General features: G+C 45.2%; 1 protein-coding gene across 1 annotated transcript; it reads left to right on the forward strand.

Annotated features, from left to right (window-relative positions):
- The first annotated feature begins 9,275 nt into the window (after nt 1-9,275).
- LOC144691898 (uromodulin-like 1) lies at nt 9,276-94,071 on the forward strand. The gene is made up of 28 exons (XM_078560472.1): nt 9,276-9,395; nt 14,120-14,243; nt 16,981-17,142; nt 20,155-20,252; nt 21,981-22,167; nt 25,916-26,056; nt 29,887-30,141; nt 31,110-31,222; nt 35,060-35,279; nt 37,342-37,482; nt 41,531-41,788; nt 48,097-48,231; nt 49,170-49,430; nt 51,066-51,200; nt 53,127-53,387; nt 63,386-63,643; nt 63,739-63,882; nt 64,023-64,280; nt 66,226-66,338; nt 67,185-67,404; nt 69,901-69,999; nt 70,864-71,004; nt 73,560-73,789; nt 75,136-75,278; nt 79,579-79,809; nt 80,955-81,114; nt 90,363-90,453; nt 93,829-94,071. Exons 1-28 carry the CDS (start codon nt 9,276-9,278, stop codon nt 94,014-94,016), a joined length of 4,887 nt encoding a protein of 1,628 aa, XP_078416598.1. The 3' UTR covers nt 94,017-94,071.
- Nucleotides 94,072-144,179: the final 50,108 nt, after the last annotated feature.

A 144,179-nucleotide genomic window follows, 5' to 3' on the forward strand; every position in this document is an offset into this window, starting at 1 on the left:
ACGAGGCAGGCGTGCTCGGGAGGCCCCCATAGCTGCTAGATTCGTGGAGGATGATGACAACATGCAGTGAGGAGACACCATAGATCCTCACACTGCATCTGTGAACGTATGACTCCTGTCTGGCTGATTGCAGCGCTCATACCCTCCGTGATAAGACTCCTGTCATGGAGACACAGCAGATGGTAATAGTCCCTACATTCCAGGAGGATGATGACGACATGCAATGAGGACACTCCATAGATCCTCACGTAGCTTATGTGAATGTCTGACTCCTGTCTCACTGATGGCAGATCGCTTGCGCTTTGTGAGCAGGATCATATGGAAATTCAGCGGGGAAACTTTAACTTCTCCTGATCCAGTGGCATCCTTCATGAGGTGAATGCTTCATGACAGCACTGTCACTGGACACAGATGCTGGTGAAATGGGGGGGGCCAATTGCACCGCAAAGGTGCTGGGAGCACACGGGGAGAATGACAGAACTCTGTGCCACCGGCCCGGGACATTCTGGCTGCAATGATAAGCCCCATCGAGGTGCAGGTATGACTATTGTGTCCAGCGACAGTGAAGGCGCACCATCAGTGTGCTGGGAAGGGTGCTCAAAGCACAGGGAAGAGGCCCTGGACTGAGACACTTGCCTTCACCTTGTGCAGGCACCAGGGTTTCACACCTGAGTGACACGAACACTGCTCATCAGAACAAGGAGCCACAGGTAAGGCGACATTCTTGAGAGTTTATTTACAATATGAAAATTATGTACAAGTGATTAACACCCCTGCCCTGGCTGTGCAACTACATATTCTTAACAGAGGTGTCAGCTGTGGCTCAGTTCATAGCACCCTCGCCTTTGAATCAGAGGGTTGTGGGTTCATGTCCCACTCCCGGAAACCAAGAACTGTGATTGTACTCGAAAGAGTTGCAATCTGTGACTGTTGATAACTCGAAAGAGTTACATATTCTTAACCTTCCTAATGCTGCCGCTACGTCTTGGTGCCCTCCCCCCCACCGCCCCCAACTTCCATAGCGGAGGTGGAGGCAGCCTGCTGACTGTTATGCCGTGCCTGTGATGACCTTGGCGGGCTTCCTCTGGAGAGCCAAGGCCTTAAGGGCTCCGGCCTGCTTCTGAGGTCCTGCTGTGTGGCAGTGGCACCCTCCTCGGCCTGTGGGGCTGGAGCTGCTGGGGTCCCAGGAAGAGGGGATTCAGATGGGCTGGACACTTTCGGAGTCACCGTGGTTGGGTGGGGGATACATTTGCTGACCCTCCTCCCTATGGGTGCCCAATGGCTTCTGGCTAACTCCTTGAGGAAAAGGGGCAGCTGGAGTGAAATTGAGCTGTCCCAGCACCCCTCTCACTTTGACACTATTGGAGGCCAGCTATGGCATCAGTGATGGTGCTCAGTCTGTGCAGCAGTGCAGGACCGATATCCTGGACCAAGGTCTCCATGGCGGCTGCCATCCTACCAGCATTGACCTTGGTGCGTTGGCACGCTGGCACTATCACCTCAGACTGAAGGCTGATGGACTCTTCCATCGTGCCTCGCAATCTGAGGAGTGCAGCGGACATCCCTCCCTGATGTTCCTGAGCTTGCCTTTGCAGCTCCAACAACTGAGACATGACCGACTCAATCTGACTCAACAGGTTTCTGGTCTCCAGCAGTCCTCCGAGTGCTGGAAACCTGGGAAGTTCCTGCCGCCGCCTGCTGTGGATCTGATAGTGCGCTGTGCTCACCAGATAACTCTAGAGCTAGGTCCCCACCGAGGTGTGTGTCTCTGAGTTGGTGGAGGGTGTGGGTGAGCGCTGGGATGGGTCTTCAATCAGACCCCTCTGCTGAGGTGCTTTTGGGGCTTGAGTCGACCTGGGTCATGGACCCCCTTGGCCCTTCCCAGATGTGCCTGCGAAAGCAAGGAGAGGTAATTAGTGCGTGTCAGTGACCTCACCGTCAGCACAGGAATAGCCCAGATCTTTGCCGGCCAGCTGGATGACTCTATGTTCAAAGTCCGTGAGTACCTTGATGTCAGGTATTCCTCCACCAGTCAGTGACCTCTCCTTTTTGTTATGTGCCAACTTGTCCTGTATGAATACAGATGGAGAGAGTGTAAGCATGATGCCTGCCAGGCCAGATGATAAGTAGACCTGGCATGTGTGTGTGGTGAGTGGTGCCATGGACGGGATGCGGGTACGACCCACAGGGCAGATGAAGGTGTAAGTGAAAGAGTGAATGGTGATGTCACTTGAACTGGCAGTGAGTAAGATCTCTGTGGATGTGTGATGTGTTTGTGAGTGTGTGAGTTGAGAGTGATGAGAAGAGTGACTTACCCTGGCGGAAAGGAAGAGATCATTCCTTTTTTCTGCACTGGGCAGCTGTCCTCTTTTGCAGGGCGTTGGTGCTGACCACCACTGCCACTAGCTCCCATGCAGGATTGCTGACCTTGCTTGCTGGCCTTTGCCCAGAGCGGGAGTAGAGGACATGGCGGTGGGCCTCCACTGTGTCTAGTAGGCACTCGAGGGAGACATAGCTAAATCTGGGGGCAGCTTGCTTCCTCCCTTCGGTAGCCAGCAGTTCGCAGCAGTTTCCTATCCCTTGAAGAGTGCTAGCTCTTGGCAGGGGCAGCCTTTAAATTTGGCACCCGGTTTACTGACGGCCTGAGGAGATGGTGGGGTAGGTGAATGAGAGGACCCCCTGCCAGCAACCCAGCGTGTTTGCCAGGAATGCATGATTAATGAGGTGGGATTTGGGTGATACAGTGCGAAAACCCGCCATGGTGGCCAGTGGTTAAAACGTCCTTTTTCCCTCCCACTACCACACTTAGTGCAAATCTAGGACAATTCTACCCTTAAGACTACGAAGACTTCATGAAAACCTACCAAACAGTATCCAACACACTACAATAGGTACAATCTTGCATTTTGTTAACCAAACAGCATCTGTCTTGTCTTGCCCACTCATTTAATTTATCTATCATGGGATAAAAGGGACAGTAGCAACATGGATAAGAAATTGGCTGAGTGACAGGAAACAGTAGTGGTTCATGGGTGTTTCTCGAGCTGGAGGAAGGTTTGTAGTGGAGTTCCCCAGCAGACAGTGTTAGGACCCTTGCTTTTCCTGATATATGTTAATGACCTAGACTTTGGTGTACAGGCCACAATTTAAACTTGCAGATAATACAAAACTCAGAAGCATTGAGGGGTGTGAACAGAGTAGATAGAGAGAAACTGTTCCCATTCGTGAAAGGATCGAGAACAAGAGGGCACAGATTTAAAGTAATTGGCAAAAAAGCCAAATTGATACGAGAAAAAGCTTTTTCACGCAGCGAGGGCTGGGGCCTGGCTTGCACTGGCAGAGAGTATGGTGGAGGCAGGTTCAGTCGAAGCATTCAAAAGGGAATTAGGTTGTTATCTGAAAAGGAAGAATGTGCAGGGTTATGGGGAGAAGGCAGGAGAATGGCACTAGGTGAAATGCTCATTTGGAGAGCCAGCGCAGAATGATGGACTGAATGGCCTCTTTCTGTGCTGTAACAATTCTGTAATTCTATCCCCCTTATTGTAACTTGCTGTTTTTTCCCTTCAGAATGTCTGACCTACCTCTCACCATGCCCCTATCTACCACAGTGTGATGTCTCAATTGTAGTGGATTCTTCTAAATGCACAATATATATAAATATATACTAAACAATAATAAGGAGCCAGAGACACTGCATCTAAGCATACAACATATAAACAAAAAGCAGCTGTTACTGTTGTTGCTGGATTAATAGTGGTACTAGTGTTGTGAATTGACAACAGTGTTAGACAACTGCTTGGCAGCATTTTGCATTTATTAATGCAGAAGTCTATTAAATAACATAATTAGGATATCATTACGGAATTTAACTAGTCAGTGCTGAATATAGGTTCTACTAATGTTAAATTTCTTTCTGCAGAGAGCTGTAAAAAGCAATAAATGCTTTGTTAAAGGGAATAGTTGAACCAGATAAATAATTGAATCAGAGATTGTTAAGGGCTTTGAGAAGGCAGCTGGGCAGTGCGATAAGTTTTCTGTTCTAACCAAGACCTGGTACAGGCATGATGGGCTGAATGGTCTCCTAATAAACTAAATTATGGTTCTAAATGGATGACATTTGGAAAACCACAGGATTTTTTAGTTTTGTAATGATGTTGTTATAACAGAGGGTCTGGCAACATCTGTGGAGAGAGACAGAGTTAATGTTTCGAGTCAAACAGGACTCTTCTTCAGAACTGCGTTAACTCTGTTTTTCTCTCCACAGGTGCTGCCGGACCTGCCGTGTATTCTCAGCACCTTCTGTTTTTATTTCAGATTTCCAGTATTTTGCTTTTATATTATTTTTGAGTAAGGTAAGATGTGGAGATAAAAATAATCCATTCCATCCTATACCTTTCATGTACTTCATTACAAATGTTATCTGTAATGCACAGCTCCTCAATGTAGTTCATAGCCTACATTCAGTATCCCTTTGAGGTTCCACCTGAGAGTACGGGCAGGTTATCTTGATTGGGGATGAGCTAGTGAAAATTCCCACCAAAAAAACTAATAAATGTATCAATTAACGTGACTATACTAGTGAACTACTTGTAACTGTTTCTCACTCGTCCTTGGGATGTGATAGTCATTGGCGAGGTTAGCATTTATTGCCCACCCCTAATTGCCCTCGCTGAGTGGCTTGCTAGGCCATTTCAGAGGGTATTTAGGAATCAACCACATTGCTGTGGGTGGAGTCACATATAGGCCAGACTAGGTAAGGACAGTGGATTTCCTTCTCTGAGGGACATTTGTGAACCAGATGGGTTTTTACAATAATCCGGTAGGTTCATGATCATCATTACTGAGACTAGATTTTTATTCCAGATTTATTAGTTAATTGAATTTTAATTCCTCCAGCAGTTATGGTGGGATTTGAACTTCATTCTCTGGAGCATGAGTCCAGCTCCTGGATTACTCGTCCAATACAACGAAGCTACCGTACCCTTCAAACCAAATAAAAACAGAAAATGCTGGAAAAACTCAGCAGGCCTGACAGCATCTGTGGAGAGAGAAGCAGAGTTAACGTTTTGAGTCCGTGTGACTCTTCTTCAGAGCTAAAGAGAAGTAGAAATCTGATGCAATTTATACTGTTTAAGGGGCGGGGTGGTGGGGGGGAGGGTGGTGGTGGAGCTGGATAGAAGGCCAGCGATAGGTGGGGGCAAAGGAGAGATTGACAGAGATGTCCTGTACACAAGACAAGGGAGTGTTAATGGTAGTGATAAGGGCTAAAGAAGGTGCTGATAGTGGCATAAAGGTAAAAATGCAGAATGTGTTAATAGCAGAACAAGGGTAAGCACTCTGTGAAAGAACAACATGAACAAATAACAGATGGCCCTTTTGGGGGTGAGGTGAGGGGAATGGGTGGTGGTTGGGGAAAAAGGATAGAAAAAGGGATAAAGAAGGGGATAAAAAAGGAGGATAATACAATGAATAAAAATAAAAATAAGTGGATAAAAAAATAAAAATAAATTTTAATAAAGGGATTAAAGGGGTGAAGATAGAAGAGAGAGTTCATGGTCTGCATTTTCTGTTTTTATTTCAGATTTCTAGCATCTGCAGTATTTTGCTTTTACCTCAAAACAAATGTTCTCCAAATGTGTAGTAGAGTTCCCTTTCCAAAGTTGAAAAGTTCAAAGGGCTGGAAGAAGTTTGAGAGAGGTAGAATATTCTGGTTTGAGTTATTATATTGCTGCCGATATTTGCTGATGATTAAAATCACTAAAAAGAAAATGAATAAATAATACCTCCACTTTGCAAGAAACAGAAATTATGAGAAACATTGAACTTGGCTTTGATGATTAGTTTATCTTTTAGAAGCCCACATGAAGTTCAGAATACAACAGGTGTTGACCCTACTTTGCACCATTTGGGTCTGTTTCTCATTGAGGCCAACACTTTAGTTCAATTCAATGCAGCATTGACGGGGTGCTGTAGTGTCAGAGGTTTTGCTCTTAGGATGAGATGTTAATCTGAGGCTGCTTCTGCTTTGCAGGTTAAGAATCTTGTAGTACTATACAGCTCTTACAGCATCCTCAACAGCACTCCTCCCTCAACCAGCAGTGTGAAAAACAGGCCAGCTGGTCAGTCATCTCTCATGTATTTTTGGAATATTTATGTGTACAAAATGACTGCCATAATTACCCACACAACTGCACAATGTAATGCATTATAAGTAAAATATTTCTGATACGATAAGGTGATCGATATGTAATAAGCACAAATTAATTTCTCCTTCTTTATGTAATTTTTAGTTTTCAAGTGTTTATGTGCAAATACATAATTTCCTGTTGCTTACATAAGAACAGTAATCGAAATAACTCACTGTTTCTAATGTAATTTGGAATATTTTGAGAGATGTGATAAATATATAAAAGTACAAATGCAAGTCTTTCTTTTGAATCTTTAATGCTTACAGAAGGATAAATCTGTACATTGGGTTTGTTGTCAGGGCTGTGTTAACATCGGGAGTAGCAAGTATTTAGCAATTGGAGCAATTTGTTTGGTTTTGATCCCTGGGGTCCTATTAGTTTAGCTCACCATCCTTGCCTGGTTTCTGATGAGTTTCTGTTGTTGGCTTGTTCTCTCCTCTTGTTTTGGTCTGAGACATGTAATATCTCTTATGTGTGTTATTTATAGAGATGAGTCAATGAAGTGCACATACACTAAAAGCTGTAGAGGTCTCATCTTTTAATGTCTGCTATTTTGTGCTTGCTGCATCTTACTGAAAATTGTCCTCCTCGTGTTTCTATGGAAATAGTCTCAGAGTAGGAGGTTGACCATTTAGGACTGAGATGAGGAGAATTTCTTCACTCAGAGGCTTGTGAATCTTTGGAATTCTCTATTTCAGAGAGCTGTGGATGATTAATTGTTGAGTATCTAGGTCATATTTTTGAACACTAAGGGGGTCAAGGAATTTGGGGATTGGGTGGGAAAGTGGAGTTGAGGCAGAGGATCAGCCATGGTCTTATTGAGTGGCAGAGCAAGCTTGAGGGATGAATTGCCTACTCCTGCTTCTATTGCTTAAGTTCTTATGTTCAAACCATAAAAAAAGATTATAAGACTAACATTATTTAAAGATTTCTTATGATATTAGGATATCCCAAAACCCTTTCCAGCCAATGAAGCCCTATATAGGAAAACCATTTTGGTTACCTTGAGCAAGACAGAATATAACTTTCCAGAATATACTCAAAGCAACAGTAAGAGTGTATTGGAGATTACGGGAGTGGTTTCAAGAAGAATCAGAGATGACCTGAGTAACCATCTTTTTTTCACAGCGCTGTTGTGATCTGGACTGCAATTCGGAGCGTGGAAGCAAGTACAACAGGAACTTTCAAGTTCCACATACTTAAGAGGAAACAAATTACAGGGCAATGGGATGAGAGCAGTGGTAGAATCGACAAAACCCATAGTTAAGTAAATGTGACACTATTGTGTCCATATTAGACATTTTCAATGTTACATTATGACCAGCTTCTTATTTCACCGGTTTAAGTTCTTTTTCTAGTTTTTCTCTTTTGCTGCTATCAGTTCTGCACCATCCCTGTTCCCAGTCCCCATGTGAGGTGTTACCATGGCATTTGTTTTCATTCTCCTGCACTAATTACACACTTGCCTCAGAGACCCTGGAGATTTTGTTGGAACCATGTCGAGTTCAACACTCCAGAGGGGAGAGGGATGGGTTCATTAGCTGGTTTCTGGGTTGTTGATGTGGAATGTGACTGTGCCAATGTGACTGTTAAGAATAACTGGCTCCACAGTTAGGCTCACAATCAAAGGCAAATCAGACTGTATGATTGTGCAATACTCTTGTACTGATCAGGGAGCTGATCTGTAACATTTGCCTGAAAAAAATTAAAACCAAATGTAACACCAATTCTTTATTTTTTTGTTTTAGTCAAGACAAATAACAGCAACATACAGTTGTTTTAGACATTGCAATGCAAACTTTCCTTCTGGCTGCTGATCTCTTGCAGAGGTTGCGATGGGCTTAGATGGGCTGTGACAGGGTGACAAGGGAGGTGGTGACACAGCCTTAATGTCACTGGGCTAGTAATCCAGAAGCTCAAGGCTTACGCTTGGAGGACACAAGTTCAAGTCCCACCACGGCAGCTGGTGGAACCTGGAATTGAAAGCCAGTCTCAGTAATGGTGACCATGAAACCATTGTTGATTGTTATGGAAACCCATCTGGTTCACTAAGGTCCTTTAGGGAAGGAAATCCGTCATCTTTGCCCAGTCTGGCCGACAGGTGACTCCTGACCCACAGCAATGTGGCTGGCTCTTAACCGCTCCCTGAAATGGCCTAGCAAGGCACTCAGCTCAAGGGCAATTAGGGACAGGCAACAAATGCTGGCCTTGCCAATGGCACCCAGATCCCAAGGGAGAGTAAAAGAGAACCTGGCAACTACATGACCCTGTGTAGGCAAATTTCCTCTTGTCAGAAACGAAAAGGAACATTAATATTGTGCAGAGGGGTGCTGACACAGTTGAATGGTCAGTCACAAGGGGGATAAGTTCAAGGTGAGGAGGGGATGTGAGGAAAAACATTTTTACCCAGAGGGTGGTGACGGTCTGGAATGCGCTGCCTGGGAGGCTGGTGGAGGCGGGTTGCCTCACATCCTTTAAAAAGTACCTGGATGAGCACTTGGCATGTCATAACATTCAAGGCTATGGGCCAAGTGCTGGTAAATGGGATCAGGTAGGTAGGTCAGGTGTTTCTCACCTGTCGGTGCAGACTCCATGGGCCTCTTCTGCACTGTGTGATTCTGTGATACCTCAGGAGAGGCTGAAAAAAATGAGCTAAGTTATATCTAGCTCACTTTTGAAGATAGTGGTAGCACCTCTATCCTTTTTTTTCTCTAAATGCATTTTTATAACAAAGTGAGTACCCTTAAACTCACTGGGCACGGGATCAGGTGGAGCACTGGTTTTACACTCCCCCACCCTCAACATGTGTGTAAAAACACGCGATCCCGTCAGTTTCCCGATGGCTGGGTGAATGAAAATTGTCCCCCAAAAGTGTGTGAGTCGCATTTAACAAGACTTTTGCATTCCTGTGCCTGATGTGCATAAATAGTGGTTGAGTGAGTTGAAACTTTAAATTCTAAGGCCGAAAGAGGAAATATACCTGAGTGGGATTTCCCGGGCCCCCTCCATTACTGATTTACGCTCATTTTGAGTTTGGGCATAGGCGACTGACATTCGGAGGAAACTTTAGGCATTTTTCGACAAGCCATGGGGCGCAATGCTGGGTCGCGCCGTCGGAGGAAATTCCTGGCAGAAGAGTGCGAAACTCTGTTCGCAATTCAAGCTGGTGGGAGCACACAGGGGCCACAGAAGGAGAAGGTGTTGGAGGTAAGTGGGAGGAGTGTGAGTGTGTGTGTGTGTGTGGAGGGGGCAGGGCCAGATGAGAGAGAGGGAGGGAGGGAGGGAGCGCAGGTGTAATATTCACAGGTAACAGTCTCGGAAAAGCAGCTCGGCTTCTGAGATCATAAAGGGCAAGGAAGAGAGTCTTAAAGCGACAAGAGGAGAAACACCGGGGAACTCACATGGCAGAGTGACACAAAACAACAGGAGGGACCCCAGGAGAAGCGTGGAATATTTTGGAAATATTACATTCCACGCGATGAATAGGATATTAACCATTGCCCTGGCTCTGTTTGCTGGAGATGCTTTCCAGCAAGATGCTGAGTTGGATACCTGTGAGTAGAGACATGTTCTTTCTCCCTATCTATAAATACAATTGAATGCAAAATCTTGCTTTTTTTATTTAAAAAAACCCACCTCTGTCGTGAGGCATGTAATGTTAAGCCATGAACGGTGAGCGTGGAGCTTGAGGATGGGATTGAAGCAAAAAATGATACATCAAAGATAGGCGCGTTTGTTAGAGGCTGGTGAATCGAACTCAATGAAAAAGCCAACATGATCGCTCAGATTAGGCTCCTGTGGGGATTCAGACTAACCCGCTGACAGGGTTGGGGTGGGGGGGAGGAGAGTTGGGGAGAGAGAGAGAGATAGCAATGACTACCTCCTCGTAGCAAACCTTTCCCAGCCCCTATGACAATCACTTATCAAGGGATAGTCCAATGGGATCAGCAGAGGGGTGTGTGGAAGGTGGGTTTTGCTGGCACAACGATGTAGCACCCAGTCTAAAAAGACACCCTTCACTAATTCGGTTCCAGTCTCTAGAATGGTTCAGGAGAATTTACCTTTACTGAAAAACTCAGATTCTTATTGCTGCATACAATTTACAATGATATATTGGTGAGAGTTCTCTGAAGCTGAGAGGCAGATTATGCAGATTGATGTACATTCACATATTTTATGAAGCTATGATATACATATAGGTGTAAATGCATCCTTATATTTTATCAAGCTGTGTGTGATTAAAGATATATTTTTTTATAAAATTCTTTACAAGCCATTGTGTGTCATCTGTTGTATATCAAAGTCATTGTATATTTGGTTGTATGTCGTCTGGTGTATATCAAAGTCATTGTATATTTCAGTGTATATCATGCACAATTTCTGAGGGTAGATTTCCCATGTTTGGAAAGTTACCCAGCATCTGGAATGCTGAATCCTAGAGAGGGACAGGGAATAAATGACATCAGGGCTGCTTCCACTGGAAGTTACATGGGTCAGGGGACTGAAGTTGTTTGTTGCCAGAGGCTGGAATTAGGCTAGTGGTCCTGTTCACTGAACATGAGGTCCCACATGCCTGGGTGGACTGCTGTACCCAGGGGGCAGGATGTGTTGAATGGCTCTTCAAGAACAGGCATAGGCTGCCAGGCATTTAACAAGTTTCTCTTTAAACGTATCCTATGTTCATGTGGAAGTGGAACAGTTTAATGGGCCAACATCACTGCTGACGTTTGCTGTGTGTATATTCCTGGTCTCTGTTGTGACATGGTGACTTTGCTTAGGTTACCAGATGCGTGTATAAAAAATGGTTACCTTGTAAGTCTAATGGTTCCATCTTCAGCTGCCAATCTGTGCTGAGACACCTGGAATGCTACAGTTGGCTTCAGTGCCCCTGGGAGTCAGAGAAGGGGCAACAAACACCACCCCTGGTTTCCAAGCCCCATTACTATCCAACGACCTATGCTGGAGTGTACACAAGTGTGGATATCAGGTGATCAGGCTTGGCTGAAATGCACCACATGGTCAAATAGCCACACTTGAAGAATGAAAACAGGGGAGAGGTAACAGCGGGTGCCATTTGCACCGTCAAGTGTCGACACCTTCAGGATGACCAACATAGCCCACCCAATACCTGTGCGAGGGTCATTTTTTCTTAAAAATGAAATGTGTGGGGCATTTTTAAAATCTCCCTACTTTTTTCTCAAAGCTAATTTTATGCACGGGATGGTGGTGTAGTGGTGATGTCACTAGACTAGTAATCTAAAGGTTAATGTACTGTGAGCATAGGTTCAAATCCCACCATAGCATTAATAAATTCAATGAATTAACAAAATCTAGAATTAGAGGTGTGCCTCGGTAATGGAGACCATCAAGCTATCACTAATTGCCATAAAAATCTATCTGTTTCATTGATACCCTTTGGGAAGGGAATCTGCCATCCTTATCTGGTCTGGTCCACATGTGACCCCAGACCAACAGTTATCACACTCCAATGGTAATTAAGGATTGGCAGCAAATGTTGGCCTTACCAGTAATGCTCACATCCCATGAAAGAATAAAGAAATGCTCTGATTCCAATTTTGTTTATTCATTCGTAAGATTTGGGTGTTGCTGACAAGGCCATCCTCAATAATTAGCCTTCAGAAGGCAGTGGTGAGCCACATTGTTAACAACTGAGCGTCTTGCTAGTCCATTTCAGAAGGACTTAACATTGAACCACATTCTATGGGTCTGGAATCACATGTAGACCAGATCAGGTAAGGATGCCAGCTTAGCTTCTCTAAAGGCTATTAGTGAACCAGATGGGTTTTTAATAATAATCTGGTTATTTCATGGTTACCATTACAAATGCAAGCTTTTTATTCCAGATTTATCTACTGAAGTGCATTTAAGTTCCCCAGTTACAGTGGTGGGATTTGAACTCATGATTCTGGATCACTAGTATAGGTTTTAAGATTGGTAGTCCAGTGAAAGCTGCTGTTAACCTTGGGTCTTTCGATCATGCTATAGTTTAGATTATGCTGGCCACAAATTTCCTCAGAGCTGCTCTCACTACGCCACTGTAACTTCACAGTAAGTGTGGTCAAAACAAAGAGGTCTCCAATGTACCTCCTAAGAGGTCATGGCCAGGAATTTACAGTCGGCATGTGGGGGTGGGCCCGACATGCCAGCATGTAACATGACGCGCGATGACATCAGGTATGCATCCGGACGTCATCGCGCTGTCTCGCAATGTTTCGTTTGGCAGGCGCGTGTCGGAGTCGACTGTGCGCCCGCCGATAAATAAAAGGGCAATTAAGGTCATTAAGGAACTAATTAATTTCAAATTAACGCTGCCCATCCAACCTAATGGTTGGCGGGCAGGTGAAAAGGCCAAACGGCCTTTACGTTTCTTTGGAAAACCTCATCGTCGAGCGGGATGAAGTTTCCTAAAACTTTTACAACTTGAATAAAAACTTCTTTTGGAAAATAAAAACATGTCCCATCTCATGTGACACAATCACATGAGGGGACATGTTTCATTAAATTTTTATTGCATGTATTTATTTTTTTTCAAAAGCGCTTCAATCTCCCTGAGGCAGCTCCGTGCCTCAGGTAGATTGAAGCGCTCTTTCGCGTGCACGCACGAAAGAGTGCTGGACCCGACTGTCCATCCTCCTCTCGACTGCACAGGTAGCGCTCACTGCTCGCATATTATGGTGGGTGGATCTTAATTGGCCCACCCGCGTAAAATGGCAGTGCGCGGCTGATCGCGGTCAGCTCCTTGACCGCCTCCGCCTGCTCCCGCCAAGCCTGCCCGACGCGGGAAAAATTCATGCCTATAATTACAATGTGGGGGCAGCAGGATGGAAATTCCTGGCCACTGCATTTGCAGATGGATACTCATGAGGGTCTAACAGTTATTACTATAGTACTACAATTGTGGGAATGATATGGTGGTGTCGTTCCTTAGTCTTGTAGCTCAGCATTCATAATGATGTCAACTGGAAACTCTGTCAAGGGAGACTGATGGTCAAGCATCTGTTCCTTCAAATGAGCTCATTACAAATGCTTGGCTGAGCTCCAAGACTCACGAATGGATTAGCTCAGCAGGTGTTCAGTTTTGACTGGTGAAATAGAGTTTTTGCCTTGATTGCTTGACATTCTTTTGAGGTTATAGGTTATTTTTTCTTTGTTCTGTTTTGTCAATATCTGCAAGTTTATTTGGGCAAGATTTAGAGGAATGAAGTGAGAGAAAGCTCCTGTTATAGATACAGTGAATGACTGTTTGATGAGCGTTGTAAGCAGAACTGTTTTTTTCAAAGTGGATTTCTGAACAGGTATTTTCCCCCTCAGCATTTCAAAACTTGCCATTGTTATATTTTATGGCTCATTGGTTCTGTACATAATGCATACTTGGTAAGTGAGCATGGAGAGTGCATGGGGGCATGGAGGGCATTCAGGGGGCTTGGGGAGACATGGATAAGTCCTTTAAGCTTACCTTTCAAAAGGTTGCCAAACCCAGACTATGATACACCGCTCCTCTGAGGGGCCGTGAACCATGAGTCATCGAGAATCCCTACTCCAATAAAAGTGCATGGGGCATAAGGTGTCAATGCCTGCAATGGAGCTGGCCAGGTCAGGAGTGCAGAGAGGGGGCTTGCTACCTGTACCCTTATCCTGTGCTGGAGAAAATTGTTGATGCCAAGAGTGAGGGAGGGAATCACGGAATTGGGCCCCACCCACCATTTTTAAATGCCTCCGGAGTTGGCCTGGCTCCACAAAAATCCAAACCTATAAGTCCAGTGATATCCTCCTTTCTTTTGCTGTGCAATGGGATGGGGCTGAGAAGGGGAGGAGGTGTCGCTGGAGTGTCGAGACATAATATGCCCATAAAAGGTCAGGTAGGGCTTCTGTATTTTGCAATGTAACTGCGTTGGAAAAACTCTGCTGAGACCTGTGGCCCATCAGAGGCCTCCAAATTCTTCATCGCTTGGCAACACCACTGGGACGTGGTGGCTGCTGCCAGTGCTACATGCACCCAAGTCCAAGGATTGCTGATGTACCGCAGGCACACAGGTGAGTGATGGCAGTGGGGGTTAGCAGAGTGGGGTTCACAGGGGAGTGGGGTTGGCAGCAAGGAAAGGTGGGCGGCTCTCAGCGGGCCCCTCCTATTCCCCATTCCCTATGCTGGGTCCCTTGATCAGTACCTTTGAACGAGGGACCCCTGTCCCCTGGAGCCCCCAGACAACATGCCACAGAACTTGCTTGTTGGGCTTCCCACATGGCAAGCCTGCCACATGCTGCTGGGTGAATACCATGGGCCTTCTGCCACGGAATTAATTGGGCCAGAGGTGGGAATGCAGCAGGGTCCCTACCCACCACCCTCCCGCCTAATTAAAGGGCCCCCTGCTACCAAACCCACCATGGGGAGGGCATTAAATTCTGCCCTATGACACCTCTTGTTTTCTTTCCAGACAATGGACTTTCCCACTCCTCATACAATTTGTGCCAATACTCTGTAAAATGGAATGTGACAAAGATAACTGTCCTATCAAAAATCATTTACCACGTATGAATCTTGTGGAGGTTGGCACCTGTGGAAGCTTTGCCTAAAGATGACCTTTAAAACACTTTACCGTACGACCATAATTGAAACAACAGAGACTCAAGTCACTGCTGCAAAGGACTTGAGCAAAATGGGCATTACTGTGTACTACGTAAGTACTGGGGAATAAAAGAACTGCACTTGTTTAACTATATCATGTAAAGACACAGGATAGTCCATCTCTGGCATTTTGATTCATTTTAGACTGATGGGATGAAAATGTTCTATGTCTGTTACCTGTATCACGGAATCACAGGATCACAGTGCAGAAGAGGCCCTTTGGCCCATCGAATCTGCACCGATACGTGAGAAACACCTGACCTACCTACCTAATCCCATTTACAAGCACTTGGCCCATAACCTTGAATGTTATGACGTGCCAAGTGCTCATCCAGGTACTTTTTAAAGGATGTGAGGCAACCCGCCTCCACCATCCTCCCCAGGCAGCGCATTCCAGACCGTCACCACCCTCTGGGTAAAAAAGCTTTTCCTCACATCCCCCCTAAACCTTCTGCCCCTCGCCTTGAACTTATGCCCCCTTGTGACTGGCCCTTCAACTAAGGGAAACAGCTGCTCCCTATCCACCCTGTCCATGCCCCTCATAATCTTGTACACCTCGATCAGGTCACCTCTTAGTCTTCTCTGCTCTAACAAAAACAACCCAAATTTATCCAACCTCTCTTCATAACTTAAATGTTTCATCCCAGGCAACATCCTGGTGAATCTCCTCTGCACCCCCTCCAGTGCAATCACATCCTTCCTATAATGTGGCGACCAGAACTGCACACAGTACTCCAGCTGTAGCCTCACCAAGGTTCTATACAACTCCAACATGACTACTTTTGTAATCTATGCCTCGATTGATAAAAGCAAGTGTCCCATATGCCTTTTTCACCACCCCACTAACGTGCCCCTCTGCCTTCAGAGATCTATGGACACACACGCCAAGGTCCCTTTGTTCCTCAGAACTTCCTAGTGCCATGCCGTTCATTGAATACTTCCTTGTCAAATTACTCCTTCCAAAGTGTATCACCTCACACTGTAAAAGTCTTATAGCCATGTGCGGCAAATTCTTAGCCAACATAGTGTAAATGGTCTCATAGTGCAAAAATGCCTCTAACTTAGCATATATTAACACAAATTGTCACTCAAAAAAGGTATAAGAAATGGAATCACATCACACTGGGGAAGAAAGGTTGGGGACAGTGCAAAGAGAGCTTTACTTTGCATCTACTTATGTTTAGTCTTCTGGCCTGGGTTCTTTATGGCTTCTCCCTGGAGATTATATGGCTGCATTGTGGAGGTGATTGTAAGGAGGGGATATGCAGGGTTTTGGGAGCAGGGTAAGTATAATGTCAGAAATTGAAAGTATTCCATTACTCATAACCAATGGTGTTGCACAAGAATGCGTAAAAGCCAATTATGAACCTGTTAGCTACTCCATGAATTGTGCCATCTAGTGGCCTGGGTGGAAAGCAAATAGAATGAACCAACTTGCAACTGGCGCAGTCGATATTGGCGTGAGGTATCTTATAACCCAAGTATAATAGGTCTGATGGTCTTCCTTGTGGCAAAAAAAACTTTTCATTTAGGATTGTGTCCTTGCCCTGAAACCCAAATGACTGTCAGGGGTGAAATTCACCTTAGGCAGGGTCAAAAAGTGGCGGCAGTGAATCTGTCACCTATGATATGCCCTGCTTTAAATTCAGTTCCATTGAAGGCAAAGGAATTGAATATCAGAGGGGATGCATAATGGGCACCAGATGCAATCAGCGCTCATTTTGCATTCTTGGTCAAGTTGGACTTCACCTGCTGCATTGTTAAGTACAGGATTAATGTTGGCTTATTGAATTTGTACTTAAAAAAAATTCACATATCAATGAGAGCTTTATATCAAGAAATGCTAGTTTTCAAAATACTGCGTGGATCATTAATATCAGGTCATTGAAGTGATACTGTACAAATCACTAGGATTTTGACATTTAGCACATGGACACCTCACACACTTGGATGAAATTCCTCTTTTCAGGATTTTAATGTGGACATTAATCAATTGAAAATAAATGGCTCAATAGCCTCATTAACAAAGTGGATATTGGAATATCAGGCAAATGGGCACAGTGGCTGAACTGTAATATTCTTACAGGTTATCCTTTAGGTTCAGGAGTGTTAAACCCTACTGACTTGCCACATGTTTGATTACCTCAGCTTTAAACAGGAGCAAGGAGTTTGCCTCACATCCGGGAATGTGCCCGACGGAAGAGAAAGCCATGGGGAACCAGACCTGCAGATGGGACATTGACTGTCCAGGACTGCAGAAATGCTGCAACATCAGCGGGGAATCAGTATGCACCTCACCTATCCCAGCAGGTACTGCACTATGCTGATAGATTCAACACTGTTTCTTAGGTATGTTTCCCTCTTGCTTCCACCCCCCAACTCTAGTTTCTTTTCTTCCAAGTCGCGGGGTTACTGAGTGACTTGTGGAAGCAAGTGAATGATTTCAGATAATTGGCAAAAGAGTCACTGTGATGATGAATCATAGGATCATGGATCATAGTAGCACAGAAAGAGGCCATTCAACCTGTTAAGTTTGTGCCGGGTGTCTGCATGAGCAACTGAAGCAGTCAGCGAGTTGTTAGAACCTGGATTGCACGACCTGGAAGGACGATGGAAGTAGATTCAATTGTAATTTTCAAAAGGGAATTGGATAAACACTTGAAAAGGCAAAGGTTGCAGGGCTGTGAGGGGAGGGCAGGGGAGTGGAAGTAATGGGATGGTTTTCTCAAAGAGCCAGCCGGGGCACCAATGGTCTGAATGGATTTCTTCTGTTCTGTAAGATTCTATGATTACTTGAAGCCTCCAGAGCTCAGTACTTGTGGGGAATGCAACAGGAAGCTTCTCCCTGGATAAACAAAAATAAAACGTTTGCCGAACACTTAGGCCTAAGATATCGCACCCAATATATATTATACAACAATAACTTATTAAAAAAATCATAAATACACACCTTGAGCCAATTGTTTCGATTTGTGTGGGATGTATTTAATGTGTCCCCACAAAATATCTGCCTTAGCTTTGTATCAAAAAGCAACGCAGTCAATTCCACCAATTAATCATAAATCAGCCTGCTTGCTAATTAACAGAGAAATAAGCCGAAGTCTCGGTGGAATCTCCCTCTTGTTTTAGTTGCTCAATCATTAGTAAGGAGCGAGAGTGCTGTAAGCATGACAAGTATATGCACGAGACCCCATTGAAAGAGACACCCTCTTTGTTTAAATGTAATTAGCAAATATTTTCATGTTTTACTCTCCAGGTTTCAGAGGTAATGATGCAGTTTGTGGCCAACCGCATGCAATGTGTGTGATTCCATGCAGAAAACAGTGGTCAGCTGTTCTGTGGTAGCCAAATCTGCCTGAACAAAGATCCCCCCCATTTTGACTTACTTTTGTCACATCCAACAGTGAATGGGAGTGAAAGTGCCGTAATGTCACTCACTGTCCATCAAAAGGGAATGCCAGATCATCGAGCTGGGCTTGTTCCAGTAGGGCTGGGAGTGAGGTTATAGCACCACCTTTCGAGGAACTAAGGATTGCAGGCATTAACTATGGATTTCAATGGACTGGAGTCATTTGAGACTTAAAACGGCTTGTATTTATATGCAGCATTTACCATGGCAAACCCGTTGATTTCAAAATAAAAGCAAACTATTGCAGATGCTGGAAATCTGAAATGAGAGCAGAAAATGCTGGACAAGCTCAGCAGGCCTGGCAGCATCTGTGGAGAGAGAAGCAGAGTTAACGTTTCGAGTCCGTATGACTGTTGATTTCAAAGATGGGCCAACATTGTTCTCATCAATCTCAAAATTCCTCAAAAAAATAGGTGTTCAAAATTGAGAGGGATTTTGATAGAGTAAGCAAGGACAAACCATTACCACTTTGGTAACCCAAAGAAACAAATTTAAGGTAGTGCATTGAATGATAGAATGGTTACAGCACAGAAGGAGGCCATTCGGCCCACTCTGTTTGTGCCGGCTCTCTTTCAGAGAAACTCAGCCAGTTCCACTCCCCAGCCCTTTCTCTGTAGCACTGCAAATTCTTTTCCTCTTCAGATAATCATCCGATTCCTATTTCATTTTGATTTTGGTTTTTCACTGGCTAAAGAACCTAAGGTGCGATGCCGGGAATGTTTTCTTTTAACTCAGCGAGCTGTTGCAATCTGAAACGTACTGTCTGAAAAGGTTGTGGAAGCAGATCACCAGTGACTTTCAAAGGGGAGCTGGATGCTGACTTGAAAAGGGATAACAGACAGGGCTATGGGGCACTAGCAAAGGGAATGGGACTAATTCGATAGCTCTTGCAAAGAGCTGACGCTGGCATAATGGGCCGAGTGACCTCCTTTCTGTGTGTGATTTTTATCCTGCCTTTCCAACTTTCATATAGGTCCAGTCCCCACTGTCAATAGATAGTGATCAGGACCTAAACTGATTTCTCCTTTCCCTGGTCCTGAGCTGTTGTAGCTGCAGAAACCATATTGCTGCCTTGGCCGAAATTAACTGTCCGAGGATTGAACCTGGGACTTTTCTAGTCTGTACGAAAGTAAAAGTTTCCAAAGAACCTTTACCGAGCAGAATTGTTGGTGAATGCAATGGCTCAGTGAGATTATTTCCAGCTAGAGTTGAATCCTTGTGACACTTGGATATTTCACAGATACTGGGGAGGTACAGGCTGTGGTCAGTTTTACTCATTCTGTTCTTGCCAATCAGTTCTTCAGTTGAAGTTGTTTTAGAATTCAATAAAATCCAATCTATGATGAGAAATGAATCACAACTGTGACTATTAAGGTGCAAAGCTATTTAACCTGCAGTAGTTCCTTCTTGCTAACACACTCCATCTTGTAGGCTACTGGGTTGGTTTAACTGGCTGTTCAATTGACCCAGTGTCAGGTTGTTAAGGGAACATCTCCAAATGGCGCACTCAACTGATCTGAAATGCCACTTAACCCTGCCAGTGTGGCCTGGAAATTATCCCGCTTGTAAGAGATTTGGACGAAGTTACTTTGGCAGTTGCTTCGATGGAAACATGAACAAATGAACGAACGCAGGTGGCTTAAGTGCCTGCACACTAATATTGAGGAATGATAGTGAGCTTCAGGCATTTTTAACCATGGCATGTAAAACACTGGCTAGAAATTAGGAAAAAAGCTTTAATAAATTATGATCAGTATGGAAATAGGGTGAAAAGACACCAGAATCGTGTTTATAAAGAGCTTCCAATACTTGCAGCTGGAATTCTTTACCAAATTACTGGTTGGTGTGGGTGAGCATGTGCAAGATGTGTTCACCAAGGATATCACGTCATTTTCTGATTTGTCCTTTAACAGTGGGAGAGGGGTACTTCAATTTGCTGACTGAAGTGAAGCAAGATTTTGAGCAGACCGAGTTTGATCTTATGAATCACCTGAGATTCTTACATTCCGTGGTATGTCAACCATTTATTCATCACTATTTTAATAGATTATTGATGATCTTAATATTAATTAACTATTTATTTATGATGCATTTATTATTTCACTTCCCTCCCGAGTACACCCGTGCGCAGTTAAACGTGGAGATCCAGATATTGCTAACAGCTGCAGGGGGTAGTAAGGGCTAATAGTTTCACAGTCAATACTATCACAAAATCTGGGCCATTCTGCTATGTCACAGGAATTCCCAGCATTCTGCTGCAGTTATTGTACTTTGCTGTGTGGCCTGCAGTATATTGTGTCAGCATAGATCTGTTGGTAGCGCCGGGTTCGAAGGCTATGAGTTTGAGAGTCCCACTCTAGAGAGTTGAGCATAAACTCTGAACTGACGTTTAAGTGCGGTACTCTGGGAGTGCTACACTACTGGAAGTGCTGACTTTCTGATGAGATGCTAAACTATGGCTCCAGCTGTCCTCATAGGTGGACGTCAAAGACCCCGCAGCACTATTTTGAAGTGGAGCAGTGGTGTCCTCACCAGTGTTCTGGCAGACATTTATCCCTCCATCATTAAAACAGATGACCGAGACATGTATCTCAGTGCTGCCTGTGAGAGCTTACTTTGTGTAAGTTGGCTGCCATGTTAACCAAATTACAACAGCCCCAACATTTCAAAAGTACTTCAATGACTGTAAAGTGCTTTGAGGCTCTGAGGATTTGAAAATCATGATAAAATCTGCCCTAACTGCAGCAACTGCTCATCTCTAGTTCCAAAGGAATTTTTCCCAGTGTAAACCTTAAGGGCAGGATTTTTACCTCGTGGGCGGGCCCGGGAGCAGCCGCCAAACCGCCCGCCACCCGCGATTGGGCCACGACTGTGATTTCACACTGGCTGGCCAATGAACGGGCAGCCAGAGTGAAAGGCGCGCTCAGAGCCTCAGCGCTGCTGGGGTGGGGGCGGGAGGAGCACGAGCTCTGAAGTGTGCACGTGCGCTGAAGTGTGCACGTGCGCACCGGCTGCGCTCAGTGAACGCTCCCTGAAGGCACAGAGCCGCCTCAGGGAGCTGAAGATTTTTACCATGACAAATAAAGAATTGAAAAATAAGGAAAACATGTCCCCTCATGCGACTCTGTCACGTGAGCAGGGACATGTTAAAAATGAGTTTTAAAAGTTGTTTTTTTGCTTTTAACCACTGGTCGAAACCTCATCCTGCCCTTGGATGAAGTGTCCCAAAAAATGCAAAGGCCGCTTTGCCTATTCGCTCGCTCGCCAACCGTAAGGTTGGATGGGCAGGGAAAAATTCAATTAATTAATTAATTAATTAATTAATTAATGGGCTTAACAGTCCTCTTAATTGTCGCTGGGCACGCTGCCAACTCTCACGCACGCCCGCCAACCAAAATATCACGCGAGTGTGTGATGACGTCGGGACGCTCGCCCGATGTCATTGCGTGCTGCTTCATGCTCGTGAATGTCGGGGCACGCAATCGCACGCTGAGCTGAAAATACCGGCCTGAGGGTTTGCCATAATGGTTTGCTAAATAATGCAAGTGATTTGCTGAGGAGCAAGATCCATGACAAAGCTTGACATTAAAGCTCTCCTTTCGCTATGGATTAGGATCTGTTGCTGGGATAGTTCAATCGCTGTTCAAGGTCCTGGCGTCAGTGAATATGTTGATCTGTAGTCACCTGCTCTTGAAAAACTATCTGTGACTTCGCATTGCCTCTTCTGCATTCACTCCAGGTGACTGGCGCTCTGTACCCATTGAACTCCTCGATGTATCACATCCACACCCAACGAGATGGAGAGCACAAAATCGTGTCAAAACTTCTGCTGGGCACCAGGCCTCCAACTACACTGGGGAACATATCTAAAGAGTTGCAAAAGGTTTTAATAAACGTTGCTGAAGTTTCTCACTTGGAAACCAAAGGTATATTTTAACTTTCATACATATTTAGATAAAAGTTGATAATAACTGATATGGAATCATTGGCTGGAATTTTATGGCCCGTGTGGGAGTGGGCTGGGAGGTGGGGCACATAAAATCAGATGGGATAGATGGGGAGCTGCAGTGCCCATCACCTACTTCCCTCTGCTGGCTTATATTTCAGGCAGTGGTGACATTATAAGCATTGAATCAAATGCTAACCCAACATCAACTATCTTTAATCATGAGTGCACAACATATTGTGCTAGAAATTCCTTTCTTATTATTCACTACTCAGATCTTTGCATGTAACATCTTCCTCACCACCAGTACCACTGGCATCATTTGCTAACTGTTGCTCCTCATCTGCCAACACAAAGAGCCAGAGTCAGATCAAAGACAGTTAATATACCAATGGCATCTCCAGCATCTTTTACTGCAGATATGTATCCATACCATAGAAGCATTTCTCTGGACATATGATATCTTTGGATTCCGGGATGCTGCATATTAGCTCTGATGATACCAATTTCAGGTCAAATAATCTGATGATGTGACTTCCTCCCAGGATTTATGAGCTGCTGAATTCAGAGCGGATATGTTGACAGTGGGAAGGTGTGTGGCCTGTCTGACTTTAGGCCAGTTGAGACCCTTAAGTGGCCAAATGGTCTCTTCCTGCAACCACTAGTAGTTTACCAGTGGTGGATGGGCACTTTGCCATTGGAGGAGGTGGCCCAATAAAACCTGGCGAGCTCTATGGGTGGATCCCTCTTGATTGGGCATCATGTGGCCCACGGAGTGGCCAAGGGCAAACCTGCTGGAAGCCCTCCTTCCCACCGTTCTCATGATCGTGACTAACTCCACCCCCTTCTCACTAGGTTCTGATTGGCTCTTGTGAGCACCCACTTAGCAACACTCTGGGCCTGCTCTGTGGCTGCTAGTCTTGCAGGGGCTCCTGCAGTTCCAGCAGTTGCCATTCCTCCCAGTGGTGCTGCTGGGACTGAAGAGCAGCCGGCCAACTGATTGACCAGAGTCTCTTGGAGGGGAGACATCTTGTCTCAGAGGGGCAGAAGCCACGACTTCAAGCAGTCAATTGCCTGCTCAATGCCAAATTGAGTTGTAACTTCCAGGGCTGGTGGAGGTGCACTTGCCCTTGACTTTCCTGTCAGGAGGCAGGGCCATCACCTCCAAATAAAATCTTAGCCATTGTAAATAAGTAGAGAAAATGTAGTGCAGTGAAACTTTGACTGATCGTGCCTCTGTCATTCACCTTTACACAACACCGTTAACATAGTGAAACACCCCAAGGCGCTTCACAGTGGTGATACCAAACAAAACTTCACACAGCCATATTAGGAGAGACTAGGGCAGGGTTGATCAAAGTGGTAAGTCTTAAGGAGTGTCTTAAAGGAAGAGAGAGAGAGGTAGAGAGCTTTAGGGAGGGGATTCGGGAATTCAGGGCCTCAACAGCTGTTGCCACGGTTGCCAAGAGTGGAGCCATAGAAATTGAGCAGGCATGAGAGGCCAGAATTGGAGGAGTGCAGAGACCCTAAAGAGTTGTCGGGCTGGAGGAGGTTCCTGAGATAGGGAGGAGTGAGGCTACCTCAAGAGAAAGCATGTGTCTCTGCAGGGAGCCTTCAAATTACAAGTTACCCTTTGCCATTTTAGAGTTGAAGGTCGACCTTGCACTACGGCCATGGGCTTCCTTCTTTCCGCCTCAATCATTCAATTTTCCCACTTGGATTCCCAGCTTTCTGCCAGAGAATTTGTGTTTTTGTTCCCGCAGTTGTTTTCTCTCCTTGCCCGCTCCTTGGAAGGCATCGACGTTTGAGGTATGGGCCACAGGTGTCAGTATGCCTCTTGCACCGCTCCCAAGTGTGTGTCTGTGTATGTGGATGTCTGCGTGTGCCTGTGTGTCTGTCTGTGACCAGGTCATGGGGGCTGCGTCATGTTTGCATACTTTCAACTACTGGACAGCAAATAGGAGCAAAAACCCAGGTGGACCTGTCCATTCTTTAACCCAGGGGTACTGAGGCCAATTAGAACCCCTTATTGTGTTTTCCTGCAAGGGTTCCGATCTCTCTAACAAGTGTTTGAATCGCATGGCAAGAACAGGAGACAGTCCACGTGCAGAGATGGTAGTTTTCAGTTCTGACAATGTTATTGGAGCAGAGATGAAGATGGAGAAATGTTTTTGGATTGCAAATGCCTTCCACAATGACATAGCAAACGTATTCATCTGAGCCACACGTGCCAGAAAGATCCCAGATCTGACCTCTGGCCAATACTGAGCCAATTGACCTCAGCTGGGATGCTGCTAGGTGGTACTATAATGGGAAGTATACTCTTGGGGAAATTAGCTGTGGGCAGAATTTAATGCCCTCCCGATAGTGAATTTGGAGGTGGGGTGGCATTTAATCCGGCGGGTGGGGACCCTGTTGCATTCCCACCTTTGCCCTGATTAAATCTGTGGCAGAAAGACTCGGGGACAACCTTCCCGCCCCACTGCCAATTGAGACCCTTAAGTGGGCAATTAATGCCTGTTAAGAGCCTCATTTTGCCACTGCTGGTATTCAACCAGCGGTTTGCCGGGGACTTGCCATGCGGGAAACCTGAAGAGCAAACCCTGTTGCGTTGTTTGCTGGCTTTTGGGGGTGGTCCCTCATTATCAGGCATTCAGTGATGGATGGTTATTGACCCAATGAGAACCACCCCTGCTCTTGCTGCCGTTCTATCTCTTCCCCCCGCCCCCCCACCCACAATGCACAACCAGCACCCTGTGAGCCCTCTCCCGTCACCTGCCATCACTCACCTATGGCCTGGGGCCCCTCATTGATCCTGGGCCTCTGGTGGGTCCAATGCCAGCAGTCTCCACTGCTGGTGCTCCCTGCAGTGCACAGCTGCTGGACTCTTATTGGCTGTCAGCTCTCGGAAGGGGGATGGATTTCTGCCCCTGGGGCCCTGAATCCCGGGGAAGACCTGCCACTGTCCAGCAAAGTGCCTGATTGACACTTCATTCCACAGACCTCCCTGAAAGATGGCAATGCGGGGCTCTCGCCGGCTCTCCAGCCAGTGGGTGAGACCCCCGTTGCCTCCATTAAATACTGGTCTTTGTTCCTGCTCCTGATCCCCATCCTGCAACCGCTCCGGAAAATGGGTGACCATTGGATGTTGAATGACTGGGTTGGGTGGTGATGCTTGAACTCATCATCCAGTCTCACGCGAATAATTGCATTTAGCTGAAGTAACAAGGGCACCAAGCAGCTACAGTTTTGCATCTTTATAAGAAATATAGGAAGAGAAGGAGGCCATTCAATCTCTCGAGCCTGCTCTGCCATTCAATTAGGTCATGGCTGATATGTCATTCGACCCCATTAGCTGCTTTGATCCCATATCCATTAATACCCCCGCCTAATAAAAATGTACTCCTCTCAGTTTTGAAATTTCCAATCGAACCCTCCCATCAACAACCCTTTAGGGAGCGAGTTCCAGAATTCCACAGCCCTTTATCGGAAGAAGTGCTTCTTACAAACAGTCAACGCCTTCAGGTGAGGAGGGAAAGGAGGAAAAATGGTAAAGGAAATCTTCTCTATAAACAGTCATTTCAAGATGTTAGGAAAGGCATTTCCATAGGCACTTTACTCAGTTGTAATAAACATTCGGAGATTTGAACTGTTCTTTCTCAAATTTTGGCCTTACGGGTGATTTTCCCTTTTTTTTGGCATCAGATTAACATGCTCTTCTCTTGCAGACATCAATGAATGTGAATATGCAGAGTTGAATTCCTGTTCTCTAAGAGCAACCTGTTTGAATACTGATGGGTCTCACAACTGCTCTTGTCAGAATGGCTTCACAGACAAAGATCCTTCCAGGAGAGGCAGAGACTGTAGAGGTAATTGTCATCCAGCTAATGTTGGAGTCAAGATGGAGGTTTATTTGTTCCTCTTTGTATCTAATCAGGCTGAATATGTTGGGGCATAGTACTGTTTGTCTCTTTGTTTGGTATGAAAAGGGGATGTTTGGGTGTGGAATGCAATCAGTACTAGATGTCCCGTCTGGCTCTCTGTAGTCAGGTGACCTCTGCCATGAGACAGTCTCTGTAAGCAGAAATCTTCAGATCAGTTCAGTAACTCTCAATGAGAAGGACTCCAGTCTTTAAACATGAAACATGGTGTCAGGAAGTGGAAGTAAAATTTAGTTTTAAACCCTGGAAATGTACGGAGAAGACACAGCTTGGAAAGGCACACAGAAATGTTTAAATCTACAAAAAGCTGCAAAAAAAGGACAAAGAAAAGCAAACACATACTGAAGGCTGCAAGAAAAATATTGAGTAACATGGCTGCTGCAGACTTTCCCCTCCCAAATCCTGTCAAAGTGAAAGGCAATATGTGACAGAATTGGCAGTTTCTCCCCTTGCAACGGTAAAACTACAAGCTAGCAACAGAGTTAACTAATAAACCAGAACCGATAAGAGCAGCCGCACCTCTAACACTGCTGGGGAGGGATTCTACAAATTGTATCCCAGCCTAAAACTAACCAATAAACAAAGGAAATAGATGGCATCTCTGAAGAAGAGTCATGTGGACTTGAAACGTTAACTCTGTTTTTCTCCACAGACCCTATTAGACCTGCTGAGTTTTTCCAGCATTTTCCGTTTTTGTTTCAGATTTCCAGCATCTGCAGAATTTTGCTTTTGTCTCAGCAATGACCTGTCCTGCAAGCTTGGCACTCCTGAATCACTGAGTGCTCACACATGTCGAGAAAGCTGACCCTCTGACTGTGGACCCTGTTTTGGGGTCCTCGCCTCCTTGCAGCTGGATCTCGATGTCCATCCCCTTTGCCCTGTGGGGAGGCATGTGGGTGAGGAGGATAAGATAAGTCCTCAAGGTGAAGGCCAGGTGTCTAACTATTGCACTAGCCCAGTTCCTCAGCCTGATTTATGTAGTTATTTCACGACACTGCACCATTTTTATTTTTATTCATGAGTTGGGGGCGTCGCTGGCTAGGCCAGTATTTATTGCCCACCCCTAATTGGCCTTGAGAGCTGAGCAGCTTGCTAGGCCATTTCAGAGGGCATTTAAGAGTCAACCACATTGCTGGGGGTCTGGACTCACATGTAAGGGCAGCATGTAAGGATATTAGTGAGCCAGGTAGATTTTTATAGCAATCAACAATGGTTTCATGATCTTCGCAGTAATGTTATCAAGCAAAATTTTTCACAAAGCCAAATCGGGTAGTTTTAGATCCAGAAAGGAGTAAGTTTTAAATGGTGTCTTAAAGGGGGAAAGTGAAGTAGGGAGGCAGAGATGTTTAGGGAGAGAATTCCTGAGCTAAGGGGCCAGACAGTCAGTGATGTGCAAGAGCCAAAAATTGGAGGAGCGCAGAGGTTTGGAAGGTTGCAGGGCTGGAGGAGCTTATAAAATGGGATGCGGGTATAGACACATGTGAAATCAAAGACGCGAGTGTTAAAGATTGCGGTGTTGCCGGACTTGGAACCGATGAAGGTTAGTGAACACGGGTGATGGGTGAACATGTATTGACTTGATGTAGGATGTGGGTAGCAGAGTTCTGGATGAGTTCATGTTTACGGAGGGAGGAAGATGCAAGGCCCATCAGGAGTCTGTTGGAATAGGCAGGTCTAGAGTTAACAAAAGCATGGGTTGGGGTTTCAGTAGAAAATGCACTGATGCAGGAGACTGGCAGTGGTACAGATATGGAAGTAGACATCCTTAGAATGGAAGTTCATCTTGGTCAAATAGGACTCAGCACAGGCCAGAAAGAAAGACTTGCATTTATATAGCTTCTTCCACACTATCTGAATGTTTCAAATCATTTTCCAACCACTAAGGTACTTGTGAATTGCAGTCACTGCTGTACTGTAGGAAATAAGGCAGCCAATTTGTACACAGCAAGTTCCCAGGACCAGCAATGAGATAATGACCAGATAATCTGTTGCAGTGATGTTTGAGGGATAAATATTGGCCAGGTCACCGGGGAGAACTCCCCTGCTCTTCTTTGAAACAGTGCCGTGGGATTTTTCACATGTGCCTGAGAGGGCTGACAGGGCCTCGGTTCAACCCCTCACCTGGAAGACAGCACATTCGACAGTGCAGCACTCCCTCCCCGACCTAGAGTTTGTGCTCCAGTCTCTGTGGAATGGGGCTTGAATTCACATCCTTCTGACTCAGACATGAGAGTGTTACAAACTGAATTGTGTTGGACCTCGATTTTTCTTAGTATGAAAGCCAGTTCCACACTGTGTAATCATGACCTAACTCGCATCAGTTTGCAAGTTGCTTTTGTTTAATCTGCTGACTGCAAATTTTAAAATCTTTTTCAAAACTATCTATTTTGATTTTTTTTGTACAGAAGTGACCACTGCTCTTTCAGTTCCTAATTCAAACTCAGGACAGTTGAGCGAAGCCCCATCAACAGTCACTGACTGGGAAAGGTTGAAACCTAGCGCTTCAACTGGGAGGACGTTATGCTGTATGTATTCTCTTTTTTTATTCCCAGAATTATTCCAGGATCTATTCCACTTTCTGGGAAGGTCTAGATGCTTGGGATTGAAACAGAACCAATGGTTGAGCTTGCACACTCACCCAACCTGTGATTGTCCTGCTCACCAAAATATATAGACCAAAATCATGGTGAGTACACCAGGAGGTATGCCAGCCTGTGTTTCTGTCCATGCTGTTGGCTTTCCAGCAGCAGTAAGCATTCCTACACTCAGAGCTGTCCTTTGTTAAACTACTGACTTTGCACATGGCCGCGGAGAAATCCCTGTCTTCCTCCAATTCTGGCCTCTTGTGCATCCTGATCTAAATTGCTCCAGCTTTGGTGGCCATGCCATCAACTGCCTAGGTCCTAAGCTCTGGAATTCCCTCTCTAAACCTCTCTGCCTCGCTACCTCTCTCCCCCTTTAAGATGCTCCTTAAAACCAGGCTTTTGGCCATCTGTCTTAATACATCAGTGCAATGTGTCAAAAGTTGTCTGATTACGCTCCTGTGAAGTGCCTCGGAACATTTTACTACGTTAAAGGTGCTATATAAATACAAGTTGTTGATGTTATGAAAATCTATAGAATCCACTTCCAGTCCTGTTGCTGTCACTATTCTCTGTTATTTCTTCAATGAATTCTAATAGTCGTTTGGTAGGACAGAACTTGAGTATTACTGAAAAAAGAGACATGCTGTCAAAGCTTTTCACCTTGCACTCATCAGGACAGATTTGCAAGAATACCAAATCTCAAAGTGAACAACAATTTATACTGCATGAGAAGAGGGAAGAAGGTGTTGATTGGTTGGCAAAAGGACTCTGTGGAAATGCCTCCACCAATCAGAGTCCGCTTGTCAACCAACCAGCACCTTTTTTTTCATGTGTATAAATTGTTGTTCCCTTTGGGATTTGGGATCCTTGCAAATCTGTTCTGATGAGTGCAACATGAAGAGCTTCAACAGCATGTCTCTTTTTTCAGCATTGCTCAACGAATTCTATAATGTTGTGTCTGCTTTTTTTGAGAAATCAGTGCTGACTAGTTCAGTTTGACTCCTTTTTCTCCAAGTGCTTAGTAATTGTACCCTGTAAGTTATTGCTGCTAGTATCTTACTAACCACATATTAAGACAATATAGTGTAACAGTCAATGCTATCACATTGGATGGTGAAGGTGAGTGAGCTGACAATGCAATCATGATGTGCTAACCCAACTCATTTTCAACAGCTCCTTCTCCAGTTACAAACTTGGCGATTGCCAATGTCACCAGCATTAGCTTCCAAGTCCTTTGGGCAGCAGCCTCCAGCAAAGACCAAACAGTTATTGTGCGGGTACTGAAGGAAGATGTTGTTGTGAATGAAATAGAGACTCAGCAAATGGATTTGATGGTGACAGGATTGGAACCTGGCGTTCTCTACACAGTAGAAGTCCACTGGCAATCCTGTGAAGACAGACATACTAAAGAGCTAAAAGTGAAAACAGGTAATGGTTCAGCCCTGGGACATATTCATGTGCCTATTCACCAGAATGGCTTCCTGTTCTTGAGACTACTGCAAAAATTTCTGATAGAATTTGGCCATTTCTCTGCCAGGTCTTTTTTCTCCTGTTGCTTCTTAACTTGGAAGCATTGACCCCTGTTTGTGTGAGGTTTTGCAGGTCAAATAGATTTCCGGTACCTCATCCAAGTGGCAATTTTGCAGTTGTGAGTCCACAGGCCATTTGACCATGGAGAGTATCTGATGTGGGCCAGTTCCTGGTCTCACCAGGTGTCTCATGTATGCATTTCCCAACAGGAGCCGATGTATAGCAACTAGATCAACTGCACATTGGCTGGAATGAAACTAATTTGGTAAACCCCTGATCTATCACAACTGGCGATTGCACTGCTGTAAGAGACTAGAATTGATTTTACCCACATCATTTTATTGTGTTACTATCCTCCACTTGCTGCATTTTGCTGGAGAAGTCACCCTGCTTTTATAGGGAGAGGTTGCTGCAGTTTCTATCATACATGAGTTCTGTTTGTAGTGAAGGCTCTTTTTAAATAGGCTCTGTAAATAAACTTTGATTTGTTTAAAGCAAAAAATAAAAATTGCTTGCCGAAAGTCCTGCTCCACCTCCAGCTCACTGGCTGACACCTTGCAACACATTGGCCGGGATTTTCCGGTCCCGCCATGGCGGGACACGCTGTGGGTGATGCGGCTGCCCAGCCAAAAGTCCTTTGACTTTTGGTGGGACTGGATGATCCCACCAGTTGGCTGAAACAGTGCAACTCACTGGCTGACACAGTGCAATTCAGCTCAGACTGGTATAGAAAGATCTAGTACCATGCCAGGTGGAACCACTAACCAGTGGGTCAACAGGCAGCAGTAAACAGTGTTTAATAATGGGGGTAGTGGTTACAGGATTTTCCCTGAATAATAATGCACTTTCTCAATTATGCTTTGCAGCCGCATTATTATTGGATGGACGGGCGAGGATCAAGAATTATAACTTCACTGAAAGTCTCGGCAACACCAGTAGCAGTGAATTTAAGCAGTTTGCAAAGCTTTGGTACCAAGAGGTAAAGATGCCTGACACAAGACCCTCCTCCTCCTCATGCCATGCCCTAAGAGGGCGTTGGTGACCATGGACTTCCATTGCATTGGTCCATGATTATGCTTGGCAAAGTACTGCCGTGGTTTGCCGTTGCCTTCTGCAGCACAGCTGACCAGGGAACTCCCACTCTTGCTAGCAGGCATGTTGCAAGGATTTACAGGCTGATAATCAACCTATTTGGCCATGTTACAAATGCACCTTCCATGGCCATCAAGTCCTGAAGTGGGTCTTGAACCTGGAGCTTTTGGCCCAGAGGTAGGGACCCTACCGCTGTGCCACATGACGTCCCCCTGACACAGGATACAACTGCAGTTTGAAAACGTGGCAGGAGAGAGGCGTTCAGAGCTGTGGAGTGAGGTAGTTCATTATCGTTTCATGTCTGGGATCTACTTCAGGGGTGAAAGATTTCTCTTTCTTCTGGTTGTAAGTGTCCCATGTGGAATGAGTCCATATACCCTGTGTTGTATGAGAGCCCACTGTCTATGGTGGTGTTGTTGTTATGTCATAATAACTGGATTAGTAATTCAGAAAGCACGAGTTCAAATCCTACCATTTCAGTTACCAACCATCCATGCTGGTCCTGGAGTCTCCAGGGATTAAAGCTTAATGTCCTGGATACTGCTGTGGCTAACCTGGGAGAAATGTTAAGGGCATTAAAATTTTTCATCCATTTTCTTTTTTTTTCATTTATGTATGAAGAAACAATTTTATTAGTTTACGATTAGAGATGTTTGAGTGGATTGGAGTTGGTAGGTTATGTGATGAAACCTGGAGTGATACATGGAACTGGAGCCAGCGACCCTGCCCACCACAGCAGTTTGACAATTTGAATTTGGTTTTAAAAAATTGGGAAATAAAGTGCTGGCGTCAATAAAAGTGCCCGTGAAGCTTTTGGGTTGACAATAAAACCCAACTGGTTCAGTGACGTCTGCTCTATATGTGACTCCAGTTCCACACATATCAATATGATTGACTCTTAACTGTCCTCTAAAGTGAGCCAGTTGTTCGGTTTAATCAAACCTCTACCGGTGGTTCAAGAACTCTCTGTCTTAGAGACCTGTCTGCTACCACTCAGGTGCGACCCCACACCTTGTGCTCTAGCTGACAAGAGATTAAAAAAAAAATGTTTTTGGGGTCTGGGCAACACCAACCAGGCCGTATTTATTGCCTATCCCTTGTTCCTTTACCTGGAACAGGTAGAGGTGGCAGATTCCCTTCCTGAAGAGCCTTGGCGAAACAATTGGGCTTTTACACAGTTCCAGCAGGTTTCAAAGTTGGTTTCCGATGCTATCCCACAAATTACCAGACTTTGTTGAATTTTATTGCACAGCTAGCCATGGTGCCAGACTTGAAATTATATGGCGGACACTTGATTTAGACATGGACTGCCAGATTTGGCTGGACTACGTAAAACACACTCAGATCCTGCTCATTTCTGCTAATACTGCTTCCTATTCCAGGATCATGGAATGCAAAGATAAACCTCGGCTCCTTTTCTCTACTAAAAACTGTTGTCTTAAACCCCTGTCCCCTCCACCCACACCTTCAATTATAAGTGTGAAGAGCTCATGGACTAAGATCGAGACCATCCAATCAGCTGCTTCTGTCGCATCCCTCCCTTCTACTGGCCCACAGGGCCAAATTTCCTTTAAGCTTTCCAGCTGCCCTGGGTTTGGACTTGCATCTTTCTCTAGTTTCTCTCCTATCTCCCCTTACGCCCTCTCCAAACTCGTCTTGTTAATGCGTCGCAGCTGCTGCTCCTTGTGACCCCATTACCACTAAACTGCTGACCATCCAACTTCCCCTCCTGGACACCATATTAGCTGATATTGTTGACAGTTCTCTCTCTTCAAGTGTTGTCTCTCTGTCTTTTAAATCTTCCAGCATCACCCTTCACCATCTTCAATCTCCCTTTCCTTTCCAAAGTCCTTGAACCTGTTGTTGCCTCCCAAACCCATTCCCATCTTTCCTGGAACTCCGTGTTTAAATCCTTCCGAACAGGTTTCTACTCCTGCCACAGTACCAAAGCAGCTCTTACCAAAGTCGCAAATAACATCCTATGTGATTCGTATCAAAGGTAAACTTTTCCTCCTTGTCGTTTGGGGGTGGGAGCACTGTTCTCACCTGGTTCCTTTATTGTCTATCTAACTAGCCAGACTATCACTTGCAACGGATTCTCTTCCCACTCCACTACGGTTACCTCTCTTGTCTCCTAGGGACCTATCCTTGACCCTTGACCCTTCCCTATTTCTCATCTATATGCTGTCCCATGGTGACATCATCTGAAGGCTTTTCTCATGTACGTTGACAAAACCCAGCTTTACCTCACCACCACCTCCCTCGACTCCTCCACTATTGCTGAATTGCCAGATTACCTATCTGACATCCAGTACAGGGTAAGCAGAAACGTCCTCCCATTAAATATAGGGAAGACATTGTTATTGGTCCACGCTCCAAACTCCGTTACCCAGCTCCTGACCCCATCCCTCTCCCTGGCAACAGTTTGAGACTAAGTCAGTCTGGTTACAATCTTGGTGTCGTGTTTGACCCCAGGGTGAGCAAGCTGTGGTTTCAGTTGGTAGCCCACTTGCCTCTGAGTTACAAGGTTCCAGGTTCAAGACCCACTCCAGGGCTTGAGGACAAAAATCAAGGCCGACACCCCAGTGCAGTAATGAGGGAGCATTGCACTGTCAGAGGTGCTGTCTTTCAGATGAGACGCCTGCCTTCTTGGGTAGATGTAAAAACACCTGTGACACGATTTTGAAGAAGAGCATGAGGGTTCTCCCTGGTGTCCTGGCCAATATTTATCCCTCAATCAGATTCACAAAAAGACCCAGATTATTTGATCCTTATTGCATTGCTATTTGTGGGAGTTTGCTGTGTGCAAATTAGCTGTCATGTTTCCTACATTGCAACAGTGACTACACTTCAAAAAGTACTTCATTGGCTATAAAGCGCTTTGAGACGTCCAGTGGTTGTGAAAAGTGTTATATAAAGGGGCAAGTCTTTCTTTTTCCAACTTCATTTCCACAGCATCAAGACCACATCAGTAACATCACTCAATTTTGCCCCTGTCTCGGCTCCTCTGATGCACTTGGTTACCTCTAGACTTGACTATTCCAACACACTCCTGGGTGGTCTCCCATATTCTACTCTCCATAAACTTGAGGTCATCCAAATCTCTGCTGCCGGTGTCCTAACACGCACCAAGTCCCATTCACCTGTCACCCGTGTGCTTACTGACTGACACTGGCTCCCAGTCAAGCAACAACTTGATTTTAAAATTCTCATACTTGTTTCCATATCCCTCCATGGCCTTGCTCCTCCCTATCTCTGTAATCTCTTGCAGTCCTCTGAGATATCTGCGTTCCTCTAATTCTGGCCTCTTGTGCATTCCAAATCATAATTGCTCCACCATTGATGGTTATGCCTTCAGTTGCCTGGGCCCCAAGTTCTGGAATCCCCTCCGTACACCCCTCTAACTCTCTACATCACTTTCTTACTTTACGATACTCCTTAAATCCTATCATTTTGACCAAGCCTTTTGTCATCTGACAATATCTTCTTATATGGCTCAGTTTTATAATTTACCTGTGGCACTTTATTATGTTAAATGTGCTTTATAAATATTAGCTGTGGTTGTTGTCTGTGTCTGAACTCAGCCTTTGGGTTACCATAAACACTCGACCACTCTTCTGAGAACCTGGTGACGCAAATGGGAACTTAATACTGACAAGCATAAAATCAAACACAATGAAGAAGCAATGACTATTTACAAGAGTTTATAACACTTCTTTTTCAGCTTGAAAACTCCCTTCCACCAACAATCCACCAATTATACCAAAGCGGGAAGATTCTGGTCCGGATAGCATCTCTCAGCTATGGGAGTATTGTGGTGAACTTTGAAATTGTTATTGATCAAGGAATAAAACTCAACATCTGGAATATATCTTCTGCCCTGATCTCCTCTCTTTACAACAGTTCTGCCTTTGTGTATGATCGCAACGGCACCTCCATTTCAGGTAGGTGGACTCATTAGATGATTAGACCTAGATCTCATGTCCTTAGAAGGACTTCTTAACTAAAATTAAAGCGCTGCTCTCCTGGCTGGTCCCCACTTTGCACTTTCCAAAAACTTGAGCTCCTCCAAACTCTGCAGCCTGTGTTGTAACTCGGAGCAAGCCCCGTTTCTCTGCATACTGTAATCACTGGGTCTCCATTGGCTCTAGTTCTGGTAACGTCTTGATTTTAAAATTTTTATCCTTGCTTGCCAATCCTTTCATGACCTTGCACCTCCCTATTTCAGCCACCTCCTCCAGGCCCACAATCCTTCCAGATTTCTGCGCACCTCCAATTCTGGCCTCTGGCATTTCCCTGATTTTCATCGCTTCACCATTGGCGTTTGTGTCATCAGCTACCAAGGCCTTAAGCTCTGGTATTCCGCACTGAACCTCTCTGGCTCTCTATCTCTCTCTCTCTCCCCTCCCCAGAGATATTCCTTAAAATCTACCTCCTGACCAAGCTTTTGGTTGCCTTTTCTTATATCTCCTTTTATGGTTCAGGGTCAAATTTTGTTTGAAAGTGCTTCTATGATGTATTTTGGGATTTATTGGGTCTCCTGCTCCGGCACTGAAACTGTAACAGGGCAGGACTTCTGCTGCTTAATGTTCAGACCATTCCAAATCTTTGTGACAGGATCAGTTTCATGTTTTGGGCAGAGAGCCAGTGTCTGTTGAGGCATTCAGCCTGAATTGCTGGGAACAGATTGCACTGCAGTCTGTTACTTCCATGGGGGAAACTTGGGACTGGTAATAGGTGGAAGAAGTGAGAGGAAAACATGGTTAGAATTTCATGCAAAGATACCAGGGCCTGTTTTCTGAGGTAATAATACCCAAAGGATTGAATTAAGTTTCTCATGCCTGTGGGGCTATTAGAAAGGTTCAGTCTAGAACCCACCCCTAGCAAGCTGGGGGAAACAATCTGGGTCTAAGATTGATGAGTTGAGTGGAATTCCTAAGAAAGACAGGATATTGAAGCACTCATACTTCTAAATTGTATCTGCTGGGCTGAGAAGAATGACCTCCTGACCCCCTTCACCCTGACTGCAACTTTGTCTGTTGGGTTCTTCCCCATATTCCTGTTCCTGTGAGTGAAAGTTCTACTCTCTCCTGACACTCGGAGTTTCAGGCCCAGTGTTTTATCCTGTTTCCTTTTCATAAGTGACTGTATTTATAGACCCTTATATCTCCATTATAACTGGTAGCTACTTTCTGAGTTAGACACATATATCAGAGACATATGTACACCTTCACCTTTCAGACTTCACACAGTTCATACTGTTGTTAAAAGGCATTGCCTTAATAAAATATCAGTTGACGATTTTTCTTCTCATATGAAGTGGGAAATGCGCCACAGCTCTTTTCACCAAGAGGGGGTGAGATGTGAATGTGTTCTAGCGCCATCGTTTGTGTGCTTGTAAAACAACAAAGGAGTATGATTTAATAACAATAATAATGCATCTTTAAGTGACAGTGCAAGCACTGGTCTTTTGCCAATCCTTACTGAAATTTTCACCTCTTCCCTCTCTAGGCCCAGCCTAGTGCTGACCTTTGGTTCCAAAGGTAGAGTTGGCCAACCTCTGGTACCTTGGACTTGTGGCCAATCTTCATTGAGAATCTAAACAGTCAGCGTCAGCATATTGCTCAATCAGTAGTGGCATTAAAGCCTGATTCTAGCTTCATTTATGCCACATGTGTGTAGTGTGCAGCCCACTGGATAGAGATGATGGGTTAGGTTTGGCTGGTCATTATAAAAATTATCCAATCTTCATTCCCACTGAGGTCAACCCCCAAAATCTACCTCGAAGAATGGGACTCTATCCTGCCTAGCCTGTTGGGCCAAGTTCAATTGCCACCCAGGTCATGATCAGTTGTCACTGTATTGAATGGTATGTGTGTGTGGGGCTGACTGCCATTTTGAATAGTGCATTTGCCCACTGAGACAATGGAAGTCAGTGGGGCTCAATTTGTAACGGTGATAGAATTGCACCGCATTAACTTGTTTCTAAATATTTTGTCCCTTTAGATGTTAATGAATGCACCTCACCTATTTACAATGACTGTTCGCCTCATGCAATGTGTAAAAACACTGAGGGGTCATACATCTGCATCTGCAGTGATCGCTATAGAGATGTGAATCCAACCTGGCCTGGCAGAGCCTGTGAAGGTGAGACTTGAATTGCTGGAACAATTAGTAGCAGATTTAATTAGAATTTCAAATACAAACACGATCACAGAATTGTAGGTGTTATATGGAGGCACTAAGAAAGGAGTGCGCAAGTTACAACCCTACAGCGTTTCCCCACGCGCCCCCCCCCCTTACCCCACCACCCCCCCCCCCCCCCCCCCCCACCTCCCCATAGCCCTTCACCTGAAGCGTGTCAATCAAGCCCAAGGAACCCAGGTGATTCTGTCCTACTTGTCTCTTGTACTTTGTGGGGTCCTGGAGGTTGAGAAAGGTATTTATGTGATGAACCTCTTCACAAGAAGTTTCCTGGCACCCTCGTAGAATCGTAGTGTCTTACAGCACAGAAGGAGGCCTTTCAGCCCTTCATGCCTTTGCTAGTCCTTTGAAAGTTATCCAATTAGTCCCACTCCCCTGCTTTTTCCCCAGTTGTGCAGGAGAAATTTAGAAAATCAGGCAAATGGATTTATGGTGGTTATATTTTGTTAACTTTTGCCTGTAACTTTGCATCATCTTGCATGTTTTCAAAATTTCGAGTTGGGTCGAATTTTATCGACTAAACCTGAAAATTGGGAGGCCTCAATGAATTAATTTCACAACGCAATCCTAACGTTCCCATTGGGAACATTGTTTCCCTCTCCATTTATAAGCTAAGTATTCAGAGTTAACAGGCTGGATTAAATGCAGCCCATTGTGGCGGGAAACATGGCGGCTGGACCGACTTAACCGCGGGAGAGGCTCCGTGTCATTCTCCCGGTGGCAGCGACCTCGATTAAGTTGGAGGGCAGAAGGGCTGATGTGGGATTCCGGCATTCCAGCAGCAGCGGGATGTCAATTCGGCTCACTAATGAACTAATTAGCACCCATTATCCCTGAGCCCACTGCAATTTAATGGTGGTTCAGGGATTAAATAGAAGCCACATGGCTTCCCTGCACCCTCAGATGGCCGCCCAGCAAACACAGCCAACTGGAGGAGGGGAGGGGGGTTCCCGGGAGGGGGGGGTCCCTCATTATCAGGCACTCTGTGTGTGATTGAGGGACCTAGCATCGGGTGGGGCAGAGATGGCCACTGAAAGCCTCCGACCTCCTCCTCCACCCCCACCACCCCCCCCACCCCGGCCCCGACTCCCACCAGTGACCCTCATCCCATCTTCACTCACCTTCGGTCTGGGATCCCTGGATGATCCTGGGCCTCTGGCGGGTGCATTGCCGCCAGCAGCCACCGCTCCCGCTGGCTGCATGAGGAGCTTCCAGCCAATCACAGGATGAGGCCCCCACGGCCTGACAGAATCCCGGTCAATGAAACTGTGGGCTCAATTTTCACCATGGAGGCAGGAAACAGGAGCTGGGTTTGTTTTTGGGTCTCCAGGAATAGGGTTATGGGGAGGGGGCGGTGGCGGTGTGGAGTGGGGTGGGGTGGGGGAGGGGAGTTGCGTGGGGGAGCTGATTGATTGAATTTAAACTTTTCAAGCTCTTATATTGTCATGAAGAAGAGCTCCAGTGCAATGGGTGCGATCTTAAAGCTGGAGGGCCAATCATTGGCTTAACTGCTCTATGATGTCACTTAGTAAGTTGTATCAAACTGCCACCATCAGCGATTCAACATGAAGACCCACAACCATCTTCTCAGGGCAACTAGGGATGGGCAATAAGCACCAGCCTTTCCAGCAATGCGCATCTCCCAAAAACAAAGTTTCAAAAATCGCTTGTAAAATTACTCAACTGTATCTCTTGACAGAAGTCACTACGACTGTGCTAACTCCTACAAACACCCAAGGACAATCTTCGACTGTCTTTGCCTCTGCAATGATCACCTATGTGAGTGAGCCTGGGTTTCCAGCTTCCTTTCAATATTCAAAAGTGCCTCATTGTGGTATGTGATCTTCATTGTTTCTACTGCTATTGTTGGTTCTGATCATTTACTGTGAATTGATGGCTTTTGGACAGAGCTATTGCATCATATTTTATTGTCTTGTAGGAGAGTATACATTATTTTCAAGTAATACACACATACACAGACAGATATATACAAACACACACACGTACACAGACACACGTACACACACATGTACACACACATACATATATACATGCACATATACACACGCACACGTATATACAGTCACATAAGTACACACACTCGTATATAGACACTCATACACATACACACACACATATACACACACACATATACACACACACACACACGTGCACAGACGCACGTACACACACATGTACACACACACATACATATACACATGCACACATACACACACACACGTATATACAGTCACACAAGTACACACACACACTCGTATATAGACACTCATTCACATACACACACACACACATACACACACACATATACGCACACACACATGCACACACACGTACACACAGATATGGGAATCGAATGGGCAAGTGAAGTTTAGAAAAGGTTGAGCAGGTTGGGCCTATACTCATTGGAGTTTAGAAGCATGAGAGGTGATCTTATTGAAATATATAAGATTCTAAGGGGACTTGACAGGACAGGTGCTGAGAGGATTATTTTGACTCGTGAAGGGATCTAGAACCTGGCAGCACAGTTTTAAAATAACAGGTGTCCCGTCTAAAATGGAGATGAGGGAAAATGTCTCCTTCTCTCAGAGGAATGTTAGCTCTTGGAACTCCCATCCCCAGAGAGCAGTGGAGGCTGGGCTATTGAGTATACTGAAGGCTGTGTGAGACAGATTTTTGACCTATAAGGGAGTGAGGGTTATAGGAGGCAGACAGGAAAGTGGAGTTAAAGCCACAATTAGATTAGCTATGATCTTATAGAATAGCAGAACAGGCTTGAGGGGCCGTATGTCCTACTCCTGCTCCTATTTCTTATCTTCAAACACATGTATATGGTGGCATTTATTTCATTGGATCATAAATGAAAAATGTCATTGGAGATTTGCAAGTGCGAGAATAAAAATGATATTTTGCTCTTCTAGTCCACCATTTTAGACACACTTCCCGGGTTACACCTAAGTATAAGCAGATTTATTCTGTGTAGGTTCCTTTCAGATGACTGATGCATTGAAAATTAATTTCTTCACAGATAAAAGAGAAAACCATTTAGGTCTAAATGGAGAAATTTCCCCACTGGCCCAAAATTAGTGTCGTGTTCAGAGGTTGGAATTGAACAACCCAGGAGGAAATTCGGGGAGGTGAGGCAGGGGTTAGGGGAACTAAAACAGCTCGAGAGCCACCCCGGCTAGGGGAGGCCTTGACTGATTTGAATGGCCAGGTGTCCTTTACAGCCCATCGTCCATCTGCACAGCTTGAAACAGGACAGAAAGGAGCAGCTGGCATGGCTTCACGCCAGTTAAAATTACGCGGCCCAGTGGCCACCATCCCCATTAAGGTTAAGGGTGTGAGGGTTGGCATGGAGGGGATAGGAGAGGGAGAATGGGGCCATTTGGTGGGTGGGAAGGGATAGGGAGACCAGAGGGGCAGAGGCTCAGACTTTTCCTGAGGAGGTAGAGGGATCACTCCTGCATAGAGGGCCCCTTTTCCTGTTCCATCAGATTATACTGAGAGAGGCATCCGTGGCTGCTACCCTTCTCAGTGGGCGTAGTAACTGAAGGTATAGCCTCTTGTACTATCTATCAGGAGTCATGTGATTGTTCTTGGAGGGTCTGACCAATGAGCCCTAAGCACGGGACACCGCGGGGGGGTGGGGGGGGTGGTGCGGGGCTCCTTGTCGAGGACCTGGTTCAAGCATGTAGAATCCGAAAAGCTCTCAGTAATAAAGTTTTCTGTTTCAAGTTGAAACCTGTCCAGTATGTCAAGTCATTACAGTGGGCCATTGGAATGCCGTCTGGCTCTTATTGACGTCATAGGACACCATAATCATACCTTTAGAGGTGCCAGCCTGTGCCCGCTTATAAAATAGGGCCCAGCATTGGTGGTGCATTTGGGGGAGTCGTGGGCCTCCTTGAAGGGATGACCATTTAGCCGGGCCGTGCAGTCTGACCATTTCTTTCATTCACTTTTTCAACAGCTCCTTCTCCAGTTATCAACCTGACCGTCTTCAAGGTCACCAGCACCAGCTTTCAAGTAACATGGACCACGGAGATCAATCAGGAACAAACGTTTATTGTGCAGATATTGAAGAACGATAGCATTGTGAATGAAACGGACACCATGGGACTGGAGTGGACCGTGTCAGGTTTGGAGCCTGAGACCGAGTACACTGTGAGCGTCACCTCACGAGCCTGTGAAGATGAGGGCCCTGCAGCAGAGCTGAGTGTAAAAACAGGTAATAGTATTAGGACTGGGAAGTATTCCTAACGATCTTTACGTACAATACATCCACAAGAGTGTAGAACACTAGTATTCATGGGGTGGGCAGTTTTCAGCTTTCAATGTCGATGAGCAAACGCTTATTCTGTGTTTGGATGGAAGATTTCACTGTCAGTGATTTTGTTTTTGGTTCTCCAATACAACTTTGTTCTGGTCATTATTTCTGGAAATATGTTCTGCCTTCGGCACAAGTCGTCCCTCTGACTACGCTGGAAGTGTAGTGTAAAATGTCTCTTGTCATATGGTAGAATCATCTGATGAAGGAATATGACATCATTGTAAGCTATGATATATCATCAAACATCCGTGCTACCATTTCTATTGGGTTTTGTATCTTTACATTTGTCAGCTTTGCATTTTTCCATATCTCATCCCAGGGAACAAACTAGGCTACTAAGTACATAGCAAACAGGAACAGGAGTAATAAATTCAGCCCGTTGAGCCTGCTTCGCCATTCAATAATATCATGGCTTTTCTTCTACCTCAACTCCAACATCCTGCATTACCCCTGCATCCCTTGATTCCCTTAGAATCCCAAGATCTGTCGGCCTTTGTCTTGAATATACTCAGTGTACTGGGTATCCACAGTTTCCTGAATTCCAGAGATTCACAATCTTTTGAGTGAAGGAATTTATCCTCATCCCGGTCCTAAATGGCTGACCCCTCACCTGAAGCCAATGATCCCTAGTTCTAGATTCCCAAGCCAGAGGAAACATAGAAACTAGGAGCAGGAGTAGGCCATTCGGCCCTTTGAGTCTGCTCTGCCATTCAATATGATCATGGCTGATCTTCTATCTCAACGTCATATTCCCACTTTCTCTCCATACCCCTTGATGCCCCTAATATCCAAAAAATTATCAATTTCTTTCTTGAATATACTCAGTGACCCGGCCCCCACAGTCTTCTATGGTAGAGAATCCCACAGGTTGACCGCCCTCTGAGTGAAGAAATTTTTCCTCATCTCAGTCGTAAATGGCCTACCCCGTATCCTGAGACTGTGGCCCTTAGTTCTAGACTCCCCAGCCAGGGGAAATATCCTCCCTGCATCTAGTTTGTCTAGGCCTGTTAGAATTTTATTCCTTTCAATCAGATCCCTTCTCATTCTTCTAAACTCTCGTGAATATAGGCCCAGTTGAACCAATCTCTCCTCATACGACAATCCTACCATCCCTGGTATCAGCCTAGCGAAACTTTGCTGCACTTCCTCTATGGCAAGTAAATTCTTTCTTAGGTAGGGAGACCAAACTGCATGCAATACTCCAGGTGTGGTCTCACCAAGGTCCTATGTAACTGCAGTAAGACATCCCTATTTCTGAACTCAAATCCTCTCGCAATGAAGGCCAACATACCATTTGCCTTCCTAATTACTTGCTGCACCTGCCTATTTACTTTCATTGACTGGTGTACAAGAACACCCAGATCCCGTTGTACATCCACATTTCCCAATATATCACCATTTAAATAATACTCTGCCTTTCTGTTTTTCACATTGAAGCGTATAACTTCACATTTATCCACGTTATACTGCACCTGCCATGTGTTTGCCCACACACACAACTTGTCTAAATCGCTCTGAAGCCTCCTTGCGTCCTCCTCACAAACCCGCCCAGTTTTGTGTTGTCAGCAAATGTGGAAATATTGCATTTGGTTTCCTTATCCAAGGCATTGATATATATCGTGAGTAGCTGGGGCCCCAAGCACTGATCCTTGTGGTACACCACTGGTCACCACCTGCCTTCCTACCAGCATCAACCACTCAAGCCCCGTAACAATTTAATGGGCAGGATTTTCGGATCGTCAGGCAGGCGGGTCCGGGAGCTGCTGGGAAAGGGCCCGCCTCCCACTATCGGCCCCATGACCATGATTTCACGCTGGCTAGCCAGTATGAAATGCGCACTGAAAGGCTCAGCGCTGCCGGGGCGGAGGGCAGGAGGAGTACGAGCGCAGAAGTCTGCGCGTGTGCGAGGGAGCGCGTACCGAAAGCTCCCTGAAGGCAGGGGGCAGCCTCAGGGAGCTGAAGAATTTTAAACCACTGAATAAAGTTTATAAAATTCCGAAAAAAATTTATGCACTCACCTTAACATGTACGTGTGAAAAATGATGCCCCAAAATTTTAATTTTTAAAATTTCATTACGGAAACCTCATCCCGCCTGTGGATGAAGTTTCCTAAAAAATCTAAAGGCTGCCTGGCCAATTCACCCACCTGCCAACCATAAGGTTGGATGGGCAGCGAAAAATTGCTTTAAATTAATTGATTAATGGCCTTAATAGACCTCTTAATTGTCTCTGGGCGTGCTGCCAACTCTCACACATGCCGGCCGACAGAAATATCGCGCGAGTGCGCGATGATGTTAGGATGCTCGCCTGGTGTCATCGCGCGCTATTCTACGCCCGATTGGGTCAGGCTCACCCCCACCCCCGGGAGGTAAAATCCTGCCCTATATATTTCAATGAGATCGCCTCTCATTCTTCTAAACTTTAGGGAATATAGAGCTAGTCTATTCAATCACTCTTTATCAGACAATCCCCTCATCCCAGGAACCAGTTCTGTGAACCTTCATTGCACTTCTTCTAAGGCAAGTATTGTTTAGTAAGGAAGCTAAAACTGAACACAGTACTCCAGGGGCAGGATTTTACCATCGACGAGCGGGGGCGGGGCCCGCTTGCCGACGGGTAAAATGACGCGCGGTGATGTTGGGCGGAACTCCCGCGCCCCATTTAAATTTTCAGGAAGGCGGGGGTGCAGCAAAATCAACTGCGCGCCTACCGACCTGTCAATGGCCAATTGAGGCCATTGACAGGTCAATTAAAGTAATTAGTGGACCTGCCCATCCAACCTTAAGGTTGGCGTGTCAGCCAGGAGTCCCGGAGGCAACTAGAAAAAACATGAAACCTCATCCACGGGCGGGATGAGGTTTCATGCAGGGTTTTAAAAATTTTAATAAAGTTGTTTTGGAAATTATGAACATGTCCCAATTGTCACATGAGGGGACATGTAAGGGATTTTTTTTTCTATTTTTAATATTTTTGAAAGTAGAGGCGATCTCCCTGAGGCAGCACTTAACCTCAGGGAGATGAGTGCACTCTTTCGTGCGCATGCGCAAAAGAGCGCACTCTCGATTTTAGGCATTCCCCCCGCCCGCACAGGGAGCGCATAGTGCTTCCCTGCGGACATCACACTGGGCGGGCCTTAATTGGCCTGCCCACGTAAAATGGCGCCGCGCCTCCGATTGGGGGCGCTGATCGGAAGCGCACCCGCACGCGCCCGCCCATCAACCTCCCCCCTCAACGGGGGGAAAATTCTGCCCCAGATGTGGCTTTACCAAAACCCTATATAATTGTCTTAAGAGTCCTTTACCCTTATAATCCAATCCCTTTATAATAAATGCTTTCATACCACTTGCTTCCCTAATGGCTTGCTGAGGCTGCATGTTAACTTTCTGTGACTTGTGTTCAAGGATACCCAGGTCCCCCTGAATACCAACACTTCCCAGTCTCTCAGCATTTAAAACATAATCTGCTTTTCCATTTTTCCTACTGAAGTGCATAACTTCACACTTGTCTATGTTATATTCATTAACCATGTTCTTGGCTACCCACTTAACCTACCTAAGATCCCTTTGCATCCCCTTTGTATCCTACTCACAGCTTACTTTCCCATCTGACTTTGTACTATCAGCAAACCTGGATATTTTACACTTGGTCCTGTCATCTAAGTCATAGGGCAGGAGTTTGACCTCGGCACGCGGGCGCGGTGATCGGGCCTGGGAGCGGCCGGGAAACAGAATGCCGCCCGTGATCGGCCCCTGACTGCGATTTCACGCTGGCTGACCAGTTAACGGGGCGCTGAAATGCTCAGCGCTATCGGGGTTGGGGGGCGGTGGGAGCAGGGCGAGTACAGGCTTGGCGGAGTGTGAAAGGAAAGCTCCCTCAAGGCAGAGAGCTGCCTCAGGGAGCTGACAACTTTAAAATCAATAAAAACATATTGTAAAATCCGGAAACAATATCCACGCGTCAGAATGTGTCACCTCAACATATGGATGTTGAACATTACATCCGCACATTTTTATCTATTAATTAATTAATTGAGGAAACCTCATCCTGCCCTTAGATGACGTTTCCTCAAAAATACAAAGGCCACCTGGCTGATTCGCCCGCCCGCCGACCGTAACGTTAGACGGGCAGAGAAAACTCCCCGCTAATTGAAACTTTAATGGCTTTAATAGGCCTCTTAATTGTTGGCACGCGCACTACCAACCGAAACATTGTGCGAATGCGCGATGACGTCAGGATGCTCGCTCGACCTCACCGCGCACTACTTTACGCTCCAGCGTGTCGGGCATTCGCCCGCACGCCGAGGTCAAAATCCTGCTCGTAGATTTAGATTTTAAATAGCTGAGGCCCAAGTACTGACCTTTGGGATACCCACCAGTCACAGCCTGCCAACCTGAAAATGACCCTACTGTCTGTTTTCTGTCCATCCTCAATCCATACTAATACCACCAACCCCATGACCCCTAATCTTGTGTGGCACCTTATTGGATGCATTACATCAACTGCTTCTCCTTGACAACTCTGTTAGCTACAACCTCAAAACAGATTTGTCAAACAAGATTTCCCTTTCATAAATTTGGGAAGAATTTTCGGATCGGCGAGCGGGGGCAGGGCCCGCCGATGTGTAAAATGACGCGGGCTGACTTCGGGCGGGCATCCCGACTTCACCGCGTATCATTTAGATTTTCAGTTCGATGGGCGCGCAGCTGAGTCGGCTGTGCGCCCACTGAACTGTCAAAGGCCTATTAAGGCCTGTTAAAAACTAATTGAACTGATAAAATGAGCTTAAACGAAAACAAAAAAATGCTGGTAAAACTCAGCAGGCCTGACAGCATCTGTGGAGAGAGAGAGAGAGAGAGAGACAGATAATGTTTCAAGTCTGTATGACTCTTCTTCAGATCATGCGTCAAAGAGCGCAAGCCCTGACTCAGGGAATCCCCCCACTGCCCGTACAGGGAGCGCTCAGCGCTTCTGGGCGCGCATCACGCTGGGCGGGCCTTAATTGGCCCACCCACGTAAAATGGCGGCACCGCCCCGATCGGGTTCATGCCTGTCCCCGTCCGCCCCCGCGCAACCCCCCTGACGGGGGGAAATTTCTGCCCTATGTGTTGACACTGCCCGGCCATATGATTTTCTAAGTGCACTGTTACCACGTCCTTAATAATGGATTCTCGTGTTTTCCCTACAATTGATGTCAGGCTAACGTGCCTATAGTTCCTGTGTTCCCTCTTCCTCTTTTCTTGAATAGCAGTGTTATGTTTGTCACCTTTCAATCCACTGGGATTTTCTAGAATCTAGAATTCTGGAAGATCCAAACCCCATTGTCACTGTAACCACTATAAGCCACCGGTTCCAGGGGTTTCTCAAAGTTCTGTTTTCTGTGCTGTTTGTAGTATAATACTTTTTTGGGCCACCATCTCTTGAAAGTATTAGTAAAGATTAAATATAAGACCATAAGACATAGGAGCAGAAATTAGGCCATTCGGTCCATCGAGTCTGCTCCGCCATTCAATCATGGCTGATAAGTTTCTCAACCCCATTCTCCTGCCTTCTCCCCGTAACCTTTGATCCCCTTACCAATCAAGAACCTATCTATCTCGGTCTTAAATAGACTCAATGACCTGGCCTCCACAGCCTTCTGTGGCAACGAATTCCATAGATTCACCACTCTGCGGCTAAAGAAGTTTCTCCTCAACTCTGTTCTAAAAGATCTTCCCTTTACTCTGAGGCTGTGCCCTCAGGTCCTAGTCTCTCCTACTAATGGAAACATCTTCCCCATGTCCACTCTATCCAGGCCTTTCAGTATTCTGTAAGTTTCAATCAGATGCCCCCTCATCCTTCTAAACTCCATCGAGTATAGACCCAGAGTCCTCAAACCTTCCTCATATGTTAAGCCTTTCATTCCTGGGATCATTCTCGTGAACCTCCTCTGGACCCTCTCCAGGGCCAGCACATCCTTCCTGAGATACGGGGCCCAAAATTACACACAATATTCTAAATGTGGTTTGACCAGAGCCTTATAAATAAATATATGCATAATAAATTCAGAAAACCTGATTTATCGATGTAATGATGTTGTTAATCACCGTAAATATGTTGCATGCGATTGCATGGAGTTTTTAGTATATGGTGACATAGCACCTCTAAAGCTATGGCTACTTGCCAGCCTTGTTACCAGTTAGTTACAGCTGCTTGTTATCTCTTAATAGACACCATCTATACCGGACCGGCTTCTACACTGAATTCAATTCAGCCCAGCACCAGATTTACCTCAACAGTGGCCATCTACGTGAACAGTTCCAAGTTTGCACCTGGCTTCCCTTATGCAGACATACTTCCATGCTGTATGTAATAGTCATTTTATCTTTGGTCTTACTTTGTAGTATATTCAGTCAGCATTCACATAACCAAAGGGGCCTCCGTGCCCTACTCTATTATGGGTTGTATTTTCATAAATTTCTCCCAATTTCCCGCTGTAACGCCAATGGAAGGTACACGGAAGCCCCAGAGGAAAGTCACCGTTTATGTAATTTTACCAAATTTTCCATAGGTTTTACCCGAGGCTACAGCAGATTATTGGGAGGATTGCTAGAGAAATGCAACCCCATAATCCCGTGAAACGAAATAGAGCCAGCGTACACGGGTCTCTTGACAACACTGGCCTCCATGTCTGCTACAATCTATCAATCTTAGTGAAAATCTGTGTACTGCATGTTGTAAAGTTGTAGAATACTTTTCACCAATTAGGTCAGAGAACCAGAGGCCACTTGCATCCCAGCACTTCATCGAATCTGATCTCTGAGCCAACCCTCACTTCAACCTGCCAATGCAAGCAACCAGAATTCAGAATTATTTCATCAGGGAACATTCAAATCCCTGTGAAACCTTCTTGCATTGTATTTCTGATTGGTTTAGTCTTGAAAATGACGTATCACATTCTGCCATAAATTCAAGTATGCACTTGATTTCCCTTTTAAGTTATTGAACTTTGAAAGTGCATTCTAGATCAGGACAAGTCACCACGTTAAAAACATTCTCCTCATGTTCTCCTTGATTCTTTTGCCAGTTATCTGGAATATCTGACTCTGGTTACTTCCTGTGTTCTCTACCGAAACTCTTCATGCACCTATGAATACAGTACATGTTTTAGAAAAGAGTAATTATTAATGCAACTTAAGTGAACAATGCTGGGGGTCTGAATAAATGATTGTTTTCCCACTCGGATAACTAGGTAGTTTTTTGTGTTGGCTAATTATTTTTTTTTAATAACCTGTATCTTCAGCAGCTCCTTCCCCAGTTATAAACTTGACTGTTTCCAATGTGACCACGACCAGCTTCCACCTAACGTGGACAACAGACGCTTATGAAGAGCAGCTATTTATTGCGCAGGTGTTGGAGAATTATATCATTGTGAATGAAACCGAGACCATGGAACTGGAGTGGACTGTGTCAGATCTGGAGCCTGAGACTGAGTACACTGTGAGTGTATTCTCCAGAGCCTGTGAAGATGAGGGCCCTGCAGCAGAGCTGACTGTAAAAACAGGTAACAGCACAAAGACTGGGAAACTTTCATAGTGAGGGGTAGATTAGACTGTTTAGGTATAGATATTAGGGCTTGAAGAATCAAAGCGGTCTGTGCTTGATATTCAAAATTTTTCATCTGATTTAACAATTGATAGAAACTGAAATAATTTATTCACTCTTTGTTTCAATCTAATCTTTCTTATTACAAATGCTCCTGTTGGATATTGTTCTTTGGCTGAATGGTATTTTTTTGCATGTTTGAGTCCTATGACTTTCTTAGGTTATGGAAGGTTGTCATTGAGTTCCCGCCCTCCAACTTAACCTCATAAGTCCTGGTGCGTGAAGGTTATGTCACCTGAAGATATAATTTGGGAAGAGTCATAGAAACATTGAAGGAGGCTGTTCAGCCCTTCATGGCTGTGTCTGCTCTTCAAAAGAGTTATCTAATTAGTTCCACTCCCCTGGTCTTCCCCTGTAATGCAGATTTTTTTTTCAAGTCCATATCCAATTCTAAAAGAAATATTATACAAAATTAGCATGTTGCAGTTGTGCTAAATGGAAATGAACCATTACATCAATCTTCTCAGGTTACAACTGTGTTTCATTGAGGAACCAGCTCTGAAAAACTAGGATGCCAGGGTAGATCTTTCTCTTTGCTTGGGGAGTGCTCATTTTACAGGTGCAGCACAAAGAGAAAAGGGCTAGAGACCAGTGGGATCAGGTCTCTGGCTCCATTACTCTGAACTGGGATTTCGGTGGCATCCCCACATGGGTGGTAGTGCACCCTTTAATTAAATACTTTCACAAAGATTTATTTCCTCCAGTATCTTTTGGAAGAATTGGAATAATAGATTTATGACCTTGCTAAAAATAACCAACAGGGAAAAATCTTCACAAGCGCAGTTACAAAGTTGCTACGGTGCATTCATCCGAGGATTTTTTAATTCACTCATCCACAGTTCTGAGCCTCCTACTTTCAAATAAACATTGATGCGTTGGCGACAGTTTAGAGAAAAATGGCACCACTGATGAGTATGATTGCAAGACTTAAGCTGTTAAGTTATGATGGGAGACTTTTGAAATTATCTCAATCCTTTTTCATTGGGCAAAGAACGATGAATGAACAGATATAAAGCACGTCCTCAAAAATCTAGATACACAGGTGAGAAAATTATTAGGTTTGAATATTGAGCACAGAACCAAATTTAAAACTTAGGTTTAAAATGAATTGTTGTGGTTGCTCTGTCAGTTAACACTTTTGAAAGGCACTGGCAGGCTTATTAGGAATGCAACTGGAGGTTGTAAGCGAAGCATTCAATTAGGCAGAATGAGTGGTAGTTTGGAGGAAATGGGGTGGGAAATATGGTGAGGTTGTTGTTTCCAAAGGGTCAGAACATCAAGTGGTCAGGTGAAAATGAATCAAAATTGAACTGAACTTGGTTATTTTTAGGAATCTGAAGTTTTATCACTGGGCTAAAATTTTTCATGGAGTATGTTGTGCAAAGCCTGTTAATGAGTCAATTTTCTGGTGTTATTATTTCTTGGGCTGTTTTTGTCCCCAGCCCGAGGATTTTGATGACAGATCTCCGTTTCTGTGCTTACATGTCAATATTGTAACCCATAAGGCATTTGCCTATTTTGTTTTTGTTGGCAGAAATCATCATGAATGCTCTCAGTTATACATCCAGCCCAAGACAGTCTAGTACTGGGGTTGTCTCCACAATGACCATCTACCCGAACACTTCTGGATTTCCAATAGGCTTTGCGTATGCAGAAGTGCCTCCTTGCTGTATGTGATAATTCAATATTCTGTCAGCATTTCAATATTTGCCTTATTGGTGGTAGTGTCGTTCCAGATAGTTTATTCATCATTGACAGGGAAGGTTAATGGGTGACTGGAATTTAACAATGGAACGCTGTCCAATGTAATGTAACATGTGTTCTCAGCATTCCAACTCTCTAGAGGAGTGCCTCGGAGACACTGGGGCCTGTGTGATCCATGATTCATACAATTTCAGCCATCTTTGTAGAGTCAGAATATTTGATCCAATGAGAATGTAAAATAAGGTAATAGTGCCATGGACATTGCTAGGCTACTGCATTGGTGAAGATCATTTCGATGAACTGTTAAAGACTATAGGTGGGGGGAAATACAGCTTGAATAATAGAGCAAATGGGTGATAACGGATATACACCATATTTTACATCCGACCCATTTCCTTTTCAGTACATCAGGCTGCCAGTTTATTATCACTGATTCTGCACACCCGCTCAAGCTGATTTTTACCCCTAATGTTTCTAGAGAAATGGTAATAGTTTTAAAACATTTCAATTTGTGCTAACAATTGATAAGCCCTCTTCTGTTTTTGAGAAGTAATTTTTCTGTAGAGGGAATTAAGTGGAAACAGGTTACCCTTTTGAAGGGATTCCTAAGAAGTACTGAATCAGCAGAGGAAGCTATTTTAGGTAGATGGATCATAGATATCTACAATTCCAGCCCTAGAATTGCTTATTTTCCTACGTACAAAAATATATGATGTACAGTCCCTGCCCACATTCCTGTGCCCCGAATTTTAGCTAGACTGTTTATGTCAGCAGTTATGATAGGAAAATCTTATGTCAAATGTTAGTCAGTATTACTTGTACTGCAGTTGTAAGCTTCCAGCCACTAGGTGGTGCTGTGATGAAAGTTTCCGAGCCATTATTTTGTGTTTTTAACCGACTTTCAGGGTTCTCTTTGGCCAATTTTTGGCTGTATTTTTTGTTAATTTTTCAGCAACCCCTTCTCACCAGGCCCATTTGTACAACCATTTCTCTGGGCACTGAATTAGTGTTATGGTTGCCTCCAGACCCTCCCCCCACTGCCCTGTCCCCTCAACCCCGACAGCCAAACCCCCTTTCCTCTTCACTCATCCTCGTTATCGGTAGTTGAACCTTGAACCTTTGGTCTCATGCTCTTCCGTGTCATTACCCTGACCTCATGACCCAACCTCATGACCTGCATCCTTGCCCCTTCAATAACTGACCCTATAAGCCCCCATACTTACTGCCATTTCCCCTTTGGAACTCGTCTGTAAGTGATCTTTGTGCAAATTAAATTGAATAATTTGCAAGCACTTCAAGTGACCATACTATACATAAATTTATAGGTTTAACTCTTTAAGTGGCTTAGCAAAGTAAGTTTTTTTTTTAACCACAGTAATCATTAACAGATTTTTCTTAACTAACATTTCATTTTAGCGCAGGTGGTGCTGTAGAACCTTTTGTCTAGCAGGACTTAGTCCAACTGGTGGGCAGGACTCTTGTTGCCAAGGCTAAATTTTGCCCTCTACCAATGTAATCTTTTCCAGCCCCACAACTCTGTGAGGTCAATGTGCTCTTCTAATTTTGGCCACTTGAGAATCCCCAATTTTAATCCTTTCTATCATTCGTGCTGCGCCTTCAGTTGCCTGTGCCCTAAGCTCTGGAATTCCTGCCTTAACCCTCTCTGTTTCTCTACTTCTCTTTCTTCTTTTAAGGCATTCCTTAAAGGCTACCACTTTGGCCAAGCTTTCGGCCATCTGCCCTAAGATTTCCTTATGTGACTCAATGTCACATTTTGTTTTACAATGGCACTGTGAAGCTCCTTGGGGCATTTTATTATATTTTAGGTGCTATATGTTGTTGACAGAGATACCACGTAATTTCTTGTAATGACTGACCTTTATCTTTTCAGCAACTCCTTCGCCCATTATAAACTTGACAGTTTTCAATGTTACCTCCAAGAGCTTTCACATTACATGGACAACAGATAACTACGAAGAGCAGATCTTTATTGTCCAGCTGTTACAGAATGACAGTGTTGTAAAAGAAACAGAAACATTGGAGCTGGCATTGACGGTGTCAGGGTTGGAGGCTGGGACAGAGTACACTGTGAGCGTCGCCTCCAGGTCCTGTGAACAAGAAGGCACTGCCACAGAGCTGATCGTTAAAACAGGTAACAGTTCTGACTGGCATGAGCTAACCCTAGCTTGGTGTTAATTGCTGCTAAATCAGCGGACTCCCTTGCACCACTCCCCAGAGTAGTTCACACGTGAAATCGAAATGCTTTAGCTTGGGGAGCATTCTTCTGATTTTGGAACTGAGGTTAGGGAGAATGATTGTCAAGCTGTGCTATAATTAATCTTGAGTGCTTGGTCCTGACCCTTGGATGGACAACGCAAGAAATTGTTCCTTTTCCTCGCCAACTCTTCAACAAACTCACAAGAAAATGGAGGATCCAAAAGGAGTGAGATGTCTGGCAAGGTGTTCTTGCACGATGAATTAATGGGGGTGGATGGGGAACTATCAACTTTAGTAGAGGGACAGTAGTTGATTGGCTGCCTAGTGCCCTGTTTTCCATGAAGTCAGCAGACAGTTCACAAGATAAATAGCAGCAGGAATAGGTCATTCGGTTCTCAGGCCTGGTCTGCCCTACCATTCAATAAGATCATGGCTGATCTGCTTGTGGCCTTAATTCCGCTTTCTTGCCTATAACCCTTGATTCCCTTGTAGATCAAATAGGAAGAAAAATCAGAAGAGTGCATAAGGGGTGGCGACCTCCTGTCATTTCTCACACAGGTGGACCTCCCACTGCCTCCTGTTTTATGCTCCTGCTGAAGTTGGAAGTTCTACCCAATTATGTTAAAGCTATAAGAGGGTAGTTGTCATTAAAACCAGTTGTCATTTAAAAAAAAACGAGAGGCACTCGTACCAAATGGCCCTTTTTGCTATATTAATGGATTACTCTCTATTTTAAAGCGGTGTATGGAGGAATTTGATAAAACAAATTAAATTTTGATAGGAAAGAGTGGCTGAGAGTATTTTCTACCCTAATCTGCCTAGTAACTAATAATAAAATTACCTCTTTTTTCAGCAGAAACCACAGGCACTAGGAAAAAACAATCTGTCATGGGCTTTGTCTCCTCAATGACCATCTACCTCAATAGACCTGGATTCCCAGATAATGTCCCACATTCTGATGTACCTCCTTGCTGTATGTATATTTATTGTCTCTTTTCAACATTCAGTCTCAGTGACCTGACGTTGTGCTTTTACATTCTTTACTGAGTGTTCAGTTGTTATGAAGGCATTTGCATACTGTTACATTGTTGATCATTGTGACATAAGAACATGATAGGTTGGGGAGAACTAATTGGATTTCAACACGTTCTTCCTGCCTTTGAAATGTCTGCTTATCTCATTTGTCTCGTTCTTCCCTATGAGCCTTTGATCTTGTTACAACACAACCAGAAAACAATCCAGGGTGTTCCTTCTGTAAAAGTTCTCTTGAAAACACTTCTACAGGCTGCTGCACTACCATAGGCACCACCCACATTTGCGATCCAGGTATATCATTACCCAGAATAAATTGAACCCCTGCAATGGGCAATTTTTTCACCATTTCAACTATAACTTCAACTGTCTTCCATTTGCTCTATAAATTTACCTTCCACAAAGGAATAGATTTAGCATGTCCATGGACCCCACTTATTATTATCTGCTCCTGTAGTGCTCCCTTTGAACAACAAATATCACTATCCCACAACATTAAGGATTGATTAGCCCCTGTGTCTCTTAAAATTTTAATAGCTTTACCTACTCCACCCTGTACTCATGGAAAGACTTTCCCTTCACACACCAAAGTCTTTTAAACATTTCTGAAATCTGCTCCTCGGAATTCTCTTGGGTAAACTGTGAACACATTCCCACTTCTTTACCTTTCACTGATTCTCCCTGCTTCACCTATACACAAACCATTAGTTTCTCCTGTGCCTGAACCTCAGGACCCACAGTACTTTTGCTTGCAGAGCTTTTCTGTAGCCCAACAATTCCAACAAAGTTTTCCTGCAATTTCCAACACACTGACTTTGTGTTCCGCACTTTATTACACTGAAAACGCTTCAATTTTCGAATGTCGCTTCTACCTTAAGCACCTTTCTTTTTATTCTGAGAAAAAACTTCCTGGGAACCTCCAGCTACTCCTTCTCTCCCCTGACTACCTGCCTTCCTTTCACCTTCCCACTTTTCATCCTCTTCCAATTTGAAAGGGTGACGGAAGAAAGGTTTAGCTCTATGAACGAACTCATAATCATCAGCTATCTCCGCTGCTTGTCTTACAGAATCAACCCTCTGTTCCTCCACATGAGTTCTCACTACCAAAGGGATTGAATCTTTAAATTCTTCCAAAAGAATTACTTCCCTAAGAGCTGCATACATTGTTTCTATTTTTAACACCTGAATCCACCGGTCAAAATTACGTTGTTTTACTCTTTCAAACTCAGTATAAGTTTGCCCAGGCTGTTTTCTCATATTCCTAAATTTCTGCCTGTATGCTTCAGGAACCAACTCATATGCACTCAAAATAGCCTTTCTCACCATATCATAATTCACCGACATTCCTTCTGATAGCAAAGCATATACCTCATGCGCCCTACTTAACAACTTAGACTGTAATAATAACGTCCAGTATTCCTGTGGCTGTTTCATCTGTTTAGCTAGCTTTTCAAATGAAATAAAGAACGCTTCAATATCTTGTTCCTCAAACTTCGGAAGAGCCTGTACAAATTTAAACACCTCCCCACTGGGTTCTACTCTAGAGATAAATCCTTCTTCACCGACTGGCATCTCTTTTTAACTGCCCACATTTTCAGTTGGAATTCTCTCTCTCCCTCTTTTTCTCTTTCCTCCTTCTCTATCTTTACAATTTCTAATTCCCTTTTAAAAGCCATTTCTCTGTCCTTTGCTTCTAATTCAAGTTTTTTCAGTTCCTTGTTCAAATTCAAGCGTCTACATTTGTAACTGAAGTCTCACTACCTCCAGCTGTGACTCATTAGCGTTAGGTTTCACTTCCAACTGTAGAAGCTGTGCTATAATCTTAATTATATCTGGTTTCCTAGCCCCCACAGGTAACCCCATTTTTAACTGATCTGCCAACTCTGTTAACGTAGTTTTGGTTATTTTCTCCAACCCAATCAGTTACATCTTCTACTCCCATACAAGTCTTAACAATGACCAAAGCCATTTTGCAGTCTCACCAGTTCTAAAATACCTCACCAATTCCTGAATTGAAAATGCTTCTTGAACTCATAACCTTAAGATCCACCAATTCCAAACCAATCAAGGAATTAGAAATATTTTTATCCCGCTAGGGCCCCCAATTGTTATGACCCAGCAGTTGGTAAAGCTGAGTTATTTAAAGACCCCAGGGGGAAACTTTAAACAACTATCATAATCTATATTTCTAAGTGGTATGTTTGAGATGCAACTCTGAATTCAGGAATCAGACCATCAGTTCTCGAGGGGTTTTATATCAAAATACATGAGACAGTTATTCATTTATACACGTTAAATATATACACGTGGCTACAAATTACTACTATCATAACTTTTAACAAATTCCCAAACTAATCTCCACTAAGGCAACAGCAACATATAGACTTTCAGCAGACACCAGGCAAAGCATTTTCACCTTATAAATTCAAAATTAGGTTACTTTCACTTTGGTTCCTGTGGAGACATTTGTAGGCTTACAGCTGCTTTGATCTTACACTGCCTCTGCCCTGCACACACAAAACTGCTGTCTATTATACCTATCAGAGCTCATTGAGTGTAAATTTTCATTGTATCACCAGCCCATTTGAACTCCACCTCATCTAACAATAAAACCCCTTTCATAGTACCAATGTTATTAGTAACGTAAACGTATTGCTTGGTCTTTGCTAGCTAGGCGCCAGAATTCACTCCCCTCCTTGAATGCTCTATTCAACAAAATGCAAATGCATTTTACCTCTCTTACATCTCAAACTTAATATACATCAAAGCACTCAGACTAGCTGGCTTTAATCCAATTAAGACACACCCACAAACTAAACCTATATTTCAAAAGAAAATTATCTTCCAATAATATATACATTATAGCTTCATGACAGCATTATCAGAAGCAACTGCTGACTCCCTGGTGGCACTGCTGAGCAATGAAGAGGTGCTGGTCTCTGATTGACTGGCAGCTCTTGTTGACTGGGAATTCCGCCCCCAGGTTTCTTGATTCTGAGGAAGGCCCACCACTGTCCAGTTGAGTGCCTGATTGGTACTTGATGCAGTGGGTCTTCCCAAAAAGCGACGATACTGGGCTCTTGCCAGCTCTCCAACCAGTGGGTGAGACCCCCATTGCCTACATTAAACTCCCTCCAGCATTTATAATTGCAGAGGTAAGAGTGGAAGCAAAAAAGGGCAGTCCATTCACCTGGAAAATTAAGTAGAGACATTGGAGGAGGATGTTGTGGCCATCCATGTTGTAGGATGTGTGTGCCTGCATGCCATCATAATATAAAGGTGCTTGGCAGAACAAGGGTTAACATGGGACAGGCGAACATCACTGCCCATGGTATGATGTATAGAGTTGGGATCTGTAGATACCTAAAGGCTACCAATAAAGGGTTCATGTTTAAACATACAATTCTCAAGACCTTCTCATCACTGAGACACCGCAACTAGCACCATATTACAACATGGTTGGCAGCGGCAGGAGCTCCTGAAAGCTATGACATCAGTGGTGATATGAAAGGTGGCATTTTAAATGATGAACCCAGAACAGTATCCCAAGGTATGAAACACTAAAAGCAGCTGAAGCTGGACTAGAGACATGTGTACCTGAGAAGAAAAATTGAAGAAGCAGTTGAAGTAGCTTCGCTACAGACTTAGAAGTTGAGGAATCCACACGAGTGAGTGGAAGTCCATTGCGAGACCCCAAAGTGACGCAGAGCATAAAACTGCTTAAATCACAAGATGGACAATCAACACTAAATAAACTTGCAAGACCTTGAGTGATGCTGAGTTAAGACACTTAGTTAGATCACAAGACGGTACACAAAGCTACAAAAAATGCAAGACCCTGAGTGATGCAATGTGGAGAATACTGGACAGTTCACAAGATGGTGAGCAAAAATACAAAAAAGAAACTGTACTTACATTACTGAATAGGTAGCAGTTCCATGGCTCAACATATCCATAGAGAAGCTACAATTAAAAAAAAACTGTAAAAATATCACGCAGAGCAGAGGAAAAACTGTAGAGCACAGTTTAAAAAAAAGAATTGTTGCTGTTTTGAAGATTTGAAACAAAGAAGGCACGCAGAGCATACAGAAAGAAGTACTGCAGCTTTACGTTTAAAGCAAACGGGCCCTGATCAGAACATGAGCCCACCTAGTCTCCCAGAGTGTGGGGCATTCAAAAGAAGCTGAAAAAAACCTGCAGAGTTATAAAAACAGAAAATAAATAAAGAATAGTCCAGAGGAGAAACTAGTAGTAGTTTTTAAAAAGTTTAAAAAAGAAGGTCCACAATCGCTAGAGAATCTGTCAAAATCAAAAAAAGTGCAGGAAACTCACAGCACAGAAACTGACGCTGCAAAGATGGCCCGAGTGCAAAAAAACAGTTACTGCATTGGACAGTCTTAAAGGGGCGACGCAATTTAAAGCTGTAACTACAAGAAAGTGCAAACAGCCATGGCCAGAAAATTAGAAGAGTCAGATGCATTTTGGTTAAGGAAGTGGCTTCACCAGACACAAGAGTGATCTAGCACATCCCTAATAAAGCGCGAGGGCAACAAGAGACCCCAGAGAGAGGGCAACTCCCAATAAAGCACCGAAGGTAACAAGAGACTTCTGAGGGAGGGAGAGAGTGCAGCAGACAGAAAACCCCAGATCAAGGTTGACAATATCCAAGTAAACCACAAGAGGGTTGCCGACCCTGCCATTGCAATGAAATGCATGAGCTTAAGGGTTTAGACAGAAGAAAGAAATGGCAGAGACTCAAAGAAATGGCAAAGGCTCAAAAAAGAGTATTTTTTGAAAATGAAGCTGTTCTACAGGAAAATGTTCACATCAGAGCCGAACTGGAAGATTTGATGCACAAGATGTAAACTGAGTCAACGAGACGATGCACTGACACCCAGAGTGAGTTCTCAAGAGGTCAGCAAGAAAATAAACAGTTGAAAGAACAGTTGATTGTCCTTCAAGATCAAATGCCAAACGAACGCATCACCCTTCAGCAACATGAAAAGGTGAAGACTGTCTTAAACAGTAGAACGGAAGCAGAGCAGAAGAAACTCGAGAAGGCTATGCTGAAATACAGGAAAACTCAAGGGGAAGCAAGCGAACTTCGCAAAGAATCTTCACCACGCTACAAGAATCCCTCAGGACAAAACTTGTTCCTCTGGAACACTCCGAAGAGAAGCAAGATTAATTTAATGTCGCTCTGAACAAACTGAAGAACCAGTTGGAAGAGAGGACTCAGCGATGTTCTGTGTTTCAGGAGGAAGCCAAAAGCTGCAAGAAACAGATTGAAGAGCTGATGAAGCAGCTGAATGAAAAAGAAGAGGCATTGAAGGGAAAAGCTGCAGAACTTTCCAAGCTGTGAGCGGATAATGGAGCCATGAGTAGCAGAATTACTGAAACTAGTTAAGACTTTGCCAGAGACCGACCTGGCCAACAGTGAAAACAAAATGAAGCACAAGGACAAAGTTCTACTGCAGACACAGAAAGAAAAGACAGAAATCAGATCAGAAAATATAAGTGCAACACTGAAGCGCAAGGAACTAGAAGAAGAAATAGTACTGGATATTTCCCGATGTGCTGAGAACCATTGAGCTGAATGAAAAGATTCATAAGCTTGCAAAGCGATTTGAAAATAAAAAAGCAAACAGATGTTTGGCTGAAATTGTGAAGCAAGTGGAAATGAAAGTTCCATTTGCCAAAGGATTTATGTCCAGCAAGAACGTGACGGACACCACGGAAAAAGAAAATTTGAGCCAAATCTAGGAACGAGCGGAGTGCACATTCACTTCAGAAGGTACGGGACAAACCCACAGTGTCCGAAAAAAGCAGACGGGTTGTTAATAAAGAGAAACGCAACTCGTAGGAGCACAAAAAGCAAATCAAATGGAGATAACCAAGCACCAGAAATATAGAGTAGTACTGCCATTCCTCCAAACGTGACAGACTGAGATGCGACAGAACTGTCAAGCCTCAAGGCTGTCTGAATTTATAAAGTCAGAGACTTAGGGTGGGGAAGAAGGGATAGCAAGTAAAGATTGCATTTTAATAATCCTCTGGAAGGGAGGAGAGTTTTCTTTGGAGAAGAAAGGGGGATGTTGTATGATATTGTGTGTGCCTGCATGCCACTGTAATGTAAATGTGCCCAGCAGCACAAGGGTTAATGTGGGACTGGAGAATAGCACCGCCCATGGTATGATGTATAGCGTCACACGGTAATAGACTTAGAGAGAACAGTCTAGTGAGAACACTTTAAAATCAGCCAACCAGCATGGTGAACAGCACTATGCATGACCTGGGACCTGTAAAAAGTTAAAGACTATCAATAAAAGGTTCATGTTTAAATATACAAGTCACAAGATCTTATCATCAATGAGCTGCAGCAGCCGACACCATAAATCAGCAGTCCATGTCACAGGCTGTAGGGAGGTCAATGAATATGAGGAAGGAAAATACACCATAGCTGCAATCATAGGAGAATATCATTTATCTTGTCATTATGGTCAGCCTTCCATCTTACATAAGTTTTCACTCATCCAAAACTCTGCTGCGTGTACCTTAACTCACTCCAAATCTCATTCACCCATCAACCCTGTGCTTGCTAATGGCACCCTGTTCAGCAACGCCTCGATTTTAAAATCATCAGCCTTGTATTACACACCCTCCATGGACTTGCCCCTTCTTATCTCTGTATAAACTCAAACCTCTGAAATATCTGGGCTCCTCCGATTCTGACCTCCTGAGATGCTCCAATTTTAATTACTCCATCATTCAGCTGCCTAGGCCCTAAACTCTGGATTTCCCTCCCTATACCCCTCTGCCTCTGTATCTCTCTTTCCTCCTTTCAACTGCAAGGATTCCGAGGAGATTAGGCAACCTGGGCTGAGGTGAAGATTGAAATCACTGAGAGTGAGGAATCGCTCAGTGTGGAGGACTATGGAGAATGTCTCAGTGGGAAACTTGGAGTAGGGTCGGGGGAAAGGGGAGCAGACAATGAAGGTTTGAAAGAAAGGTGAGAAGGTTGGAACAAAATGAGTTTCTCAAAGGAGGAGGTATTACATACAAACATATGGACATACAAATTCGGAGCTTGCTGATCTGAATGTAACCTCAACCCCACATTCCTGCCTACCTCCGGTAACCTTTCACCCCCTTGTTAATTAAGGCTCCATCTAGCTCTGCCTTAAAAATATTTAAATACTCTGCTTCCACCGCCTTTTGAGGAAAGGAGTTCCAAAGACTCATGACCGTCTGAGAGAAAAAATTCTCCTCATCTCTGTCTTAAATGAGCAACTCCTTATTTTTAAACAGTGATCCCTAGTTCTAGGCTCTCCCACAAGAGGGAACATCCTCTCCACATCCACTCTGTCAAGACCCCTCAGGATATTAAAGGTTTGAATAAAATTGCCTTTTACTCTTATTTTCTGTAATAACCTTTGGTGTGGTACTTTATCAAGTGCTGTCTAGGAATCTAAGTACAGTACATCCACCAGTTCCCCTATATCCACAACACATGTGGCTCCTTCAGAGAACTCCAATAAATTGGTTAAACATGATTTCCCTTTTACAAAACCATGTTGACTCTGCCTGAACCAGTGCATCAACTATCTCACTAGCCACTTTTTTCACTTTTAGGGTGAAGCCCATCTGGACCTGGGGGTTTGTCAGCCCGCAGCCCCAACAACTTGCTCAATGCCACTAGAGATGCAAGAGGGGAGACCACGATGTGACATGGCTCTCAGGGCCACAGTGTCAATATTTACATCTAATAAATTGATGCACACGTTTATTCACAACAAATAGATAAACAAACAGTAGAATAAACAAAGAGATTTGGCATAATATACAAAGGAAAGAACGACTTGCATTTCTATAGTGTCATTCACCACCACCTCCCAAAGAGCTTTACAAACAATAATGTACTTCTGAAGTGTCATAACTGCTGTAGGAGGAAACTAGGCAGCCACATTACACACAGTAAGGCCTCACTAACAGCAATTGATAATGACCGGATAATCAGTTTTAATAACAGTGGGTGATGGGCTGAGGGCAGACAGGGCTTTGGTTTAGTGTCTTGTCCAAATTGATGGCACCCCCAACAGTGCAGCACTCCCTCAATCCTGTCTCGATTTAGTACTCAAGTCTCTGGAGTGGGTTATGAACTTACAAGCTTTGATTCAGAAGTAAGAGTGCTACCAACTGAGGTACAGCTGACATTCATGTAAGGCTTAACTAAACAGAATATCATAGCCATAGCCATGTCAATGTAAAACTAGGATCTGAAACAAGATCCCTGATTAAGCCTTGCATAATTGGTTGGTTGTGACCCTCCTATAGGAGTTGCGTTTCCCTTTCCCTAATGACTTAATTTCCTTTGGTAGCTCATTTCTTGTAAAGTTTCTCTTTCATTGCAGGCTTATTTTAAATTGGTCAATGACCACTTTCAAATAGTGCACAAACGTCTTAGTCAGTGGACTTCTAGAGGAGATTAGATAGCAAAGTCACTAAAATTAGAAAGAAAGCCCTTCTGCAAATGATGATTATTGTTGTAGCACCAGTGTTGTCATATCGCTAAGGACAAGGGTCATGGAAACACATCAACTCCAAGTTCTGCATACCAACTTGATGTGGAAATATATCACCTCTCTTTCAACATCACTGGGTCAATATTTTCGAATTCTTACCTAATACCATTATGGGGGCACTGTCGTCGCAAGGATTGCAGCAGTTCAAAGAGAGGCCTACCAACACCTTCCTAGAGTAAATAGGGATATGCAATAGTTATGGCCTTGCCAGCCATCCTCCAGAGAACAAATTATGAAATGATAGCACCCCTCATATTCAGGGTTTTGATCACCATGTTCCATGTAATGTGATGCTCACTAATTGGTTCCTTACCAACAGCTCCGTCTTTCGTTACCAATTTGGCTGCTTCCAGTGTCACTAGCAGTGGTTTTCAAGTAACTTGGACAACAGATACCAGTGAAGAGCAGAGCTTTGTTGTGCAGGTGTTAAAGAATGGTAGCATTGTGAGTGAAACAGAGACACAGGAAATGGAATGGACAGCAAGAGGATTGGAGCCTGGGACTGAGTACATTGTGAGCGTCATGTCGAGAGTCTGTGAGCAAGAGAGCATTGCCACCGAGCTGACTGTAAAAACAGGTAATATCACAGGGTTAGTAATTCTCATTCAAAAGCATCTTTTGGGTATAGACCACGTAAGAGCTGGAGAACTAATCACTTTCCTGATTTTATAGCTCTTAGTCCAAGCAAGGCTGAAAAGAAAATGGCTATACCTAATGCCGGTTACCAAAGAAGAACCATTGCCTTGGATCAGTTTGCACCAAACTCTGTTCAAACCTTCGCACCATTTTCCACACAAACATCCACTCTGGCTTGTGGTGAGCGAAACTATTTTCTTTCGAATAGTGTACACCATCATTTATGTTGGAGTTACTTTAGAGAGCCCACAGAAAGATTTCAGAAATGCTTGTCGTTTTAAAATATGAAAAAGAGCATGCTACTCATTTTTATCCCCCAGTTCCTCCACCGATCAGAAGCCTCATTGCCTTCAATGTCACAAGCAACAGTCTGAGCATGATTTGGGAAGCTGATGACACAATTCACCGAGAGTTTGTCGTGCAGCTTTTGAAGGACAACACTATTCTGGTTGATGCAAAGACCAAGGAACTGAGCTGGACTGTGTCTGACCTGGAGGCTGGAGTGTTGTACACCGTCAGAGTCACCTCTCAGCTCTGTGGGAAAGAAGGCAAAGCTAAAGTACAAGAAGTGAAAACAGGTACAAAGAGCTATGATTGTGGCCAACTAGTTTTTTTTCTCCACCATTGTTGTTCTTGGTTACCACAGCTTCTGTGCGTGTCTTGAGGAATTTTCTGCCTGGGTCCTTGCCGTTTGATATTCTTTGCATTGGAGAAGAAGATTGTGGGCTGGTAAGGGCAGAAGCTACAAACCCTGGCTAGAGTTTCTTCATGTATGTCAAAAGTCCAACTCAATAGCTACCAACTCTAAACCTTTTAAATTTATGGCAATTCTTCATCTCCTCCAACATTTCACCAAACTCCCAGATATCCACTAAGGATACCTCTCAAAAGTATTATTTATCTCTCCTGTGCTGAACATTTCCTTGTCTCATGACAGATGTTAACTGTTCTAAAACTTTGCTGTGGGCCTGGAGTCATATGTTGGCTTGACTGGGTAAGGACAGCATATTTCCATCCCTAAAGGAAGGATATTAGTGTCACTAAAGGACATTAGTAAACCAGATTTTACAACAATCAACAGGGGCCACTGTTACTGAGGCAAGCTTTTAATCCCAGATTTGTTAATTGAATTCAAATTTCACCTGCTGCCTTTGTGGGATTTGAACCCTTGTCCCCAGAGCATTAGACTAGGCCTCTGGATCAGAAGTGCAGTGATATTACCACTACACCACTGTTTTAGGGTCCAATTATTGCTTCCCTATCTGTGAAAAGCTAATCCAGGTAATCCAGGGTCACTAGTATGTTGAACAGACGGGTGGAAAGCCCATCCACCAGGGTTCTTGTGGCAAAACCTTTCCTAAGGTACATCCAGGCCAAGATGGTGGACACTGAATAAGATATCCGATGGGAATCTTTGGAAGGAAGGAAACCAAACGGATGGTCAAAGGAAGGTTTCATTAAGGCTTTTAAGGACATGGAGAGAGACAGATTTGTTTTGGTAGGGAATTGCAAAATCAGACTGGGGGAGCAGTGACTGAAAGAGCAGGGAAGGGGTAACTTTTAAGGGTACTGTTAAACTGGAGCTATTGACTCGGCCTCCTGTCATACATCTCTCCTGCTTTTAATCACAATGAAAATCATGAGAGATGTATAATAGACAGCTGACACACTTCACACTACTGGTCAAAGTCAAAATTACCTCCCAGGGTATAGAGAAACCAGTGTTGGAGCAGCAGAGAGTGTGTGTGGGGCGTTGCACTATGTCCTATTCCTATGCCTTGTTTAGGGATTGCAACACCCCGCAAGGATTTAGAAGGTTGGCCCTGAGGCTCCTTTTACTTCTGCTCTTGTTCTAATATCTTGTTTTAGGGGCATGATCTCTATGGGGAGGCAATGGCGCAGTGGTGTTGTCACTGGATTAATAATCTAGAGACCCAGGGTAATGTTCTGGGGACCAGGGTTCAAATGGCAGATGGTGGCATTTGAATTCAATAAAAACCTGGAATTAGAAGTCTAATGATGACCATGAAACCAATGTCAATTGTTGTTAAAAGCCCATCTGATTTTCGAATGTCTGGCCTGGTCTACATGTGACTGTACACCCACAGTTGACTCTTAAATGCCCTCTGAAGAATTAGGGCAATAAATGCTGGCCTAGCAAAAAAAAAATATGTTGCACTCCTCATTTGAAGGGATGTGCCACTGAAGTAGAAACATGTGGACTGGAACTTGGCTTCTCCTTCCTTGAAACAAGTGGCACTAACCCTCCGGCACACATTGATCAATAGTCAGTTTTCCTGAATCCTGGGCTCTTTTATACTTGGGATCTAATGTAGACTTGGGACACACTCACACTCTTTTGGTGCAAATGTAGCTTTGTCTTGGTTTCAAGTTCAGCTTCATGTTAGACCAAATTATAATCGATTGTGATTAATCAAACTAAAGTGTACCGAGTGGAATCTCTAAATCTTGTGGATGCAATCATTGCGAAGGCTAATAATGACTTTTCACACCATCCCACAGCTGCACACATCATGGGAGGCAGAACAAGGATAACAAACTTAATGTTCAGTGAAGGGCTGAGAAACAGCAGTAGTGACAAATTCAAGAACTTTACAGCCCAATTTATTACACAGGTATGTATACATTTCACTGCAGTCTAGCCTGTTCATATTGGATTTGCTTCTAATGGTCCAATAATGCCTTAACGGGGGTGTGGGTTATATTGGGAGTCCCTAGGTTTTGTTTTTCACCAATACATGCAAATTCTTTCTTTTTTAATTCTAGTCGTCACATAGAATTGGAGTCAAAACCAGTCTCAACTAATGGGAATAAAGGGCAGTCAGGCCTAGTTTGAAACCACCTGTAGATGTCAGCTTGGATTGGTTAGATGTGTGTTTCTGAGGTTGGGTTTGAGGCATTTTCTTCTACAGGTAAAGCATGGTCATTTGAGACCTCGGGGTCCCTGTCTGTCTGTCCCTGCCTTGCCCCAATCCCAGGTAAAGGTTCCATGCTCAGGGTTATGAGCAGATCCAGCGAATTTCCGGTGGTAGCGGGGGAAGAGTTAGGACTTTGAGGGAGAATGGCTGCTTACAGATGGAAGATCCTTCAGGAAGAGGACTTGTGTTTCCTCGAAGAAGACAAGAGGGAGGTAATGGGAAACCGCTCGTGTGTTCTTTTCCCTAGTCATATTGCTTATTGAAATTGTAAATAGATGTCTTCTCTGAGCAACTGAAGAGGAAGCTCAAAGATCTCTGAGGCATGGAGAAATGATCAGAGGTCCTCCCCTTAGGTGAATCGCTACGACTTCTCCAGAGTAATTTCTGCATCAGCCTCCTGCTGTATCTGACCTGGGTGCGCCTGATACTCACATTAGCTTGGAAATTGGAAAATATTCCATTTCCCATTGTTTAGCTCGCATACTTTGAGGAGCAAAAAAATAAATTATATTCATAACTAATACACTTTTCTTATGGCTGCAGATCTTGAAATCTTTGCCTGAATCCACTATGGAACTTTTAAGTTCTGGGAAAGTCAAGGTCGTGATTAGATCGCTTTGGGAAGGGAGTGTGAACGTAGACTTCCAATTGATCTTTGATGAAGCAATAACAGCTAATGTTTCTGAAATCATCGTGGACCTTGTGACATCATTAAAAGACAGCTCTGTTTTTACCTTTGATCCTGACAGCACAGATATATCAGGTAATGGGGATGGGGTGGGAAAATAAAACTTGCAGTAGAGCAAACCTCCCTTAAGCCACATAAGTATGAGGCCGGAACTATTGCACCACTCCCTCACACCAACTGCGCATTCAGTAATTATAGCTTTCTGGATAAAGCAACAGGAAGAGTTACTTGCATTACCCAGACACTTCAGACATTCTTGCCATGCTACTGACGATTTCTCTCATTGGCTGCATATTTTGGTATGTGATTGGAATGTTCAAAATAAGATCTGACTTCCTAAACGAAAGGCCATTAAGAGAGGAAGAGCTTGCGTTTCTTTAGCGTCTCTCATGATCCCAGGATGTCCCAAAGCACTTTACAGCCAGTCAACGAGGTAGTTTTGAAAAAAAATAAAAACAAAAAACTGCGGATGCTGGAAATCCAAAACAAAAACAGAATTTACCTGGAAAAACTCAGCAGGTCTGGCAGCATCGGCGGAGAAGAACAAAGTTGACATTTCGAGTCCTCATGTCCCTTCGACAGAACTAAGTAAAAATAGGAGAGGGGTGAAATATAAGCTGGTTTAAGGTGGGGGGGTGGGGGGAGAGAAGTGGGGGGAGAGTGGTTGTAGGGACAAGCAAGCAGTGATAGGAACAGATAATCAAAAGATGTCACAGACAAAAGAACAAAGAGGTGTTGAAGGTGGTGATATTATCTAAAAGAATGTGCTAATTAAGAATGGATGGCAGGACACGCAAGGTACAGCTCTAGTGGGGGTGGGGTGAAATAAGACTAAAAGGGCATAAAAGGTATAGATTTAAAAATAATGGAAATAGGTGGGAAAAGAAAAATCTATATAAATTATTGGAAAAAACAAAAGGGAGGGAGAAGAAACGGAAAAGTGGTGGGGATGGAGGAGGGAGTTCAAGATCTAAAGTTGTTGAACTCAATATTCAGTCCGGAAGGCAGTAAAGTGCCTAGTCGGAAGTTGAGGTGCTGTTCCTCCAGTTTGCGTTGAGCCAAGGCCAAGGACTTGCTGCATTGTTCCAGTGAAGCTCATCCCCCCACCCCTCCACCTTAAACCAGCTTATATTTCACCCCTCTCCTATTTTTACTTAGTTCTGTTGAAGGGTCAAGAGGACTCAAAACGTCAACTTTGTTCTTCTCCGCCGATGCTGTCAGACCTGCTGAGTTTTTTGAGGTAGTTTTGAAGTTTGGTCACTGTGTAGGCGACGCATCAGCCAATTTGCACACAGCAAGATCCCACAAACAGTAATGAAATAAATGACTAGCTAATGACCAGTGACATTGGACGCAGAATAAATATTGTCCCAGGTCACCGCAGTGAAATTTCTGACAATATTGTCTTCAGCAGGTTAGTTTTAACCAATCTTGCAATCACTTTTTGGAGCAACACGTTGATGGGTTTGACGTATTGGTTTGAACTGTTAAACAAAGATCACAGCTACATTCTGGTAGATCAGGCGGATGCTAAAGGTATCAGAGCAAGATAAAGGCAGAATATGTCTAGCATTCTGCCCAACATTTCTCTCATTGTGCACTATCACCAGATGGTGACAGATTCATTGCCAGTATGAATGCTGCTGGCACAGAAGATATGTTGAAATGGCCTACGTAAGACTTATTTTATTTCAAAAGTAATTCACTAAGGGAGCGCTTTGAGATTTTGCAATGTAATAATGAATTGACATGAGGAAATATCCTTTAACACCTAGAGATGTGATCTGGAATCACATGTAATCATGGAATCACACTGGAATGCAGTGCCTGAAAGGGTGATACAAGGAGGTTCAATAGTAACATTGGTCAGAGGATTGCATAAATACTTGAACGGAATGAATTTACAGGGCGATAGGGACAGGGCAGAGATGTGGGGTTAATTGTGCAGCTCTACCAAAGAACAGGCACAGGCATGATGGGCTGAATGGCCTCCTTTTGTGCTGTATCATTGGACAATGAGGAGCTATATAAATGCAGAAATGCAGATTTAAAAAAACAAAATAATCTTAACTTATCAGTAGCAATAAAGAAATCACACTGTGGATTTGCAGCTTATGTGCATTTCTCTGCTATTGGTGGTATAATGGAATAGGATTTTGGAGAGACAAGTGGAGTGGGAACTGAGGCGGGTGGGTGTGTAATTTCACACTGCCAGTCGGCATGTTGTCTTGCCGCCAAACATCCTACCTCCGAGCTATTTTTAGAAATCTGGATGTGGTAGAGATTGTTAGGGTAATTAAAAGGCCAATTAAGGTCATTAATCAGGCCACCCTGTCAAGGGGTTCCACCTCCACTTTGATGGACCAGCAGCTATGACCATTTTTTATTTCAAATATTTCAAAAGTGCTGAGTGGAAGTTTCAAGTTGGAGGTGCCCTCTCTCTCTCTCTCCCTTGCCTGCAATGGCAGGCTGCAGTTCCTTCTGTGCTGGAGGGCATCCTATTGCCCCTCCTGTCTACCATCCTCAATTGGATGGCCATTACACCCTCTAATCTCTAATTGGTCAATTCAGCAAAAGTTGACGTTGCTGCTCCTGACACGGTGCAGGATCACGAACTGCAATTGATGCCAATGTCGGGCTCTCAACCCAAAACGGAATACCCTGCCTGTGGTACCAAACTGCCGTTGGGATGGGGGACAATCTGGGTTGTTGGCTGTCAGTGAAAGAAATGAGATCAAACCATCTGCCGGTTTTACAGGGATGAAGACCAACCTCTGTGTGATAAACTAGATCAGCAGAGCTACCTGTAGGCCTCTATCACAGAGCACCTGAGGCATGCCTTGGAGGTTGTCAGACCTTTGGATGTTTCTCCCCTTCCTCTCTCCGTGGGAGAATGCCCTTGGCCTGCGCTCAGAATCTCATCTCAGCTGCAAAGGTTAAAGTCAGGAATTAAACCTTGGGAATGTCTGGTATGAATTTACTGTTCAATTGCCTCAGCTTAATTCCAACACATAGTGTTTGCAGCAATTTCTTTTGAGCAGCAGTAACTCCTGAGGCTGCAGGACACCTTCCTACAATTGAGCATTGCTGAAGAAAGAGACATGCTGTTGAAGCTTCTTATCTCAGACTCATCAGGACAGATGGAAGAATGCCAAATTTCAAAGGGAGCGAAACTTTATACCGCATGAGAAAAGAGTGCTGATTGGTTGGCAAGTCGGCTCTGGTTGAGACGTTGCATGGAGAATGTACCAGAGAACTATTATCCCCCCATTTTTGTTTAATTCAGAAAAGGCGCAATGCTGGACATGTTCTTTTTGCCTGCAGAGGACAGGTCCCCGTGTAAGGATATATATAGCTTCTGGAAAACATAAGTGAGCTATATTGCGAGCTCAACTGATAATCTTAAATTGGTTGTTAGTGTTATACGGTGTTAGTGTTAATTGTTATATAGGCACACTGGGAGTGCTAATAGTGAATCATGGTAGGGCACCTGAACCATTGTCTCTTCATTTTCCCTTCACCTCTTTATTGCAGATTACAACGAGTGCACCTCGCTTGATGACAATGACTGCTCACTCAAGGCAAAATGTATCAACACGGAGGGTTCCTACACCTGTAGTTGCTTGGACGGTTTTGTGGATATAAACCCGGCTCGGCCTGGTAGAAATTGCAGAGGTAAAACCTGGGCTCCCTAATAACTATTACTGTATAACTATATTTAATGGCTGTTCATTTTCATTTGCTCAGGGCATTTGTGGCTGCCTTCATATTTTCAAACTATCTTTAGGATAGGAACATAGGAGCCATTCAATTAGATTATGGCTGATTTGTACCTCAGCCTCATTTACTCTCTCCAGTTCTCGGTCTTGTAAGTGCCATCACCTAATAAAAATCTGTTCATCTTAGTTTTATATTTTTTAATTGACCCCTCCCTCCAAGCCTCAAAAGCTTGTTGGGGAAAGAGTTCCTGATTTTCAATAACCTTTATGAAGTGCTCCCTGACATCACCCATGAACGGCCTTGCTTTAACTTTATGCTCCTTGTTTTAGTCTCCCCTACCCGCCCCCTGCGACTGGAGGAAGTAATTTCTCTCTGGAGGCCCTTCAAACCCTTAAGGATGCCATTCAGGACTGAGATGAGGAAGGATTTCTTCACTCAGAGGGTGGTGAATCTTTGGAATTTTCTACCCTAGAGGGCTGTGGGAGCTCAGACATTCGGCGGGATTTTCCACACCCGCCCACCGCCGCGATCTTCCGGTCCCAACGCAAGTCCCAATGGACTTCTGGCTGGGGCGCTGCCTCGTCCCGCAGCAGGTCCCACCCGCAATAGGGTCGGAAAATCCCAGCCATTGAGTATGTTCAAGACAGAGGTCGATAGATTTCTACTTAGTAAAGATATCAAGGGATATGGGGATAGTACGAGAAAACGGCAATGAGGCAGAAGATCAGCCACGATCTAACTGAATGGCGGGGCAGGCTCGAGGGGCTGTATGGCTTACTCCTGCTCCCATTTCCTACATTCCTATGTTCCTACACCCTAGGTCACAATAAGTGTCACTTCCCAATCTAGCAAACAACTTCCAGAGATCCTCAACCCAGCTGCTGAGGTAACTACACTATGTCCATCCTCAGAGGAAAAAAATTCAAACTAACTTCATGTGTGGGCCGAGAGCAATGATGCTAAGCAGCTTATTTATCCACAACCTGGCTGATATGAAAGCAAAATACTGCAGATGCTGTAATTCTGACATAAAAACAGATAATGCTGGCATTACTCAGCAGGTCAGGCAGCATCTGTGGAGCATCTGATGAAAGGCTATTGATCTGAAACATTAACCCTGTTTTCTCTCACCACAGAGCTGCTTGGTATCGTCCACATTTCCTGTTTTTATTTTGCGGCTAAGCTGATCTTGTGCTTATCTGACATTTGTACACGTGTACATTCCACAAAGGGTGAGGAAACCGGGGTTGATTCCACCCTCTTGTTAGCAGGAGCACTGAGGCCAACTGAGATGTCTCTGAACTGAGAACAGCACCGTGAACACAGGCTGCCTCCCTGGTATTCAAAAATTACAGGACCCCCGTCCCCTCTCCATCTTCCTTGCTTAAGAACAAATCAGTTCTGTTAGCCAACATCTTAAACGATCACTGAAAACCTTCCAACTTTCCTTGCTGCTCATCTCTTTCCGATGCATCATTTGATCTTGACCTCATGCTGTGTCGAATCAGTAATGATACAGTGTTTGGATGAAATTCCTCTGTCCAATATTTTAATGAAGATGTTGACCCTTCATTAAAGTCAAAAACAGAGAATTACATCCCCATCCTTTAGTGCATTTGTGACTCATTTTGAGGGTGTGTATTCAAGAGTGTCTTGGTAAAGATAAGTTAAGAGGACACGTAATATTTTTATATGTAGTTTTACTGCATTAACCAGCTCAACCTCAAGCAAAACATTGTTCAACTTGTGGACAACATTCTGTATCTTTATCAGTATTACTGAAGAAAATGATGTTGATCCCAACAGTTTTTTCCCCCTACTCATGATGTTAGCCACACCATTGAGAAATGACCTGTATTTCTTTTAAGTTCCCTTTGTACCTCTACCAGGAGAACGTCTGGATTTTCCACATTTGAATCTATATAAACCCCAGTAAGACAGGTGGAGCACTGGCAGTAATTTTGCAGGAAAAGTGTTGAGATAATAGAGAGGACACCGTGCAGATTCATTAGGATGCTGCCTGGCACAAGGAGATACAAATATGAAGAAATATTTGACACATGGGGTCTGTTTAGAACAGAGAACAGAGAAAATTAAGGGATGATTTAATAGAGCCATTTAAAATTATGAAGGAGTGAGACAGTGTAGATACAAACAGACTTTTCCAGTGATTGAGAGGTCTAGACCAAGAGGGCATAACTATAAGATTAAATAGAAGAGATTCAATACTGAGACCAGTTGTTTTTTTTTTATAGACAGAGCATGTGAAATGCAATATCAAAGTTTAGTGATCAAAACAGAGGCCTTTACATAGATGCTGGATAGGTGGTTGATGGAAAGGAGGGATAAAAGGCTGTAGGAGCAAGGTGGGCACCCATGCTTGTGTGGGGGAATAAACACTGAAAAGGTCAGCCTGCTTCTACGTAATTCACTAAATGTGAAGCTGTCAGAAGAGCAATGTATTTCAGCTAAACTTTCTTGGTCTCCTATGTCAACCTCCAACACTTCAGAACCTATGGTGGCCAACCCAACAACTGTGGAAGCAGCTTCCCAATCGATCATGATAAGCTGTAAACTTCATGAGATCTCAGTCATAATGGAACGATCATTCCTGGAAGAGAAGAAGATACCAGCATCTTCTCTGTACCTGGGGAACTCTCAGTGCAACGGGAGCATTGGCAATTTGACCCATGTTGCCCTCAAGGTTGGCTGGACTGAGTGTGGAACTCAAATATCAAATGTAAGTCCCATAGATATTTAACTATTAAAAAATCTATTTTTTTTATTTAAGTGCTGTTTGAAATATGACTTTCAGAGTAAACAACAACCTGCCTTGAAGTTTGATTGGGGTGTCATTGCAATTGGCTTTGGCATTCTCAATCTAATAAAGGAAAAGATATAAGAACATAAGAACTAGGAGCAGGAGTACGCAATTCGGCCCCTCAAGCCTGCCCTGCCTTTCAATACGATCATGGCTGATCTCATTTCGGCCTCAACTCCAATTTCCCGCCCTCTCTCCATAACCTTTCAACCTGTTACTAATTAAAAATCTGTCCATCTCCTCCTTAAATTTATTCAGCATCCCGGCATCCACTGCACTCTGAGGTAGTGAATTCCACAGATTCATGACCCTTTGAGAAAAGTAATTCCTCCTCATCTCTGATTTAAATCTACCACCACTTAGCCTAAAATTATGGCCTCTCGTTCTAGAATGGCCCACAAGGGGAAACATCCGCTCCACGTCTACTTTGTCTATCCCCTTTAGCATCTTATATACCTCAATTAGATCTCCCCTCATCCTTCTAAACTCTAGCGAGAATAAGCCTAAACTGGTCAATCTCTCCTCATAAGACAAGCCCCGTATCTCTGGAATCAATCTAGTGAACCTCCTTTGAACCACCTCCAATGCAACTACATCTTTCCTGAAGAAGGGGACCAAAACTGTGCACAGTACTCCAGGTGCTCCAGGTAAATCCAAAGTTTCTGTAATCCAATACACCTGCTGCATCAGCAATGGACTCAGTTCCCTCCGCAGTTGTCAGCCTTCAGCAAGGGCTACTCTCATGCATAGAAAATGTCCACTTGGGCAAGTCTTTAGAAAGCATTGTTGTCCCTGGACTGTGTCTCAGCAGGCATTGCTGCCAATAGGAGGGAATAATAAAAGCTAAAAGCAGATTGTTGCTGGCTTGAGATATCTGGCAAATGGAACATGCTTTTCTCTATTATTATTCTGACCCCAGAACTGAGAGGCCTTGCCAGTAACCTCCTCCAACTGTGCAGCCCTCCGAGATCTCTGCATTACTCCAATTCTGTCCTCTTGGCCGATTTTATGCAGTTCGCTATTGACATACAGCTGCCTAGGGCCAAAGCTCTGGAAATCCCTCCCTAATGCTTTTCCCCTCTCTACTTCCTTCCTTTAGGACACTCGTGAAAACCTGCTTCTTTGAACATGCTTTTGTCAACTTTGTGGGCTTGGTGTCAAATTCTACACTTTGGGATGTTTTACTAGGTTAAAAGTTCCAAATAAATGCAAGTTATTGTTGTATAGATTGACAGCTGCTTGATGGTGATGTTTATTCATTCCAGAATGCAACGCACACAGTCGTGATAACAACACTTCGTAACATCCCTTCCTCCAGTGCTGTCCCTGCGAGTGCTAACCTCAAAGTTCCTGTAAATTGTACATTTGACAACAGCCTCTTGCTCACTGCTGGCTACACTCCAAATAGGTAAGGTGTCCTGTTTCATTGAGGTTAGAGAGACTCAGAGCTAAGCTAAGCCAGTATGTTAGTCTGTGTGTCGTGAGACTGAAGTAGTATTAGACACCAAACTCTAATGCCCCATCTTGATATTCACGCTAAATCTTTTTGTTAACTTTGGGAGGTGAAGGATAATGTAGACATGGGGGAACATTAGTTAAATTCAGAGGCTGATACAGATAGGGTCATGGAGAACTTCAAAGTATTCTGGTTTTATGAGGAGACCCTAGATAAATTACATAGGATTTACAGCACAGCAACAGGTCATTCAGCCTTACAGGTTTGCGCTGGTATGTTTGCTCCACATGAGCCTCCTTCCATCTTGCCTGATCTCACCCTGTCTACTTAAAGAGCTGACTTTTCCTCAAGGATTCATTCACTGCTATAGGATTGTCTGGATGGGACTTTTATCTGCTACCTTCAAGTTTCCATGACCCTAAACCATTTTCATGGATCAGGGCTCATTAGTTATGCTGAGTGAGGTCCCTAGCATCCAGGACGAGCCTGCCATTACTGGCAAGGGAATATGGCAAGGCCTATAAAGAATAAGCGATTGATAACAGAAAAATAGGGGCAGTGCCCTTTACTAGAGGTTGGAAGGGCCTTTGGTGTGTTTTTGGCTGGTGCCCAGGATTCCCCCCTTTTGGTTGCCTAGGAACGAGGCTGGGATTTCAGGTGTCTTCCTAGTTTTGAGATTTACATAATGGTGGGGTGGTTGGTGGTGAAAGGAGTGTGTGTGGAGGATGCTGGCTGAGGTTCAGAAGGAAGAATCTCAATAATGATACCAAGGTTGGGGACATGGAGATAGGTCTGTTATTTCCCTCCATTTTCCACCTCAACAGCATTAGATTTTAGGGAGTAAATTGTGGAGGGAGATCCAACCCAAATTCTTCAATAGATTTTTTTTTTGAAATTTGAAACAAACTTAATGGTTGCAACTAAGCAGTCAAGTAATTTCTTTATATCCACTACTCTTTGCTCTTTCTGTTAATGTTTGTACTGATGACTATTATAGGGCACTTAATGTGATTCACATTGGAAATATTTTTGCTTCCCCCACAGCGAGTGGCCACCTTTTAATTTCAAACCTCAAATTCCTCTCCTCACTCTCAGGAATGCATGTTGTCACTTTTATATCTCAATGCCTTAGGAGTCACAGCAGCCCAAAGAACACCTCCGTGCGCTTGCATCATAACTTTCAGCTTGCATCTTGCTCTTGCTTTCGTACTGATACCCTGTCCAATCTGCAGTGCTTGGTACATGCTGTGTTTGATGTTACAAAGCTATAAGACTGGAATGAATCCAGTAGATCTATTCGCCCCATCTGTGCTCATCCAATGCTGAAAATCCCTACAGCCCCTCTTGTCTCAACATCCAACTACGTTTTACATGTCTCCAGGTGTTCCGTTTCCAGTACCCTGGCCAGACCTCTATTCCACATGTTAGTCACTCTTTTCACTGAGTTACATCCAAATTACACTTCAGAAATAGCTTGGCCCAACTAGTCCATGTTGGGGGGCTTATACTCCACACGAGCATTGACTTTTGCCTGCTCGACTCCCATACCCATTCACTTCCCCATTCCTTCGACCACCTATTGAACATATATTGAGCATATTCTTAAACAGTCTCTACTTCAATCACAAACTCTGCTAGTGTATTCCACAGCTTCACAACCATTGTGTAAAAAGACCCTTCCCCTGCTTTCTGTCCTATTAAAATAATCGTACAAATCTAAAAACGTGAAGTAGCAATCTCTTACTGTTAATCTTATATCATTGTCCCCTCATTCTAGGAATAGCCTGTATCTATCTACCATGCGCATTTATTCACTGCAGTGAATTCTTCCCATCCCCACCACCTCATCGACTTTATAACAGGCTGCCCCACAGTGATAATACGTTGGGGTTGCCCTTAACCCCAAGGTGAGAGTGGGACTTCCATCCCTCAGGCACAGGAATACCCACCTTTGAGAGCTGTTGGCCAGCAGCTGTGTAGACGCAATAGCGCCAGAACACAAAGATAAAAGCAAAAAACTGCGAATGCTGGAAATCCAAAACAAAAATAAAAATACCTGGAAAAACTCAGCAGGTCTGACAGCATCTGCGGAGAGGAACACAGTTAACGTTTCAAGTCCATACGACTCTTTAACAGAACTAAAGAAAAATAGAAAAGAGGTGAAATATAAGCTGGTTTAAGGGGTGGGTGGAACAGGTAGAGCTGGATAGAGGGCCAGTGATAGCTGGAGATTGCCAAAAGATATCATAGGCAAAAGGACAAAGAGGTGTTGAAGGTGGTGATATTATCTAAGGAATGTGTTAATAGGTGACATTAAGGGTAGAAAGCAGGACAAGCAAGGTACAGATAGCCCTAGTGGGGGTGGGGTGGGTGGAAGGGATCGAAATAGGCTAAAAGGTAGAGATAAAACAATGGATGGAAATACATTTAAAAATAATGGAAATAGGTGGGAAAAGAAAAATCTATATAAATTATTGGAAAAAAGGGGGATCGGAAAGGGGGTGGGGATGGAGGAGAGAGTTCATGATCTAAAATTGTTGAACTCAATATTCAGTCCGGAAGGCTGTAAAGTGCCTAGTCGGAAGATGAGGTGCTGTTCCTCCAGTTTGCGTTGAGCTTCACTGGAACAATACAGCAGGCCAAGGATGGACATGTGGGCATGAGAGGAGGGTGGAGTGTTGAAATGGCAAGCGACAGGGAGGTCTGGGTCATGCTTGCGGACAGACCGGACACAGTTGTAGCTGCTGCTGGGACTACAAGGCATTCCAAGAAGAAGGAAGATGGGTACCTGAGTTCAAAATAAACCCGGGGATTTTGGTTGGGTAGGGATCGGAGACAGGGAAGAGGGTGGATAGTTGGGTTTTAGAGGCCTAATGGGAGACACAAGAGGGGGAATGTCTTGGAGGCAGCCCCCAATGGGCACAGGGAACCCCACCCAAAGGAGGCACCACCCATCCTTCCTGCCTTTTAGCACAAACTGTTAAAGTTGCGGGTTGGCCGCTTTCCTTCCGCCTTCCCCTACCTTACGTATTATGGCGGTGGGGGTGGAACGAGGTCCTGAAAAGTGGCTTTTTATTGGTCACTTAAGAGTCTTAATAGACCGAAGGGTGGGTGGGCTGCCTGATGCCTTAATTGCTCGCCATAATATGGGGGAGAGATCGAGGATGGGTGGAAGGCGGTGAGCTGACTACCTGTGTTATTTTACGTGACCTCCCCTGTCCCGGCACGGGGGCCATAAAGCTCCCTCCATAATTTTAAACATCTCAGTCAAAGCACTTATCGAAAATCTTCCTGAATCAGGGCCAAGTTTGCCTTTTGCTAGTTTGAACCAGTGCCTCCTTGTCCTACTGGCTCTTTGTCTCCTCTACATTGGAGAGACCAAACACAGACTGTGTGACCGCTTTGTGGAACACCTTCGATCTGTCCACAAGCATGACCCAGACATTCCAGTTGCTTGCCATTTCAACACATTATCCTGTTCTCATGCCTGCGTGTCTGACCTTGGCCTGCTGCAATGTTCCAGTGAAGCCCAATGCAAACTGCAGGAACAGCACCTCATCTTCCGATTAGGCACTTTACAGCCTTCCAAACCTAACATTGAGTTCAACAACTTCAGACCATGAACTCTGTCCTCTATCTTCATCCTTTTTTCAATCCCTTTTTTCAAAATTCTTTATTTTTTATCCACTTACTTTTAATTTATTTCCATTTTTATTCATTCATTCATTGTTTTATCCCCCCCTTTTTATCCCATTTTCTATCCTTTTCCTCACCACTGTCCCCTCCTCCCACCCCACTCCCAAAAGGGCATCTGTTACTTGTTCATGTTGTGCTTTCACACAGTGCTTACCCTTGTTCTGCCATTATCAAATTCTGCTTTCTTACCTTCATGCCACTATCAGCACCTTTTTTAGCCCTTATCACTACTGTTAACACTCCCTTTGTCCTTTTGTTCATGACACCTTTGTCAATCTCCCCTTGGTCCCCATCTATTGTTGGCCTTCTATCCAGCTCCACCTACTCCACCCCCCTTAAGCAGTGTAAATTTAATCACATTTCTACTTCTCTTTAGTCCTGAAGAAGGGTCATATGGACTCGAAACGTGTTGTCAGACCTTCTGAGTTTTTCCAGCATTTTCTATTTTTGTTTCTTTACTTCCTATCCTTGCCTCTACAAAATAGGAGCATTTACTGATAAAATTTCAGCCTATGTAGCTGGACTTCAGATTCTAAGTCAACTGTTTTGTTTCAAGGATGAATGGAATCAGCCTGGAAGGAATAGGAAACTATGTGGCCAGTATTGAGACAATCAGCGCAAGCTATGCACAATCGGAAGATCCTGTTTTAACTCCTGAAGATGAAGTGTCCATTCAAGTATCAATTGATACATCGGATAGCAGAGCCAGGCTGATCCTTGCAGAGTGCTGGGCAACGCCAAGCAACAATTCAACCAGCAACATTTCACACTCTATAATCAAAACTGGGTAAGAGATGGATGACCAAGGCTGCATGAAGGATGAAGAGTGATGTCAATTTGGGGCTCAAATTCATCCATGAAGCCTTGTTTTGCCCTTCCCCATAAAAACTGTGCTTTTTGTTCATATACCCTCCTTTGGTTTGATTTGTTTGATTTTTACAAAAATTACATTTTTAATGGGGATTTTTTTCATTTAAAAAAAAATCTTCCATGGGTTGTGGGCGTTACTGGCAAGGCCAGCATTTATTGCCCATCCCTAATTGCCCTTGAGAACTGAGCGGCTTGCTAGGTCATTTCAGAGGGAATTTAAGAGTCAACCACATTGCTGTGAGTCTGGAGTTACATGTAGGGCAGACCAGGTAAGGGACAGCAGATTTCCTTACCTAAAGGACATTAGTGAACCAGATGGGTTTTTACAACAATCGATAATGGTTTCATGGTTATCATTAGACTTTTTAATTCCAGATTTTTTATTGGATTCAAATTTCACCACCTGCCATGGTGGGATTCGAACCCTGGGCCCCAGAGCATTACGCTGGGTCTCTGGATCACTATGCCACTGCCTCCTCCCAATGATCTTATCTCCTCCCCTTTTCCACTTCCACCTTTCAGTCTCCCCTGGCCTGAAGGCATTGCCTTTCACTAGTTACAGGTGAATGGGCAAACAGCTGCCCTCCAGTACATTAGTCAAGTGGCCGCTCCCCATATTCGTGCAGGTAGTGTGGTACCTTGTTCTACCATGGGGAAGGAGGGAACATCAGAGCTAAACCACATCCCTTCATCACCAAACGTCTGCGTAAGCCCACAGTTCAGCTGGAGTTACAGGGATGAGGAGTGGGAACTCTATCTCATTTCTCTTCCCTCTGGCCTAGCCTATGCTGCCACTGTGACAGTCAACTCAGCAATGCCCAGGGTTTGGACTTGTGACTTCCCTGGTCTACGTGACTCAGGTCTACAATGGGCAGTGAGCTCTCAAGATCCCACTTCCTCCTTTTACCATCGCAGGACTTGAGCCTTTGGATGAATAAATGAGGTTAATAATAAAACATACATTGATGAGGTGAGTCGGAGTAATTCATCGCGAAGAATTGGTCCCAGGTCAAAGACTTCTGGTTTGTAAATGTTAACTGCTGATCTCTTTCCCTTTTTCAGATGCCCAGTTCCAGAGTCACAGACAAGAATATCTGAGAATGGAAACTCCACAAAGGCCAATTTTTCTGTGAAAGTGTTTTCATTCATTAACATGCCTATTGTCTACATACATTGCCAGGCTCGAGTCTGCTTGGAAGTCAACAGGGCCTCGTGCCAACCGGTAGGTCCAGTAACTTGACTCTGAATCATGGTTGCTAAGTATCTTTTGTCTTCTTGGGTCACTTTATTGTGTCCCATAAGGCCCTGCAAGCCGCGGATGTACAAGCAGAATAAAAGCCACAGAAGGAATACACAAAACCCCATTTTCCTCGGCCTCCAAGTTAGGTTACAAGCTAATCGTTTAAGTTTGCTGCTCCATTTCAAAGGTGAACTGGGACTTTGTGGACTGAGTTCGGTTAGCCTGAGCTTGCTTTATCCCATGGCAGTTGTTTCTGACCCCTCTGATCTCAAACTAAATGATTGAGCCTTTTCCTGTTCACAAAATATTCCTTTGGACATCAAAAAAAAAAGGTATTTGGATGCTTTGCTGTTTTCCATTGTTGAAGATGTCAGCCTTGGCTCGGTAGCATTTCTTGTCTCCAAGCCAAAGGGTTCAAGCCCCGCTCTGGGTATTTGAGCATCAAATCTAGACTGACACTCCAGTGCAATACTGAAGGGGAGCTGCACTGTCAAAGGTGCTGTTATTTGAATGAAATGTTAAACTGAGGCCTTGTTTACTATCTTGGTTGGATATAATGATCCCAGCACACTATTTGAAGAAGAATAGGGAAGTTCTCTGTGTCCTGATCAATAGTTATCTCTCAGGCAACATCACTATCTGGCCAATTATTTCATAACTGTTTATGGGGCCTTGCTGTGTGAAAATTGGCTGCTACAGAGTAGTTCTTTGTTTGCAGAATGTAAGTCACTGGCAAGGCCAGTGTTTATTGACCATCCCTAACAGCACTTAACTGAGTGGCTTGCTAGGCTATTTCAGAGGGCAATTAAAAGTCAACTGCAGGTTGTTGATTTGGAGTCACATATAGGCCAGATCAGGTAAGGGCAGCAGATTTCTTTCCCTAGAGGGGATCAGTGAACCAGATGCATTTTTACAACAATCTGATCGTTATATGGTCAGCATTGCTGATACTAAAACTTTTTAATTCCAGAGTTATTTATTAACAGAATTTAAATGCCACAGCTACCATGGTAGGATTTCAACACGTGTCAAGTGATAATTAGTCCAAGCCTTTGGATTAGTAGTCCAGTAACATTACCACTGTGCTACCATTCCCTTGTGACTGTACTTCCAAAGATAAACTGTGAATGGCTTTGGAGTTTGAAAGATGCGATATAAATGCAGTTCTTTCTTCATGTGGAGATCCTCACACTGTAGTGTTGGCTCTACTCTACTTTAAAGGGAAAATCAGAAGTAATTTCGTTGCCCAAAGAGAGGTGAGAATGTGGAACTCATTAGCACAGGAAGCAGTTGAAGCGAATGGTGTAGATACATTTAAGGAGAAGCAAGACAAGCCTGTGAGGGAGAAGGAAATAAATGGTGGAATTTAGAGGAGCAAAGATGGGAGGAGGCTTGACTGGAGCATCAACACCAGCATGGACTGTTTGGGCCGAGTGGCCTGCTTCTGTGCCATATGTCCTATGTAATCCTATTTGCTCAGGACATTAACACTTCCCTGCTTGCATGGCACATGTTCGACAGAGAGAGAGAGAAAGGAAAAGAAACATGAGTCCGTCTTTGTTTAAATGTCGAGATTCTCTGGCTTTCTTACCTGTTAAAAATCAACTGCTGACTGGGAATTTAGCCAGATGGGACAGTACGCCCATCTAGACGTGTGTCCCAATGTGTCATCAGGAAATATCGACCCAGCTACGATGAAGGAACAACAATAATGCCCGAGTTGGTTTGCTGTGTGACTTGGAGGGGAGTGTGGGTGCATCTGCTGCACTTGTCCTTCTAGGTGGCAGAAATTGTAGGTTTGGAAGGTGCCATCAAAGAAGCCTTGATGTTATACTGCAGTGTGTGCAGTCTACATCAGGTCTGCAATCGGGAGGTTTATAGAATTGACTTTGGCATCTGAAATGTATTTACACTGAGAGGGAGTGGGAATGTAAATAACTCTTTCACGCTCACAATCAATTTAACTCCTTGAAAATGAAGAAAACCTGCATGAATAGTTAAAGGCTAGCAGCAGCTTAAATCCTGGTGAATGACTGCTTCCCTTCCCTGAAATAGCAGGTCACAGTAGGAATTGGGTGGCACAATGAGTTAGCACATGGCTTTAAACTTTCCCTGCAGAAACAGCAATCTCGTTGCCGTTCAGTGCAGCTCCAGGCCTAAGGCACAAAACTGCCTCGATGGAAATTGATATGAGTGGGTAGGTTGGATTGCTGAGCTGCAGCCTGGAAGTGCAACGTACAGGATGTGCCTAACAAAGGCAAAATAGAGGGAACATTGCCCTGCTGCAGCCTGAGCATACCTGACCTGGCACTAAAACACCTGGAGCGGAGATTGTATTTGTTATTATGAGGCATTTTAATAACACGTTATCATGACAAGTTTGAAATCTAGCTCTCCTGGTTGCTTTGTGCTATTTTGGGACTGCAGTAATAATTGTCACAGCCCAAAGGCACTGCTGTTCCAGAACTTTCTGGAACACTGCCATGGGAGCTAATTCTGGCACGACTGATGGATTATTTTTCCTCACCCAAAGAGCTTGTGCTCCACAAGTTGCTGGAATAGAATTGAAAGTTAGGCTAAGCCTGTATCGAACCTTGGTTAGACCACACTCAAAGCACTGCGGGCAGTTCTGGTCTCCATATTATATAGAGGCACTGGAGAGGGTGCAGAGAAGATTTACAAAGATGGTACAAGGAATGAGTGGGTATACATTTCAGGAAAGGATTGACAGGCTGGGTCTCTTTCCTCTTGAAAAAAGAAGGCTGGGGGCTGAACTAATAAAGGTCTTTAAAATCATGAAAGGTTTTGACAAACTGGATATGGAGAGAATGTTTCCTCTTGTGCAGACGAGCAGAACTAGAGGCCATAAATATAAGATAATTACCAAGAAACCCAACAGGGAATTCAGAAGAAACTTCTTTACCTAGGGAGTGGTTAGAATGTGGAGCTCGCTACCACAGGGAGTGGTTGAAACGGATGGGGTGCATTTTTTAATTCATTCATGGGATGTGGGCTTTGCTGGCTGGGCCAGGATCTATTGCCCATCCCTAGTTGCCCTTGAGAAGGTGGTGGTGAACTGCCTTCTTGAACCGCTGCAGTTCACGTGGTGTAGGTAAACCCAAAGTGCTGTTAGGAAGAGAGTTCCAGGATTTTGACCCAGCGACAGTGAAGGAACGGTGATATAATTCCAAGTCAGGATGGTGAATGACCTGGAGGGGAACTTCCAGGTGGTGGTGTTCCCATCTATCTGCTGCCCTTGTCCTTCTAGATGGTAGTGATCATGGATTTGGAAGGTGCTGTCTAAGGAGCCTTGGAGAATTCCCCTGCAGTGCATCTTGTAGATGGAGCACACTGCTGCTATTGCGCATCAGTGGTGGAGGGAGTGAATGTTTGTGGATGGAGTGCCAATCAAGCAGGCTGCTTTATCCTGGATGGTGCCAAGTTTCTTGAATATTGTGGGAGCTGCACTCATCCAGGCAAGTAGGGAGTATTCCATCACACTTCTGACTTGTTCCTTATAGATGATGGACAGGCTTTGGGAGTCAGGGGGTGAGTTACTTGTTGCACGATTCCTAGCCTCTGACCTGCTCTTGTAGCCACGGTATTTATATGGCTAGTCCAGTTCAGTTTCTGGTCAATAGTAACCCCCAGGATGTTAATAGTGGGGGATTCAGTGATGGTAATGCCATTGAACATCAAGGGGTGATAGTTGGATTCTCTCTTGTTGGAGATGGTCATTGCCTGTCACTTGTGTGGCACGAATGTTACTTGCCACTTGTTAGTCCAAGCCTGGATATTGTCCAGGTCTTGCTGTATTTGGACATGGACTGCTTCAGTATCTGAGGAGTCATGAATGGTGCTGAACATTGTGCAATCATCAGCAAACATCCCAACTTCTGACCTTATGATGGAAGGAAGGTCATTGATGAAGCAGCTGAAGATGGTTGGGCTGAGGACTCTACTCTAAGGAACTCCTGCAGTGTGGTCCTGGAGCTGAGATAACTGACCTCCACAACCACAACCATCATCCTTTGTGCTAGGTATGACTCCAACCAGTGGACAGTTTTCCCCCTGATTCCCATTGACACCAGTTTTGCTAGGGCTCCTTGGTGCCACACTCTGTCAAATGCTGCCTTGATGTCAAGGGCAGTCACTCTCACCTCACTTCGGGAGTTCAGTTCTTTTGTCCATGTTTGAACCAAGGCTGCAATGAGGTCAGGAGCTGAGTGGCCCTGATGGAACCCAAACTGGGCGTTAGTGAGCAGGTTATTTAAGGGCAAGCTGGACAAGCAGATGAGGGAGAAGGGGGTGGATGGTTACGATGATAGATTTACATCAGGAATGGGCATGGGCTTCTTGTGTCGAATGGCCTGTTTCTGTGCTGTGTATCCTATGTAATTCTATGAAGTCAAAATTGATAATGGCCACCTGGTACCTTGGTGAACAACAGGGTCAGCAGTCTATCTCCTGAAGTAATGAGAGTAAAAGATTGGAAAAGGACCAGTGGAATGATAGAGAAGGAAATGGAATGACTTATAAAGTCAAAACGTGTACAGCAAATGAAGGAAGTGAAGACTGGATTAAGATAGAAAAAAAAGAGGCAAAAGGGAAAAGTAGGGGGAAAAAAATGACTGCTGCGAAATGTGATGCATAGCACCCTTTTTATTGGTGACCGTAATGGTCAAAAATGCCGTCCGGATGTGCGTTCATACTTTCAGTGCGAGTTGTACCGGATGCCATTTTGGTGAGGGTGTGGCCTGTGCGTAGTGAATATCTGCTGGAAGTATGCAGAGTAGACACATCGTGACGTCAGTCAGTCAGGTGTGAAGCAGATCTGATGGCAGTGCTGCCGTGGGAGCTCATCACTCAAGCTAAGTGCCCTGTCATAACCTAACATAGCTCAAAACCCATTCAGCGGCAAGAAAGCACCAGCAACTACTTTCAGCTTTATTGATGACTGAATTCCACCGGCTGTTGCTTCAGTTGTATAACAGGTGCTTTCTAGAGCTATATATAATTGCTAAAGTTTACAGGGAGTGGTGCGGTGAGGTGATGTTGAAAGATTTGGTGTTGACATCAAGAAATCTGCAAAAACAAGTTGCTTCAAGGCCCGGGTGCAGTACGAGGCATTGCACCTAGAACACAGCATGAGCTGGGGATTGAGAACCAGGCAGCACAGCTGCTGGAGGAGAAAGGAGCAGAAGGGGAAGGCCCCTCAGTAGGAGGCTGTATCCAGCCAGTCTGTTCCAACCTGATCCTTAGTAAGACCATAAGACCATAGACATAGGAGCAGAAGTAGGCCATTCAGCCCATCAAGTCTGCTCCACCATTCAATGAGATCATGGCTGATTTGATAACCCTCAACTCCACTTTCCTGCCTTTTCCCCATAACCCTTGATTCCCTTACTGATTAAAAACCTGTCCATCTCAGCCTTGAATATACTTAACGACCCAGCCTCTACAGCCCTCTGCGGTAAAGAATTCCACAGATTGACTACCCTCTGGGAGAAGAAATTCCTCCACATCTCTGTCTTAAGTGGGCACCCCCTTACTCTGAGATTATGCCCGCTGGTCCTAGTCTCTCCCACAAGGGGAAACAACCTCTCAGCATCTACTCTGTCAAGCCCCCTAAGAATCTTATACCGTTCAATAAGGTTGCTTCTCGTTCTTTTGAACTCCAGTGAGTACAGGTCCAAGGGGCAATGTCGGACGTCTATGGCATCAGCGAGAATGTGCCCTGAAATTTGCCAGCTGCTGGAGTACAGGGATTGCATTGCCAGTGGCTGGGAAGGTGATGAGGCTGTGAACTTTGATGTGTCGGGCTCCTTCCAGGCTGGAACTGGGGATATTTGCGACATCTTGCAAGTTTTCTGTTCAATGTTGCTTCAGGGAGATCATGGATGACCTCTACAAAGAGAGCTGAAACATTTCATTCTCTCTTGCCAGACAGCAGCAGGCAGAATGAGCACGTGGCCTCGCAAGGACTGCAGGTTTTCCCATCCTGCAGGGCGCCATTGATTGCACGCACACTGCTTTGCGGGCACTGCATGAAAACTCGAAGTGGTGCAACCGAGAAGGATTCCACTTCCTCAAGGTACAGGCTGGTGCACGACCAGAAGCAACGAATCATGCAGGCCAATACTTATTTTTAAAAAATTATTTTTTTTATGGAATGTGGCCGTCGCTGGCTGGGCCAGCATTTATTGCCCATCCCTAATTGCCCCTGAGAAGGTGGTGGTGAGCTGCCTTCTTGAACCGCTGCAGTCCCTGTGGTGTAGGTACACCCACAGTGCTGTTAGGGAGGGACTTCCAGGATTTTGACCCAGCGACAGTGAAGGAACGGCGATATATTTCCAAGTCAGGATGGTGTGTGGCTTGGAGGGGAACATGCAGATGGTGGTGTTCCCATGCATCTGCTGCCCTTGTCCTTCTAGATGGTAGTGGTCTCGGGTTTGAACGATGCTGTGTAAGGAGCCTTTGTGAGTTGCTGCAGTGAATCTTGTAGATGCTACACACTGCTGCCACTGTGCGTCGGCGGTGGAGGGAGTGAATGTTTAAGTGGTGGATGGGGTGTCAATCAAGCGGGCTGCTTTGTCCTGCTTTGTCGAGCTTCTTGAGTGTTGTGGGAGCTGCACTCATTCAGGCAAGTGGGGAGTATTCCATCATACTCCTGACTTGTGCCTTGTAGATGGTGGACAGGCTTTGGGGAGCTAGGAGGTGGATTACTTGGTATCTTGGTATCTTACCAGTGTTATGGCAGCAGTCATCATACCCATATTCATTGGCAGCAAAAAAACCAAAGGGTGACTACTGGGCAGTAAAGACCAGCCACTGACCACATGGCTGCTGACTTGGGTGTTCAAAGCAGAAGCGAGCACTGCATATGCACAATGAAAGTCCTGCTGCCACACAAAAAGCAGGATGGAGCAGACAATTGGCATGCTGAAATGATGTACCTGCTGCCGGGACTGCTCTGGAGATGCCCTGCAGCACTCCCTAGAGCCGGCTTTAAGACTTATGGTGGCTTGTTATATGCTGCACAGCCGCACAATCATGAGTACGCAGCCATTGCCAGCAGCTGTCTGGCGCGGAGCTGAGGAGCGGGAGAAGTAAGAGGAAGGTGGAGGGAGGACACAACTTGTCTATGCACAACTCATCCCACTGCAATTTCAGTCCCACACCTTGCCTTCGCTCTGTTACTGAGCAGCCTTGCATCTGCTTTGTTACACATCTGCTGTGAGATGTGGGTGGGAGGCTCACAGCAGTCCTAAGTGACTGAGGGTGAAGTAAAGCTATGAATGTGAGGTATGTATCCTGGTTTGTAGAGATTGTTGGTAATTGAGTAATGGGTGTGTGGCGTGTTGAGCAGTGTCTGAGGTTATCACAGGGTTGAATGTGGCATTTGAAGATGCATGCACTGGCCTTGACCACCCGTGTGGGATCATTGAACGTTTTTGTGTTACTGCATCCGGGTTTTAGGGGCTGGAGGCCTGGCATTGATCTGCACAGCTGTCTGTCCCACGGCCTGTGCACAGTTTGTCTGCAGGGCCTCCTGACCCTCTGTGGATAGAACACATGTTTCCTTCTCTACATCTCCTTCAGCAAGGCCTTCAGTGCTGTCGTAGAACATGTTGGGAGTCCATGCTCTTCCATGTTGTGAGTTTTTCTAGGTCAGAATCAGTTTAGGACAACCTCCTGCAGCTATTCCAGCCAGAGTGCACCTTCCCTTTAAGAAGTGTGGTCTGGCTTTGAGTAGCTGGGGCTAGTTTTAAGTGGTGCCAGCTTGTCATGATTTTGTACTCCCTGCGTTGCAGCCGCTCAACAGTTAGTGTTGACTTTATGCTAATTAACAGGTAGCACAAAGTTGGCACGCTGTCTGCATCAGAAGCAACAGGCATGGAGAATGGCAGCTTGCATGATGGCTTGGGACTGGCAGGGGTGGGGGAGTGAAGTGGCAAAGTGGTAAGGGGGTGTATGGAGTGGGGCCGGGGGCATGGAGGAGTGAAGTGTCAAAGGCCTGGCATCCTAGGTGTGGTTGGAGGGTGGTGTTGGGGGTAGTGGGAACAGTCAGTCAAGATAAGAAAATGAGGGGCCTAAAGGGCGGAGCCAGCACTGTCTAAATATAGGTCCATTTCTGGGTGTTTGCTGGCAGAGTCCGTACAGGGCTTTGAGATCACCTACACATTTCAGCTATCCCTGGTGAAAGTGATCTCGGACAATGTCCTTTACAATGCCTGAAGGGATGGCCAGCTGAGCCTGGAAGTTCAGCCCTGCCCCACAGAGTGGCGAGTACAACACTGGACACTAACATGAACATTTAATAAAGAGTGAACAAAAAAAAACACATTAACACATTCTTCCGCAATAAATGAAGCGTCCCTAACTCCCATGTAAACATCAATGCATGTCAACCATGAGGCGTACCAGTACGTTTAGCTCTCTGACTAAGCTTGTCTCAACAAATAACGATGATTCATACATGAATAAAGTGAAAGCGATGCAGTGCGAAACACTTACAAGTGAAATTTAAATTTGAAAATCACCCCTGCTACCTTTGTGCTCTCAATAAGTCTTATATTAATGGCAATGCGGTTAGGCAGGAATGTTGTGGCTGTGACGAAGACCCTCCCTGTTTGTCCAGGAGGCTCCTGTATCACTGCCCATACCTGCTGTATTGTCAGCTGATGGTGGGTTTCGCCACTGAAAAGCTTCCCCCACCAGCACTTCAAATTTTATAATTGTAACCACGCGGGAACCAGCAAAAAACAAGAGAGCAGAAGTGGCGCCCACTTCCGGTTCCGCCATCAAGGATGGCATTCCGTGGTTAAAATTCCGCCCAGAGTTAGCATTACAGGTCGCTGACCTTTTACCAACCTACGTTTTTGACCAAGCTTTTGGTCACCTGTCTTAACACCTCCTTGCATGACTCAGTATCAAATATTGTTTGATAACACTTTGGGCTTCGGGATGTTTTATACTGCTAAGTGATGTTTAAAGGCAAGTTGTTGCATCGCTTTCAGTGTAACTGTCCTAGGCCAGAAGGAAGAATTATTGCGCAGTGATTCATTTTTGTAATTGACCATGTTTCAATGATCCCTCTGCAGTATCTTTGCTACGTTTTCCTAGAATTTGTGGCCACTCTAGGACATGAAAGTGGATTGGGATTGCAATCGTTGCCACATCTTAGTGTAGATTGATTCTTATTATTTCATGTTTTTTCTTCTAAACAGTTGTGCAGTGGCTCACATGCAGTCGAGAGTGCTGAAGTTGTTGCAGAAAGAACAGTATCACTTGGACCTCTGTATCGCAAGTATAACAATGGTGAGTAGTGTTTTGACTTTCGTCTGAGTGTGATGATGTACTGTCCAAAACAAATATTTCATCCAAAAGCAACATGCACCAAATGAAGCATGATGACCTTAATGAAGTTGGAGACTGGATCATAACAACTTGTGTAGCACACTTAATGTAGATGAAATGGCCCAAGGTATAATCAGGGTTAAATTGACGCATATATTAGCAAGATAAGAAGCTTCGTCCTTATCGAGGAACAATGTACTTCAGTCATTGCCAGTGTTTCCACCCAACCCTTCCCTTTTTCATCATCCTTGACATGGGTGAATTAGCAGAGTTGCGATCAATTATTCCTGCAGTCATGTAACAGTGACTTGTTTGGATAGGAACGGGGCCTCTTTAAAATCCTGAGTCTTGCTGCCAGGTGCCTTCTGTCCTTTAGCACATCACTCAAGGTACACTCTATAAATATGAAACTGGAGACACACGCACATTCCACCTTGGTACGCACACATGCAAACACAAAGGCCGATTTGTTCACCTCCCTAGTAAAGAGGTACCAAGATCAATTTAACAGTCCAATTGGAGCCATGGCTAAAGAGACAAAGACTTGTATTCGTAGCATCTCGCACGACCTCAGGATGTCCCAAAGTACTTCATAGTTGATTAAGGATTTTTGGAGCATAGTCATTGTCATGGGGGTAACATGAATTGCATAATGTAAGATCACTTCATAGAACAGACAGGAATTTGATGTTGGGCCTTCAGATTTGGATGGCTTAATTGTGTACTGGATAATGCCTTTACTCCTCCAGTGCAATGAGAGGAAAATATGTAGTAACTATATCAGATGACCATATTCTGCGTTCACATACTGATACTCCAGTTATTAATATTTGCACTATTATATCTAGCTGGGAAATTTATCATTCAGTTAGTTAAATAGATGTTGAAACAAAAACTAGGTTCATTAATGTTGATCATTAAACTACTAGAATACTGTAAAACCTGTAAAACTGCCCATTCAGGTATTAGTCTGGTAAACCTTCTCTGAACTGCTCCCAACGCATTTACATCCTTCCTTACATAAGGACCATTACTGTACACAGTAGTCCAACTGTGGTCTCACTAGTGCTCTGTATAACTGAAGCATAGCCTCCCTATTTTCGTATTTAATTCCCCTCACAATAAATGTTAACATCCTATTCGTTTTCCTAATTACTTGTTGTACCTGCATACTAGTCATTTGCGATTCATGCACTAAGACACCCAGATCCCTCTGAACCTCAGAGCTCCATAATGTCTCACCATTTAGATAAGACGTCTCTCTTTTATTCTTCCTGCCAGGATGGATAATTTCACATTTTCCCACATTACACTCAACTTGCCAGATCTTTACCCATTCACTTAACCTGTCTATATCTTTTTTGTAGCCTCTTTATGCCCTCTTCACAACTTTAGCTAGCTCCAAGTGTTTGAGCTAAAGGAGGACAGACAAGCAGCTCTAAGGCAGTGGCCTCCAATATATTTCTTTATATGCATGGAGAAATAACTGTATCTGTAATATTGCTGGAAAGCGAGACATGTTGCTGAAGCTTTTCGCCTTACTTTTATCAGGACAAATGTAAGGATGCCAAATTTCAAATAATCACAGCAATTTATACCACAGGGGAAAAGGATACTGATTGGCAAGTTGACTCTGATTGGCTGAGGCGTTGCCATGGAGAAAGCAATGGGAAATTATAAGCTTCCGGGTAATTCAAAAAAGGCAAAAGGGTTGAGCATATTTCTTTTGTTTGCAGGGAATGGATTTTTAAAAATAATTCTTTAACAAAATGTGGGTATCGCTGGCTGGGCCAGCATTTATTGCCCTCGAAAAGGTTCTGGTGAGCTGCTTTCTTTAACCGCGACAGTCCATGTGGTTTAGGAACACCCACAGTGCTGTTAGGGAGGGACTTCCAGGATTTTGACCAAGCAACATTGCAGGAACAGTGATATATTTCCAAATCAGGAAGGTGTGTCGCTTCCAGGGGATCTTGCAGGTGGTGGTGTTCCCATGCATCTGGTGCCCTGGTCCTTCTAGGGGGTGGGTGTCTTGGGTTTAGGAGGTGCTGTTGAATGAGCCTTGTTGAGTTGCTGCAGTGCACCTTGTAGATGGCACACACTGCTGCCACTGTGCGTCGGTGACGGAGAGAGTGAATGTGGATGTGGTGCCAATCAAGTGAGCTGCTTTGTCCTGGGTGATGTTAAGCTTCTTGAATGTGGTTGAAGCTGCACTCACCCAGGCAAGTGGAGAGCATTCCATCACACTCCTGACTTGTACCTTGAAGTTGGTGGACACACTTTGGGAAATCAGGAGGTTAGTACTGTGCACAAATGTGTGTCTCTTCTAGCAAGTGTAAATGTGCAATGTTATGAGCTCAACTGATTATCTTAAATTGGTTGTTAGTGTAGCTATTAGTGCACTCAGGATTGTTCTGCAAGTGCTGCCCAATCAGGGAATCACATCTAACAGTAGACGCTTTGTTTTGTGTTTTACAAACATGAGCTGGTTGAGTAGTCTGTACTCTGCCTGTTATGAACAGCTGGAGAACATGTTTGATTTGATCAACCAATCATTGGGATATATGGCCTACATATCTAACATCACATTGGTACTGAAATTCATACATGATGTTGCTCAATTGTGTGGTAGGCAGAACGTCTTTTTGGATTGGTGGCAGCTTCCTACTAGTGGAAACTATCACTCGCGTCACCACTGCATTGTAGCAGAGTGAAACGGCTAGCTTAACCTGTTATTTAAATTTTTGAGATACTTTGTCTTTCCAGGGTAATTTGAGGTAAACTGGGCACTGTTCAGGTCCAAAAGTGGTAGTCTTTGGCCCATTTGCAAGTTTGTGCGATGAACAATGATCTGATCAGGATAGCGACTGTGCTGCAGGACAGCTTTGCGCTTTGGGATAACTGAGCAGATAATCTGTTTTTAGGTGATGTTGATTGAGGAATAAATATTGGACAGCGCACTGGGAGAGAACTTCACTGCTCTTTTCCAATGGTCTGCGTTGACCTCATGGGCCAGATAAGGCCTTGGTTTAACACCTTATTCTAAAGATGGCAAGTCCAACAGTGCGGGGATCCAGGCGTGTGAGAGCTCTAGCTGTCTATTCTTTCAGGATGACCAAGATACAGGAGGATTGTAGATATCTCTACCTTCACTTAGACTTTCAATAGGAGGAGAGGAAAGAGGAACCAAATAGAAAAGACAGCGTCCTCCATTACCACTTCACCACTAACCAATGAAATCATGGTGGAATTCTTTCTAACCCTGTTTTTCTGTGACAGTTCTCTAACTGTGAGTGCTGTTGATGTAATTAAGCTGCTGATGCTTTTATCTTCTAACAGATGGTGGACCCATGGTTGAGCTGGATGAAAATGTCTCAGCAATGAAGGCTGTGATAGGACTCGGAATCCTCCTTTGCCTGACACTTGTAGTAATATCTGCAGTTGTGGTGACCATATACACCAGATGGGGTCGGAGCTTCATCGCCCAGTCCAATGGCCAGAACTACCAGGCTTTCGATAACTACTGATGATACGGAAATAGTACCAAGGATTGCGCATTGCCCCTGTCTCGGCAGAGGGACAGCCATGATTATGTCATTCATTTACCAGTACCTAAGTAGGAAACCCAAGTACTTTTTTGCCATTTTGCAAAAGGAATTCTGAATAATTTCATCTGTCTCTTTTAACGTGTTTCTGGGGAGCGGGACACGACTACAACCCTTTGAGACCTTTGCCCTGCACCAGTTCTGGTGTCTTGTTTAAACCTAATTTTCCTCATCCCACCATTGTTTCTAGCCTAGTTTCTAAGCTATTTAATTCCATCCTTAAACACCACCCCCCCGCCTCTTTACCCCCCTCCATCTCTTTCTTCTCATTTAAAACCCTTCTTAAAACCTACCTCTTTGACCAAGTTTTTGTCACCTGTCTTAATATCTTGCTACATGGCTTAGTGTCAAATTTTATTTGATAATGCTCCTGTTAAGCACCATGGAATGTTTTGCTACAGTAAAGACGTTATATAAATGCAAGCTGTAGTTGCTGGACCTATCATTTAATGGCTCTGGTCGTTAAAGTTAGAGTTAAAAGGAATAAATGAACCCTGAAGACGTCAACATATTTCCTGGTCATTTTGATATCCTCTAAAAGATCCTGAGTGACAGTATCAAAAGAAAGGGAAGGGAAACTGAAACATGCATATATACAGTTTGCAGAAATCACACTGAAAAGGTTCTCGGTACACAATAAGAATTCACAGTCCCACGCATTGTGGCAAGAGTGGTATGAATGGATGACATCATTCCATGCCTTTCTTAAAGTCACAGAATATTTAATTGCATTGCTAATTAGGTGGAAATGCCAATCATATATTTTAAATTGTGAGAAGTGATGTCACACAAAATAGATATTTAATGGCATGAGAATAAATATGGTTTATATTTCATTTTGTGTTCTGTAATGTATGTACTCTGGGCACTCATTCACCAAACCTAAGTGTACGCTTCCCCTATTTTAGACATTCCAGTTTGACTGCTCACTGAGCCCAGTGGGCGAATCATGTTAATATAAGAAAAAGGAACAGGAGTAGGTCATTAAACCCCTCAAGCTTGCTCTGCTATTCGATAAGGTCATGGCTGATCTGATTGTGGCCTTAATGTCACTTCCCTGTCTACCTCCTATAACCTTTGACTCCCTTGTCGGTCAAAAATCCACACCAGTATACGTTCTAGACCATGGGGACTGTATCTTTAAATCTCTGGAGTCCGAATTCAGATAAACAAAGCAGTTGCTGAATCCTCTTTTTGTAAATAACTACCAAGAGCTTCAAATTAAAACATTAAGAAAAGATGAAGGCACTACAGAAATCTATTTACTCAACAATGAGTCGATTTAAAAAGATTCTCCCTGGACTAGAGCAATCTGGATCAATGACTGAAATTACAGCAAAGTCTCCCGATAAAAGCAAGATTATTTCTTAAACAAAATGCAGCGAGCGGGGAATAGGTACATGATAGAAATTAAATTATTGCTCTGCCACTTAGAAGAGCGGGCTAAAATCAGAGCTTGTGTGTGGTACATCAGTGCGTGAGTGATTCTAACTAACCATGGGCAGGCAGACTTTTTGTGTGGAATGACCCGACGAAGGCGACTTTGTGAGGTGTCATGAAGGAGTAGCAACCGGGTTGCCGTGACTTTCCTGATTATTGTTGATGGGGTGATGTCGGGGGAGGTGTCGCAATCTGGTTACTGTCTCAATGAACAGGAGCGGGGTCTGCTGTGATGCACCACATGGCCCAGTAGCCAATGATTGGTTCACACTCACTGTGAAGAGTGGGGAAGGCGGTGGAGCTGAGTGAATCGGACTCAGACGAATCCTGCAGCTTCAGGAGAGAAAGGGTGAAAAGTGGGAAGGGATTTTATCAAAATGATAATTAAAATGGATTGTCCTATGAGAGGCCCTAATTTCACAGATAGTTAGCAAATAGGCCTGATTGAGTACGCCTCCTTGGTCTACATTGAATCCACAGACCATTGCTGACTATCACTCACCGATCTCCCCACACCCTCCTCACCTTCCCCACCCCAGACATTAATAATGGGCTTGGCCTATTGGCCAGTCTTCGCTCTCGTCACTCTTCCCCGGCACCGACAAGATGTCGCACCTTATGTGGCAACTTATCAGATGCCTTTTGGAAATTCAAGCATACCAAATCTACTGGTTCCCCTTTATCTAAGTGACCCAAAAAGCTCTTACTCAATTTGTCAAACATGATTTCCCTTTGTAAACCATGTTGACTTTGATCAATCTATGGGCAGAGTTTTATGGTCCACCACTGGCAGGTTTGCAAGCGGTGGACATGTTATATTCCCCAGCTGGACACTCCGCTGCCCTCCCACTTGGCCCCGAGCAGTCCGTAATTTTAAATGGGGGGGTTGGGGGTGCGGGGAGGTGGGGGGGTGCGAGGTCTAGGTCCACCCTCACCCCAATTGAGGCCCTTAAGTGCCCCTGGAGCATTAAATGACTGTGGACTGCTGTGATAGGTGGGGATGTGTTCCCTGTTGACTCTTCGGGTGACGGGGCAGGAAACTCCACCATCTGAACTATACTGGAAAAACTCAGCAGGTCTAGCAGCATCTGTGGAGAGAGAAACAGAATTGACGTTTCGAGTCCGTATAACCCTTCTTCAGAGCTGAAGAGAAGTGGAAATGTGATGAAATTTATACTGCTGAAGGTGGGTGGGGCTGGTGGAGCTGGATAGAAGGCCGCCGATTGGTGGGGACAAAGGAGGGTTTGACAAAGATGTCATGAACTAAAGGACAAAGGGATTGTTAATGGTAGTGGTTAGTGCTAAAAAAAGGTGCTGATAGTTGTGTCTGAGTTGGACCATGTGAAGGTGAAAGGGGGGAGGAAATTGGAACCAAAATTGATAAATTTTTTCAGATCCAGACGATAGCATGAAGTGGCACCGAAAAAGTCATCGATGTACCGATAAAGAGTTGTGGGAGGGAACCTGAGTAGAACTGGAGCAAGGAATGTTCCACATATCCAATAAAGCAACAGATATAACTGGGACCCATGTGGATACCCATAGCCACACCTTTTATTTGGAGAAACCTTTAGCACTAACCACTATTATGAACAATCCCTTTTGTCCTTTAGTTCATGACATCTTTGTCAATCCCTCCTTTGTCCCCACCTATTGCTGGCCTTCCATCCAGCTCCACCTGCCCCACACCCCTTAAACAGTATAAATTTCATCACATTTCCACTTCTCTTCAGCTCTGACGAAGGGTCATACAGACTCGAAATGTCAACCCTGTTTCTCTCTCCACAGATGCTGCTAGACCTGCTGAGTTTTTCCAGCATTTTCAGTTTTTGTATCAGATTCCCAGCATCCGCAGTATTTTGCTTTTATCTGAACTATCCTGCCTGTGATTTTCTAAGTGCATTGTTACCACTTCCTTCATAATAATCAGAACCAGCGTATCCACTATTTCTGCAGTTATCTCTTTTGGAATCCTACTATATAGGTCATCAAGTCCTTGGGATTTGTCAGATTTTAGTCCCTTAAATTTTTCTCAAACATTTTCTCTGTTGATACTAATTACCTTAAGTTCCTCACTTTTTTTTTAGATCCTTGGTTACAAATAGTTGCTTGGTAATATAGAACTTCAGTCTTGCTGAAAAAAGATATGACGTTGAAACTTCACGTCTTGCAGCCATCAGGACAGATACAAGAATGCCAAATTTCAAACGGATCAATAATTTATACTACATGAGAAAATGGCGCTGATTGGTTAGCAAGTTGGCACTGATTGGTTGAGGCATTGCCATGGAGCATGCACCAGGGAGCTATGCTTTTTTGTAATTCAAAAAATGCATAATTCCTGGACATGTTCCTTGTGCCTGCAGAGGACAGGTCCCTGCATATGAATATACCTAGCTTCTAGCAAGCATAAATGAACTGCATTGCGAGCCCAACTGATAATCTTAAATAGGTTGTTAATGTCACTTTTTGCACGCTCGGGATGCTTCGTACTCAGGGACCTGTCCTCTGCAGGCAAAAGGAACATGTCTGGACTTTGCTCTTTTTTGAATTAACAAAAGCATGGGGAGCAATGGCTCCCTGCTGCATTCTCCATGGCAAAGCCTCAACCAATCAGAGCCAACTTGCTAACCAATCAGCACCCTTTTCTCATGCAGTATAAATTGTTGCCTCCCTTTGTAATTTGGTATTTTTGTGCCTGTTCTGATGAGTGCAAGATGAAAAGCTTTGACAGCATGTCTCTTTTTTTGAGCATACTGCTCAATTCTATTTCTGTTGTATAATTTGTGTGCTCTGCTGTGAAGTCAGGTACAGATTTGTTTAACATGTTTGACATTATCTCATGTCCCAGTTATCCGGTAAAATGAAAATGATCAAATTTCCTTGGAGCCGCTCCATGTCTCGCTGCCCTGTTTTGACCTGATCTAACTTCTAGGTCTTTATTCCCTTTTTACTGCTCCAATGTAGGATTTTCTTTCTTGTGCCAAATCACCCTGAGTAGATTAGCACAAACTATTTCCCACTTCCAGTTCGGAACAGGGGGAACCTGTGAGATCCCATGAGAGCCAATCCAGGCGTTTTTGATGCCATCAAATTTCCGTCTGCAGGGTCAGCTGTACAGCAAAGCACAGCTTTCAGAATCATGTATTCAATATTTGTTCCCTAAATGTGTTGTCGTACTAGCATGATTTGTTTTGTGTGCTAATAAAAACGTATTTTCAGCATTTGCTAGGACTGTGTTCTTTGGGTAAATAATATTGTCTTTCAGGCGAGAAGCAACATTTGCGAGGTGTCAAAATTTGAAAGGGGTTGCTGGGAGCATTATTTTTATTGCTCGTTCACAGGATGTGGGGGTCACTGGCAAGGCCAATGTTCATTGTCCATCCCTAAATTGCCCTTGAGAAGGTGATGGTGAGCCGCCTTCATGAACTGCTGCAGTCCATATGGTGCAGGTACACCCACAGTGCTGTTGGGTGGCAGGGGGGGAGGGTGATGGAGGTGGTGAGTTCCAGGAATTTAACTCAACGACAGTGAAGGAACAGTGATATAACTCCAAGTCAGGATGGTCAGTGGCTTGGAGCAAAACTTACAGATCGTGGTTTTCCCATGCAGCTGCTGCCCTTAGTCCTCCTAAAGGGTAGAGGTTGTGAGTTTGGAAAGTGCTTTCGAAGGAGCCTTGGCGAGTTGCAGCTGTTTATCTTGTAGATGGTACACACTGCTACCACTGCCTGCCAGTGGTGGAGGGAGTGAATGTCAAGGTGGTGGATGGGATGCCAATCAAACCGGCAGCTTTGCCCTGAATGGTATCTAACTCTAGAGTGTTGTTGGAGCTGCACTCATCCAGGCAAGTAGAGAGAATTCCATCACACCCTGACTTGTGCCTTATAGATGGTGGGAAGACTTTGGGGAGCCAGGGGGCATGTTACTCACTGTGGAATTCCCAGTCTCTGACCTGTTCTTGTAGCCACAATAAAGATATGGCTGGTCCAGTTCAGCTTCTGCTCAATGATAGCCGCCAGGATATTGATGGTGGGGGGGTTCGGTGATGATAATGTGATTGATTTTCATGGGTGGTGGTTAGATTCTCTCATGTTGGAGATGGTCTTTGCCTGGGACTGGGACTTGTGCAGCGTGAATGTTGCTTGCCCAAGGAGAAATATTGTCCTGGTCTTGCTGCATGTGCTTCATGTGCGGACTGCTTCAGTATCTGAGGAGTTGTCAATGGTGTTGAACATTGTGTAATCTTCAACGAACACGTCCCCACTTCTCACCTCATGTTTGAAGGAAGGATAAAGCAGTTGCAAATAGTTGAGCGTAGGACATTATCCTGAGGAACTCCTGCTGTGACGTCCTGGGCCTGAAATGATTGGTCTCCAAATACCACAGCCATCTTCCTTTGTGCTAGGTATGACTAACCAGTAGATAATTTTCCCTTGATTCCCAAATTGAATGGGTCAAAATTTGAAAGAGCAACATTGTTGTTAAACAACAATCACATTACGAAGGTTACCACCTTATACGAACACACCTTGTTTTCACAATCCTACCTTTCAAGTATCACCACAACTAGAAAAAAGGGTGTGGTGAGTTAAACGATTACTGTAATCCAGCTTTCTCATTCCTAAATTTTAGTAGTTCATGCAGTAGTAGGGCAAGTGAGAAAAACAAGAGCACTAAAAGTAGAACAGGCAGTAAAAACAAAACTTTGTTGTGCATTTTTAAAAAGTTGAATACTATAGCAGCAATTTGAATACTATAGCCACTAGATCACTGAAAGTATTTAAAGAGGATGTAGATAGATTTTTGAAATGTCGGGGTGTTGAGGACTATGGCGAGCTGGCACGACAGAGGAATTGAGGCCTGGGGCAGATCAGCCATGATCTTATTGAATGGTGGGGCAAACTTGAGGGGCCGAATAGCCTACTTTTGCTCCTATTTCTTATGTTCTTATGTTCTTAACTACATCCCAGGATGAGCGGGAGGGGGCCAGCCTGGGAGTAAGTAGTGAAATCCATTCATCCCGACCCCAAGACTCTGCGCACACACCAGCCACCATTTTTATGCTGGCAAATATTAGGATGTCTAAGTGTCCCACCATGGGCAGGTGGACTGCTAGTTATTTAATGTGTAAATTCGGAAACTCAGATGTAAAAGGAAAGCATGAGCTAATGCTCCCCAAAGTAACTGGCTCTTTCAGCATTCCTTATGGGCCAGAGGAGAAGGAGTGAACCCCCCTGGACCTCTCAAGGAAGCCTCTGATCCCTCCAAGCCCTGACCTTCAGCTTCCTGATCTGCCCACAAACCATGGCCCTCTTATCCCTTCCCCTCACAATTGGTGACCTGAGCTTCACCAGCTCCTCTGATCACCCCCACCCCACCCCAATTCTCAATTTCTGATCATTGCCTTCCCCATTGGTGAGTTAGGAGATTATTGTGTTGCGGTGCCTTCTAAGAATCGACCACAAGAGGCTCAAATACAGGTTAACGATCGTTTTATTCAAGTGGATGCAGGGAGAGCCTGCCTTAGACTGGCTAAAACAGAACTCTACTGATTACAGGAAAACCATCTTTGTATACACAACTAGCCATGTACACATTGCGTTATTCAAATTCTAATCTTTCCAGTACCGAGTCACGTGATAAGCAGATGTCTCCAGTCCCTGGCACTCTCTGTCTTTACCATTATCTGTTTATCCTCATCCCCCCTTCTGTCTCCTAACCAGTTAATCCCTTATGATCCCCAAGGTCTTTCTGGAGAGTTCTGCTAATATCAGCCCTATGGTGTACAAGGTTCGCCTGGAGAATTCTGCTGACCTTTGGTTTTACTAATAGAACTCCCTGTTTAACTAGAAGTCCCTGCTTAACCCTTACAGTAGGTTCAAGCCCTACTCCAGAAATTTGAACACCTAATCCAGACTGGGATTTCAATGCTGAGGGAGTAATGCACTGCTGACTTTCAGTTGAGATGCTAAACTAAGACACTAGCTTCCCTCTCAGGTAACTGCAAAAGATCCCGTGGCACAATTCAAAGAACAAGGGAGTTCTCCACAGTGCCTTGGGCAATATCTATCCCCCAAATCTTGATCCTCTTTCAAAGTGGTCAGGGAGAGGAAGTGATATTTGTAGGGGTTCCCCTTTTCCCTCAGAGACCCTCCCCACACTCAAGTTCGTGACACCTGATTCACAAGTATAGGCTTGAACAGAATGACCAGCAAGACAAGTATCTTCTGGTAATTCATAATTGCTTCATTGAATCACCCATAACCCCACAGTACGAAACCCAAAACTTAAAACAACCTATTCCCAGTACCTGACACAAAGTCACCACGACTCAGTTAGAATCAGAATGCTTCAGTGCAGAGGGATCTGGGTGTCCTCGTGCATGAATCACTGAAAGCTAGTATGCAGGTACAGGAGGTAATAAGGAAGGCAAATGAAATTTTGGCATTTATTACTAAAGGAATAGAGTATAAAAATAGGGAAGTGTTGTTGCAACTGTACAAGGCATTGGTGAGACCGCACCTGGAGTACTGTGCACAGTTTTTGTCCCCTTACTTGAGGAAGAATGTAGTTGCATTGGAGGCGGTTCAGAGGAGGTTCACTAGATTGATTCCAGAGATACAGGGCTTGTCTTATGAGGAGAGATTGAGCAGTTTAGGCCTATACTCACTAGAGTTTAGAAGGATGAGAGGAGGTCTGATTGAGGTATATAAGATGCTAAAGGGGATAGACGAAGTAGACGTGGAGTGGATGTTTTCCCTTGTGGGGCATTCTAGAATGAGAGGCCATAGTTTTAGGCGAAGGGGTCGAAGATTTAAATCAGAGATGAGGAGGAATTACTTTTCTCAAAGGGTCGTGAATCTGTGGAATTCACTACCTCAGAGTACAGTGGATGCCGGGACGCTGAATAAATTTAAGGAGGAGATAGACAGATTTTTAATTAGTAACGGGTTGAAAGTTTATGGGAAGAGGGCGGGAAATTGGAGTTGAGGCTGAAATGAGATCAGCCATGATCGTAATGAATGGCGGGGTAGGCTCGAGGGGCTGAATTGCGTACTCCTGCTCCTAGTTCTTATGTTCTTATGCTCTTATGAAAACACTTACATTCCCCAACATGGCTGGTCTGTCTGGTGTTGACTGTAGGCCTGAGTCAAGTTGACCAAACTTGATCCTTCTTCCAACTGCAGTCCAGATGCTGATCTACTCTGCTGTTATAATAATTCAACTCAGACATGTCAAAACATATTTCTTGATGTTCCAATGTTCATTTGATTCCATGCAAAGCCCAGACAAATATCATTAGCTCCTGCTGGTTGACACAATACAGGGTTTTCCATGGAAGGTGTATCCGGATGAATATTATCAATTCTCATTGTATGAGCAATTCTCCTGCTGTTTGAGGTAGCACAGTAACAGCACAGTAACAGCACCTGGCTCCAAAGTTAATGACCCTATTCCAATACTATTGTCTGTGGTGGTTGAATAATTCCTTGAGTGTATTGTTTTGATGATATGTCCTATGTGCCATTGTTTTGGGTAATCAGGCTTCCTGATCACATTAGTCAATGTCCAAAATCACAGCCATATCTCCTTTCTCAGTGACTGTCTCCGTCTCCGACTCACCCCACGTGGATTTCAACTGAAATTCCATCCCTCTTGTTTCGAACCCACCCAGGATTACAGGTATCTCCGGGACATAAAACGTTTCTCGGACTGCTGTTCCCGTCACATTCTCAGATCCACACTCAGTGCCATGCGCCGCCATATGAACACACGCGACCTCTCCCTCCAGCAGCACCGCCGCATCCTTTTTCAAAGCTGCGCGTGCCCCCAGTTTCATTTTATTCTTCGCCTCATCCGTCGCCTCAACAAGAAACTTTTTCTCTTTCTCTCAAGTGCTAAGGAACGCAAGCTCCAACTACTCATCGACACCAACACCCATCTGGGACCCTCCACCCCTGCTTGTCCCTCCGTCCCCACCCCATCTTCCAATCCCAGCCCCAGCCGCGTATTCACTATACCCCCTGACCTTCCCCTCTCCGATGCTGAACGTTCAGTGCTCAGCAAAGGACTTAGTTTCATACCCTTACGCCCTCATCTCAATGAATTTCGGGCTCGGCATGATGCTGAACTCTTCTTCCGCCGTCTTCGTCTCCGTGCTCACTTCTTTGGGCAGGAGTCCTCTCCCCGTTCAACGGATCCTTTTACCCACCTCCAATATTCTCCCTCCACTTGGACCCCTCCCTCTGGATTCTTACCTTCTCTTGATCTTTTCATTGAGAACTGTCGGCGTGACATTAGCCGTCTCAATTTCTCTGCTCCTCTCACCCATTCTAATCTGTCTCTCTCTGAACTCACTGCACTCCGTTCTCTCAGGTCCAACCCCAACATTGTCATCAAACCCGCTGACAAGGGTGGTACTGTTGTAGTCTGGCGCATTGACCTCTACCTCGCGGAGGCTGAGTGTCAACTCGCAGACACTTCCTCCTACCTCTCCCTGGACCATGACCCCACCACAGAACATCAAGCCATTGTTTCCAGGACTGTTACTGACCTCATCTCCTCTGGAGATCTTCCTCCCACAGCTTCCAACTTGATAGTCGCCCAACCTCGGACAGCCCGCTTCTACCTCCTACCCAAAATCCACAAACAGAACTGTCCTGGCAGACCGATCGTGTCAGCCTGTTCCTGCCCCACGGAACTCATTTCTCGTTATCTTGGCTCCCTTCTCTCTCCCCTTGTCCAGTCCCTTCCCACCTACATCCGTGATTCCTCTGACACCTTACGTCACATCAACAATTTCCAGTTCCCTGGCCCCAACCGCTTCCTCTTCACCATGGATGTCCAACCCCTCTACACCTCCATCCCCCACGAGGATGGTCTGAGGGCCCTTAGCTTCTTCCTTGAACAGAGGTCCGAACAATCCCCATCCACCACTACTCTCCTCCGTCTGGCTGAACTTGTTCTCACACTGAACAATTTCTCCTTTAACTCCTCTCACTTCCTCCAAATAAAAGGTGTGGCTATGGGTACCCGCATGGGCCCCAGTTATGCCTGTCTCTTTATGGGGTATGTGGAACATTCCTTGTTCCAGTCCTACTCTGGCCCCCTCCCACAACTCTTTCTCCGGTACATCGATGATTACTTCGGTGCTGCTTCATGCTCTCGTCGGGACCTGGAAAAATTTATTAATTTTGCTTCCAATCTCCACCCCTCCATCATTTTCACATGGTCCATCTCTGACACTTCTCTTCCCTTCCTTGACCTCTCTGTCTCAATTTCTGATGATAGACTGTCCACCAATATCCATTACAAGCCTACTGACTCCCACAGCTACCTCGACTACAGCTCCTCACACCCCGCTTCCTGTAAGGACTCCATCTCATTCTCTCAGTTCCTTCGCCTCCGTCGCATCTGTTCTGATGACGCTACCTTCAAAAACAGCTCCTCTGACATGTCCTCCTTCTTCCTTAACCGAGGTTTTCCACCCACGGTCGTTGACAGGGCCCTCAGTCCGGCCCATATCCCGTGCATCCTCCCTCATGCCTTCTCCTCCTTCCCAGAAACATGATAGGGTCCCCCTTGTCCTCACTTATCACCCCACCAGCCACCGCATTCAAAGGATCATCCTCCGCCATTTCCGCCAACTCCAGCATGATGCCACCACCAAACACATCTTCCCTTCACCCCCCCTGACGGCATTCCGTAGGGATCGTTCCCTCCCGGACACCCTGGTCCACTCCTCCATCACCCCCTACACCTCAACCCCCACCTATGGCACCTCCCCATGCCCACGCAGAAGATGCAACACCTGCCCCTTCACTTCCTCTCTCCTCACCGTCCACGGGCCCAAACACTCCTTTCCAGTGAAGCAGCATTTCACTTGCATTTCCCCTAACTTAGTCTACTGCATTCGTTGCTCCCAATGCGGTCTCCTCTACATTGGAGAGACCAAACGCAAACTGGGCGACCGCTTTGCAGAACACCTACGGTCTGTCCGTAAGAAAGACCCAAACCTCCCTGTCGCTTGCCATTTTAACACTCCACCCTGTTCTCTTGCCCACATGTCTGTCCTTGGCTTGCTGCATTGTTCCAGTGAAGCCCAACGCAAACTGGAGGAACAGCACCTCATCTTCCGACTAGGCACTTTACAGCTTTCCGGGCTGAATATTGAATTCAACAACTTTAGATCTTAAACTCCCCCTCCCCCCATCCCCACCCCGTTTCTCCCCCCTCCCTTTTTTTTCAATAATTTATATAGATTCTTCTTTTCCCACCTTTTCCATTATTTTTAAATCTAAAACTAAAACATTTTTAAGTCTGTCCACCCCACCCCCACTAGAGCTGTACCTTGAGTATCCTGTCTTCCATTCTTAATTAGCACTTTTCTCAGACAATATCACCACCTTCAACACCTCTTTGATCCTTTTGTCTGTGACATCTTTTGATTATCTGCTCCTATCACTGCTTGCTTATCCCTACAACCACCCCACCCTCAACTTCTCTCTCCCGCTGCCCCCCCCCACCTTAAACCAACTTATATTTCACTTTTCTCCTAACTATACTCAGTTCTGCTGAAGGGTCATGAAGACCCGAAATGTTAACTGATTTCTTCTCCACCGATGCTGCCAGACCTGCTGGGTTTTTCCAGGTAATTCTGTTTTTGTTTTGGATTTCCAGCAACCGCAGTAGCTTTTAGCTTTTTGTTTTTATCTCCAAAATCTTTTGATGAGTCACTGTGTTTTCACTAAATGTCCGAATTAACCCCTTGCTGCCCAACCCTGTACTGCTGACTGCAGTTTATCTTTTTGAAATTTATAGTTTCAATCATGAGGTCAAAACATATCTGTGAGTTTGAAATGATATTCCATAAATTTCCCAGTTGGAGGGGATTTTGATCATACATATTGTAGCTGGCTTGTTAGCTGAAACTCCATGGTAGCATTCCCTCCTCTGAGATGGACCATTCCAGGCTCAAGATCCACTCAGAGACTTCAGCACATTATCTAGTTCATGATCACGACAAGTGTGAGGATATTGGATATGATGGACCGTAAGATCATACTTTGTGAAAGTGGACACAAAATCTGTTAAGATGGCTGCAACTTAACATGTGACGATGGGCATTTAAAGTGTGGTCAGTAATTGATTCTGTGGCCCATATTTGGTTAAACATGGATCTGAAAAAGGCAATTCTCAGCCACCTGTGAATTTTAAACATCTCATTGTGTACGGATCGACCAGCGTTTGCAGAATATGAAATCTCTAGACTGTGGGCCTCCAAGTGCCATATTGAATAAAGAGAGCTCAGGTTTAGTCAGAGATGAGAGTGAATAACCATTGTCAACAGCTATTATATCATGCTGGTCTGGATCTCAGAAGTGTTAACCCTGAAGTCATGGGACTGAAACTAGCTTTCAGGGACTTCATTATAATGCAACCTGAACAAAGCAAATCTCTGTGTGTGAGAAACATCTTAAGCACCAGGAAACATCTAAAACAGCTGAACCATCATGGCTGAAAATCTTCTAATGCAGGCAAGGTACTGTACTTGTTCCTGCTTCCAAGTCTACCTGAGAACCAACCTCCTGGCTATTCACTGACAAGAGACTTCACAGTAGCATTGACAACTGTGTTTCAATATATTCCTGGAGGTTCCAACACATGACTTTCCTCCACCCTCTAGCGATTAGTTGGCCAACATATCCTTGTGATGCATTGCCTTCCTATGCCAACTGGAAAGCAAAAAGACTCATTAACCAATTGGATGATGCCTGAATGTCAGACAAACAGTCTTTCTTTTCTCATTTTCAATATTTTTATATCTGGAAAAGAGAAATGTTCAAAGAAAATTACAGCACAAAAAATCTTCTTTTAATGCCCATGTATTTTTTCTCCAGGGTTGCACACAGCAGTGGTCTGGAGATTGATCTTCAATTCCTGGAGACTCCAAGCCAATCCTGGAGGGTTGGCAACCCTACATAATAGCTTCCTGGGAATCCTTTGGATGGGATTGTCCCAGATTTACACTGTGCAGTAGCGGGCATGAAAAAAGACATTTTGCCCCACCGGCTGCTATGGAGGTTTCTTACGCTGTATCATCCCCTTCCCACCTCATAAATTATGCAGTCATGAGAAACACACCAGATCACTGGCAGGCAGCCTTCGATTTGCCCACCATGCCATTACTTCGCTGCTTCCTCATGCTGGGCGCCATATTTAAACTTGTGCACACTTCTCAATGCTTGTAGTCCAGGACAGCTCTGGTGAAGACATGGCCCCAAAAGCCAGGAAGAGTGCAGCCACCCCCGCTTCAGGGACATATCCCTGGGATGCCTTTTGGGTGCCGTGGAGGCCCACTACGATGTCCTGTGCCCCCACTCTGTCTGCAGAAGGCTCATCATTTTCACCACTCTGGCTTGGGAGGTGGTGGCAGAGGTAGTCAGTGCCAATGCTGCACACAAGAGGTCAGCCATTCAGTGCAGAAAAAGGATGAATGATCTCACCTATGCACCAGAGTAAGCCGACCATCTCACCAATATCAACTCACCAACTCATAAATCCATCATACATTCACTGGCATCTCACTGGGACCAGTGTCCTGGCGAATTGAATAACTAGAGCTGTAGAGAGGGCTTTAAACTATGTAGAGGAGGGGCAGGGAGGGTTCTGGAGAGGGGATATGTAAATTTACAAAGCAAAAGGATATGGCAGAATTGCAGGGCATTTATTTAGGTAATGTCACCCAGAGTAGGACAGGAAGGGACAACGTGTACAAACATTAAAAAAAGCAGCAAATAGGGTCAAAGGGGGGAAAATGGTAAAAAGGCAAAATTAATGGTTCTGTTAAATACACATAGTTTTCAGAACAAAATAAATAAATTAACAGTACAAATAGAAGTTAATGGGTATGATCTTATAGCCATTACGGAGACATGGTTGAAAGGAGGTCAAAGCTGAGAATTAAATATTCAGGGGTATGTGATTTTTGAAAGGACAGACAGGAAGGAAAGGATGGTGGGGTAGCTTTGTTAGTATGAAATGGAATAAGTACAATAGCAAGAAATGATCTGGGATCGGAAGATGTAGAATCCATATGGGTGAAGGTAGGAAATAACAAGGGGAAGAAGACACTGGTGTGAGTAGACTATAGGCCCCCTACAGTAACTATACTGTAGGACAGAGAATAAATCAGGAGATAATGAGGGCATGTATAAAAGGCAGTATGTTAATCCTGGGTGACTTTCATCACCATGTAGATTGGGAAAATCAAATTGGCAGAGGTGGCCATGAGGAAGAATTCATAGAATGTATTTGGGACAGTTTCCGAGATCAATATGTTGTGGATCCAACCAGGGATCAGGCTATTTTGGATCTAGTAATGTGTAATGAGGCAGGTTTAAATAAATGGTCTCAGAGGAAAAGATCCCCCAGGAAACAGTGGTCATAACATGGTGGAATTTAGCATTCAGCTTGAGAGTGAGAAACTTAGCTCAGAAACAACTGTGCTAAACTTAAATAAGGGTAATTACAAAGGAAGAGGGGAGACTTGGCTGGGGTGGACTGGGAAAGGAATTTAGCAGAAAATACAGGTGATGAACAATGGCATATGTTTAAGAAAATAGTTCATGACTCACAACAAAGATACATCCCAGTGAGGGAGAAGGATTCTAGGAAGGGGATTAACCAACCATGGTTAACCAAGGAAGTTAAAGATATTGTCAAATTGAAAGAAAAAACATACAACGTGGCAAAGATTAGTGGTAAGCTAGAGGATTGGGAAAGTGTTAAAAACCAACAAAAGATGACCAAAAAATAATAGAGAGGGAGAAAATGAACTTTGAGGGTAAAGTAGCAAATAATATAAAAACGGACAGTAAGAGCTTCTTTAGATATATAAAAAGGAAGAGAGAAGCTAAAATGAACATCGGCCCCTTAGAAAATGAGGCTGGGGAAATAATAAAGGGAAACCAAGAAATGGCAGAGGAGTTGAATAAATACTTTGCATAAGTCTTCGCAGTGGAAGGCATTAATGGCATATCAAAAATACTAAATAATCAAGGGGAAGCAGAGGGGGAGGAAATAAATACAATAACTATCACTTGAGAAAAAGTACTAGGGAAACTAATGGGGTTAAAGGCCGATAAGTCCCCTGGACCTGATAGGTTGCATCCTAGGCTATTAAAGGAAGTAGCTACAGAGATAGTGGATGCACTGGTAGTAATCTTCCAAGAATCCTTAGATTCTGGAAAAGCCCCAGAGGATTGGAAAACTGCCAATGTAACACCCTTATTCAAAAACAGGTAACCATAGGTCAGTTAGCTTAACATCTGTCATTTGAAAAACTTTGGAGTCGATTATGAAGATGTAATAGCAGAGCATTTAGGAATACATAATACAATCAAGCAGAATCAACATGGCTTCATGAAGGGGAAATCATGCCTGACAAACTTATTAGAATTCTTCAAGGAGGTAATAAGCAGGATAGATAATGGGGAACCAGTAGATGTAATATATTTGGATTTTCAAAAGGTGTTCGATAAGGTACCACACAATAAGATAAGAGCCTATGGTGTTAGGGGTAGTATATTAGCATGGGCAGAATTTTCTGCTCGTTGGGCGGGCATGCACCCGACATGAATGAGCGTAAAATGACGCATGATGGTGTTGGGCAAGCGTCCTGACGTCATCGTGCACTCGCGTGACATTTCGGTTGGCAGGCGCGCTGCCGACTCCTGACAATTAGTAGGCCTATTAAGGTCAATAAATTAATAATTAAGTTCAATTTTTCGCTGCCTGTCCAATCTTATGGTTGGCAGACAGGCGAAAAGGCCAAGCGGCCTTTGGATTTTTAGGACAGCAAATAAAAATAAAATAAAACTGCTTAAATTTCATTCATAACATGTCCCTGCTCATGTGACAGAACCACATGAGGGGACATGTTTTTAACATTTTAAAAATCTTTTTGTTTTATTTTCAGAAATCTTCATCTTCCTGAGGCAGCTCTGTGCTCTGAGCTTTTCCTGCATGCACCCACGTGCATTCGCGAACTTCCATGCACGCCCTCCTCCTCCCCGCCCACACAGTCAGTGCTGAGCACTGCCGCACGTGTTTCATGCTGGGCGGGCCTTAATTGGCCCACCAGCGTGAAATCACGGTCGTGGTCCGATTGCGGGCGGCGGCTGGCTTCCCGACCGTTCCCGCTCCCCCCCTCCGCTACCGAGCCTGCCTGACGAGGGCAAAATCCTGGCCCATGGATAGAGGGTTGGCTAACTAATGGAAGACAGAGAGTTGGGATAAGGGGGGCACTTTCAGGATGGCAACCTGTAACTAGTGGAGTGCCACAGGGATCAGTGCTAGGGGCACTATTATTCACAATATATATTAATGAGGGAAGTGAATGTACTATCGCCAAGTTTGCGGATGACACAAAAATAAGTGGGAGGGCAAGTGGTGAGGATGTCACAAATAGGGATATAGACATTTAAGTGAGTGGGCTAAAACTTGACAGATGGAATATAACGTGGGAAAATATGAGGTTATGCACTTTGGCAGGAAGAATAGAGGAGCTCAATATTATTTAAATGGAGAAAGACTGCAGAAAGCTGCAGCACAGAGGGATTTGGGGGTCCTCGTGCATCAATCACAAAAAGCTAGCTGACAAGATCAGCAGGTAATAGGGAAGGCAAATGGACTGTTTGCCTTTATTTCAAAGGAATGGAGTATAAAAATAGGGAAGCCTTGCTAAAACTATACAAGGCACTAGTTAGACAACACCTAGAATACTGTGAACAGTTTTGGTCCCCTTATCTAAGGAAAGATATACTGGCATCGGAAGCGGTCCATAGAAGGTTCACTAGGTTGATCCCGGGTGTGGAGGCATTTCCCTATGAGGAGAGGTTGAGTAGGTTGGGCCTGTATTAATTGGAGTTTAGAAGAATGAGAGGCAACCTTATTGAAACATATAAGATTCTTAGGGGGCTTGACAGGGTAGATGCTGAGAGGTTGTTCCTCCTTGTGGGTGAGTCTAGGACCAGGGGGCATAATCTCAGAGTAAGGGGTCATCCATTTAAGACAGAGATGAGGAGGAATTTCTTCTCTCAGAGGCTGGTTAATCTGTGGAATTCTTTACCGGAGAGGGCTGTAGAGGCTGGGTCATTAAATATATTCAAAGCTGAGATAGACAGGATTTTAATCAGTAAGGGAATCAAAGGTTATGAGGAAAAGGCAGGAAAGTGGAGTTGAAGATTATCAGATCAGCCAAGATCTCATTGAATGGCAGAGCAGACTCAATGGGCCAAATGGTCTACTTCTGTTCCTACATCTTATGGTCTTATGGTCATTCACTTCCAACTCAAGGGACATCACCACTCACTCTCTCGCACGCACCTTACAATCCCCATCTGGCTTCACGTCCTCTGGAGATCACAGCCTCATCCCGTCCATGGCTTCATTCAACGCACATGCACACCTGGCACCCTTCTCATTTGCCTTGCTCACACTCTCTCCATCTGTGTCTATGCAGGACAAGGTCATGCACAGTCAATGGGGGACGTCCCAGACCGGGGTGGAGTGCCGGGCATCAAGGTCCTCACTCTGTTCGAGAGTGCAGAGTTGGAGCTGGCTGGAGAGGACGCTGACCTTTCCTGTGGCGATGGTGAGGCTGGTGGTGAACACCCACGTGAAGAACTTGCACCACTTCTTCCCCCTCTCAACGCTACTCTGGGTCCACTGTTCTTTGTGTAGCGCGGCTGCCAAGCACTAACAATCTCCACTTTCTCTCCTCGGCACATCTGCCATGTCGCCCTCAGGCAACCTTGATCCTGACCCCAGCGCCACTGAAGACCCATCACGGCGCTCACCCACACCCTCCACCACTGTAGTGACACACACCGCGGTGGGACCTAGGTGTAGAGCAGCCTCGGGATCACAACCTGGTGAGTACAGCACACAATCTGTTCCACAGCAGGCGGAGGCAAGGGCATCCTTGGTCGCCGGCACTCAGAGGACTGCTGGAGGAACGGAATCTGCCAAGTCTAAGTCAGATGATGAGCCTCTGGACTCGCTCCCCAATCAGTTGGTGGAGCTGCAAAGGCAATCATGGGAACATCAGGAAGGGATGTCTGGTACACTCCTTAGAATGCAAGGGATGATGGAGGAACCCATCAGCCTTCAGTCTGAGATGATAGGGCCAGCAGGCCGACAGGCTTAGGCCAACACTGGCAGGATGGCGGCCACCATGGAGACCTTGGTCCAGGTCAGTCCTGCACTGCTGCATGGGCTGAACTCCATCGCTGATGCCATAGCTGGCCCCCAACAGTGTCAAACTGAGAGGGGTGTGGGGCAGCTTGATCTCACTCCAGCTTCCCCTTCTCCTCAAGGTGTCAGCCAGGGGCCGTTGGGCAGGGAGGAGGACCAGCAGCTCGACAACCCGGGGCCATCCACCCAGGTGACTCTGGGAATGTCCGGCCGATCCAAAACTCCTTTTCCTGTGATCCATCATCTTCAACTCCACAGGCCGAGGAGGGTGCACCTGACCAACCGATGGACGCCCAAAGCTGGCCAGGTCTAGGCTCTCCAGGGAATGCACGCCAAAGCCATCACAGACAGAGCATTGCAGTCAGCAGGCTGCCTCTACCTCCACTGTGGATGTCGGGGGACCAAGACTTAACGGCAGAGTTAGGAAGGTTAAGGAGATTTAACTGCACAGCCTGGGCACGGGTGTTAATCACTTGTACATAATGTGCACTATTGTAAACTAACTCCCAAGAATGTCTCCTTGTCTATGGCTCCTTTTTATGATGAGCAGTATTTGTGTCATTCAGATGTGAAACCTTGGTCCCTGCACAAGTTAAAGGCAGGTGAATCAGTCCAGGGTCTTTTCCCTGTACAGTGTGTAACCCTCAGACCAAAGTGATGGTCCGGCTTCACACTCACTGGACACATTACTGATTTTTTTTTTTTTTGTAAAAATATACTTTATTCATAAATTATCTTCAATCACATTCAAAACCATTTCAAAAACAACATTACAAGGGTACAATCCAGGTTAAACTTTTACAAAATGTATCACCAGGTGCATCAGTACAAACAATATTACAGTCATTTACAGCCTTTCATTTTGATCTGTACAGCCCGAGGGGCTCTAAACAGTTCCCAGTCTCTCGGTGCGCTGTGGTAGAAAGGTCTTAGACAGCGACCTTTCCCCATTGCGCCTTTGCGGCAGCTGCCCCAAGCTTTAATGCGTCCCTCAGCACGTAGTCCTGGACTTTGGATTGTGCCAGTCCGCAACAATCGGTCGGGGACAACTCTTTGTGCTGGAAGACCAACAAGTTTCGGGCAGACCAAAGCGCCTCTTTTACTGATTTTTTTTTTGTAAAAATATACTTTATTCATAAAAAATCTTCAATCACATTCAAAACCACTTCAAAAACAACATTACAAGGGTACAATCCAGGTTAAACTTTTACAAAATGTATCACCAGGTGCATCAGTACAAACAATATTACAGTCATTTACAGCCTTTCATTTTGATCTGTACAGCCCGAGGGGCTCTAAACAGTTCCCAGTCTCTCGGTGCGCTGTGGTAGAAAGGTCTTAGACAGCGACCCTTCCCCATTGCGCCTTTGCGGCAGCTGCCCCAAGCTTTAGTGCGTCCCTCAGCACGTAGTCCTGGACTTTGGATTGTGCCAGTCCGCAACAATCGGTCGGGGACAACTCTTTGTGCTGGAAGACCAACAAGTTTCGGGCAGACCAAAGCGCCTCTTTCACCGAGTTGATGATCCTCCAGCTGCAGTTGATGTTTGTCTCGGTGTGTGTCCCTGGGAACAGCCCGTAGAGCACAGAGTCCTGTGTCACAGAACTGCTCGGGATGAACCTCGACAGCAACCACTGCATCTCTCTCCAGACTTTCTTTGCAAAGGCACAATCCACAAGGAGGTGAACAACGGTCTCTTCCCCACCCCAGCCACCTCGAGGGCAACGTGCAGAGGGGGTGAGCCTCCTGGCGTGTAGGAAGGATCTGACGGGGAGGGCCTTTCTCACCACCAGCCAAGCTACGTCTTGATGCTTGTTGGAAAGTTCTGGCGATGAGGCATTCTGCCAAATGACTTTGACAGTCTGCTCGGGGAACCATCCCACAGGGTCCACCCTCTCCTTTTCCCTCAGGGCCTCTAGGACGTTACGTGCTGACCACTGCCTGATGGACTTGTGGTCAAAGGTGTTTTTCTGCATAAATTTTTCCACCAGGGACAGGTGGTACGGCACGGTCCAACTACTTGGAGCGTTCCGCGGCAGCGTGGAACTGATAAGAAGATTTTTTTTTTTTTTTTGTAAAAATATACTTTATTCATAAAATATCTTCAATCACATTTAAAACCATTTCAAAAACAACATTACAAGGGTACAATCCAGGTTAAACTTTTACAAAATGTATCACCAGGTGCATCAGTACAAACAATATTACAATCATTTACAGCCTTTCATTTTGATCTGTACAGCCCGAGGGGCTCTAAACAGTTCCCAGTCTCTCGGTGCGCTGTGGTAGAAAGGTCTTAGACAGCGACCCTTCCCCATTGCGCCTTTGCGGCAGCTGCCCCAAGCTTTAGTGCGTCCCTCAGCACGTAGTCCTGGACTTTGGATTGTGCCAGTCCGCAACAATCGGTCGGGGACAACTCTTTGTGCTGGAAGACCAACAAGTTTCGGGCAGACCAAAGCGCCTCTTTCACTGAGTTGATGATCCTCCAGCTGCAGTTGATGTTTGTCTCGGTGTGTGTCCCTGGGAACAGCCCGTAGAGCACAGAGTCCTGTGTCACAGAACTGCTCGGGATGAACCTCGACAGCAACCACTGCATCTCTCTCCAGACTTTCTTTGCAAAGGCACAATCCACAAGGAGGTAAACAACGGTCTCTTCCCCACCGCAGCCACCTCGAGGGCAACGTGCAGAGGGGGTGAGCTTCCTGGCGTGTAGGAAGGATCTGACGGGGAGGGCCTTTCTCACCACCAGCCAAGCTACGTCTTGGTGCTTGTTGGAAAGTTCTGGCGATGAGGCATTCTGCCAAATGACTTTGACAGTCTGCTCGGGGAACCATCCCACAGGGTCCACCCTCTCCTTATCCCTCAGGGCCTCTAGGACGTTACGTGCTGACCACTGCCTGATGGACTTGTGGTCAAAGGTGTTTTTCTGCATAAATTTTTCCACCAGGGACAGGTGGTACGGCACGGTCCAACTACTTGGAGCGTTCCGCGGCAGCGTGGCCAGACCCATCCTTCGCAACACCGGGGACAGGGAGAACCTCAGCACGTAGTGACACTTGGTGTTTGCGTACTGAGGGTCTACGCACCGCTTGATGCAGCCACACACAAAGGTGGCCATCAGTATGAGGGCGATGTTGGGCACGTTTTTTCCCCCTTTATCTAGAGGCTTGTACATCGCGTCCCTGCGGACACGATCCATTTTCGACCTCCAGATAAAGCGGAAGATGGCTCGGGTGATCGCCGTCGCGCAGGAGTCTGGAATGGGCCAGACCTGCGCCACGTACAGCAACAGCGAGAGTACCTCACACCTGATGACCAGGTTCTTACCCGCAATGGAGAGGGAGCGTCGCTCCCACATGCCCAGTTTCCTTTTCACCATAGCCACTCGCTCCTTCCAGTTTCTAACGCATGCCCCGGTCACTCCGAACCATATCCCCAGCACCTTCAGGCCGTCAGCCCTGACAGTGAAGGGGACAAAGGATCGGTCAGCCCAGTTCCCAAAGAACATGGCCTCGCTCTTCCCACGATTTACCTTGGCTCCCGAGGCCAGTTCGAACTGGTCGCAGATGTGCATCAGTCTGCGCACCGACAGCGGATCCGAGCAGAAGACGGCGACATCGTCCATGTACAGGGAGGCTTTTACCTGAGTGCCTCCACTGCCTGGGATCGTCACTCCTCTTATGCCCGGATCCTTCCTGATGGACTCGGCAAAGGGTTCTATGCAACACACGAAAAGGACAGGCGAGAGAGGGCAGCCCTGCCTGACTCCAGATTTAATCGGAAAGCTATCTGTTTCCCACCCATTGATTGAGACTGCGCTACTGATGTTAGTGTAGAGCAGTTGGATCCAATTTCGAATTCCCTCCCCAAAGCCCATTTTGGAGAGCACATCCCCCATGTAGGTGTGCGATATTCTGTCAAAGGCCTTCTCCTGATCCAAGCTGATGAGGCAGGTATCCACACCCCTGTCCTGTACATAGGCAATCGTATCCCTGAGCAGCGCCAGGCTGTCAGAGATCTTCCTGCCTGGCACAGAGCAGGTCTGGTCAGGGTGAATCACCAATTCCAGAGCGGATTTGACCCGGTTGGCGATGACCTTGGACAGAATCTTATAGTCCACATTCAACAGTGAAATGGGTCGCCAATTTCTAATTTCCTCCCTTTCCCCCTTGTGCTTGTAGATGAGGGTGATGATGCCTTTCCTCATGGATTCTGACATGCTGCCGGCCAGGAGCATACTCTCGTACACTTCTAGCAGGTCTGGGCCGATCAAGTCCCACAGAGCCGAATACAACTCCGCCGGCAAGCCGTCGCTTCCGGGGGTTTTACTCTTCTCGAAGGACTCGAGGGCCTTAGTCAGTTCATCAGGAGTTAGCGGTTTGTCCAGGCTCTCCCGCGTACTGTGGTCTAAGACCTCCGTGATAGAGGACAGGAAGGACTGGGAGGCCGTGCTGTCCGTGGGCTTCACGTCATACAGTCCGGCATAAAAGGATTTGCTGATCCTCAGAATGTCGGACCGTGATGACTTTACTGAGCCGTCTTCTTCCTTCAGGCTGCTGATCACAGAGCGCTCTCTGTGTACCTTTTGGAAGAAGAAACGTGAGCACGTCTCATCCTGCTCCACGGAGCGGACCCTGGAACGGAAGATGATCTTGGAGGCCTCCGAGGCAAAGTGCGAGGCTTGCTGGCCCTTCACCTCTTGGAGCTCCTCCTTGACATCGACCCCCATCGACTGCAGCCGGAGCAGATTCTGCATCTTTTTCTGGAGTCGGGACATTTCCCTCTGTTCCTTTCTAGCTTTCTGGGTGCCTTTGCGGATGAAAAACCTCTTGATGCTTCCCTTGATCACTTCCCACCAGTGTGTCAGGGACTCAAAGAGGGGTTTCACGGTTCTCCAACCTTTGTAATCCCTCTTGAGCTCCTCAATGTTCTCTGGGGTCAGCAGTTGCACATTTAGCTTCCATGCCCCCCTGCCCACCCTCAGGTCCTTCTCCAAGTGGCAGTCCGCCAGTAGGAGGCAGTGGTCAGAGAAGAACACCGGCTTGACCTCGGTGGATCTGACTGTGAATGCACGGGACACAAACAGGAAGTCTATCCTGGAACGAATGGACCCGTCTGGCCGCGACCAGGTGTATCTACGCTGCGCTCCGTCTGCAGGGTTGCTGAAGACGTCGTGCAGCTTGGCATCCTTAACTGTTTCCATCAGGGATCTGGACGTAGCGTCCAATCTGCTTCCGGCCCTGCCGGATCGTCCAGCCGCATCGATGATGCAGTTGAAGTCACCGCCCAGAATGACCGGCCTGGAGGTCGCCAGCAGCAGTGGGAGCTGCTGAAAAACCTCCAGCCGCTCAGCCCCTTGTGCCGGGCCATACACGTTAATTAACCGGAGTGGAGCGTTCTTGTACATTACGTCTGCTACGAGGAGGCGCCTCTTTTACTGATGCCTGCACCTCGGGGGTGCTTGTTATTGCTGCCAGAATGTCTTGGCAGGCATCACAGAGTTCCCTCAAGTGCTCTCAGCACCTTTGAGGTGGGGCTGGCCCCCCATCTCTTCAGCATCTGTGTCCGGTGATGCTGTGCTCCTGAAGGGGTCAGGTGCTGAAGGCTGACAAGGGATCAGGTACATTTAAAGTTTCATGGCTGTGTCTCCATGATATGAACCTGATCACAGTATCATAGTAATATAGGATTAGCATAGAAAGGGAAGAGGTTCTAAGTGGTCTGGCAAGCTTAAAAGTAAACAAACCTCCAGACTCAGGCTGTTGAGTGAGGCAAGGGAGGAGATAGCAGGGGCACTGGCAATAATTTTCAATACCTCTCTGGCCACAAGAGAGGTGCCAGAGGACTGGAGGATAGCCAATGTAGTACCGTTATTCAAGAAGGGAGGAAGGGGTAAACCAGGGAACTACAGGCCAGTCAGTCTAAACTCAGTGGTGGGGAAACTATTGGAAGCAATTCTGAAGGGACCGAATTAATCTACACTTGAAGAGGCAGAGATTAATCAAGGACAGTCAGCATGGTTTTGTTAAGGGGAGGTCATATCTGACCAATTTGATTGAATTTTTCGAAGAGGTGACCTGGTGTGTGGATGAGGGCAATGCATTTGACATAGTCTACTTGGAATTCAGCAAGGACTTTGATAAGGTCCCACATGGGAGACTGATAACAAAGATAAGGGCGTTAGTGGCAGAAACTCTCATAACATTTAAGAAATATTTGGATATGCACTTGCAATGCCATGGCATACAAGACTATGGGCCTAGTCAAATGTTCGCAGATGCATGGTGAGCAATGTCAGGGCTGTCCTCACTGCATCTTGTCATCATCCTGAGGGCCTCCTGAGTGCGCCTGCCTTGTCTGGCCAGCACGATGGCCAAATCCCCAGCATCCTCGTCTTCGTCACTGTCATCCTGTTCATCATCCCCCTCAATGGAGGAGGCGTGCAGCTCTTCCATCTCCTGTTCAGCTAGGTCCTCCCCCTGTTGCAGTGTCAGGTTGTGTAATGCGCACCAAGCTACGATGATGACTCGCGACACCCTCTGGCGATGGAATGCAGTGCTCCGCTGGAACGTTGAGGCACCAGAACCTCATTTTCAAAATGCCTATCGTCTGCTCCACCAAAGCTCGGGTTGCGGCATAAGCCTCGTCATATTGTCACTCTGCCACAGTCTGAGGCTGCCACATGGGTGTCATCCATCACATCCTCTAGGGGTAGCCCTTGTCCCCGAGGAGCCAACCCTGCAGCCTCTGTGGACCCTTGATGACGTCAGGGACCTGAGACATACTAAGGATGTAGGAGTTGTGGACACTCCCTGGGAATTGTGCACAAACTTGTAGGACGTGTTTGTGGGTCAGCATATGTGTCCTAAGGTTAAGTCTCAAGGCCCCTTCATGCATGTTGGCTACCTCTTGGATGGCCAGTGTGTAGTGCGCTCATTGGCTGTCAGAAACCCCATCCACCTCTGCCCCACTCCACTTGACCGATTTGTGGCAGCTTCAGCCACTGGACCGCATGCTGTGCTCTCAGCTCAGGCATAGGCATTCTCCTAACCCGCACTGCAAGGCTTCGCTGTTAGCTTGAACTATAATGGATACTGGTACAAACCTTAATAAAGACATTGCAAGGGGCTGTGAGTGCCTCCACCAGTGACTGCGCCAAAGCCATCCTTTGCAAGGGGATTGTGCAACCTGCCCAGTCGTCCAATTGTTTTGCAGCCCCCTAAAACACACATTAATTTGCAGTTTGTGCCCGAGGGGTGAAAATTTCTGGAGCATTTGGTTGCACTTTCATGTTTTTGTGTTGCCAGAGTGGGCAGAAATGCTTCAGAGGCCCGACTCCAAGCCTGTCAATGGAGCTGCTGCTGAACAGAATGCTCACTTTTGACAAGCTTTTCCAACTGCGTGGCTGCTTTCCCTCAATGCTCCCTCCCATGACACCCCCGGACCCACCCGCACTGCAGCCCTTGCCCTGGCACTGCACTGAAAGTCGGCTGGGAGAAAAAGACTTGCCAGTGCCACCACCGCCCCCACCCTCCCCACCGAATGCACAGCGCCTCTTCCTTGATGTCCTACAGGTGATGCTTGCGAGCGCTGTGCAAGGTTGTGTGCACTCACCTCCGAGTCGCCCTCGAAGTTCAGGTTGCTAGGGATTCCTCCCTTGCCCAGGCCAAACAAATACGTGAGTGGACAAGCCGAGGTCCACTGTTATCTCACGTCCTGGGAGCAGGCCTTGAATTTATGGTCAGGCGAGCCAAAGCCTGATGACGTGAAGCCCTATTTCAGTCGCAGATACAAGATCCCCTGCCAGGATGGCATATTGCTCGAGGGAAGCAAGGGTTATGGAGCCCCCAAGAGGTCAAAAGACATACTGGCCGAATTACATTGCGCTCACCCTGGCATTGGTAGAATGAAGATGCTCGCGTGCAGCTACTTGTGGTGGCCAGGGATGGACACGTACATCAAAACCCTAGTCAAAAGTTGTCTTCAATGCCAGCAGGTACAAAAGCTACGCCCCCCCTCCCCCCTTTAGCTCCATTGCACGCCTGGGAATGGCTGGGGTGGCCATGGGTGGGCCTCCACATTGACTACAGGCACAATGTTCCTTTCACTAATAGACGGCCACCCCAAGTGGATGGGTGTCTACAAAGTCCGGTCACCCACGTCTGCTGCCGCCATAAACTGTTTGCGACAGAGTTTTGCAGTGCACGGGTTACCAGAGGTGCCCATGTCAGATAACGGGACTGCATTTACCAGCGGGGAGTTCCACAGGTTTACAACCCTCAACAGAATAACTCATATCAAAACCTTGCCTTACCACACCGCCTCTAATGGTTTGGCTGAGCGGGCAGCCCAACCTTGTAACTCCGGGTTGAAAAATCTGGACGGGGATCCCATCAGCACCAGATTGTCACGGTTCATGTTCACGTACCGGACGATGCCACACACGACCACGGTATTGTCCCCGCAGAATTACTAATGAAGAGTCATTTCCGCACTCACCTAACTCTTACCAGGCCGACATTTAGGGGGGAGAGTGAAAAGAAGCCAAGAGGCCCAGAAGACCAGACATGATGGCCATAATCATGAAAAAAATTTCACAGTGAGACACAGCTCTTGCGAAGAACTTTGGAGATGAGCCCAATTGGCTATTAGGCGAAGTGACTGCGTGACAGGACCTCTCTCCGATAATGTATCGGTAAACGGCCGGAATAATTAGATGACACGTGGATCATGTCCGGAGAAGAGAGACAGTCCCACAAGAAGGAATGCCATCATTATTTGCGTTTGAGTCTGCACCACATGTGGAAGAAATGTCACACAATTTGGAAGTACCGGTGGGGCTTGTTGACCTGAGAGGGTTGAAGATACAAACTTGCCCACTTCCACTGAAGAGCCTGGTGGACAGTTGACCCCTGAGAAGGGGATCTAGGCAAATCCAGCCAAGGCCATTGAGCTACGACACTCGACACGTCTGAGGAAGCCTCCTGAGAGACTTGACTTGTAAATAGTTATTCATGTAAATAGTTGGGATGTTGTGAAGCTTGTCAATTGTACTTTCAAGTAAAGGGTGAGGGATGTGGTAAAGTGAAGTGCTATGTACCTTTAAGAGGATTTAGTTAATTGGCCATGGGATGGTATTGACCAATCGCTATATAGTGTGGGCTTCTTTGGTAACTGAAAATCTGGAGCTGGAGGTGATTGAAGAAGCACACATTGTGTTATTGCACTGTTCTTAGTTCCAATAAACCACCAGTGTTTACTCAGTTAATTGGTCTCTCTGCCTATATTGTTTCAAGCACTGACTAAAGTGTCAATATCAGGGTGCACCAGTCAAAGCGAACCTGATAACCAAAAACATAAAATCTACGATTCTACTTATGTCACTGTTGTTTGTGGAACCGTGCTGTATGCAAATTCCCCGATGTGCTTCCCTAAGTTAAAACAGTGACAGTATACCATTGGCTGTGATGTTGGGTCCATCCTAAGTGGTGAAAGGTTTTAGATAAATGCACATCCTTTCTCTTAGATGACTGAGAGTTTTTAGCTTAGGGTAGTAAGCTACATCGAAAAGATAAATCAGGTGCATTACTTCACAACTCAACTATGACAACAACAAACTAATAAAACACAAGACTGGTCTCAGGAATCTGTTCTTCACTCGATTAGTGATCAATATACAGAATGGATTTCTGGCCGAATGCAAACCCTGGTATTAAATATGCAACAAATGGTCACCATGGTAAGGGGAGAGATTGGGGTTTCTTTTAAGGTTTTTTTTCACCTGGATAGGTGAAAGTTGGCTGATCTTCTGGTAGAGCATGCTTAATGGTCTGAATTATGTTGAATTTAGGATACAAGCACAGGCCCTTGCAGTCTGTGTCGGTTTTCATCTGAATCCCATGTGCCCACCTTCTTCCCATATCCTTTTATTCCCCTTTACTTTGACCACCTATCCTACAAATTCTTCAATTGACATGGGGCGGGGTTTTGGGTCCCGACCCCGATGTCAGGGTCAAAAAGGGGCCCTGACCTTGCAATGTGTGGGCAACAGTCTTTTGGCAGTGATTTTCCCCAAATTGGTCAAAGTTGCCAGAGGGTGAGCTCGCCATCCAATTAAGGTTGGCAGGAAGCCTCTCAAAGCTGGAAGGTCTGTAGGAAACCTTCCGGCCTGAAAGGAGCAGCAGCCTGCAGTTTCAAGTAAGAGAGAGAGAGAGAGGCAGCATCCAACATCATGGTAAAAGGCTCAAAATAGCGGAGGTCCAAATGAGTTAGATACTTAGGTAAACAAAGGTCACTACATTGTAGGGGGTGAGGCACAAAAAAAATCTACTGGAATGTTAGTCTTTATATCAAACAGGTTGAAATATAAAGGAAAAAAAGTTTAACTACAATCATACAAAGCCCTGTTTAGACAGCATCTGGAATACTGCGTGCACAAATTTCCTCCACAAGTACACTAATCTCCTCTCTCAAGGGTCATGTTTTAAAGTCTATTTACTGATATACTTGTAGAGTTTACTTTAATAGTTTTTGAGATTCTCTCCTTTGCCCCTCTTTATCCCTTTCATGACCTCTTTCCTTATTTTCTCTTATTTTTATCTTATGTCCTCTTATTCAAATTTAGCCTGTTTTTAATAGTTCTATTTCTAACCCCTTCGTTTATCTACCACATCTTGAACCTCCAAGTAGCCCTTTTTATAAAATGGTGTACATTTTCATTGCAATTTTGCAATCTCCTTTTTAAAAATATCCTTACAATATGGCCACTATTTTCAACATGATTCCTCATATTTATCTCAATTACCCGATCTATTTTATTACTCATAATTAGATATTTGCAATGCCTTGGTTTTGATGAATACTGTCCTTCACACATGTTTCATTCCTTTTGCTCTTGTTTATTTCCTTCCTGTCGCAATCGGTAGGTGGGTAATTAAAACCTCTGAGAGAGCAGATTATTTTTATTCCTACTCATGTGCCCAATTTGACAACAGATTTACTCTTCCAAATTGATTCACACCTAGTGGGCCTGTGGTGAAAAACCCACCAATCTAACAATGTTGTTTTATTCTTCGATCTTCAGCTTTATGGTTTCTGTTCGAACCTCTTTGTCGGTCAACACTTTCAAATTTTCTCTGATAGCTATGTTTACTTGCCTCATGTATTTGATGCAGCATGGGCCTTCTTTGTTGAATGCATCTTACTAAATGCTCCTGGTCGCAAAATTCGGTTGTGCAGTTATTTGATGTTATGGGTGTCGTTTCAAGTCCAAAATAGCTCCCAAAGCACGCAGCATAATTCTGGTGCTGGTCATGATTTTGGTGAGAGCTTTAGTGCTGGTGCTGGGAGCAGACTTTGAAAAGATATATTGTGATGTCTGTCAGAGTGAATAATGCTGATTTGATGCCAGCCGTGCTATTTTCAATATGAGTGCCCCAACTAATGCCCTCTTGTAAGCTTGCACAACTGAACATGCATTCAGCACCGCCCCCCCAACCCTGCAATGCTGCCAGCACCACTTAAAGGGAATATCAACTATTTCAGGTTAGCTGCTGATTGATTCCTATTGGCTGTTGTTGGTAAGTGTGTTTGGTAGTTTGCAATGCTACTTAAAGTTGTTGAAATCTACAGGGAATGTAGTTGTGGCTGTGTCGAAGGCCTTTGTTCTGACCGGATTTCTCAGATAAAAGCAAAACACTGCAGATGCTGGAAATCTGAAATAAAAACAGAAAATGGTGGAAAAACTCAGCAGGCCTGACGGCGCCTGTGGAGAGAGAAACAGAGTTAACATTTCGAGTCAGTACGGCTCTTCTTCAGAGCTAGAAGAGTCTCTGAAGAAGGGTCACACGGACTCGAAACGCTAACTCTGTTTTTCTCTCTGCACAGTTAAGCCTGCTGAGTTTTTCCACCATTTTCTGTTTTTATTCAAGGTTTCTCAGATCGCTTGTTCCAAGACATGAGCGCAGTTGTTTCTATTCCCCTTGGCCTGCAGCATGACAGGGAGATATGAGCAGAGTTGACACCGATGAGGGCAAGCTGTTTAAAGTGGGACGAACAGGGGGAGAGGCGCACAAATCCACCCAGGGTCTTCAGGAAAGGAACCTCAGTGAGGAACAGTGCGTCAGGCATCCCTGCTTCACCAAGGAGGTGTTCATTGAAATCTGTCAGCGAGCTGTAGCCTCAGAGTTGCCGAGGACTGCATTGCCAGTGGCTGTGAAGGTAACCCCGGGCAAGAGCTTTAATGCGTTGGGCTCCTTCCAGGCAGGTGATATTTGCAATATCCTGCGGTTTGCCATTCTACATGAGGGATGCCACTGAAGCTCTCTATTTCAAGGGAGCTAACTACATTTAATTTTCATTTCCGAGTTTGCTGATGACACAAAACTAGGTGGGAATGTGAGGAGGTTGCAAAGAGGCTTCAAGGAGATTCAGACAGACTGAGTGAGTGGGCAAGAACATGGCAGATGGAATATATTGTGGAAAATGTGAAGTTATCCACTTTGGTAGGAAAAACAGAAATGCAGAGCATTTCTTAAATGGGGAGAGATTGGGAAGTGTTGATGTCCAAAGGGACCTGGGTGCCCTTGTTCATAAGTCACTGAAAGCTAACATGCAGGTGAAACAAGCAATTAGGAAGGCAAATGGTATCTTAGCCTTTATTTCAAGTGGACCTGAGTACAGGAATAAAGGAGTCTTGCTGCAGTTGTATAGAGCCTTGGTGAGACCACACCTGGAGTGTTGCGTGCAGTTTTGCTCTCCTAACCGAAGGAAGGATATACTGGCCATAGAGGGAGTGCAATGAAGGTTCACCAGACTAATCCCTGGGATGCCAGGATTGTCCCATGAGGAAAGATTGAGGAGACTGAGCCTGTATTCTCTAGGGTTTAGAAGAATGAGAGGTGATCTCACTGAAGTGTACAAAATTCTTACAGGGCTCGACAGGGTAGATGCAGGAGGTTGTTTCCCCTGGCTGGGGGTGGGGGTGGAGTCTACAACCAGGGACACAGTGTCAGAATAAGAGGTAGGCCATTTAGGATCAAGATGAGGAGGAATTTCATCACTCAGAGATTGGTGAATATTTGGAATTTTCTACCATAGAGGGCTGTGGAGGCTCAGCCATTGAGTATGTTCAAAGCAGAGGTCGATAGATTTCTAGATACCAATGACATCAAGGGATACGGAGATAGTACAGGAAGATGCCATTGAGGTAGAAGATCAGCCATGATCTAGTTAAATGGCAGAGCAGGCTAGAGGGGCAGAATGGCCTACTCCTGCTCCTATGTTCCCATGTTCCTATATCTGTAACTTGGAGAGGAACTTGCAGGTGGTGGTGTTCCCATGCATCTGATGCCTTTGTCCTTTTAGGTTGTAGAGATTGGAAGATGCTGTTGAAGGAGGCTTGGTGTTTGAAGATACATTCACTGACCTTTACCGCTCGCGGGAGATCATCGGACCTTTTGCAGCGCTGCATTCAGGCCCTCGGGGCTAGATTCTTAGCATTGACTGCCACAGCTATCTGCCCCCACTGTTTCTAAGATTTTGTCTGAAAGAGTTCCTGATCCTCTGTGGACAGATGACATCTCTCCTCCTCTCCAGCTCCTCAACCGAGTGCCCAACAAAGCCTTAGAATCCCCATTCTGGATTGCCATAGTTCAGTGTTACTCTCGCTCACACTCTCTTTTGTAATCAGTTCCAGAACCTGCTGCAGCCAGAATGAACCTTCCCCTTAAGAGGTTCAGGTTGAGTGCTGCTAGTCTCTCATTATTTTGCATCACTTGCACAGGCGTGCATCCACTCAAAAGAGCGCTTAGCACTCTTGTGATCCCCACAGCCTTTTTTGGGCCTAATCAAATTTCCTGTCTCTTCAATAGTAATGCATAATTGGCCAGGAATTTACTCTAAAGGGGATATCTGGTGTATGTCCTGCAAAGTTAAGGTACCGAAATGGGTTGTAACTCTGAGGAAATTCCTCTTGTGATTTAGCACTTGTAAGACTGCTACCGCACCTATCCATCTCTCCTGATATGTTCTATGCTGGAATATGAGATCCCAGCCCTGTCCAAATTTAAGCCATGACTCTGTTATGATCACCGTGTCTTATCCCTCCATTATACCAAAGCAGCTAATTCCCTCATTTAGTTTTGGGCGTCTGCATAAATATCACTCAAGCCTGACTCTAGAGTTTTGAAACGATATTCCTTATTTTTTTTCTTCCTCCTTTTTGTTTCTCCTTTAATATTTTGATATTCTTTTACTCCTTGACATTGGGCTGCATCTTGTGGTCCCTAGAGCAGTGACCGATGAGATGTTTGTCAGTACTGAGGGCCGTAACGACACCGCAAGTTCCGGGGCGTTGAATTACGCTTGAATCTGGAACTTGCGGTGCACCTTTTTGGGCGTCAGTGGAGCCCACGCTGATGGCCCTGCTGGGTTCTGTCAAACCTGGGCTGATTGCCCTATACTTTCCCTAGTTTTTTACACTGATTTACTCAGGGCTGCTCCAAGCAGGCATACAGCCTGTTCGGGAGAGCAGCCCATTAAACCATTTGGGATGTTAAGACACTCTCGCACGCCGGTCTCTGCTTAATTACCACCCCCTGCGCCCCCACCCGCCCACACACCCAGCGCCCCTGGCTCCTTACTCCTGTTGATGTTGGAATAGAGCTGGTGGTGCTGGGGATGTGGGTGGGGAGGTGATCAGAACCTGGAGTGCGGGAGACTCGGGGGTTGAGCAGAGCCAGAGGAGCTGGCGATGGGAGAGCTAGCATTAAAAATCGATGAGAGATAAGATTAAAACACTTAAAGCCATTTCCCATGTCATTGAGACGAAGACAGACATCAAGGGAGGTGCCTTCAGCTTTGTAGAGGGGTGGAGGAGCTGCTGCCATCATCCAGAGCGTCCTGAGAGGAGCCCGCAGAGACCACAGGCAGCTTGTGTGCCAACGTCAGGTTGCTTTGGACCTCCTGCTCACCATTGATGGACGGGCCCCTAGCTGGGATACTAGGTGCCCAATCCATCTCCCACACTGAGAGTGACCAGCTGAGATCATGCTGGTGTGAGGGTTTACAAGTCCGAGCGCAACCCCAGGAACTCCCAATTGAGTCCCTGGAGGAGCCTCTCCAAGAGAGTCACCACTCTCCACAATGGAGGAGGCATTGCACTCAGCCATGAGGGTCAACGTAGTGCTTATGCTCTGCAGGGACCCCTCCACAATGGACACCATGGCCCACATTCCCTCATGTATCTCCGCCAGATCCTCCCACACACCCTGCTGATCATCCAGCATCTGCTGCCTCAGGGAGAACTCCAGAGGCCCATCATCCGCCAACGACTGAGCATTGTCCTGGTCCTCAGCAGTCCTCCGACTGCTGGCGCTCTGGGCACTTTCTGCCTCCGCCTGCACCTGAAGCGAGTGTGAAACACCCTCACCAATGTGCACCGATAGACTACACGGCAATGTGCCCTCTGAGGTGCTGGTAACTGCGCTGGTGCCTGCTTAACGGAGAGGGTGTGACGCAAGTGCGTGGTGGGCATGGTGGTCCTCAGGGGTCAGGGGTGGGCCTTCAGGCTCCCCATGACGACCGGCTGCTGGTGAGCCTAAAAGGGAGAAGAAGGCTATGTCATTAGTTTAAGTCATGACGTTATCACTGTGCATGCCTGGCACCCTGATGGGACAGAGAAATGCATCATGGTGCCCTCGTCTTTCCATTATCAATGGGGAATCCAAGTTTCAGGCTCACATCAATATAGAGACTACATTGGAATGGTAGCAATAATAGACATTCTTACCTCAGTGTACTGCACTCTTACCTTCCTCTGGCACCCCAACCTCACCACGGCCAATTGACCGAGGTGCTTGGCGCTTCTCCAGCTCCAGGGCCTCCTGTTCATATCGCGAGAAGATGAGGAGGTGAGGGGATCCCCAGCCAGTCCGCGACCTCTCAGCATTGTTATGGGATGTTTTCTCCTGAAAGGACAGAGGAGCATTGATTAGTCCACCCTGTACCTGCAGCGCCATTGCAGCCTGGCCAACCCCACCTGAGGAGCACCTCGCAGGGCTCAGCCAATTTGTGACCTTGGAGCTGCAAGGCACTCAGTCCAAGCAGCCAGGGCTCACCCCCCTTGGCCAGCTCCTGCCTCATTGACATTTGCCACTCACACTCTAACACCTCTGAGGCCCACAGGGTTCAGAGGTCCTAGCCCCAAGCTCGGACCTTTCAGTTGGGGAACACGCTCTGTGCACGGCGTCAATTTCATGCCCAAATGCTTGCCAAAAAGATTTTCATGTTTTCTCAATGGAGTGCCCAGCTTATTAAACACCACACTAAAAGCACGGCTAAGACAAAAGAAAGCTGGATCTTGCTGCATTTCACAAAAGGCACGCACTCATTTTGCGAACAGTGGCTGTAGAATTTAGTTTTCATCATTCTCCCACAAGATAAACAGTGCCTAGTAACGCTGACAAGCAGGACCTTTGGTTTCAAAACTAATTGTGACAGAGTGCAAAATGCCAAATAAAATATAAAAGTGACTAAGCAAACAATGAGTGAAAACATGAAGCAACACCCTAGATTTTCCTTTTGAATGGCTGACTGAAAAAGTTCTGCAAATAACTAAATAAGAATCGAAAGCTAAAACAGAGAAACAGATGGGTAGACAGAAAGAGGAATAAAGAAAGGGAAAGCAAAGCTTTCATATTTCTTATTCATTCATGGGATGTGAGGGTTGCTGGCGGGACCAGCATTTACTGCCCATCCCTAATTGCCCTTGAAAAGGTGACTGCGAACCACCTTCTTGAACTGCTGGAGTCAGTACATCCTCAGTCTTGTTAGGGACAGAGTGCCAGGATTTTCGCCCAGTGACTGTAAAGGTATAGTGATATATTTCCAAATCAGAATGGTGTGAGTCTTGGGGGTGGGGGAGGCATGTGGCTATAGGTAAGGGTGTTCCATGTTCAATGGCGGTGGCGTAGTGGTATTGTCATATTGTCACTGGACTAGTAATCCAGAGACCCAGGGTGGGGATCTGGGTTCAAATCCCACCATGGCAGATGGTGAAATTTGAATTCAATAAAAATCTGTAATTAAAAGTCTGATGATGGCCATAAAACCATTGCTGATTGTTCTAAAGACCCATCTGGTTCACTAACATCCTTCAAGGAAGGAAACCTGCTGTCCTTACCATGTGACTCCAGATGCACAGCAATGTGGTTGACTCTTAAAATGCCCACTGAACCAGGGCAATTAGGGATGGGCAATAAATGTTGGCCTAGCCAGTGATGCCCACATTCCATGAACAAATAAAAAAAAATGCATCTGCTACCTTTGTCCTCCTTGGTGATAGAGGTTAGGGGTTTGGAAGGTGCTGTCTTAGGAGGCTTGTATGAGTTGCTGCAGTGCATTTTGTCGATGGATCCATCTCTATTGCCAGCCACTGTGAATGTTGAAGGTGGTGGATGATCAAGCGGGCTGCTTTGTCCTGGATGATGTCAAGCTCCTTGAGTGTCATTGGAGCTGGACTCATCCAGGCAAGAGGGATTACTCCGTCACACACCTGACTTGTGCCTTGTAGATGAAGGTTTTGGGTAGTCAGCAGGTGAGTTAATCTTAACAGAATTTAATCCAATTAAATTTTTGGCCTATGGTGACCCTCAAGTTGTTGATGTTGGGGGATTTGACAATGGTAATTCTGTTAAATGCCAAGGGGAAGTGGTTAGACCCTTTCTTGTTGGAGATGGTCATTGCCTGGCACTTGTGTGGTGTGGGTGTTACATGTCACAACCACAGGATATCTCAGGGCACTTTACAGCCAATAAAGTATTTTTTGAAGTATGCTGTGTAGGAACAATGACTACACATTGCAAGGTGCTTCATTGGGATGTCATGTGGCGGTGAAAGTCGTTATGAATACAAGTCTTTATTTTTGCTCAAAAGGAAAAAGCTTTAAAGTTACCAGGCTGTCAATAGGAGGTGGGAAAGTGGGAGAACAGCTGTCAAGTACAAGATTGCAAGGAATCTACAGTTCAAAATTTAATGCTCTGTTTTAAGAAAATGTACGGTCTGCTTTCAATTGTTACAACAATTGTTATTAGATACTGTTCGAGGGTCAGCTATTCCCTCCATGGCTGCCATTGCCATTGATTATGGATCAACTTTTCTTTTGCAAGGTGGCAAAATCAGCCTCTACCCCTGTTTTCAATGGTGCCATGTGGTCAGTTGAAAGTCCCAGCCCTCTGCATTTTTGGTGGGTGGAGGAACATCCATTGCTGTGTCGCATGAGGCCCTGATAAAGGAGGCAGAATCCACAGGGATCCATGGACAAATCTGGGACTTTATTCATATGATGGTAGATTCATATAATGGTAATCGTTGAACTCGTAGCACCCACTTTAAAGCCCTCCCCACCCAGTAGGGACACTGCTGGTGGGTTTTAGGATGGTGGGGGTAGGGGCATATTCCCGACTCCAACATTTTTATTTGACTGAATTCAGGCATGAAAACGGCTGCCCAGCCCAGAGGAACAGGGGCTTAAATTACATGACAGTGCCTTGAATCAAAGGCAGCATCGAGAATGCAAATGTTATTTTAATAATTATGACTAAGGCCCAAACAGATATTGAAAGTTGGAAGAACCTGGCCACAGGAGACTCAGATAAGTGGTTGTTTTTAGGGTTCTTGAGGGCCAGGAGGAGCAGGGGTGGTCCTCCTGCCCCTGAAAGGATACGGCTGACCTCTCCCATCCTGGATTCCCCTCACCTTCATCGAATGCAGACTTACCAGTGCCCGTCCCCCACCAACTCTTCATCTGGCTGTGGACCGTTCCTTTGATTCTTTAGTACTAGTTTGCTCCCCCCTGCCCCCCTCCCCACCAATTTTGCCACCCACTTTTTACAGTAAAGTCATTGCTACCAGCTTTGGGCAGAACTTACTGTTTGCACAATTGCACCATTCACGACTCCTCAGGTACTGTAACAGTTTGTGTCGACATGCAGCAAGGTCAGGACAACATTCAGGCTTGGGCTGATAAGTGACAAATAAAATTTGCATCACACAAGTGCCAGGCAATGGCCATCTCCAACAAGAGAGAATCTAACCACCTCCCCATGACGTTCAATGGCATTATCATCACTGAATCCCCGACTATCACCATCCTGGGGGTTACCATTGACCAGAAACTGAACTGGACTAGCCATCTAAATACTGTGGCTACAAGAGCAGGTCAGGGGCTAGGAATCCTGCAGTGAGTAACTCACCTCCGGACTCCCCAAAGCCTGCCCACCATCTGCAAAGTACAAGTCAGGAATATAACGGAATGCTCTTTACTTGCCTGGATGTGTGCAGCTCCCACAACACTCAAGAAGCTTGACACCATCCACGACAAATCAGCCCGCTTGATTGGCACCACATCCACAAACATTCACTCCCTCCACCACCGACACACAGTAGCAGCAGTGTGTGTACCATCTACAAGATGCACTGCAGGAATTCACCAAGGCTCCTTTGACAGCACCTTCCAAACCTACGACCACTACTATCTAGAAGGATGAGGGCAACAGATAGATGGGAACACCACCACATGGAAGTTCTCCTCCAAGTCACTCACCATCCTGACTTGGAAATATATCGCCATTCCTTCACCTTCGCTGGGTACACTGTGGGTGTACCTACACCACATGGACTGCAGTGGTTGAAGAAGGCTGCTCACCACCAACTTCTCAAGGGCAACTAGGGATGGGCAATAAATGCTGGCCCAGCTAACAAAGCCCACATCTCATAAATTAATATTAAAAAAAATATACCCCCAGGCCCCTCTGCTACTACAGCCCCTTTAAAATGGTATTTTTTATTTTATATTGCCACTCCTCATTTTTTCTACCAAAATGTATCACTTCATACTTCTCTACACTAAATTTCATCTGCCAAGTGCCTGCTCATTCCACCAGCCTGTCCATGTCCTCTGGGAGTCGATCACTATCCTCCTCACAGTTCACAATATTTCCAAGATTTGTGCCATCTGCAAATTTTGAAATTATGCCCTGCACACTCAAGTCCTGGTAATTAATATAAGATCAAGAAAAGCAGGCGTTCTGATACCATAAGTGAACCCCGCCCCGGCACATTCCTCCAGTCTAAAAAATTCCACCATCCATCACTCTGCATTTCCTGTCACTCAAGCAACTTCATACCCAGGCTGCCACTGTCCTTTTTATTCCATGGGCTCTAACTTTCTGAACAAGGCTGTTAGGTGGCACTGAATAAACATCTTTTGGAATTTCGTTAACACCACATTAACCACATCTCCCTCATTTTATTACCTCATCAAAAAAGCTCAACCCAGCCATTATCATGTTGTTTGCAGGGCATTTGCTGTCTGAAAATTGGTGACTGTGTTTCTAACGTTACAACAGTGATCAAACTTCATCGGCTGTAAAGCGCTTTGGGGCCTCTGGAGGCCGGGAAAGGAGCTATAAAAATGCCAGTTCTCTCTGTTTTCTTTTCGGGCATTGAGGCCCATGTGCACCCTGTTCAGTAAAACCTAATGGGCAAGAAACAGAGTCCCTCTGAGGTAAGTGTTGATCTTCCAGAGGCTCCCCCTTGACTGGGAATGTTTAGCCTTCTGCTGCCCCTTCTTTACTGGCAGCGAAACCTTCCCAATCCCTTCTTGCTGACTACCAGCCTCTAGAGCCAGCCAATCACCCTGGGCCGAAAGCTGGCAACGTAGCTCCGGACAGACAGCAGAGACCCAGCTGTTAAAATAGACTAGGCCTCAAAGTGCTGTTCTGGTCTGCCCACATGTGCCATTGACTTCTACCCAGCTCGTTAAAATTTCCTCCTTAAGCACTAATCTCTTCTGCAAGGCCTATAAATAAATTATGGATCCAGAGTTACATGTTATGTGAGTGAATAAGTATGAGTTAATTCCTATAATAATAGAACCAGGTCGGAACGTAAGAATGTTGGGAATGAGAGAAAATGAGGAAGTCTAATTGATGACTGCCTCTGGTGTCCACATGTAATTATCATAGCATAAACGCTTCCTCCAAAGACCAGCACTTTTTAATTATTCTTTAAGAGTCACAAAGTTCTTTCTCTTATCGTCACTGAAGGAAAACAGTCTAGCAGTGTTATTACTGTATCAGTACCCCTCAAATTCACTTCTCATCAAATATCAGTCTAGCTCCTTTTTAAAGGTCTAACTTGATCATGAACAAACTGCTTCTCCCAAAGTTTACATGGTTCAGAAAAGGCTTTCTAAACTTGTCTAGGGTTTGTGAATGTTGTCCTTGTATCTGTTGTCGACATTCCTTTCCAGGTTGTTCATTTGCCTCAGTCCCTGGCATCACCGAAATATATGCACATATGCACCACACAAGTGTCAGGCAATGACCATCTCCATCAAGAGAGAATCCAGCCATCGCCGCTTGATGTTCTATGGCATTACCATCACTGAAGCCCCCACTATCAACATCCTTGGGTTACCATTGACCAGAAACTGAACTGGACTAGCCATATAAATACTGTGGCTACAAGAACAGATCAGAGGCTAGGAATCATGTGATGAGGAACTCACCTCCTGATTCCCCAAAGCCTGCCCACCATCTACAAGGCACAAGTCAGGAGTGTGATGGAATACTCCAACTTGCCTGGATGAGTGCAGCTCCCACAACACTCAAGAAGCTTGACACTGTCCAGGACAAAGCAGCCCTCTTGATTGGCACCACATCCACAAACATTCATTTCCTCCACCACTGACGCACAGTAGCAGCAGTGTGTACCATCTACAAGATGTACTGCAGGAATTCACCAAGGCTCCTTTGACAGCACCTTCCAAACCCATGATTACTACCATCTAAAAGGACAAGGGCAGCAGATAGATGGGAACACCACCATTTGGAAGCTCCTCTCCAAGTCATTCACCATCCTGACTTGGAAATATATCGCCGATCCTTCACTGTCGCTGGGTCAAAATCCAGGAACTTCCTTCCTAACAGCACAGTGGGTGTACCTGCGCCACATGGACTGCAGCGATTCAAGAAGGCAGTTCATCACCACCTTCTCAAGGGCAACTAGGGATGGGCAATAAATGCTGGCCCAGCCAGTGACACTCACATCCGGTGAATGAATAAAAAAAAAAATTTCTGCAGGTGATAGGAAGAAATTATCCCTGTATGTGTCCAAAGGAAATTGCAAAGGAATGTTGATAAGTTGAGGGGTGGACTAAAAAAAGCAGATAATCCAATATCAGGGATGCAATGGAATGGGATGGAAGTTGGCTTGGTGCTTTGAAAGATCAGAGAAACTGGGAGCTACACATTCATAGACATCATCGGTAATACCTCAGGTTAATAAATGTTAACAGAATTCTAGATTTCATCTCATGAGGCATGAATATAAAAGCGATGTGGTAAGGAAGCATGTATTTAATGCTTTAATGAGACCATTTAGAGTGCTGCATGTATCATTTGGCTCCACATTGGAGGAAGGATATAGAGGCTTCAGAAGGGATTCAGTGTAAGTTTACTAGGAAATACAGGTATAAAGAAAGACTTAAGAAATGAACTTTTATGTTAGAACAACTAGATTACGAATATTGCTGAAAAGAGAGACATGTTGCCGAAGTTTTTGTCTTGCACTCATCAGGACAAACACAAGAATGTCAAATTTCAAATTATTGTAACAGTTTATACTACGGGGGAAAGGGTGATGATTGGTTGGCAAGCTAACTCTGATTGGCTGAGGCGTTGCCATGGAGAAAGCAAAGGGGAAGTATAAACTCTGCAAGCTCTCGAGTATTTCAAGAAAAGCACAATTAAGTCTTGAACATAATCCTTTTGAGAATGGGTCCCTGTGTAGGAATGTATGTTGCTTCTAGCAAATGTAGATGAGCCGCGTTATGGAGTTGGACTGATTAAATTAATTTGGTTGTAAATGTAGCTGTTTGCGCAGTCAGGATTGTTCAGCAAGTGCTGCCCAATCACGAAAGCACATCTAACAGCAGATGTTTTGTTTGGGGTTTTGCAAGCGTGAGGTGGTTGAGTACAGTCTGTACACTGCCTATTATGAACAACCAAAGGAACCAATCGTTGCGACTCATGGCCTACGTACCTGGCATTAGATTATGAAACAAAAATGGTGAAAGGGTGGGACAAGGTAAATAGAAACACAAGGTTCCCAATTGTTGAGGAGTCTAGAAAGATGGACTGTGGGGGAAATGTCCATACACTGGCTGTGAAATTCACTTACCTACTGGTTTGACAAACTATGCCAACATTCAGGATTAGATGAAGTAGATGGATAGAGATTGAATGGATATTGGAACAGTGTGGGCAAATGCAATTAGAACTATTTACTCAGAGCGAGATTAGAGGCTGGCATGGACTGCTTGGTCTGAATAGCCTGTTCCCATGTTGTAACTGCAACATTTACCAGGGAGCCTGAGTAGCAAATGACCACCAGTTTCCAGCTGGACCAAACCAACATGGGACTGAATCTAGGCTGGAAGAGACCTGTAAAAGTAAGTTTGTAACTTGCAAAAGATATTTCACTGAGGGGATGATTCTTCAAACATACCTGCATGGCGAGTAGATTCTGGGCCACGTGTCTTTGTGCCCCATGTCACCCACTTCAAATGCCCATGCACTGGAAAGTTGTTTTTTGATGATTAATGGGATTCCTCACCTACAAACCCCCCTCTCCACCCCCCCACCCCTCCGGCCCAACCCGAGCTGAGTAAAAAATATTTTCATTAAAAATAATTACCAAATATTGTACATATAACGTTACATCTCAGATCACAGGCAGCGAAGGCTTGCTTAGCAGAGTGATCTGTGGAGCTGAGTACAGAGGGAATATCTTTGTCTCTGCTCCATTTTTGTTTAATCACACATCTATGAAATGCCTTTTACTTTTAACTCCACAAGTTGTTATTTGTGGTGTAATAGTGAAAATATGACCACCAGTGCCATATTTAGCCAGCTGCCAGGATGTAGATGTGAGAGACTTATTAAAGAGATGTGTTTTTCTTTCATGCGGTGTGGGTATCATTTGTTGCCCATCCATAATTGCCCTTGAACTGAGTGGCTTGCTAGGCCATTTCGGGGGGGTAGTTAAAGACAACCACGTTGCCGTGGATCCAGAGTCACATGTAGGCCAGATCTGTTCAGCATGGCAGATTTCCTTCCCTAAAGGGTATTGGTAAACCAGCTGGGTTTTTATGACAATCAATGATAGTTTCATGGTTACCATTACTGAGACTAGCTTTTTATTCCAGATTTCTGTTAAGTAATTGAATTCAAATTCCACCAGCTGCCGTGATGGGATTTGAACTTGTGTCCCCAGAGCATTAGCCTTGGCCGCTGGATTACTAGTGCAGTGACATTACTACTATGCACTGTCCTGGGCTTCATAAATAGAGACGTTGAGTACAAAAGCAGGGAAATTATGCTGACCCTGCGTGGGAACACCACTACCTGGAAGTTCCGCTCCAAGTCACTCACCATCCTGATTTGGAAATATATCGCCGTTCCTTCACTGTCGCTGGGTCGAAATCCTGGAACTCCCTTCCTAACAGCATTGTGGGTGTACCTACACCACATGGACTGCAGCGGTTCAAGAAAGTAGCTCACCACCGCCTTCTCAAGGGCAACTCGGGATGGGCAGTAAATGCTGGCCCAGCCAACGAAGCCCACGTCCCTTAATTGAATAAAAGAAAACTCCGGTGAGGCCACAACCAGACTATTGTGTACAGTTCTGGTCACCACACTTTAAAAAGGATCTGAGGATCCTGAAAGGGTGCAGAGGAGATTGTCCAGAGAGGGTCCCAGGGATGAGGGATTTTAGCTACAAGGTTAGGTTGGAGAAGCTGGCGGCTGTCATCCTTGGAGCAAAGGAGGTTGAGGGGAGATTTGATAGAGGTATACTAGATTATGACAGGTTTATATAAGGTAGACAAAGAAAAGCTGTTTCCATTAGTTGATGATGCAAGGACTAGGGGGTCACAGATTTAAGATTTCGCCAAGAGATGCAGAGCGGATGTGAGGAAGAATTATTTTATGCAGAAAATGAAAATGACCTGGAACTCGCTGCCTGAGGGAAAGGGCTACGGGGATGTAGCAGGGGAATGGACTGATTGGATTGCTCTACAGAGAGCCGGTATAGACTTGATGGGCCAAATGGCCTCCTTATATGCAGTAAATGGCTTTTTGTCTCTCTGAGGAGATGCTTAAGTACATATTTATAAGGGAGCAAAGAATAGAGGAATGTGCTGATAAAATGTGATTAACTAAGCAGGGAGGAGGCTTGCATGGAGCACGAACAATGACTCGTTGGGCCTGTTTGGGTGCTGTAAATTTTATATAAGACAAGTTAAGTAGAATATTTAGTCGCAGCAGAGCATAAACAAACAAGTTATATTTATATAATGCCTTTAATGTTGAAAAAGCTACAACTTGAGGATGATGAACACTGAGCCACATAGTGGAAGTGACCAAAAACTTGGCATAAAAATGGAATAAAAGATGAACTTAAAGGAGAAGAGGAAGTGGAAAAAACAAAGGGATTAAGCATTAATATTTCACTGAATCAGTTTTGCTGACAAACAATCAATGTAAAACTAGAGTGTTTACCGATGACTCAGTGATGCTTATCCACCATTTAATTACAATTAATCACACAACTCAATGTTCGGCTCTGAAGAAAAGTCATAAGGACTCAAAACATTAATTCTGTTTTTTATTCTCCACAGATGTTGTTAGACCTGTTGAGTTGTCCAGCATTTTCTGTTTTTGTTTCATTGTTTTACCTACCTCTGTAGCAAAACATGATGTTAATCTGTATATTCAAATTCATACCAGCCATTGTCTTTTTGTCTTGGAAATGTTTTGCAGAAGGGGAAATAAGACCATAAAACCTGGGACCAGAAGTAGGCCATTCGGCCCATTTACTCCGCTCCGCCATTCATGAGATCGTGGCTGATGTGATAATCCTCAACTCCACTTTCTTGCCTTTTCCCCATAACCTTTGATTCCCTTACTGATAAAAACCTGTCCATCTCAGCCTTGAATAAACTTAACGACCCAGCCTCTACAGCCTGTGGTAAAGAATTCCACAGATTAACCACCCTCTGAGAGAAGAAATTCCTCCTCATTACTGTCTTAAATGGGCGCCCCCTTACTCTGAGATTATGCCCTCTGGTCCTCGACTCTCCCACAAGGGAAAACAACCTCTCAGCATCTACCCTGTCAAGCCCCCTAAGAATCTTATATGTCTCAATAAGGAACCATGGAGGGTTGATAGTAAATTAGTTAGCTAGATGGTTTGGCAATTAATAGCAAAAATAAGGTTGCACAGAATTGGAGGTAGCCTTTTGACCTGTGTTGGGCATATTAACAGAGCAGTTAGTAAAGCATATGGGATCTTGACCTGCATAATAGAAGCATTAAGTGCAAAGGCAGGGATGTTATGTTGAACCTTTATAAAATTCTGGTTAAGCCACAACTAGAATATTGAGTCCAGTTCTGGTCGCCATGTTTTAGAAAGGATGTGAGGGTCCTTGAGAGGGTGCAGAGGAGATTTACCAGAATGGTTCCAGGGATGGGGGGGTTTGAGCTACATGGTGAGGCTGGAGAAGCTGGGATTGTTATCCGCGGAGAAAAGAAGATGGAGGGGAGATTGGATCGAGGTGTACAAGATTTTGACAGGTTTGGATGAGAGGGACAAATAAAGCTGTCCCCATTAGCTGAGGTTACAAGGATTAGGGGGCACAGATATAAGTTTTAGGCCAGAGATACGGGGGGGGGGGGATGTGAGGAAGAACTTTTATACAATGAGTGGTAATGACCTGGATCTTACTGCCTGCGAGGGTAGTGGAAGCAGAGAGAATAAATGATTTTAAAAGGAAATTGGATGGGCGCTTGAGCAGAGTTCAAAGGGTTAGACCGATTGGATTGCTCTGCAGAGGGCTGGCATGGATATTGGGGCCAATATTTTTCTTTATTCTTTCATGGGCAGTGGATGTCACTGGCAAGGCCAGCATTTGTTACCCATTCCTAATTGCCCTTGAATTTGAGTGGCTTGCTAGGCCATTTCAGAGGGTAGTTAAGAGTCAACCACATTGCTGTGGGGCTGGTATCACACGTAGGGCAGCCCAGGTAAGGACAGCAGATTTCCTTCCTTAAAGGATATCAGTGAACGAGATGGGTTTTTACAACAATTGATGATAGTTTCACTTTCACTATTACTGGGGCTCACTTTCAACTCCAGATTATTCAGTTGAATTTAAGTTCCATCCGCTGCTATGGTGGGATTTGAACCCCATGCCCCACTGGAGCATTAGCCCGATTCCCCGCCCAGTGATATTATCACCATGCCACCATCTCCCCTCCCCTGTCAATTGCCTCCTCCTGTGCTGTAATGATCCTGTGACTCTATTTGTCACATTGCAATCATTGTTTGTGTAAGGGAGAGTGTCAGCATTCAAAGAGATTTGCCACCTAGCCAGGCAGTGGCGCAGCAGCATGGTGTGCTTGAGGAACAAAAGGCTGACAATAATGAAACGCCATGGGCAGAATTTTGCTCTCGTCGGGTGGGTGCAGCGGGTGGGCCCGGGAGTGGCTGGGAAACCGACTGCTGTCCGTAATCGAGCCCCTGACCGCGATTTCGCTTGGTTGGCCAATTAACGGCCGACCAGCGTGAAATGGCTGGGGTGGGGGTGCGAGAAGCACGAGCGCTGAAGTTCGCGCACGTGTGAGGGTGCGCGCAGTAAATGCTCCCTGAGGCACAGGGCTGACATGAAAATATGTCTCCTTATGTGACTCTGTCACATGAACAAGGACATGTTAAATATGAGTGTAAAAAGTTACGTTTTGTTAATCGCTGGTTGAAACCCCATCCCGCCTGTGAATGAGGCTTCGCCAAAAAACGCAAAGGTCGCTTGGCCTTTTCGCCTGCCTGCCAACCGAACGGTTGGGCGGGCAGTGGAAAATTCCGAGCAGTTAGTTGATTAAGGGTCTTAATAGGCCACTTAATTGTCGGCAGGTGCGCTGCCCACTCCCGCGTGCGCCTGTTGACCGAAATATCACAATATTTTGTGGGGAAGCGGTGGCATAGTGACATTGTCACTGGACTGGTATTCCAGAGACCCTAGGGAGCTGGGTTTGAGTCCCATCATGGTGAAATTTGAATTCAATAAAAATCTGGAACTAAAAGTCTGATGATGACCATGAAACCATTGTTGTAAAAAACACATCTGGTTCACTAATGCCCTTGAGGGAAGGAAATCTGATGAACTTACCTTGTCTGGCCTACATGTGACTCTAGACCCATAGCAATGTGGTTGACTCTTAAATTCCCTCTGAAATGCAAGCCGCTCAGTTCTCCAGGGCAATTAGGGATGGGCAATAAATGCTGGCCTAGCCGGTGATGCCCAAATCCCATGAATAAATTTTAAAAAATCATGTGAGTGCACAATAATGTTGGGACGCTTGCCTGATGTCATCACGTGTCGTTTTACTCTGGCTGGCCCATCATGTGATCTCATGCTCACACTCATAGCCACGAGCTCAGATACTGGCTCTGTGCATAATATAGAGAGAAGCATAGAGGCAGGAGCTGCACATTTAAAAAAAATTCATTCACGGGATGTGGGCTTCGTTAGCTGGGCCAGCATTTATTGACCATCCCTAATTGCCCTTGAGAAGGTGGTGGTGAGCTGCCTTCTTGAACCGCTGCCATCATATGATGTAGGTCCACCCACAGCGCTGTTAGGAAGGGAGTTCCTGGATTTTGAACAGTGAAGGAACGGTGATATATTTCCAAGTCAGGATGGTGACTGACTTGGAGGGGAACACCCAGGTGGTGGTGTTCCCATCTATCTGCTGCCCTTGTCCTTATAGGTGGTAGTGGTCGTGGGTTTGGAAGGTGCTGTCTAAGGAGCCTTGGTGAATTCCTGCCGTGCATCTTGTATATGGTACACATTGCTGCTACTGTGTGTCGGTGGTGGAGGGAGTGAATGTTTGTGGATGGGGTGCCAATCAAGCTGACTGCTTTGCCCTGGGCGTTGTCAAGTTTTTTGAATGTTGAGGGAGCTGCACTCATCCAGGCAAGCGGGGAGTATTCCATCACAATCCTGACTTGTGCCTTGTATATGGTGAAAAGGTTTGGGGAGTCAGGAGGTGAGTTACCTGTCGCACATGGCGAGTCACTGAGCGTGAGTATCCTGCAGTTAGGCCAGGGGAAAAGGGTAACATAGGTGCCAGCTCCCTAGAGTGCGAGGTCACGGACGAGTTCTATTGCAGAGCACTCAGATTTGACCCTTGATGTGATGGTCTACAGCAAAACGCTGATATAGGCATTCAGGATTAAATATCTGGCGCATTGACAGGTCTGCCAGAACGCCTGTGGTCACTGTTAAGGGGCATGGAGGAGGCCAGTACCAACTTGGCACAGGGCTTTATATAGTGACCATGTTTCCAATGTGGAAATCATAGTCAACACCATGAGAATACCAACGAACCCAATCATTATACAGCCTTTAAAGCCTGATGTCTCAGCTTCTATTGTAGCACAAGCAAAAGTCATGCATCAGGCAGAGTTCCACAATGAAAGTTCAGACTGCCGTGCGAGCCCAGCTTGGTGCTACAATGCCTCAGACTGCTGCTAGTATGGCTGCAGAATCTAGTGCCTAAAGAGGCTTTCAAGGTCTCACAGCCATCCTGCAATCTGTCCTCCAACAGTTTACCAGGTTTGCTGAGGCACAGCCCCCAAGGGAGTGGCGGTGTCTCCGTGGAGCATGACCCTGCTGGGGTCCCTCAGGCTGACAACATTCAACCTCCGGCACTGCCCTCCACCAGTTCCCGTGCTGCTGCCTATCATGCAGCCAGCTCAGACTACTGCTGCCCATGCCAAGATGGTGCAGTCTGACGCTGGACCTTCAAAGGCTAAAGTTGCTCCTGCAAGGACAACTGCAGTCTCTCCTAATGAAAATCAGCAGCCTCCCACCAGGCATTGTTCTACCACTGGGATATCACTGCATTGGAGCAGTAGGACAGACAAAGGCACACGGAAGACAGGCTCTAAGGGAATGCATAGAGCAATTAGCTAATTTTTGAATGGAATATTGGATGGTTTGTTTGATAAAGTTGGTTTGGAATGTTTGTTTTGTGGTGGATTGTGGCTAAGAGGGATGTTGTGATAGTCAGTAGACGAAGGCAAGGTGCAGGAGTGTTGGTGAATAGGGAATTGGGGTTGTGTTCACTGGAGCTGCAGTTGGATGAGCTGACCATGGACAGCCTAACCAGAAAGGATGTGTGTTGGCTGCCTCCTTTTTCCTCTTCCTCCTGTGGTTACTGTTAAGGGGCATGGAGGAGGTCAGTACCAACTTGGTGCAGGGCTTTATACAGCGACCATGTGTCCAATGTGAAAATCATAGTCGACACCATGAGAATACCAATGAACCGAATCATTATACAGCCTCTTTAGCCTGAGGGTTTTGATGAAAGCCATTTCAGTACTATGGCAGGGATGGAAATCTGATTGGAGGGACTCAAACATGGATTCAAACTCCCTGAATCCGTATTTGGGATGTGACCATGCACAGCACATCATCTTCCTCCTCCTCATCTTCCTTCTCCTCAGCTGCTTGGCATATAGTTGGTGGTAAGGACTGTGTCTTCATGATGTTGAGGTTGTGTAGGATACAGTTGACCACATTGGATCATATTGCAAGCTCTGGAGAGCACTGCACGGCTTCTTCAGAGCAGTCCCGGCAGTGGGAGCATTGCCTGAGCACCCCAATGGTCTGCTCAAATCACATTTCATGTGGCCACACGAGTCTCGTGTAGACATGTTGCCCATGTGTTCTTGGATTGCACACTGGAGTCATGAGCCGTGTGATCAGGTGATAGCCCTTGTCACCCAGTCGCCACTTTCTGGTTTGATGTGGTCACTTAAATCCTGATAGTACACGGGCTGCCAGGGATTAGAGGCGTTATAACTGCTTCCAGAATACTGGGCATTCACCTGCATGATGTGCTGTGCATGGTCACACCCCAAATGTGGATTCAGGGAGTTTGAGTCCATGTTTGAGTCCCTCCAATCAGATTTCCATCCCTGCCATAGTACTGAAATGACTCTCATCAAAGCCACAGATTACATCCAGTGTGACTGTGACAAAGGTAAACTTTCCCTCTTTGTCCTTTCAGATCAAGCCAGCAAAATTCCTGCTGAACCTCGTGCAGGTCACAGAGCCCATGAGACACCGACTGAAGAAGGCTTAAGCATGGTGTTGGGAGACACAAGAGCAGGCTTTCTGCCAAATTAAAGGCATTCTGCCCTCACCAGGCATCTTAGATCGCTATGACCCATTCCTACCGACCACAATCGCAGCTGAT

This window comes from Cetorhinus maximus, chromosome 16 (assembly GCF_964194155.1).
Source record: "Cetorhinus maximus chromosome 16, sCetMax3.hap1.1, whole genome shotgun sequence".
In the NCBI taxonomy this organism is placed as follows: domain Eukaryota; kingdom Metazoa; phylum Chordata; class Chondrichthyes; order Lamniformes; family Cetorhinidae; genus Cetorhinus; species Cetorhinus maximus.

Coding starts and splice junctions, on each gene's coding strand:
- LOC144691898 (XM_078560472.1), top strand. CDS start 9,276: ATGGGGCGCAATGCTGGGTCGCGCCGTCGGAGGAAATTCCTGGCAGAA. Junction 26,057..29,886: donor GAGAGGCAGAGACTGTAGAG/GTAATTGTCATC, acceptor CATTTTCAACAG/CTCCTTCTCCAGTTACAAAC. Junction 63,883..64,022: donor AACATCCACTCTGGCTTGTG/GTGAGCGAAACT, acceptor TTTATCCCCCAG/TTCCTCCACCGATCAGAAGC.